We start from the raw sequence: 143,744 nt of genomic DNA, 5'->3' as shown, positions 1-143,744 counted from the left end.
GGTGGATATTTCGACAGCTAGCTTGTCGGCTAACCGGGGTAGGAGCTCCACAGACCCGCATTTAATTCAGTTGTTTGGCCTTTTTGAAGCTAGTTTCCGTGCCATGTCATCTTTAATTTAACCAATATTTTTTGTATGCGTGTTAAGTTAAATGATCAGGGAACGGCTTTCTTTTTGGGATATGAAGGTCAGTGAATAACGATGATAGTTATGTGGGACCTGTTAGCAGGAACAGCTGGTTAGCACGGCAGCTAGCTGGGTGAGGAAGTTTTATTATTATTATTTATCAGTCATTTAAAACAGAAAGGCAATACATACACATGCTTGTGTTGGTGAGGATTACTCTGTAGATTGTGTATGTGAGAACAAGAACAGCGAACCATACACAGTATATAAGCAGCGAACAAGTTCTCGTTTGACTTGCCGTCCGTCTACAGAATAGCTCTTCCGCCGTCCGTCATGGCGTTCATAATTCGCGGGAGTAGAGTGTGACGTAACGTGCAAAGGGTCTATAGTAGGATTCTGATTCCAGGCCGCATTCTATGTAGATCTGTGCTTAGCCAATCAGAGCGTTCTGCTCTTTAGTTGTGGGCTGAACATTCCATCCAGCAGGGAATCCAAGCGTGTGTGGGAGGGGAGAAAAAGGGCTCTCCAAAAAGTTTGGGAAACCCCAACTCTTTTTTTTGGGTAACACTATTAAATTTGTGTTTAATAGACCCATATAAACGGTACAAATATAAGTTTAAGTGTCCCCATATGGGACCTTTTAAGGAAAAGGTAATGGGTGGTTCCGTGACACGCAAGAAGAACAGGATGGATGGGTTCAGGAAAAGGTTGTGGGTGGGCTTACGGTTCTGTGACACGCGGGAAGAACGGGACGGTTGGGTTCAGGAAAAGGTTGTGGGTGGGCGGGCTTACGGTTCTTTGACATGCGGGAAGAACGGGACGGTTGGGTTCAGGAAAAGGTTGTGGGTGGGCTTACAGTTCCGTGACACGCGAGAAGGAAGAAAGGCGACTTTAGGAAACGTGACGTGCGGGACACGAACCCCGGTCTCCTGAGTGAAAGTCCTGTGTTTGACCCATCCCCCAACCAACCTCCTTACACGGAATTTCGGCCCTACAAACTAATCACTGCTGTAGTCGCTCTAAATGCTACGCCATCTTCTCATTGAATTTACATTGGCATTGTTTTCCGTGGTGGCCACACGGAATTTTCACACATTCCGTGCCACCACCACGTAATGCGCTGTTAACAGTTGGTGATCATTTCATGGAATTCTGTGAGACCAGGCTGATGGCAATGTACGTCATCTGCTGTATCCACAACAATCCATATGTGTTTGAGCCATATTTCCTTCTTGCAGGTGTTCATGTAAGATCTTACACAAATCCAAATGGTAAAATGAATTCCAACTTTTTTTTGGTTGACTCTGTCTGTTATCTCAGAATTAAAAAGTATTACTCCAAGTAGAGTTCGCTGACTGTGCATCTTGAGCAGTTTGGTGGCCCTTATCCAGGGGTGATGTAGGAGGAGAGGTGGGGGGAGACAGGGGGGTTTGTAGGTTGGGGGGTTTGGGGGCCCCCCCCTTTTTAAAATTTTTTTTTTTTGTTTTTGTGTTTTTTTTTCCCCCCCCCCTTTTTTTTTTTTTTTTTTTTTTTTTTTTTTTTTTTTTTTTTCTTTTTTTTTTTTTTCCCTTCTTTTTTTTTTTGCCCCCCCCACCCCCCCCCGGGGGTGTCATCTCCCATTCCCTTTAGAAGCCAGGCGCGTTTAAGTACCATGGCACATTGCTATTATTGCACCGTAATATTTTTATTTGTAATCTCCTGCATGTGTGTGTGCTGCTGTGCGTCCCTGTGGGTGGGTGGGTGGGTGTGTGTGTAACAAGCATAGTGTGCATGCTGTGCATAAGCCTAGGCGCATTTTATTAATTGGCTGTTTAAATAACAATGAAATGCTGCGCTATTAACTTTCAGGGTTCATACGTTTTGAAAAAACCTGGAAAAGTTATGGAATTTGAAAAATGCAAATTCCAGGCCTGGAAAGGTTTTGGAAACATAACCAAAAGTCATGCAATTTGTTTTTTCTTTAACACAGATTTGCATTCTTATTGTATAATGTCGACTGACATTTTCAGGAACACATAGTCATGCAACTCTGCCAAAAAGTCATGGAAAAGTATTGGTTAAAATGCGTATGAACCCTGAACTTTAGAGCAGGTTTTTGTTGGTCAATGGCGCAATTACTTCCCGCTGCCTCAAGATAGCAATACACCAAAAATTCACCTGAACACATCTCCCTGTAAGACCAGCACGCCCATGGGCGCAAAGATGGACGCAGGTGCATTTGCTATTTAAACGACGTGGGCGCTGAACTGTGTCGGTCTTAAACTAGACACTTGCGTTGGGCTTTGCTTGGTCTAATGTTAAATTAAAGTGCCCATATTATACTCATTTTCAGGTTCATAATTGTATTTTGAGGTTGTACCTGAATAGGTTTACATGGTTTAATTTTCAAAAAACACCATATTTTTGTTGTACTGCACATTGCTGCAGCTCCTCTTTTCACCCTGTTTGTTGACCTCTCTGTTTTAGCTACAGAGTGAGGCATTGCACTTCTATCCCATCTTTGGTGGGAGTCGCACATGCGCAGTAGCTAGGTAAGGATCATATCAGCTAGCTGTTTTTCTCGAACTTCGGTCAGTACAAGGCAGGATTAGCCGGGAGACTTCTTCTAAATGAGGGCGCACTTCCAACTTTGTGTGGAATACCTGAACAACCGGGACATTAAGTAGTTCTTTTGTAGATTATGGTGAACTTGTGTGTGTTGTAGCAGTGTTTTTCCATTGAGAACAGCATGGATGTTGTTTTTTCCAAGTTTGTATGCGTGTGGAAGCACCAGAGACTCAAAATAACACCCCAAATCCCAGAAGAAAAAGTGATTGTTTTCATAATATGGGCACTTTAATTATTACTCTATATCTTGCATTTAAATAAATATACCTTTGTATTCAATTATAATTAAATTATCTTTATTCAGAAAATATTTCCTGTATTTATTCATACTTTACTGCAAAGTAACTTAGCTGTCATAATGTTTAACTATGTTGGTGTTGCCACACTATCCTGATCATTATAGCACTAAATAGGACCAACCAAAGGTCTTCTATATCAGGGGTTCCCAACCTGGGGTCCGGGCACCCCTCAGGGGGGCGGCAAAGATCACAGGAGGGTGCAATTCTTTACATGGTTTGAGGTTGAGGTAAAAAAAAAATATTTGCACATGTTAAACAAATTATGATAATACACTAGAATATATAATGTATACAAAAGTCTGTATGAAAACTATATATTTTGTTGTGTCCTCGTTTTTCCTGCCGCCACGGCGTCACTATTTTATGAATGAAACATGGCGGAGAAACGTAACAGTGCTGATAACTCCTCTGTATCAAAAAAGAAAGTAAGGCTCTATCTCGAGAGTTACCTCAACTTCAGCTTTTCTTAGACATGAGTAGAGGGGCCGCCAAGGAAAAAAGGTTGGGAACCACTGTTCTATATAATTTAAAAACAAATACCATGATGACTAGACCTTGGTTAGGTGTTCTTATAATGGATGTAAGCAAATATTGATTATGTGTCAGTTGCCTTTGCACGACTCCTGATTTTTGGCACATGATACAAAGGCAGAGTACAGTAACTGCCAAACAAGGGTCAAAGGTCAATTTTGAGCTCAAGACAAACATTTCTTCATTACAACAACTAGTTGTCGAATTTGTGGAGTCCTACCTATAATACTTTTCTCCGGAAAAAACAGTAACTTTAGAGTCATTTTTCTCAGTTTCACACTCCAGCAAGTTAAGGTCTTTTGCCTTAAATTGCAGAGCAGTATACTGTGGGAGTTTGATGATAATGTCACACCCATACGTATCGTGTCACATCATGTTTGGCAGGTCATGATCACAATGCTAGACATTTGCCGTTCTGTCAATTCTGTCAAACAAAGGGCGTCACTGCGCTGTTCAGGCAAGTGATGAGTAAAATGGGTGTGAAGTTTCTTTCGTCTGTGTTTACTTCTAAAAAGGTCAACCATAACATCTCTGCTCTGTACAGAAGCTGTACTCTTTACTTCTCTAAATGCATCTCTGTTAAAACGTGGCTTCCTTCCAACGTGGCTTCTGAGAACCATCTGAGGGGATCTTACCTGGAAACCACAGAGCAGTTTAAAGTAGAATTATATTTATCTTAATATGATTTTACTGGTTTTCAGCCAACTTATTTTTGGTATAGAATACACATAAAGTTTGGGTCTATTTGGTTTTTGTATAGCAGTTTATATTTTCGTCGCCCCACTTGAAGACTTAAACCTGTAACAGGAACACTTTTTTTAAATACATGCTTCTGCTGATTTTTTTATTTTTATAAATTATTCTTTTCCCCCGTTATCGCATTGTGGGGAAGGCAGAAATCTTAAGAGAGTAATATTACAAAACTGGGACCCATCGATTCATCTACATGGTAGATACAATTTGATGTAAACAATATATTGTGCTTTTTGTAATTTCTGTAGACTCACTCCTAATACATGCAATTTCTGATAACAGACGGTTTGAAGGAAAATTTGAAAAAAATGTTTATTTGCTTTTATGTTGAGAATTAATTGAGGTTTTTTTAGAGCCTCAATAAGGCAAGGCACTACACAAGAATAGGGTAAAGATAATACATATCACCATTAAACTTTCCCAGTTGATTACTTGCATTAATACAATTTTTATTATTACAAGTGTTTTTAAATTGTAGTCTTTAATATGCACATTAAGCATGATCTAATTAAATATGCGCTGATTTGCATCCATTTCTGGAACAGCGATGTGAACATTGTTTGAAGCCAGGTTTCCAATTCTTGTTACATGTTGTTGACACATTAGTCAAAGGTTTTTAGGTCATTTTGGATATCTCTTTTTATTACTCCATGACTCTACTATACTATACTACTATACTAACACAGGCCATGAAAAAAAAAAATTTCAGGCAAAGCGTGCAACCCTCCACCTCCCTTTCCACCTCCGTCATCGTCACCCAAAGGCGCCCTGGGTCTTCCTCCTGCAGGACACCCTATCGACTCCTTCAGTCTGGTCTTCAGGCTCCTTCGCCACCACCTCCATTGGGGGATTGTCTTGGCTTCCTTACCCCCTTTAAAAATTATTTTATAACGATGGAGTCTATTTTTATATGCTTATGTACAGTAAACCTTTGCATAGTTGCAAACAAGTCCCTCCTGATTGAAATGTTAGTGCTACTAAAGTAGACTTCTCGCTCAGAGTATGAGAAACAAAACATTTTGAGAAAACAGCCTTTGGTTGTGGTTAGGTCTATTTTCTTCTGACCTTCTTAAAAACAGACCGTCGTAAACCCCAATACCATTAATGCAATTAGACTTATGTATTTATTTAACTTTATTTAAAGTTTTACAGCTGGGGACTCGAAAACCCCAAACAGAAGACAGTCACAAAGTATGAAGATGATAAAACAATGTAAAGTGTGTTTCTGAGCTGTTAAAGTGCTCAATGGTGTTTTAAGCCCCCAACGATGACTTCAAGGCAGCGCTGTGACCGTTGACTTCAAGGCATCTAACCCTAACTCTAACCCTAACCCTAACCATTGCCTAATCCTGGTGCCGACGTTGATGACGTTGATAGATGACGTTGGGGCCTTAAAACGACAAACACCTGTTGAAATCAACCTCTGCAAGTACATAAGGAGAGACGGATCAAAACTTAAGAAACTTAATTTATATTTACACATGACACTTACAACAACTGTATATTGATTTTGTTTCTTCTTTTTTTATTAATGAATAGCCAAATTAACGCTCTCACCTCGGAGTGTGTCACCGAGCTCCTGAACTTTAAGCTGCAGAGCGCTGTTCTCTTGGCTCACAGCTTCGTTCTCTGACTTCAACTCGTTGGTTCTTTCCTCCAGAGTTTCTTCTTTGGAGAACGTTTTCTCCAGCTTTTCTCTCTTTCTGCAGAGTGTTGTTCTGGTTCGTGAGAACTTTTTTCTCTGCCTTGAGTGCTTTATAATTCGCCTTAAAGGCATTCAAAACGCTGAGGTTTTCATTGAAATTTTGGATTTCCTCCGTCTCAAGGCGTCTGTCTGTTGTTTCAGAACGTCGTATTTGTGCTTCCAGTCCTCTTCATTCAGAAGCTTCTTAAAAACATCAGAATGGGTTTTACCCAGGGCTCGGTTTTGTGCCTGAAGAACCTTCTCTTCAGCTTCCAGTTCTACGTAATTGTCCTTTAAATGTCTTTTAATCCTGAGCTGGTCGTTTACGACTTGGATTTGCTGATTCAAATTGTCATTGTCTTTCTTCAAAACGTCCATGCGGTCCAAGGTTTCCTTGTACATGTCACGCCAGATGTTTAAATTGTCAGATTTATTTTTGAGAGCCTGGAATTCCTGCAGCAAGGAGTCGTTTTCACAGTTCATGTGTTGATTTAAGGCCTTCACGGCCTCGATCTCTTCCTCCAAATCGTTCAAATGTGGTTCTCGATCTCTTCGTGCATCTCCTGAATCTGATGTCGCAAAGCCTCATTCTGTTGGCTAATCGCCTCTTTCTCGGCTTTTGCATCGTTGTAGGATTGCTGATGCCTCTCCTTGAGCTCCAGGAGTTGTCTTTGCAGGGAAGCATTTTGCTGGCTCATCGCCTCTGTCTGCCGTTTTAATGCAGCACACATTATGTCCACACTAGTCTCATTTTGGAGTTTATCCTGTAGGTAGTGAATCTCACTCTGCAGCTCCTCGTGCTCTTGCCTCATGGCCTCATATTTTTCTTTCACTTCATCGAAGATGTTGAGCTGTTTTTTTAAATCACTGACTGTTTGTTGCAGAGTTTGACGCTGCAGGTCCATCGCCACATTTGAAGCTTTGGTTTCTTTATACAAAGCCTCAATAGTGCTGTAATTTTGGACCTTGTCGCTGAGCTCCCTCACTTCTTTTAGAAGGTAGGCACATTTCTTCATTGCAGCGGTTTCCTCTGCCTTCCCTGCGGTGAACTTTTCCTCCAAATTTTCCCAGCCGTTGAACTGTCTCTGGCCCTTGTGAATTTTGTGGCGCAGGGTCTTCAGCTGTTGGGTGATGACCTGTAGGCTCACCCTCATTTCATCCTGGTTGCTACCCATAACTGCCGGTTCCTGGCGGAGGGCCATGGTGTCGTTCTTCAAGGACTCCAGAGGAAGGACCATGTTTTGGTTGCAACTTGTGTTCTGTTCTCTTAAAGCTTGTCACTGAAAAATACTTCTCTGTTTAGCACAGAAATACAGAAGCAAGCTGTATTGTCGGTGTTGAAGAGATGATAATCAACGCAGTAGCACAGTAAAACCGTGATGAGATTCTGTGTGTGTGTGTGTGTGATCTGTGTGACGGGATCCTCAAAGCAGCTGCAAACAGATCACCGTGCAACGCATTCTTATGAACTGGATCTTTTATCGCACAAAAATGTATGCACAACAATTCGTATGATAAACTACAAAATTACCGTTAGGTGCCGGTCGCTTCAGCGGCCGTTGCAGTTGAGTTTAGCCGACAAAAGTTGACTGTCATGGGCGGAGACAGTTTAGTTTAGACACCAAACCGTCCAGTTAAGATTAGAAAAAAAGATGTGGTTTGGATCTTAACACTGGTCCCCTCAAAGTTATAGGCTATTGTAAAGTTCCATACAATATTTACATGCTTATTGAAAACGAACACTTACAGACACATCTGATCAAATCCTTAACAAATGAAGTGATTGCCTGCCCTGAAAACATGTTAATAAGAGCTTTAAAGGTGCTGTCAGTGTCTGCTGCCCCCCAATACAATGAACTTTCTTGTTTACCTTTTTAAAAAGGTCAACCACAACAGAAGCAGTACTTTTATTTTTTTTTTCTCTAAATGCATCTCCGTGAAAACGTGGCTTCCTTTCAATGTGGCTTCTGAGAATCATCTGAGGAGATCTTACCTGGAAACCACAGAGCAGTTTAAAGTAGAATTGTATGTATCTTAATATGATTTTACTGGTTTTCAGCCAAATACCCATAAAGCTTGAGTCAGTTTGGTTTTGTATAGCAGTTTATATTTTCGTCACCCCACTTGAAGATAACCTTTTGTGGTTTGTTGGCGCGCACACACACACACACACACACACACACACACACACACACACACACACACACACACACACACACACACACACAGACACAGCACAGCAGAGTAGCTAACGTTAGATGCTAGTCTCACATAGCCAGACATTACTCCACAGCACAGCAGAGTAGCTAACGTTAGATGCTAGTCTCACATAGCCAGACATTACTCCACAGCACAGCGGAGTAGCTAACGTTATGCTGGCTATATCGACATTCATAAAAGCCCGTGCTCACGCGGAGCCATAGATATATACACGACGCAGAGCTCTGTAACCAACTGACAGACACACTTTTTCGGGTTAAAATTACAGTATGAACCGCTAAAAACACAACAACCTCACCGTCCTCTCCACACGCCAGTCAGGCACACTTCCTCGGCTTAGAATTACAAAATGAAACGCTAAAAATACCACTGCCTTGCCGACGGAACACACTTCATTGGCTTAGAATTACGGCAACAATCGCTAAACACACTGCAAACTCATAGTTCTCTCTTTCCGATTTACAGCCCCCCTCTCGTGGCTTAAAACAACTCACCGTTGTCGGCTCCAGCTGCTGAACTACACGTTGTAAACAGCCATGGCCCGCTTGCATGGTCCTCCCGGTAACGTTAGCAGTTAACAGGGTTAGCATGGCTGCGTTAGCCAGGACCAGTCGGGATCACACAATGATTTAATTTAGCCCCTTTATTCTTTCTAAACTAATGGTGCCGGAAACACAGAAGTATATTGCAACCAAGGTTATAATCGTTAACAAAAATAAACAAAATAACGAAAACTAAGTGGGGAAAAAACATTGTCGTTAACTGAAATAAAAACGAGGCATTACAAAAAACGATAACTAAAACTATAATGTCTGTTTGCAAAAGTAACTAAAATAAAATCATTGAGGAAATGTCCTTAGTTTTTGTCTTTGTTGATGTCCTTCATAGAGCAAATAACATATCTTTCCGACCATGACATTTCCCGTAGACAGTTTAGACGTAAATCTAAACTGAATTTGAAAACAAAAAGTCAAAACAAAATAAAAATAAAAACCAATGCAAAACTATAATAACCATATTGCCAAATTGACCACGTTTAATCACGCCATTCGGAAGATACTTCTTTAACAGACTTCCTTTCGGAATCACTAGCGCGCCTGAAATTTTCCAGCGGTCAGCGCCGACTCAACTACTTGGGCCACTGCATCGATAAGCATGGAATCCACCCAGATGAGACCAAAATCCAACTCATCACACCAACAACCACCCAACAACGTGCACGAGCTCAGAAGAACCCTGGGTATGATTCACTACCTTGGCAGGGAATCTCCCACATCTGTCAGATGTCACCAAGCCAATGACTGACCTGCTTAAGACTGAGGTCTTTAAAGTGATGGTTCGGAGTCATTTTACCCTAGGGTCCTTTGCACCATGACCTCAAGCCAAACACCCCCCCCCCCAGAAGCTTTTTTCAGCTGGGTCTAAAATTGGTTGAGTTAGCTAGAGTAGCGTTATCAGCTGAATAGCTTAGCGCATGGGCTAATGGACCCACGTTTGTATCTCGTAAATGACCCCACTAATAATGCCCGAAATGATACCAAACTGTACTACACTAGTACAAATAGGTTATGCACTCATAAAACGATGGATTGGAAAGTTTGTAAGTACACCAGAAGTTTACGATCACTTGCCTGCTCTCTTCTGCTCTCTGGTGCTGCTGCTGCTGCTACCGTAGTGGCAAAAATTACATTTAAGCATAATTCCTTATATTTTTATGTTTCATTTGTACTTTAATTCTCTCACAAATGCTGAAAGAGTTTCTCATTCCCACATGCAGATTTTGATTCTAACTTTGTGAGACATCCAGTCTGGAACATAATGTGAGCACGGTTTGTCTGAACAGATAGGGGCTACAAGGTCGCCCTAAACCTCTAGTTTTCCCATGCCAGTTAAGATGTAACTGGGGGGTGAAAGTCATACAGGGAGGAGGCGGCGAAATGGCTCCAAGATGTCTCTTGTATTTTTCTGATTGTCTTCATGTGTATCAGATTGCATGTAAAAATTGTAGCGTCATAATAATCTAAGTGCGTGTGTGCTGTCACTCTGAAAATGCATAAAAGCCTGGTGTTCTGTTCACTCATTTGAGAAACTGACTCCACACTGGGCTGCGGCCTTTTGTGAAATCATGTTGCTCCTATATTTGCAAATATATCTTTAATAAAATACAAAAACCCAACTTGGTTTTAGTCTCAGTCTGTCTTATTTGTTTCAATTTACTAAACTCTGAAATTTAGCCCCCTGCTGCAAAGGAAACTTCCACTACACTACCTGCAGTTAGACAGTGCTTAGGGCCATCTACAAATTACTACACCGAAAAGAGATGCAACAAAAATATTTATTAATTTAATGATTAAATAAGGTAATGTCTCCAAACTTACCTCAATTATTACTTGTCTCCTGCTAGTTATACTACAGCACTTATTTTAACACTTAAAAAAAGTTAAATTAAAAAATATTTTTGTTGCATCTCTTTTCGGTGTTGTAATTTGTAGACGGCCCTAAGCACTCGTCTCACAGCAGCAACAACAGCAGAGAGCAGAAGCCAGCAGGCAAGTGTTATTAACCTATACTTCTGATGTACTTACAAACTTTCCAATCCATCGTTTTATGAGTGCATAACCTATTTGTACTAGTGTAGACGTTTGGTATCATTTCGGGCATTATTAGTGGGGTCATTTACGAGATACAAACGTGGGTCCATTAGCCCCTGCGCTAAGCTATTCAGCTGATAACGCTACTCTACACTAACTCTCCCAATGTTAGACCCAGGTGAAAAAAGCTTATGGGGGGGTGTTTGGCTCGAGGTCATGGTGCAAAGGACCCTAGGGTGAAATTACTCCGAACCGTCACTTTAAGAGGGTGAAACAGCTTGTTACAGAGACTCCTGCGTTAGCTTTCTTTGATATTAAAAAAGACACTGTAGTTAATGCTGACGAAGGCAGCTATGGTCTGGGGGGGTCCGACTGCAGTCACAAGATGGAGAATCAAGGCCAGTAGTTTGCACAAATTGAAAAAGAATGTCTTGCTGCAGTCTGGGCATGTGAAAAATTCACACGATACCTGTATGGTCTTGACACGTTGATACTACAGAGTGATCACAAACCACTCATTCCACTTATCAACAGTAAAGACCTAGATACAGTACCAATGAGATGTCAAGAGACTGCTGAATAAAAAAAAAACCCTACAGCTGAATATGTTCCAGGGAAACAGTTGGTCATTGCAGACACACTATCCAGCTACCCCCAACCGGAGACAGCACAGGACGTTGCTGAGCTGACCAGTGAGCTCGAGGCGTACGAGGAGGCCGTTACTGAGGCATGGCCCATCTCATCCAGCAAGCTCGACATGGTCAAACAGCAGACGCTCCAGGACGAAGAGCTGCAGCTGCTCAAACACTATGTGAGTGGTGGGTGGCCCAAGCACGCAGTCAATGTGCCACTAAAGGTAAAAGCCTTCTACACACACCTTGACCACCTCACTGTATCACAAGGGCTTGTGTTGTACAACAACAGGATGGTGATTTTCCCAGAGCATGAGAACTGAGATACTTGAACGCATACACCCTGGCCACCAAGGGATCGTAAAGTGCCGTGAGTGAGCTAAATGCAGTGTATGGTGGCCAGGAATAAGCAAAACCATTCATGAGATAGTCAGCACTTGCAGGGAATGTCAGGAGATCAAGCCAACTCAGAGGAGAGAACCTCTGATCTGTACACCATCCCGAGCCGCCCATGGGAGAAGGTAGCAGCAGACATTTGCCATTTGAAGGAGGACAACTTTCTAGTAGTTGTAGATTCTTTTTCAAGATACATTGAAATTGCTCACCTCACTAACATGGCTGCTGATATGACCATAGCTTGTCTGAAAAATATATTTGCCAAATGGGGTTGTCCATATGAACTGATTTACTGAAAATGGACCCCAATTCTCAGTGTTTGCGAAGTTTGCAAAAAGATTTGATTTCAAACATATAACTACAAGCCCTCATTATGCACAAGCCAATGGATAAGCAGAGTGAGCTGTGCAAACAGATCCTCAGACAATCTGACCCTGCCTTAGCATCGTTGTCCTACAGAGCAACACCCTTACAGGCAACAGGAGTGAGCCCCGCACAGCTCCACACTTCCTACCCTGGAGGTTAACCTGCAGGACGCATGGCCGGATCTTCAAAAAGTGCGACAAACCGACGACTGTGCCAAGCTGCGCTACAGTAGAGTCTACAACTCCAGGCACAAGGTCAGACCTCTATCCGAGCTACAGCCGGGGAACCGTGTTGCAGTAAAGCTCGACAATAAGAGGGGCTGGACTAAATCAGCTTCAGTGGTGCAGAAGTCCATTGGTCTACGGTCGTACATTGTGCAGACGGAGAAGGGAACGCTCCGAAGGAACAGGCACCACCTCAGACCCATCCTATGGGCTCCAATGGCCCCTCCACAACAACAGGTACCAGTGGGTCACAACACACAGCCAAGCGAGGGGAGGAACACACAGACTGACTTATCGGACTTACCTTCCAAAGGAGGTCAAGGTTCAAACACTCACACTGCCAGTGCACCTGTGTTTCCAGAGACTCAGAGACACAGTGGTAGAACGGTGAAAGCACCAGACAGATATGGAGAATACATGTAACCTTCTACAGTATTACTTGGCTCCAGCAGCAGTTGGTGGGAATTGTTCATGTCAAAAAAAGAGAAAAAAAAAAATGATGTGAATCCTGTTTATGTTGCCCTGTTATGTCTCAATGAAAAGGAAGAAAGAAAACCGCATGAAGAAAGGTGTTAATTTGTGGAATGTATCACAATGAACAGAATGTGTTACTGAAATGGAAGAATATGTTACGAAGTTGACTAAGTTGAATGGTTTTAACTTTTACTGGAATTGTTAGAAATGTACTGCATGTCTAAACAGACTCAAAGAAAGGGAGATGTACTGTAATGGTACTAGTTTGTTTAGCGGATTGTTACATCATGGGTGTGTTAGAGTCTGGGGAGGAGTTCTAGGGCCAGAGTATCAGAACGCGAGTGGCCGACAGGTTGATTAGTGAAGCTCATGTGTTCCTGATGTCTAACTGGACTGTTCTGCAATAAAGCCAAATAATATTAAATTTAATTTATATAGTGCTTTTCACGAACTCAAAGTCGCTAATACAGTGGATAACTGGATAACTGTGAATTATTCGGACAACATCATTCTACAGATCTAACATAAGAAACCCAGTTATTGTCGATGCAACCTATTTAGAGGTTCAAGGTAAGAGTGTTTTAAAGTTTGTCTGTTTTGATTGAGGTGGCCTATTGATGGAATACTATCAGCATTTAATTAATTTAATTTCGGTAATGTTTACCTATAGATTTATTTATTTAGGTTAAATGTACAGAGTCTAACTTAATGATTCTTTTTTTCTTGTAGATGTGTTAGAAAGCGCTCTGACTGCTTTCCTCACTATGATGATCATTTGTCTGGTTGTTAAAATCAAAAAGCTTCAGAAAGGTACTTCTAATTTCATTAGCTGATAATCTCTGAGCTAGCTACTGAACAACGTCAGCTAACGTTTTTTTGAAACTGTTGAAATATATGAGGAGTCTTTAATTTATGAATCCAAGTGGTTGAGTTTATTTATAAACTTCCAGTAGGTGGCTGTAAACATTTTCAACAATGAAGGCTATATACTAAGCACTTCAACAAGACATATAAACAAAGTTCCATAGAGTCCAGTGCAAAGTTGTGTTTGTTTTTTGTTTTTTTTAGCTTATGATAAGTCAATGTTCATTGTTCATATTTTGGATTTGGCCTGCAAATGCGACCCGAGCGTGTCACATACAGCGCTTGTGCTACCTTTGTGGTAGATTGAGCTGCAGGCCTCTGCTGCTCAATGGTGGATCGCTGAGGTGTAACCGGAGTCACACGAGGTGTCTGTAGCGTGGGAGGGAGACTATCTGGTGCAACTGGGTCAGCATATTGACGATTGAGGTCCGCAGGGTCGACCTGTCGTGGTGGTGGCTCAGCGACGGGAAGGATGTGACGGCAATTTCTCCTGTAGGTCCCTCCATCGGACTCAATGATGTAGGAGCGTGGTTCGTTGCACCTTCCTTTCACAGTGCCCAGACGGTTGTGTCCCTTGATGGTCTGCATCCTGACGACTTGTCCCTCCGCGAGCGGCTGTAGTGGGCGGCTTGATGTGTCGTAGTACTGCTTTTGGGCGAGTCTTTTATTCTGTAGTAGGGCAGTGACCTGCTTTGTGCTTTTCGGGGCTGGCTCTAACAGTCTGTTGCTGACAGGAAGAGCTGAGCGTGTCTGTCGTGACGTTAGGCGTTCTGCAGGTGAGCCCAATGCTTGGTCACAGGGAATATTTCTGATGTTAAGCAGATTTAGAAAGACGTCAGTCCCATCTCTGTGAGATTTCTCCATCAGTTGTTTTGCACTGCGGACCGCCCTTTCTGCCAATCCGTTCGACTGTGGATACTCCGGACTGCTGGTAACATGGCTGAAGTCCCACTGCCCGGCGAAGTCTTTGAAACGTTGGCTTGTGTACTGCCTCGCATTGTCTGTGATGAGGGTGTGAGGTGTACCGTGAACAGAGAAGTGTCTTTTCAGCTTTGTGATCACAGCTGCTGAGGTTGCGTCACGGAGGAGGTCAATTTCAAACCATCCTGAGTATGAGTCTACCAGCACCTGGTATTGTTGTCCGTGCCACTCAAACATATCAGTGGCCACCGTGGACCACGGCAAGACTGGAACTGGATGCGGTTGTAGGGGTTCCTTCTGCTGATGTGGTCTGGTGCTATTACAGACAGAGCACGACAGCAGCTCCTCTGCAATGTCGTTGTTCATCGTCAGCCAAAAAATGTGCTCCTGGCTCTGCGCCTGGTTGACTCTATGCCTGGGTGACCTCTGTGGATGATATTGATGTATTCCCTGTATAGAGAGTGGGGAATCACCATTCTGTGGCCCTTGATAACTATCCCATCCTCCACTACCAGCTCGTCTCTGTAAGGGAAGAACGGACGAATGGAAGGGTGGACGCTGCGTTCTTTGCCAGGCCATCCTCGGTGGATGACTGTGCTGAGAGTCTGTAGCACCTGGTCCTGTGCTGTGTGGGTCCGGAGCTCCTCCAGCCTGTTGGTTGAGATGAAACTAACAGACATCACCTCAAACGTGTCGTCTGTGGCTTGACTTTGTGAGACAGTTTTGTTTGGAGCTCGTGATAGGGTATCTGCTAGATACATGTGCTTCCCCTTCTTGTAGACTAGTGTGATGTCATAACACCACTGCCAACAGCTCCTTTTCGATTTGAGCATATCGGGTTTCGCAACAGGCCTCCCATCCTGCAGACATGCAGCACCAAGTCCATAACACGACGCATCACAGGTCAGTGTGACTGGTTTTCGTACGTCGTAATAGGACAGAATCGGTGAGCTGGACAAGCATGACTTGAGACGGTCGAACGCCTGCTGATGCTGTGGAAACCAACACCACGCAGCGTCCTTGTGTGTGAGCTGTCTCAGAGGTGCAGCGATATCACTGAGTTATGGGATAAACTTCCCGAGATAGTTCACCATGCCAAGGAATCGCTGCATGGCTGGGACATCCTGAGGGACTGGCATGTTTGTGATCGCCACTGTTTTGGCGGGGTCGGCCTTGAGGCCCTCCTTTGTGAATATGTGACCCACAGAACAGACCTGGTCCAGGTGGAACCTGCACTTGAGAGGGTTTAGCCTGAGGTTCATCTCTCGTGCCCGGTCAAGCACTTTTTTTAGGTTGGCGTTGTGTTCTGCGGCATCACGGCCTCCTATGATGATGTCATCAACTATGATGGCACATGGATACCCTGCAAATAGCTGTTCCATTGAACGCTGGAACACCTCGCTTGCTGAGCTTATGCCGAATGGCATGCGGAGGAATCTGTAGCGCCCGAAAGGCGTGCTGAATGTGGTCAGCAATGATGACTTATGGTCAAGCTTTATTTGCCAGAATGAGCTCTTTGCATCTAGCACAGAGAACACTGTAGCACCTGACATCTGGGTAGCAACGTCCTCCACGCCGCGCATTGGATAGTGAGGTCTCTTCAGGGCTGTGTTGAGGTCCTTTGGATTGATGCACAGCCTGATTTCCTGTTTGTCCTTTTTGTGTGCTGCAACCATGGAAGAAACCCAATCTGTAGGTTCAGAAACTGTGGTTATGACGCCTTTGTTCTGCATGCTGTTGAGCTCAGCTTTGACTCGTGCTTGCATTGCAACCGGGATGCGGTGTGCTGGACGAACTACTGGTTGTACTGCCGGATCCAGTGTCATGGAGTATGTAATAGGGAGTTCTCTAAGCTCGTCACTAAACAAGTCTTTGTACTGTACATGGATCTGTTTGGTAAAATCAGCATTGCTCTCGGTGCTGACCTGATGAACGTGTGGGCTCATTGTGACAATTCCTAAGCGCACACACACACTAAATCCCAGTAGTGGCACTACGTCTCGGTCCACTAGGAAAAAGGGCAATGTGTGTTGCTGTCCATCTAAACAACAAGGCAGTGTGACTATGCCTATAGTCTCTATTTTGCTGCCTCCATAAGCCACTAGGTTGGCATTTTTGCTGTGCTCCACTGGCCGCTTTCCATTAGCCAGCTGTTGGAAAGTGTCTTTTGACATCACATTGCACTTTGCACCTGTATCAACCTTCATCTCGATTGGTCGGTCGTATACATCCAATGTAACAAACCCTTCATCTTGATCCTCTGCTTGGGGATTTATAGTGTCCACTTCAACACCATCCACATAGAAAGTGTCATCACTGCTACAGTTATTAGGCTCTTTCAGCTCTAACTGGTGAACCGATTTTCTGCAGTCCCCTCTCTTTGCGTAGCCCTTGTGTTCATAGCTTTGGCTGTGTGACATGGACTTGCAGCATTTTTTGTAATGATTACATTTTTTACAGTTATGGCACTGCTGCCTAAAGGCAGGACATTTGTCTTTCTGTGCTGCGTGGTTGCCTCCACAGTTACTGCAGTTTGTAATGGAACTGGCCTCACACTGGCCTGCTCGAGGTTTATGTCTTGACCTGTTGTGCCACCGGAGTTTGGCTGAACCGTGTCAACAGTGATGGCTATTTGGGGCTGGGCTAGAGCCTTATTACTCTCCTCAGTCATTTCATATATGCGGCAGATAGTAATGGCTTTTGTTAGGGTTAATTCACTGTCACGTAGCAAAGCCTTTCTTATATTGTCATTCCTGATGCCACACACTATCCTGTCACAAATCAGTTCATCTGTCAGGTCTCCAAAGTGACAACTTTTAGCTTTGATCCTCAAGTCACTGATGTAGGATTCAATAGTCTCACCTTGTTTTTGATTCCGTGAATGGAACTTGTGTCTCTCCATGATTTTGTTGTGTTGAGGGTTACACACTTCACGAAATTTCCGTTTCAAACACTCTGGGTTTTCTCTGGATTCAGCTGGAACGACGGCTCCATCGTCACCAGGCGCCCTCACCTCCGCTGCGTAAACAAATGAACACTCCCGTTCGATAGCCTCTGCTCCTGCGAGACTGAGGAGCATATACGCTTTTGTCTTGGCAGGCTTGTCAGAGTGTGCCGCCACTACAAAGATATCATATTCCTGTTCAAAAATCTGCCAATTCTCGGCAACGTTCCCGTCAAAAACGAGGGGGTCTGGTCTTCAAAATCCATCCGCCATTATTTCTCTCAGTTGTGACGTTAGCTTAGTTGTCCGCTCCGCTCGAGACAAAAAAAATCACATGGAACTTACAGGCGATGAATTTATCCCTCTTCTGACACCATGTTGAAATATATGAGGAGTCTTTAATTTATTAATCCAAGTGGTTGAGTTTATTTATAAACTTCCAGAAACCATGTAGAACTTATTCAGTCAAGTAACGGGCGTCATCTTGCATTCATGCATCACCTAGCGGGGAGCCGTGCACACACAGAGCTATAATCCCACTGCGCATGTGCACTTCCTAAAGTACGGTGTCTCGTAGCGTCCATACAGAAAGTAAACATAATAATTCACCAGAATTATCTACAGAAACCATTAACACTGTTATGGAACTAAACCTGACACTTTATAAGTCACAGTAATAATGACTAATTTGACACTATGTTCTAACATTCAGCAATTTTAGTTGCTTACGTTTCAACTTGGGTTCTAATCTGCACCATGAAATGACCAACTTCTTCTCTGGGGACTACCAACGTTAAACTTCACAACCGTCTCCTGCTCTCCCTCTGACAGATCAGATAGAGACTCAGCCAAAGGCGGGAGTCTGGTACAACCTCCTCTGATTGGCCAAAACTATGTTTCTGTTAACCCTTTCCTTGACTGGGTTACAGGTGCATAGCATCAGTGACAGACACAGGATATTACACCTTCTGAAGAATAACTTGACACTAAGTTTCTGCACCAACACGTGTTTTCCTGAAAGCATTAATGTGCTCAGTTTGATCAACAGGATGGACAACTAAAAGTGAAGCCCCCGCCTCTTTTACGTTGAGAGCAGCCCTACTGGAGCTCAGTCCAGTTACCGATGTTGCAGAGCTTCAGTCACACGCACCATGAACAACTTCACCTTGAGAACAGCTTTACTTTTCTGCAGCTTCAGTGAGTACTGGCGCTGAATTACTCTCAACTACATTTACAATTTATTTTTGTTTACTTTAACCCGAAAGATTTTAAACTACTGATATTCACTTATTTTAAAGTTTATTTAAAGGAATTGTTTGTGTCCCTTTTTTGTTTAATTGAAAGTAACTCTCTTCCTGTCTCTGCTGTTTGTTTCAGGCTGGATCTCTGTCTCAGCTTCTGAGTCTCACACTGTGGAGGTCCAGTCTGGTGGAGACGTCACTCTGATGTGCTCCAACATGTCATCTGTATCATCTGTGGCGTTCTGGTTCAGACTGGTAAATGTATCCAATGTCAGCTGTGTGTCTGTTATGTTCAACGCTGACACAGCAGAATACTGTGAGGGATTTAGAAATGGAAGATTCAACATGAGTACCAACATCTCCACTCTCTTTCTCCAAATCAAACATGTGGATGTATCTGACTCTGGACTGTATTTCTGTGGATTTTACACCTATGGGAATCTACTTTTAAATGTTGAAGGTAAGTTAATTCGTAAGTCTTTTGTGTCTTTTGGTAGCCATTCCTCGGTTCTTCTGCTTACATTGCAAAATAGTTAATAAGTAAATGGTAAATAATTCCAAATAAGAGACTCCTTTATCTTCATTTCTTTAGGCAGCGATGAGTCCCATAATGACGTGGAAAACAAGTGCAAAAGTAAGATTGTCCTTTTGTTGTTGTTGTTGTTGTTGTTGGCCGATAGTCAAATGTGTGAAGGTAAAGCTAAATTCAGTTTTCTCTCAGCCAGAGTGGATTTAGTCAAATATGTGCGTGTTGATGGAGGACAGGACAGTCCAGAGTGTGTGATAGTGAGGGTTAGGTGGAGGTGTGAGAGAGGCTTGTGTGACAGGAAGAGGCAGTGCAGTGTGGTCTGGGGGTGAAAGCATGAGGCCTGTTAGCTTAAAGGTTTCTAAAAATAAAAATATGACAAGAAACCGTACACTCTTGCCTCCAGAGCTGTGTAGAAGTTTTATATAAAACAATACTGTATTTTAGAAAGATTGGTACAGTTTTTATGAATATGTCTGACACCCGCATGCCCATTGTTGCAGTTTGAACTGTGGTCACAAACAGTATCAGGGAGATATCTGTCTCTGTATCTTTACACTTGGGACAGACTTGAACGCTGCTGCTTTATCTTCACATGAGCATCTATCAAACTTGTGAAAAGAGGCCTGAAGCAGTGTGACACTCTCACATCCTCATATGAAAACATTCACGTGTTTAAGACATGACGATCACAGCAAAGCTCCAGCGGGGGCAGCCGCCATCATCTCCTCTGTGATCTCTACTCAGTCCTCTCAATGCAGCTGCCTGCATGTTAACTTGAACTATGTCAATTACTCTTTCTTTCACATTTTAGAAAGTTCCAGTTTCTAAAATGTGAGGATTTTTCTGCATGGAGTACTTTTAAATGTAATACTTTAAGTACATTTTCCTGATAATATTTACATACTTTTACTTAAGTAACATTTTCAATGCAGGACTTTTACTTGTAACAGAGTATTTTCATAGTGTGGTATTAGTACTTTTACTGAAGTAAAGTATCTGCATACTTCTTCCCTTCACCTGCTCGTTGTCATTTGGAAAAAGAATCCCATTACTGCAGTAACTCGACCAAAGAGAGAATGTAGTTACATTGTTCTGACATTAACTGTGGGGGAGAGACCCAGCATCATTTAAATATGGAGATGAAGGCGTACATTTTCAGACGGCCTCTCCTGGAAGGCAGATTAGTGTTGCACTTGGTTGTTCACACAACAAGTGGCAGAAATAGTTGCTGGGGTTAGAGAGAGAAGTTCAAACCAGGCTAACTTTCTCACCTCCACACAGCTGACCAGTCACTGCATGAAGTGGGTGTGAATGGAAACTCACATCTTCACACTCGCACACTATAAAGCATGTTATTGGGGAAACCGGTGATTCCATTAGATACTTTTTAATTTAATAAAAATAAATTTCTTAATTCCGCTGTCATGGATACCAACAGCTTGTGCAGAACAGAGCTGTGATCATACGCACCACGATGAAACGGAGCCTGATAACAGCTTTAATTCTCTGCAGCATCAGTAAGTAGGCTACTGACAAGACTTTTCTCTCAACTTGATAACTTCCAGCATTAAAACTTATTTGCTTATTATTATATTAATTAAGAGGTATTGTTTACCTTTCTATAACAAGTCTCTGCTGTTTGTTTCAGGCTGGATCTCTGTCTCACGTTCTGAGTCTCACACTGAGACTGTGGAGGGTCGGCCGGGTGGAGAAGTCACACTCACATGCTCTAACCCGTCAATCCGAGTCCCTCCAACACTCTGGTTGAGAGTGGTCAACAGAACCAAGGCCAGCTGGATCTCCACGATGACCAGGTCTACAGGAACACCTTTATACAGTGATGTAAATCAAAATGGAAGATTCAACATGAGTACCAACATCTCCACTCTCTTTCTCCAAATCAAACAAGTGGATGTATCTGACTCTGGACTGTATTTATGTGGATTTTACATTGAAGGACGTTATGATTTCAGCGCGATACACTTCAATGTTAAAGGTAAGATTATAAAAGTCCTGTGTTCTGTTTTCTTCTTTTTATATATGCTAATATCATAATTGGCAAAAAAAAGAGCACATTTCATCATTTTAAAACAAGACAGTGATATCATTTTTCAAGGTAAAATCAGACATGAACTTATCTTGATTTTGTTGTTTAAAGACAGTGATGATTCTCATGACGACACCAACAGGAAGTCTGAAAGTAAGATTCTCTTTCACATTTCTTTAGTTGTGCAGAGTGACTGCTAGTCCTTTTAAGATAAAAACAATGGGCCTCATTCACCAATATCTTCCTAAGTTTTCCTTTTAAATATGTTCTTAAGAAAGTCCCTAAGAAAAGTCTACGTCGGATTGATGACGTGTTCTTAAACAGCAGATTTGTTCGCACCTGCGTTCTTAGGATTGATGAATCCCACGTCTTCGTAACTGAAAGCGCGTGCCAGTTGTTCCTAATTAGCATAAGAAAACGCCCCAAAAATTCCCATATAAGGACATGACACTTCCTGTGCACCTCCTGGGAAGCGGGGCACCGCCTTCAAGAGATGACTTGTACATTGCAGTGGTGGAGGAAGTACTGAATCTCAGTACAAATAAATAAATAAGTAAAAGTACAAATAACCAGAGACATTTTCTTTAGTAAAAGTAGAAGATGTCCACTACCACAAACAAGGATGTATTTTAAAACAGTTTTATTTTCTTTAACCATGCAAGTAAGCAAATAAAGTGTGTGAAGCAGCAGAAATGGGGTGATGTGAAGAGGTCCAGCCAAATAAATAAGATATGAACGAGTCTTACGCAGCCTGGCGGAGTAAACAACGCTGTGGAGAGAAATAGATGGCAAGTATGATTTAAAAATGGGAATGATAAAAAACAAACATTTTCATTTTCACTTTTATCGGAGGCTGTATTACGGAGGGTCAGCGGCGCTGCGCCCGGGCTCTGGAGCACCGGAGTCGGCTTGGAAGTCAATGAAGGATCGGCGGTGCCCAATGTATACTGTATCTATGGCAACCAAACTTCACTGGTGAGACAAACGTGTGGCGTTTTGGCAGGGGGAAAAACTGATCAGAAAATGTAATGGAACATTGTAGAAATGTAGTGGAGTAGAAAGTATAGATAATTTAATAATAAATTACATCAGTTTAATTACTGATGTAAATTGCAGTGTTAAAGTTTCTTTGCATACTAGGATTTTTTTTTTAAACAAATGATCAGAAATACATTACAGTACAATACTATCATTGTAATCGACTGTAGAATTAAATAAAATGCAGTAACCAATTATTTGGAGCAAATTGCCATCACTCAAATGTGTGTAAGAGTGCTCTTGAGTGCTCATAGATTTTGTTATTAGCTAAGAACAAATCCAAGATAAGAAAACAGTAATGAATGTCAGAATCTTCGTAAAAAAGTGCATAAGTGGGGTTTAAGAACACATTTCTTCGTAAGAACGGTTGGTGAATGAGGCCCAATGTGTCGGTCTTAACTTTGGTTAATATTCTTACAGTTCTCAAGCCCATGAATGAAAAAAGTCATAAACGTCTTTCTATATTTGCTAATTTATGAATCGCCCCAAAAAGAACACATGTGGCTATTTGAAAAGACTCCATATACGAGAGTGATAAAATGTTTCAAAGTAAAATCAAAAGTAAATGTATCTTGTATTTTGTTAAAAGACAGCGATGAATCTCATGATGACGACGACAGGAAGTCTGAAAGTAAGATTCAACATAAAAGATTGAATGTTCTCACAGTTCCTGAGCCAGTAAATGAAAACAGAGTAATTCTATTCTCTTTCTTTCAGCAGAGTCTGATGGAACAGCAAAGCTGATGAGTTTGATCCTGGGAGCTCTGACTGTTCTCCTCTTAATGGTCAACATTGGTCTGGTTGTTAAAAACAGGAAACTTCAGAAAGGTACTTCCTGAAAGCTACTCTTTCTATTGTGTGTTCTATTTAGATTTTTTTGCAATATGTTGAAAGAATAAAAAGTGATACATTTGCCCAATCAGAATAAGAGTAAAGTAACGATGAATAAGGATTGTCAGTGACCTGATTGGACGTTTTGTCTCTTTCATTCAGCTGCCAATGAAGAACAGAATCCACAACAGCCTGAGGTGAATCAACTTTGATCATTTCCTATTATATGTTTTAAAGGTAGCAGAGGCATGATTTAGTTGTTCTTACTAACTCAGCTGTTCTGACTCTTTCCAGAATCTGGACTCTGACCTGAAAGATGCAGCACTGAGTTTGTATGCAGCAACAATAAGGAAGAGGAGGCCTGCATCAGAGAGAGAAGTGGAGACTCATGCTGTTTATGCTGTCTGCAGATAGACTCAGAGTGGAACTGATGCTTTATCATATTCATCTCCTGCTGTCTTCTTTTGTGGGTGAATGGGGAGGAGTTCACCTTTTTTTTAAAAAAAAAAGAGTAAAATAAAACCACTAAGCTTTTAATCTCATCTCCCTCTCTCTGTATTTTATAAAGATTGGTATAGTTTTTATATGTCTAACACCCACATGCCCATTGTTGCAGTTTGAACTGTGGTCACAAACAGTATCAGGGAGTTATCTGTCTCTGTATCTTTACACTTGGGACAGACTTGAACGCTGCTGCTTTATCTTCACATGAGCATCTATCAAACTTGTGAAAAGAGGCCTGAAGCAGTGTGACACTCTCACATCCTCATATGAAAGATTTCACGTGTTTAAGACATGACAGATCACAGCAAAGCTCCAGCGGGGGCAGCCGCCATCATCTCCTCTGTGATCTCTACTCAGTCCTCTCAATGCAGCTGCCTGCATGTTAACTTGCACTATGTCAGTTACTCAAGTACTGTACTTAAGTACAAATTTGAGGTACTTGTACTTTACTTGAGTCTTATGTTTTCATGCCACGTTCTACTTCTACTCCGCTACATTTCAGAAAGAAATCTTGTACATTTTACTCCACTACATTCATCTGACAGCTTTAGTTACTAGTTACTTTATCAACTAAACAAAATACAATGTTTTATTATAAATTAAACTACCCAACAATATAACAGCCTACAAGTACATCTAAAATGATCAGACCATTCAACACACAACGTTTTGGCTCGTTTCCGGTTTCTAAAATGTGAGGATTTTTCTGCATGGAGTACTTTTACTTTTAGTACTTTTAAGTACATTTTCCTGATGATACTTACATACTTTTACTTAAGTAACATTTTCAATGCAGGACTTTTACTTGTAACAGAATATTTTCATAGTGTGGTATTAGTACTTTTACTGAAGTAAAGGACCTGCATACTTCTTTTAGACTTTCAGAAAAAGAATCCTATTACTGCAGTAACTCGACCAAAGAGAGAATGTAGTTACATTGTTCTGACATTAACTGTGGGGGAGAGACCCAGCATCATTTAAATATGGAGATGAAGGCGTACATTTTCAGACGGCCTCTCCTGGAAGGCAGATTAGTGTTGCACTTGGTTGTTCACACAACAAGTGGCAGAAATAGTTGCTGGGGTTAGAGAGAGAAGTTCAAACCCCGCTAACTTTCTCACCTCCACACAGCTGACCAGTCACTGCATGAAGTGGGTGTGAATGGAAACGCACATCTTCACACTCGCACACTATAAAGCATGTTATGGGGGAAAACGGCTATTCCATGTACTTTTATTTTATGAAAAAACCTTTCTTAATTCAGCTGTCATGGATACCAACAGCTTGTGTAGAACAAACATGAGCAGCGTCTGTGTGATTAACCCTTTAAGTCTGCAAATGGATAACTTATAGAAAAAAGGTAGTTCCTCACTTGAAGAACGAGAAAATGTGAAGCTTCAGATGCAGACACATTAATAAAGTGGCTGTGATAAAACATGCATCATATTCAGTAATATAGAAATGGGACACTTGGGTTCAACAAGCAGCCAGAGCACACACTGTAGCAGATGACAACACTATAGGTACATCCCATGTCCCTTATTTGATAGCTCCTCGGTCCTCGGCTGAACCAGAAGTTGTTCTGTCCCTCCTCGGTGAAGGCCGTCTCATGGCTCTTATTTCTGCCCCGAGGACGGAGGAGGGATCATCGAGGAGGGATCATCGAGGAGGGATCATCGAGGAGGGATCATCGAGGAGCTATAACTGAGGAAACACCAGAGCAGCCTTCCTGGAAGACGTGCAGCTGAAGGAGTTGCTGACTCCGCCCAGGTGACAAATTCATGTGACGCTTCACAGGAAAGGACGTCTCGTCCCTGTAAAGCACATTTGCTCGTTGCCTCTCTCCTCACATGATATACTTGCATCTCTCCTGTGCCTCCTTGGTGGGAGGGACTAAGAAGCGAGGAAGGGAGGCAAGGGGAGGAGTCGGTAGTCTCGCATTGCCCGGGCCTTCCTCCACAGCGCTGCGGAAATGTGCTCTGGTTCATTGGCATTTCTTTAAACCAATTACAATTGTCTTGGGTGGCGCTAAGCACCAGGAAAGCCACGGCGCCTCTGCAAAATAGCCTCGGAAAGGAACTTGTTTTGGTGGAACATGTGTACGTTCAAAGGTTGTTTTACTCGTGCAACAGAAAACTCCGATTGGAAAGATAGTCTAGCTAGCTGTCTGGATTTACCCTGCAGAGATGTGAGGAGCAGTTAACCATAGTCCTCATAAATCCACCAGAGTTTAGAACGCCAACTGACAGCAATCCCGGAAGTGGAACGTCGTGGATATAGACTAAGGAGTTGGGGAATGCGGTTTAAGGGACATGAGATGCAGCTCTAGTCCAGCACACCGGGCAGCATGGGCAGGCATTGTGGGTCGGGGCCCGCCCACTGAATCACCTGTGCCTGCTCTGGAAGGGCCTACATCCCCGGAGTTGGACTAGCTATGCTGTGATTTTCAGATCATATTTCACCTGTATTAGCTTCTCTGCATTGCCTTCCTGTAAAATTCAGGATTGAATTTAAAATCCTTCTCCTGACCTACAAAGCTCTAAATGGTCAAGCACCATCATATTTAGAAGAGCTCCTAGTACCTTATTGTCCCACTAGAGCACTGCGCTCTAGTGGGACAATAAGGTACTAGGAGCTTTTCTAAACATGAACAACACCGATGAACAACACCGATGCACAATGGATATACTAAATCTGTGGCTACTTGTTTTGATATTGACTCGTTTTGACTGCCGAGGTGATAGCGGCCGGAAACAACAAGAGCTACAGTGAGTTGTTCAAAACCTTCTTTTTAGTAAACTCTGGGTACACAAAGAATGTTGTCAACGCTTTCGTTAAGGTGTAGAGCCCCTGGTGATAATTGGAGCAAAGTTTCATGTTGTGTTGAGCCTTCTCAGTGTTTTAAAAATAGCTATTTTGAGGCTAGCATAAAAGTGCCCCTAGCACTCCCATTCAAAAGGCCGTTTGACTGAAAACAGAGAATACGGTAAATCTTAAAAGTGACGCTTCCGTTCTAAATATGCTTTTAAACGAAAGTTTGACTCGGGTACATTCACAAAAAGACCCTAGGTTACATTTTGGCGAGAGTTACGCTTTCAGTCCTCTAATATTTCCTCATTTATGTCATCAACACATCCATCATTCATGGAAATGTTGTGTAAAACACAACAAGCCAGAAAGAATGCTGCGACTTTTTGAGGATTGTACTGTAAAGTGCCTCCTGATCGATCCAAACACCTGTATGTGCGTTGTGCACACGCTACATTATGGCCAAGGATGCGCCCCTAAAATAGCATCTGAATAAAGCGCCACTGATTTTAGACCAGGTTTTTCCTGGTCAGTGGTGGAATTGTTTATTAAAATAGCACTGGGGAACGTTTGCGCCGGAACACGCCTCCTCTTTTCGCTGAACCGCTCCCGGGAGCGCAAATACATTCCCTAATTTACCGACGTGCGTCTGTGGAGGGAAAAGTCCGCTGTGCGTTGGGTGCAAAATAGGAATGATACATGCGTCGGTGTACAAAGGCAATTGCGCTGTGAGTGCAAGATAGGGCCCCTTATGTTTTTTTTCACCCAGCATATTTCCTTGGAGTACGTTGGCACCAAGATCATGGTTGCAGCTGTCGCCGTGGACCCCCTGCACTCCCTGCTAAGCTCTGCGGTGCCCTGCAATGTCATGCTGCGTCCTGCTGAACCCAGCTACTTCCTGCTACGTCCATCCATGCTCTGCTGTGCCACGCTACATCCTGTAATGCCCTGCAGCGCCCTGATATGACATGAACTACTACGACTACCATTTGAAGTCACTGTTCCATTATCTTTAATGTGACTATTATTGCCACTGTTCATCACATCCCCAACTGGCACCGTCAGACACCGCCTACCAAGAGCCTGGGTCTGTCCGAGGTTTCTACCTAATAGGGAGTTTTTCCTCGCCACTGTTCTGTTGCACTGCTTGCTCTTGGTCTCTTGTTGGGGCTTTGTAAATTATAGAGTGTGGTCTAGACCTACTCTATCTGTAAAGTGTCTCGAGATAACTCTTGTTATGGTTTGATACTATAAAATAAAATTTAATTTAATTTTTGTCGCCAGTCAGGTCTCGTACAGTGGGCATGCTCCGTTAGAGACTTTTCAGACCCTTTTTAGTGACTTCTTGCTCAGAGTAAACTCAGTCAGTGGTTCTTCTGGCAGCAGCACAGCATCTCTCCCTCCCTCTCCATACAAAACATCCAAATAGAGCTTGTTGATCAGCTCCATTCAGGCTGGGAATCTAACGTCAGCCCAGGCCTATCTCAACATTCATATTGACAAATTACCACATATACTGTTTTGTTGAAAAAAAAAAAAGAGAAAATCAGTTTAGCTTATGCCAGTAACCTATATTTTAGTTTCATTACTACACACAAAAAGGACTTCAAACAGCAGCCACAATAGTAAAAACCAGCCAAGTCTATTCAGTTTAAAGAGTCAGTTGCACTTCCATAATTAAGGCTACAGATACAAATATTCATATGATTGTGTATACTTTTGGAGTGGTATTTCCTGACTGGACTTGTGTTGATCATCATAAAGCTCTGTTAGCTCAGGAAGGGTAGTATGACATGCTGTGGTCGGCCCTGCTACCATTTCTTTTTTAGTTTTTTAGCTTTCACTTAACCTCCAGGGCTTTTCTCTATTTTAATGCGCTCTCTCTCTCAGCTCCAGCTTTTCTCTTTCTCTCTCTTGCCGCCGCTGTCCATTCTGTCTCCGCCCTGCTAGGCCACGCGCATCGCCAATTTTAACTTTAACAACTAGATAAGCAAGAACAAAAGACTCCACCTCTGAAGTTGAGAGCAGCCTTCCTGGAGCACAGTTAGACATCACAGAGCTGTGATCATACGCACCACGATGAAACAGAGCCTGATAACAGCTTTAATTCTCTGCAGCATCAGTAAGTACTGACAATACTTTTCTCTCAACTTGATAACTTCCAGCATTACAACTTATTTGTTTATTATTATATTCATTAAGAGGTATTGTTTACCTTCCTATAACAAGTATCTACTGTTTGTTTGAGGCTGGATCTCTGTCTCAGGTTCTGAGTCTCACACTGAGACTGTGGAGGGTCGGCCGGGTGGAGAAGTCACACTCACATGCTCTAACCCGTCTATCAAAGACGCTCCAACACTCTGGTTGAGAGTGTTCAACAGAACCCAGGGCAGCTGTATCTCCAGTATGGTCAGCTTTAAAAGCACCATTCAGTACTGCGATGGATTTCAAAAAGAAAGATTCAACATGAGTTCCAACGAATCTGTTATGTCCCTCAGAATTAAGAACGTGGATGTATCTTACTCTGGACTGTATTTCTGTGGATATAACGTTGAAGGACTTTTGACTTTCAGCGCGATACATTTAAATGTTGATGGTAAGATTGTTATAAAATCTGTTATTCTTTCTGTATTTGCTTATTAAATAATTGGTCTAAAAGAACTTGTGGCTATTTCAATATTTTCACGAGTGATACAATTTTTTTAAATTAAACCAAGAGTATAAAAGTATCTTCATTTTGTTAAAAGGCAGCGATGATTCTCATGATGACGCTGACAGAAAGTCTGAAAGTAAGATTCTCTTTCACATTTCTTCAGCTGTGCAGATTCACTGCTAGTGATAGAAACATATGACTTACTTAACTTTTGTTAATTGAATGTTCTCACAGTTCCTGAGTCAGTAAATGAAAACAGAGTAATTCTATTCTCTTTCTTTCAGCAGAGTCTGATGGAACAGCAAAGCTGATGATTTTGATCCTGGGAGCTCTGACTGTTCTCCTCTTAATGGTCATCATTGGTCTGGTTGTTACAATCAGGAAACTTCAGAAAGGTACTTCCTGAAAGCTATTCTTTCTATTGTGTGTTCTATTTAGATATGTTTGCAATATGTTGAAAGAATAAAAAGGGTTATGTTTGCCCAATCAGAATAAGAGTAAAGTAACGATAAATAATGATTGTCAGTGACCTGATTGGATGTTTTGTCTCTTTCATTCAGCTGCCAATGAAGAACAGAATCCACAACAGCCTGAGGTGAATCAACTTTGATCATTTCCTATTATATGTTTTAAAGGTAGCAGAGGCATGATTTAGTTGTTCTTACTAACTCAGCTGTTCTGACTCTTTCCAGAATCTGGACTCTGACCTGAAAGATGCAGCACTGAGTTTGTATGCAGCAACAATAAGGAAGAGGAGGCCTGCATCAGAGAGAGAAGTGGAGACTCATGCTGTTTATGCTGTCTGCAGATAGACCCAGAGTGGAACTGATGCTTTATCATATTCATCTCCTGCTGTCTTCTTTTGTGGGTGAATGGGGAGGAGTTCACCTTTTCTTTTAAAAAAAGAGTCAAATAAAACCACTAAGCTTTTAATCTCATCTCTCTCTCTCTGTATTTTATAAAGATTGGTATAGTTTTTATATGTCTGACACCCAAATGCCCATTGTTGCAGTTTGAACTGTGGTCACAACCAGTATTAGGGAGATATCTGTCTCTGTATCTTTACACTTGGGACAGACTTGAACGCTGCTGCTTTATCTTCACATGAGCATCTATCAAACTTGTGAAAAGAGGCCTGAAGCAGTGTGACACTCTCACATCCTCATATGAAAGCATTCACGTGTTTAAGACATGACCGATCACAGCAAAGCTCCAGCGGGGGCAGCCGCCATCATCTCCTCTGTGATCTCTACTCAGTCCTCTCAATGCAGCTGCCTGCATGTTAACTTGAACTATGTCAGTTACTCAAGTCATTTATGATTTTTTCTGATGATACTTACATACTTTTACTTGAGTAACATTTTCAAAGCAGGACTTTTACTTGTAACAGAGTATTTTCATAGTGTTGTATTAGTACTTTTAGTGAAGTAAAGGATCTGCATACTTCTTCCTTTCACCTGCTCGTTGTCATTTAGAAAAAGAATCCCTGTTCGGCTCCAGTTAGACCCAGAACTGAGAAACAAGCACACAAACACAGATGAGCAGTTTAGAGTGTTTATTAGAAACGATGTAGATTGTGGAGGAGGGAATTGGCCAGGAGAGCAGCTCCAGGTGGGGTCGAAGCCGGAGATCAGAAGGCGGGTGTGTGGCCAGGCAGCGAAGATGAGGGCTGGGTGGAATGGCTGGTTGAGAGCAGAGCGGCGAGGTGAGTAGGCAGCGAGGAGGCAGATGAAAGCTGATGAGCAGCAGGTCCAGAAGCGGAATCTCAACAGAGAAGGAATGCGTGAGCCAAAGCACAAATGAGGCAACAACTAAGCTAGAAACAGAGAAAACAGGAATTCATTCTCTCGAGCACAGAGTAGAGCCACGTTACCACGAGAATGGTTGAAACGAACTGGCGCTGAAGAGGTGAACAGCCTGGGTTGATAACTGCTGGTTGATTACTGGAATGAGCTGCAGCTGGCTGGAGCAGAGCAGGTGAGAGTGGCCACGCCCCTTGACCTAGATCCTCTTGGAGTGACATGCCACAGCCGGTGGAGACAAACACAGACAACACACACAAGGGAAAGGGGAACAGGAAAACAGGCAGGGACAGGGAGACAGATACTGATCCACAACAATCCCATTACTGCAGTAACTCGACCAAAGAGAGAATGTAGTTACATTGTTCTGACATTAACTGTGTGGGAGAGACACAGCATCATTTAAATATGGAGATGAAGGCGTACATTTTCAGACGGCCTCTCCTGGAAGGCAGATTAGTGTTGCACTTGGTTGTTCACACAACAAGTGGCAGAAATAGTTGCTGGGGTTAGAGAGAGAAGTTCAAACCAGGCTAACTTTCTCACCTCCACACAGCTGACCAGTCACTGCATGAAGTGGGTTTGAATGGAAACACACATCTTCACACTCGCACACTATAAAGCATCATAGGGGGAAACGGCTATTCCATATATAAAAATACATTTCTTAATTCAGCTGTCATGGATACCAACAGCTTGTGTAGAACAAACATCCATTGTTACGTTATCTATGTGCAAGTCTGCAAATGGATAACGTATAGAAAAAAGGTACTGCCTCACTTGCAGAACTAGACAATGTTAAGCTTCAGATCCAGACACAATATTAAAGTGGCTGTGATAAAACATGCATCACATTTAATAATAGAGAAATGGGACACATGGGTTCAACAAGCAGCCAGAGCACACATTGTAGCAGATGACAACACTATAGGTACATCCTATGTCCCTTATTTGATAGCTCCTCGGTCCACGGCTGAACCGGAAGTTGTTCTGTCCCTTCTCTGTGAAGGCTGTCTCATGGCTCTTATTTCTGCTCCGAGGACGGAGGAGCGAGCATTGAGGAGGGATCATCGAGGAGCTATAACTGAGGAAACATGAGAGCAGCCTTCCCGGAAGCCATGCAGCTGAGGGAGTTGCTGACTCCGCCCAGCTGACGAATTCATGTGACGCTTCAGAGGAAAGGACGTCTCGTGCACGAGCACATTTGCTCGTTGCCTCTCTCCTCACATGATATACTTGCATCTCGGTGGGAGGGACTAAGACCCGAGGAAGGGAGGCAAGTGGAGGAGTCAGTAGTCTGGCATTGCCAGACCTTCCTTCACAGCGCTGCGGAGGAGTGTCTGGCTAGTCCACACAGCATTCTGGGATTGGAGAAAAACGTGCTCTGGTTTATTGGCATTTATTTAAACCAATCACAATCGTCTTGGGCAGCGCTAAACACCGGGTAAGCCACGGTACCTCTGCAAAATAACCTCGGGAAGGAACTTGTTTTGGTGGAACATGTGTACGTTCAAAAGTTGTTTAAGTCGTGCAACAGAAAACTCAGATTGGACAGATAGTCTAGCTAGCTGTCTGGATTTACCCTGCAGAGATCTGAAGAGCAGTTAACCATCCATCCATCCATCTTCGTCCGCTTATCCGGTGTTGGGTCGAGGGGGCAGCAGCTCCAGCAGGGGGACCCAAACTTCCCTTTCCCAAGCCACATAAACAGCTCCGACTGGGGGATCACGAGGCGTTCCCAGGCCAGGTTGGAGATATAATCCCTCCACCTAATCCTGGGTCTTCCCCGAGGCCTCCTTCCAGCTGGACGTGCCTGGAACACCTCCCTAGGGAGGCGCCCAGGGAGCAAACTTACCAGATGCTCAAACCACCTCAACTGGCTCCTTTCGACGCAAAGGATTAGCGGCTCTACTCCGAGCTCCTCACGGATGATTGAGCTTCTCACCCTATCTCTAAGAGAGACGCCAGCCACCCTCCTGAGGAAACCCATTTTGTCCGCTTGTATCCTGGATCTCGTTCTTTCGGTCATGACCCAGCCTTCGTGACCATAGGTGAGGGTAGGAACGAAAATTGACCGGTAGATCGAGAGCTTTGCCTTCTGGGTTACCTCTCCTTTCATCACAACGGTGCAATAAATTGAATGTAATACCGCACCCAGTGCGCCGATTCTCCGACCAATCTCCTGCTCCATTGTCAACTCACTCACGAACAAGACACCAAGGTACTTGATATCCTTCACTTGGGGTAAGGACTCATCCCCTACCCGGAGTAGGCACTCCATCAGTTTCCTGCTGAGAACTATGGCCTCAGATTTAGAGGTGCTGATCCTCATCCCAGCCGCTTCATACTCGGCTGCGAACCGATCCAGTGAGTGCTGAAGGTCGCTGGCCGATGATGCCACAAGTGGTCAGGACCACATCATCAGCAAAGAGCAGCGATGAGCTCCCCAGCCCACCGAACTGCAACCCCTCCCCACCCCGACTACGCCTCGATAGCCTGTCCATAAATATTACAAACAGGATTGGTGACAAAGCGCAGCCCTGGCGGAGGCCAACCCTCACCTGAAACGAGTCTGACTTACTGCCGAGAACCCGGACAGTCTCTTTGGTCATACAGAGATTGGATGGCCCTGAGAAGGGACCCCCTCACCACTGCTCCCTTGAGGGATGGGTTAAATGCAGAGAATGAATTTCGCTACATGTATGTGTATGTGACAATAAAGTACCTTTACTCTTACCCCATACTCCCGCAGCACCTCCAACAGTATCTCCTGGGGGACCCAGTCATACGCCTTTTCCAGATCCACAAAACACATGTAGACCGGTTGGGCATACTCCCATGCCCCCTCCAGGATCCTTGCAAGAGTGAAGAGCTGGTCCGTTGTTCCACGACAAGGACGGAATCTGCATTGTTCCTCTTCAACCCGAGGTTCGACTATTGGCCGAACCCTCCTTTCCAGCACCTTGGAGTAGACTACTAGGGAGGCTGAGAAGTGTGATACCCCTGTAATTGGCACACACTCTCTGGTCCCCCTTTTTGAACAGGGGAACCACCACCCCTGTCTGCTACTCCTTAGGTACTGTCCCAAACTTCCACGCAATATTGAAGAGGCGTGTCAACCAAGACAGCCCCTCCACACCCAGAGCTTTCAGCATTTCTGGATGGATGTCATCAATCCCTGGGTCTTAGCCACTGTGGAGTTGTTTGACTACCTCAGTGACTTCCACCAGGGAAATTGACAATCCCCCATCATCCTCCAGCTCTGCCTCTGACATAGAGGGCGTATTAGTTGGATTTAGGAGTTCCTCAAAGTGCTCCTTCCACCGCCCTATTACCTCCTCACTTGAGGTCAACAGTGTCCCATCCTTACTTTACACAGCTTGGATGGTTCCCCGCTTCCCCCTCCTAAGGTGGCGAACAGTTTTCCAGAAGCACCTTGGTGCCGACAGACAGTCCTTCTCCATGTCTTCTCCGAACTTCTCTCACACCCGCTGCTTTGCCTCTTTCATGGCAGAGGCTGCAGCTATTCGGGCCCTTCGGGAACCTTGCAACTGCCTCTGAGTATTTCCGGGATATGTTATCCCATAACATATCCCGGAAATACTCCTTCTTCAGTCAGACGGCTTCCCTGACCACCGGTGTCCACCACGGTGTTCGTGGGTTACCGCCCCTTGAGGCACCTAAGACCCTAAAACCACGGATCCTCGCACAGCTTCAGCAATGGAAACTTTGAACATTGTCCACTCGGATTCAATGCCCCCAGCCTCCACAGGGATGCACGAAAAGCTCCGCCGGAGGTGTTAGTTGAAAGTCTGTCGGACAGGTGCCTCCGCCAACGTTACCCGCACTACCCGTTTGGGCTTACCAGGTCTGTCCAGAGTCTTCCCCCACCAGATGGTGATCGGTTGACAGCTCCGCCCCTCTCTTCACCCGAGTGTGCCCGAAACATACGGCCTCAGATCAGATGAAACGATTATAAAATCGATCATTGACCTTCGGCCTAGGGTGCTCTGGTACCAAGTACACTTATGAGCATCCCTATGTTTGAATATGGTGGTCGTTATAGACAATCCATGACTAACACAGAAGTCCAACAACAAACAACCACTCGGATTTAGATCAGGGAGGCCTTTCCTCCCAATCACGCCTCTCCATGTGTCTCCATCATTGACCACGTGCGCGTTGAAGTCCCCCAGCAGAACTATGGAGTCCCCCACTAGAGCCCCATGCAGGACTCCATTTAAGGTCTCCAAGAAGGCCGAATACTCCGAACCTTTGTTTGGTGCATATGCACAAACAACAGTCAGAGTTTTCACCCCCACAACCCGCAGGTGTAGGGAGGCGACCCTCTCGTCCACCGGGGTAAACTCCAACGTAGCGGTGCTCAGCCGGGGGCTTGTGAGTATCCCCACATCCGCCTGGTGCCTCACACCCTGGGCAACTCCAGAGAAGAAAAGAGTCCAACCCCTATCCAGGAGTATGGTTACAGAACCGATACTGTGCATAGAGGTAAGCCCCACCAGATCTAACTGGTAGCGCTCCACCTCCTGCACAAGTTCCGGCTCCTTCCCCCACAGAGAGCCAGCGTCTGCTGCCCGGGTCTGGTCCATCGAGGCCCCTGACCTTCACTGCCACCCGCGTGGCAGCGCACCCGACCCCAGCGGTTCCTCCCACAGCTGGTGGGCCCATGGGATGGAGAGATAGGTGCCACGTAGCTTTTTCGGGCTGTGCCTGGCCTGGCTCCGTGGCAAACCCGGCCACCAGATGCTTGCTGACGAGCCCTCCATCTGGGCCTGGCTCCAGACGGGGGCCCCGGGCTTCCTCTCGGCAGGGTCACTCTATCTCTTCCTCAGTCACTCATAGGGTTTTTAGTTTTAGAGTTTAGAATGCCAACAAAAACAAAATGGAAAGTACCAGACAGCAACGGGGCAATCCCGGAAGTGGAATGTCGCGAATATAGACTCAGGAGTTGGGGAATTTGATTTAAGGGACATGAGATGCAGCTCTAGTCCAGCACACCAGGGCCCGCCCACTGAATCACCTGTGCCTGCTCTGGAAGGGCCTCCGTCCCTGGAGACAGACTAGCTAAATAAAATTGATACACACACACACACACACACACACACACACACACACACACACACACACACATAGTAGGTCGTAGTGACAAAGTCGACTACAGTGTAGGTTAGCTCACCTCTGCTGCTCATTTACCCACCAGATTCACCAACAATAGCTGCCACCTTCCCTGAGGCAGCATTTCTTTTTTTTGTTGGGGGGGGTTATTTGGTCTTTAATTGATAGGACAGATGAAGACATTAAATGGGGTAGGGAGAGGGGGATGACGTGCAGCAAGCTGGGCCGCTGTGGTAAGGACTGAACCTTAGTACATGGGTGGCACGTTCTACCATTTTTGGGGCGAGTTCTTCCCGTCGCACCGCCAGCTTTGTTCGTGTCGAGGTATCCCAGCATGCTTTGTGCACCGACAATGAATGAGTGTGATTTTTTTTGCCACCAGTCGGGTCTCGTACAGTGGATATGCTCCGGTAGAGACTTTTCAGACCCTTTTTAGTGACTTCTTGCTCAGAGTAAACTCAGTAAGTGGTTCTTCTGGCAGCAGCACAGCATCTCTCCCTCCCTCTCCATACAAAACATCCAAATAGAGCTTGTTGATCATCTACATTCAGGCTGGGAATCTAACATCAGCCCAGGCCTATCTCCACATTCATATTGACAAAATACCACATATACTGTTTTGTTGGGGGAAAAAAGAGAAAATCTGTTTAGCTTATGCCAGTAACATATATTTTAGTTTCATTACTACACACAAAAAGGACTTCAAACGGCAGCCACAATAGTAAAAACCAGCCAAGTCTATTCAGTTTAAAGAGTCAGTTGCACTTCCATAATTAAAGCTACAGATACAATTATTCATATATATACTTGTGTATACTTTTGGAGTGGTATTTCCTGACTGGACTTGTGTTGATCATCATGAAGCTCTGTTAGCTCAGGAAGGGTAGTATGACATGCTGTGGTTGACCCTGCTACCATTTATTTTTTAGTTATTTAGCTGCACTTAACCTCCAGGACTTTTCTCTCTTTTAATGCTCTCTCTCTCAGCTCTAGCGTTTCTCTTTCTCTCCGCCTCAAATTTTCTCTTTCTCTCTTTCGCCTGCGCTGTCCATTCTGTCTCCACCCTGCTAGGCCACGCACATCGACAACTTTAACTTTAACAACTAGATAAGCAAGAACAAAAGACTCCACCTCTGAAGTTGAGAGCAGCCTTCCTGGAGCACAGTTAGACCTCACAGAGCTGTGATCATACGCACCACGATGAAACGGAGCCTAATAACAGCTTTAATTCTCTGCAGCTTCAGTAAGTACTGACAAGACTTTTCTCTCAACTTGATAACTTCCAGCATTAAAACTTATTTGCTTATTATTATATTCATTAAGAGGTATTCTTTACCTTCCTATAACAAGTCTCTGCTGTTTGTTTCAGGCTGGATCTCTGTCTCAGGTTCTGAGTCTCACACTGAGACTGTGGAGGGTCGGCCGGGTGGAGAAGTCACACTCACATGCTCTAACCCGTCTATCAAAGATGCTCCAACACTCTGGTTGAGAGTGTTCAACAGAACCCAGGGCAGCTGTATCTCCAGTATGGTCAGCTTTAAAAGCACCATTCAGTACTGCGATGGATTTCAAAAAGAAAGATTCAACATGAGTTCCAACGAATCTGTTATGTCCCTCAGAATTAAGAACGTGGATGTATCTGACTCTGGACTGTATTTCTGTGGATATAACGTTGAAGGACTTTTGACTTTCAGCGCGATACATTTAAATGTTGATGGTAAGATTGTTATAAAATCTGTTATTCTTTATGTATTTGCTTATTCAATAATTAGTCTAAAAGAACTTGTGGCTATTTCAATATTTTCATGAGTGATACAATTTTTTTAAATTAAACCAAGAGTATGAAAGTATCTTTGTTTTGTTAAAAGGCAGCGATGATTCTCATGATGATGCTGACAGAAAGTCTGAAAGTAAGATTCTCTTTCACATTTCTTCAGCTGTGCAGATTCACGGCTAGTGATAGAAACATACACCTTACTTAACTTTTGTTAATTGAATGTTCTCACAGTTCCTGAGCCAGTAAATTAAAACAGAGTAATTCTATTCTCTTTCTTTCAGCAGAGTCTGATGGAACAGCAAAGCTGATGAGTTTGATCCTGGGAGCTCTGACTGTTCTCCTCTTAATGGTCATCATTGGTCTGGTTGTTAAAAACAGGAAACTTCAGAAAGGTACTTCCTGAAAGCTACTATTTTCATCCTGTGTTCTATTTTTTTTTCTATTGTATTTTTTATTTCATTTTACATAAACAGTGTGAAGATATTTCATACATACATCTCATTATTCATATTCCAGATTCTTCACACTAAGACACAAACAAAAAAGTCCATAATCATAAACAAACATTAAACTAAAACAAACTAAATAACACAAAACTACAAAACAAACAAATCAAACAACATAATAAATGCACTCAGATAACACTTTTATCATAATCCCTAACATTAATGTAAAAATGTATAAAATCTAAATCTCTATGAGACTGCCATATCTTCAAAAAGTCTGCGGTTCTGTCTTTACTATTATAATAAATTCTGTCCAAAACAAAGTAACTTGAGAGTTCATTCCACCAGTGGACTATTGCTGGGGGTTTGGACGCCTTCCATTTTAAAGCTATACATTTCCTAGCTGCCATCAAAGCAAGATCTATGTACATACTTTCATATATATTCCACTAGACATATTGGTTCCTAAAAGACATAAACGAGGTGAAAGGGGAACAGATGCATTTAAACACTGAGATATCATCTTGGTAACAAATTTCCAAAATAATGAAAGTTGTTCACATGACCAAAGCATATGAAAAAAAGTACCTTTGTATTTCTTACAACGCCAACAAAGGAATGATATTTCGTTGTTCATTTTATTTAATTTCTCTGGGGTATAATAGACCCTGTGCATTATCTTAAATAATGCTAATTTATGCCTTAAATTATAAGAGCATTTATGTACTTTCCTGCAAATAAAAGACCAATCTTCTTGCTGTATTTCAATCTGAAGGTCTTGTTCCCACTTTTGTCTTAAATAGTCTGTATTTACCCTTGAGCTTGTAGTAAAAACACTATAAATCTTTGAGATAAGTTTATCCTTATTATTTTCCATATTGTTCATTATAAAATAAATTTTTGATGGTTCAGGCAAAGAACCATCAAAAGTTGATGGTTTGAATTTAATTCACTGGGTCATGAATATACAACAAAATATCGTCTGCATACAAAGATATGAGGTGCTCCTCCATCCCAATTTCCACACCCTTGATATGATCATGAGCTCTAATTGATGCAGCTAAAGGTTCAATAACAATAGCAAACAATGCAGGTGACAGTGGGCAACCCTGTCTCATGCCTCTTGAAAGTACAAAGGGTTTAGAGTAGTTAGCATTAGTTTTAACCACCGCCATAGGGACACTGTACAAAATATGTATCCAATGACAGAACTTAACACCAAAATTAAATCTTCTGAAAACAGACTTAAGATAATCCCATTCAATCCTGTTGAATGCTTTCTCCGCATCGACAGAGAGTATTACATTTGGAGAATTTATATCGTTAGTATGATAAAGAATATCAAAGTACCTGCGTAAATTATCAATAGAACGACCAGGAACAAAACCTGTTTGATCTAAATGAATAAGACTAGGTAAAACTTTTTCAAGGCGCAGTGCTAGAAATTTGACATTCATTTTGTAGTAAACATTTAGAATTGAGATTGGCCTATATGAAGAACATTGAAGAGGATCCTTACCCTTTTTTTGGAGTAAGATTATGGAGGCCAGGTATAAGGACTGCAGGAAGTGACCTTTACTAAAACAAAAATCAATCATAGCAAGAAACAGGGGCATTAAATATCTTGAAAAATGTCTATAAAACTCAGTTGGCAGTCTATCCAAACCCGGAGCTTTACCACTTTTAAGTGTGGCCATGGTAGTCTGCAGCTCCTCTAAAGACACATCCTCATCGAATAATAATCTATCCTCTTGTGTTAAGGTAGGTAATAAAAATTTCTCCAAAAAAGATCTGCATCTGCCCAGGTCACACTGTGAAGTAGATGTATATAATTCACTATAGTATGATTTAAAGGCATCATTGATCTGAAGAGGGCCCATGGTAGTGCCGCCATCTTGTTTTTCGATTTTAAGAATTATTTTATCTTCCGAGTCTTTTTTGATCTGCCTAGCTAATAGTTTGCCTGCCATTTCACCCTGTTCTACATAGGATAATTTGGATTTTATGAATGCTAATTCACATGCCTGAGTATTAATAGAATTATACTTGAACTTAAGTTCATCTATCAGCAATAAGATATAGGAGTCATTACTTACATAGTGTTGCTTCTCAAAATTAATTATATCCTTTTCAATACATTTCAACTCATTTTTTGTTTTCTTTTTAAATGATGATGAAAAGGATATCACACACCCTCTTATATAGGCCTTAAGCATGTCCCATATTATCAATGGACACTCTGAGCTATTTTGATGTGCCTCAATGAACATTTCCAAATAAGCATTCATATACGAAGTAAATTCCTCTTTTAAGAGTAACATAGTATTAAATCTCCATGGCTTGAAGTTGATGCTAGCTTTACAAATCAAAGCAGAGTGGTCTGAAAGAATCCTAGCATAGTAAGAGCAGTTTATAATTTTCGAAAGATAATCAGGTTCATAGAGTCCTAAATTCATTGTATTATTTACCAAAGCTCTTTACATATTAGATAATACATATTTATTTTTAGATGATCTATCCAATTTTGCATCCAGTACACAATTAAAATCTCCACCCCAAAATATTGGAATATCATAATGGAGTAACATAATATAAAGATCATTAATACATTTAGGATCATCATAATTAGGACTATATGAATTCAATAGAATAACCTCTTCATGGGGCTAAAAAACCTCTAACTAATATATATCTACCACATGGGATCCGATTTGACTTCTTCCAGGGAGAAAGGTATATTTTTACAAATAAGAATAGCCACCCCTCTCGAATTAGATGTAAATGACGAATAATACACTTTCCCAAACCACCTAGAGTTAAGATGATCATAAGCAGAATATATGAGGTGAGTCTCTTGTAAATAAGCTATGTCTATTTTATTTCCTTCAAGGTGCAACAAGACTTTCTTCTTTTTTGCAGAACTCCCCAACCCTTTAACATTCCAACTCAGAAATGTATATTTTGGCATTGCATAGAAACAACATAATATGAGTACTTATGAAACCGAGATGCATTACAAAAAACACACAAAAAAGAAAAGGAAATACATACTTTAGAAACGACACCCCTTAGACCCAACTCCCACCCCACTAACGTTATATACTCCCTGTACATGTCCCCCTCTAAGCAATGAAAGAAGTGCTGCATGGTATACAGTCAGCTCCGCCTCAATTACATAAAACTTAAATATCCATATTGAAGTTTGAACATATCCTTTATCTATTGTCCATTACGAGACAAAACTAAACAAAAACACTGTCCATACTCCATGTAACTCCCAGTCTACTCATTTAAATCATTTACGCCATCTGGCAAAAATTTTGGATAACAAGACAAAAATAAATAAATAAATAAATAAAAATAAAAAAAAGAATAAGAAAAGGCAAGATCAGGCGTAAATAGTAATAATAATAGAAAGTCAAACCAAACCGCCATATAGACTACCTGGCCCGTTTATCTATCAAAACATAAAAATACTCAATATCCAAAAAAAAGTGAGCCAGAAAACAGCCAGCAAAAATTTTAATAAAAAAAAATAAAGAAATCTGGCGGTGCCAAACAGTAGTCTAAACTCGAGAAAGAGATCCATATACGGACGTTTCACACTTGTGGATCCCGGAGGGATGGTTTTGATTATATGCTCATAATAGATCATTGCCTCTTTAGCGTCAGTAAATGTCACCGTGGTCTCTTGATAAGTAACTATCAGCTTGCATGGATGCAGGAGGCCGTATTTCACTCTTGCTTCTCTCAATTGAACTTTAATGTCCTTAAATGCGGCTCTCTTCTTCAACAAGTCAGGGGAAAGATCGGGGAAGATATGTATTTTCTTCCCCTGAAACTTCAGATTTCCAGCTGCTTCCCTGGCAAGTTTCATAATGATACTTTTAGTTTAGCTAAACAGCCGGGCAATCATTGTGCGTGCCTGGGATTGAGGACCGGTGCGGTGCGCAATATTCACACATGGCTGCGGCCCAAGTTTGTCCGCACCAAACATTTCCCTCAGAAAGTTGTTCATGAAGGCAGTCGGTTGTCTTCCTTCTGCTCCACTAGGGATCCCGATGATGCGAACATTACATTTACGGTTGTGGTCTTCGATTTGTTGGATCTTTTCTCTCAATGAGATGTTTTCTACATGTAGATTGGCATATTTCTTCTCCATTTCAGTCAGCCGATGATCATTATCTGTAACTGCTTCCTCTTTCTCTCCTCTCGCAGTTTGGAGGATGTGTCCTTTATGATTTCTTGTAAAGAGTCTAGTGATTGCTTTATCGGCTGCATTTTTAAATCAAATGCCAAACCAATCTCCGCTCGAATAACATCTCTTATAATCACGCTGAGCTCTGTGCGATCCTTGACTGAATGCATGGCAGAATTGCTCCTCAAATTATGGTCTTTCCCCGACATTAAGTGTTTCAATTGCAAAAAGTTTCAAAACTTGCAATTCAGGACATTGTGTAGTCGTGATTAAAGGAATGGTCAAAAATACTAACTTTTTATCAGAGGACGGAGCAACCGAGACGTGTTCACGTCATGCTGCTGGAACAGGAAGTCTGTGTTCTATTTTTTATTTAATTACTTCTCTAAGAGTTAAGTAATGATGAATGATGATTGTCAGTGACCTGATTGGACGTTTTGTCTCTTTCATTCAGCTGCCAATGAAGAACAGAATCCACAACAGCCTGAGGTGAATCAACTATTATCATTTACTTTTATTTGTTTCATCATTTAAAATTATGTCAAGCAGGGGTGATTATAGGATCAGACCTTTAGGGGGCTCAGCCCCTAATGTGACATGGATACAGTGCCTTGCAAGTGTCATTACTGCTAAATCAGTAATTTCATTATCTGATAATCTTTGAGCTAGCTACTGAACAACAACGTCAGCAAAAATGTTTTGACACTATTAACACTGTGATGGAACTAAACCTGACACTTTATAAGTCACCGTAATAATGACCAATTTGACACAATCTTCTAACATAATCGGTTGCACGTTTGCCGAGCCAGGATAAGTAGGTGAAGCTATGTCAAGCCAGGAGTAGATAGCTGGGATAAGTGCACGTTCACGGCTTTCTTAAATAGACCACGGTATCGATCACAGATTTACTGATGCAGAAATGGAAAAGACGAGTGAGGCATATGTTTCACCCGCTGAGCAGCAGCTTCTAATGGAAATTTACGATGAGGTGAAACATATAATATGCAAAAAGGGAAATACGGCTGTTATCAAACGGAAAAAAAGCCTGACAGACAATAGCGGACCGACTGAATATGTATGGATTTAAAAAAATCTTAGTCACTCCACGTTTTAATTGCTTTAATATGCTTGTTTTATGTGTTGTTTTTATTGCTGTATCTGTTTTTATGTGCTAAATGTGCTGGTTTTAGTGTAACGTGTCTTTGAATAGCCTGTAAAGCACTATATAAATAAAATGTATTATTATTTAACCTACTTTGCCTTAAAAGTGAGCAGAGGGAATTCTTGTTCCTCGGGAAATTGACCCTAAGGACTAGGCTTAATTTCAAACCCTTATTCATAATGCGAGAATAGTTTTACAACCATATGCACAAATCTCTATAAGCTATGTCTAATTCTAAATATCTTTCTACAATTAATGTTCATACAGAACAAGCATGACTGGACAAAAACTAAAAAAGAAGTGACTTCAATACACACTGTAAGCATATCTGTAAAACAATGTAGCCTGTTATTATTCATGTTTTTTTTTCTCACTCCCAAGCTCGAAGATGACAAGTGACAGCTCCAAAATAAAATGATTAAGAAGCTTTGTGGCATTCCAACACATTCTCACTCCCATTTGGTAAAAAAAGGACGTTTGATCAGGTGCCATTGTCGTCGTTAAAGTCCCCTTTTAGAGTCCGCTGCACGGTGTGGGAGGATCCCCCTGCCTCCCCCCGCCTCCCCGCGTTGCACGGGCGGGGGCACATTTCACGGGGACAGCAGCGTATGGTCCACTTCCTCCGTATCGTCCCACTTTATCTCCAGGTGCCAGTGCAACCATTTCTTACCATCTCAACAACTGCAATAGTAGGATTTAAATCAAACTCGTGACAGCAATAATGACAAGTAATGCATGTTAATAAAATGAAGCAGAACACATTCAGAAGACAACGAAATAACTGTTAAACACGTTTATTTCGGATCAGAGCAGCAGCTGATTTAACACATAAGACTCCAGGACTAATCTTAGCCTGCCTGTTAATCTCCATGGTTACTTGGCTGGGTTTAATTCAACCTGCTTTTGTGCAACCAAATCAAAGCTATATTCATCCAGGATAACCTGAATATCCCAGCTTAATCCCTTATCTTGGTTTTGTGCAACAGGCCCCAGCTCTCCCTCTGACAGATCAGATAGAGACTCAGCCAAAGGTGAGAGTCTGGTACAACCTCCTCTGATTGGCAAAAACAACGTTTCTGTTAACCCTTTCCTTGACTGGGTTATAGGTGCATAGCATTGGCGATAGACACACAGGATATTAAACCTGTTTCAAGCCCTTTGAACCTGTAATTGTTTGTCCTCTGTCTCTAACCGATCAGTTCGCAAACTCTCATTTGAAGAACCCAAATTGATAAAAAATGATTATTATAATTTTTAGGGGGGCTGAGATGAAATGAGCCTCCCTAAAAAGGGTCTAAAATCAACCATGATGTCAAGTCATTATTTTGTTGAAGATAAGTGAGTGTGAATATTCTCTTTGACAGAACCGGGCCTCTGAAGAGCTGAACTACGCAGCTGTGGCTTTCCGTCCAAAAACAAGAAAAACTAGAGAAGTGGAGCCCAATGTTGTGTATGCTTCTACTAGATAGACTCAGGAAGCAATGAGAAAAGCTGTTTAGAGTAAAACTGATGCTTTATCATATTAATCATTAGATATTGTTATTGCTGACTTAATAGCTGTGTGTCTATACTAGTTTTGAGGAATAACAAAACAGAGATACATCAGCAATCCACTTTGACAGTTGACTTTTTAACTATTTTTCTCTCTTACATGCTATATCTAACAACGGACAGAAAGACCATTCATTACATGCTTTTCTTGTACACACACAATGGAAGACACACCAACAAAATCAGGCTAAAGACTCAAAGCCAAACTATCCAATGTAAGTTTTTCTCTGCCTGCAAACTGCATAGGCCTACTGTACCTGTCCTAACACTCTTCATTAACAAGATTTAGCAAACATGATCTTTTTCTAAGTGCTTTTCACTCATGTCTCTCATCTCTCTATATCTCTCTGTATTTTAAAAAGATTGGTATAGTTGTTTTTTTTAAATAAATATGTCTTGACACCCACATGCCCGTTGTTGCAGTTTGAACTGTGGTCACAAACGGGGAGTTATCTGTCTCTGTATCTTTACACTTGGGACAGACTTGAACGCTGCTGCTTTATCTTCACATGAGCATCTATCAAACTTGTGAAAAGAGGCCTGAAGCAGTGTGACACTCTCACATCCTCATATGAAAGATTTCACGTGTTTAAGACATGACTACTTAGTCCTCTCAATGCAGCTGCCTGCATGTTACTTAAAAAATGTCAATTACAGAGTATTTTCAAAGTGTGGTATTAGTACTTTTACTGAAGTAAAGTATCTGCATACTTCTTCCCTTCACCTGCTCGTTGTCATTTAGAAAAAGAATCCCATTACTGCAGTAACTCGACCACAGAGAGAATGTAGTTACATTGTTCTGACATTAACTGTGGGGGAGAGACCCAGCATCATTTAAATATGGAGATGAAGGCGTACATTTTCAGACGGCCTCTCCTGGAAGGCAGATTAGTGTTGCACTTGGTTGTTCACACAACAAGTGGCAGAAATAGTTGCTGGGGTTAGAGAGAGAAGTTCAAACCAGGCTAACTTTCTCACCTCCACACAGCTGACCAGTCACTGCATGAAGTGGGTGTGAATGGAAACACACATCTTCACACTCACGCACTATAAAGCATCTTAGGGGGGAAACGGCTATTTCATATACTTTTATTTTATGAAAAAACATTTCTTAATTCAGCTGTCATGGATACCAGCAGCTTGTGCACAACAAACATGAGCAGCGTCTGTGTGATTAATCCTTTAAGTCTGCAAATGGATAACTTATAGAAAAAAGGTAGTTCCTCACTTACAGAAAGAGGAAATGTTAAACTTCAGATGCAGACACATTATTAAAGTGGCTGTGATAAAACATGCATCATATTTAATAATATGGAAATAGGACACTTGGGTTCAACAAGCAGCCAGAGCACACATTGTAGCAGATGACAACACTATAGGTACATCCCATGTCCCTTATTTGATAGCTCCTCGGTCCTCGGCTGAACCAGAAGTTGTTCTGTCCCTCCTCGGTGAATTCCGTCTCATGGCTCTTATTTCTGCCCCGAGGACGGAGGAGGGATCATCGAGGAGGGATCATCGAGGAGCTATAACTGAGGAAACACCAGAGCATCCTTCCAGGAAGCCGTGCAGCTGAAGGAGTTGCTGACTCCACCCAGCTGATGAATTCATGTGAAAAAGGAAGAGGAAAAGACGTCTCGTCTCTAAAGCACATCTCCTCGTTGCCTCTCTCCTCTCATGATATACTTGCATCTCTCCTGTGTCTCCTCGGTGGGAGGGACTAAGACGTGAGGAAGGGAGGCAAGAGGAGGAGTCGGTAGTCTCGCATTGATAGACCTTCCTCCACAGCGCTGCGGAGGAGGGTCTGGCTACTCCACAAAGCATTCGGGGATGGGAGAAGAACGTGCTCTGGTTTATTGGCATTTCTTTAAACCTATCACGTCTTGGGCGGTGCTGAGTTCCAGGAAAGCCACGGTGCCTCTGCAAAATAGTCTCGGGAAGGAACTTGTTTTGGTGGAACGTGTACGTTCAAAAGTTATTTTAGTTGTGCAACAGAAAACTCAGATTGGACAGATAGTCTAGCTAGCTGTCTGGATTTACCCTGCAGAGATCTGAGGAGCAGTTAACCATAGTCCTCAGAAATCCACCAGAGTTTAGAACGCCAACAAAAACAAAATGGAAGGTACCAGACATCCGGCTGAAAAGAGTGAAATCCGGCGGAATTTCCATCAACAACGAAGCAATCCCGGAAGTGGAACGTCGTGGATATAGACTAAGGAGTTGGGGAATGTGATTTAAGGGACATGAGATGCAGCTCTAGTCCAGCACACCGGGCAGCATGGTGGGTATTGTGGGTCGGGGCCCGCCCACTGAATCACCTGTGCCTGCTCTGGAAGGACCTCCATCTCCGGAGTCGGACCAGCTAAATAAAATAGATATCAGAAGGTGCTTAGCCTGGACCTCTGCGCACACACGGACAGGCACACGCAAAAACACCACACAACACACACACACACACACACACACACACACAGTTCCAGATGTTTCCTGAGTCTATCTAGTGGCAGCATACACAACATGTGGCTCCAGCTCTCTCTCTGATGCAGGCCTGCGGCTTCTTTTGGGTTTCACCTGGAAACTTAGAGCTGCGTAGTACACACACACACATTGTGGGTCGTAGGTGGTAGTGACAAACTCGACTACTCACATGTTTCAAGTACAGTGTAGGTCTGGTTAGCTCACCTCTGCTGCTCATTTACCCACCGGCTTCACCAACAATAGCTGCCACCTTCCCTGAGGCAGCAATTCTTTGTTGGGGGGGGGGCTATTTGGTCTTTAATTGACAGGACAGATGAAGCCAGTAAAGGAGGTAGAGAGAGGAGGATGACATGCAGCAAAGGGACGCTGGTCGGACTTGAAGCTGGGCCGCTGCGGTAAGGACTGAGCCTTAGTACATGGGCCGCACGTTCTACCATTTCTGGGGCGTGTTCTTCCCGTCGCACTGCCAGCTTTGTTCGTATCGAGGTATCCCAGCATGCTTTGTGCACAGACAATGAATGAGTGTGATGTCTGTCGCCAGTCAGGTCTCGTACAGTGGGCATGCTCCGTTAGAGACTTTTCAGACCCTTTTTAGTGACTTCTTGCTCAGAGTAAACTCAGTCAGTGGTTCTTCTGGCAGCAGCACAGCATCTCTCCCTCCCTCTCCATACAAAACATCCAAATAGAGCTTGTTGATCAGCTCCATTCAGGCTGGGAATCTAACGTCAGCCCAGGCCTATCTCCACATTCATATTGATAAAATACCACATATACTGTCCTGTTGGGAAAAAAAGAGAAAATCAGTTTAGCTTATGCCAGTAACCTATATTTTAGTTTCATTACTACACACAAAAAGGACTTCAAACATCAGCCACAATAGTAAAAACCGGCCTTTAGTTTAAAGAGTCAGTTGCACTTCCATAATTAATGCTACAGATACAAATATTCATATATATATATGATAGTGTATACTTTTAGAGTGGTATTTCCTGACTGGACTTGTGTTGATCATCATAAAGCTCTGTTAGCTCGGAAGGGTAGTATGACATGCTGTGGTTGACCCTGCTACCATTTCTTTTTTAGTTCTTTAGCTGCACTTAACCTCCAGGGCTTTTCTCTCTTTTAATGCTCTCTCTCTCTCAGCTCCAGCTTTTCACTTTCTCTCCACCTCAACTTTTTCTCTTTCTCTCTTTCGCCTGCGCTGTCCATTCTGTTTCCACCCTGCTAGGCTACGCGCATCACCAACTTTAACTTGAACAACTAGATAAGCAAGAACAAAAGACTCCACCTCTGAAGTTGAGAGCAGCCTTCCTGGAGCACAGTTAGACATCACAGAGCTGTGATCATACGCACCACGATGAAACGGAGCCTGATAACAGCTTTAATTCTCTGCAGCATCAGTAAGTACTGACAAGACTTTTCTCTCAACTTGATAACTTCCAGCATTAAAACTTATTTGCTCATTATTATATGTATTAAGAGGTATTGTTTACCTTCCTATAACAAGTCTCTGCTGTTTGTTTCAGGCTGGATCTCTGTCTCAGGTTCTGAGTCTCACACTGAGACTGTGGAGGGTCGGCCGGGTGGAGAAGTCACACTCACATGCTCTAACCCGTCCAACCGAGACGCTCTAACACTCTGGTTGAGAGTGGTCAACAGAACCAAGGCCAGCTGGATCTCCACGATGACCAGGTCTACAGGAAAACCTTTATACAGAGATGGAATTAAAAATGGAAGATTCAACATGAGTACCAACATCTCCACTCTCTTTCTCCAAATCAAACATGTGGATGTATCTGACTCTGGACTGTATTTATGTGGATTTTACATTGAAGGACGTTATAATTTCAGCGCGATACACTTCAATGTTAAAGGTAAGATTATAAAAATCCAGTGTTCTGTTTTTTTCTTTTTATATATGCTAATATCATAATTGGCAAAAAAGGAACACATTTCATCATTTTAAAACAAGCGAGTGATACAATTTTTCAAGGTAAAATCAGACATGAACTTATCTTGATTTTGTTTAAAGACAGTGATGATTCTCATGATGACGCTGACAGGAAGTCTGAAAGTAAGATTCTCTTTCACATTTCTTTAGTTGAGCAGAGTGACTGCTAGTCCTTTTAAGATAAAAACAATGTGTCTATCCTAACTTTGGTTAATGTTCTCACAGTTCTCAAGCCCGTAAATGAAAAACCGTCATAAACATCTTTCTATATTTGCTAATTTATGAATTGCCCAAAAAGAACACATGTGACTATTTGTAAAGATTCCAAATAAGAGAGTGATACAATTTTTCAAAGTAAAATCAAAAGTAAATGTATCTTTCATTTTGTTAAAAGGCAGCGATGAATCTCATGAGGACAGGAAGTGTGAAAGTAAGATTCAACATAAAAGATTGAATGTTCTCACAGTTCCTGAGCCAGTAAATGAAAACAGAGTAATTCTATTCTCTTTCTTTCAGCAGAGTCTGATGGAACAGCAAAGCTGATGAGTTTGATCCTGGGAGCTCTGACTGTTCTCCTCTTAATGGTCATCATTGGTCTGGTTGTTAAAAACAGGAAACTTCAGAAAGGTACTTCCTGAAAGCTACTTTTTCTATTTTGTGTTCTATTTAGATTTGTTTGCGATATGTTGAAAGAATAAAATATTTCACGTTTGCCCAATCAGAATAAGAGTAAAGTAACGATGAATAATGATTGTCAGTGACCTGATTGGATGTTTTGTCTCTTTCATTCAGCTGCCAATGAAGAACAGAATCCACAACAGCCTGAGGTGAATAAACTTTGATCATTTCCTAATATATGTTTTAAAGTGATGGTTCGGAGTAATTCACCCTATGGTCCTTTGCACCATGACCTCGAGCCAAACACCCCCCCAGAAGCTTTTTTCACCTGGGTCTAACATTGGGAGAGTTAGCGTAGAGTAGCGTTAGCCGCTGAATAGCTTAGCGCAGAGGCTAATGGATCCGAAGTGTCTCTTAACATTACCCCACTAATAATGCCCGAAATGATACCAAAGGTCTACACTAGTATATATAGGTTATGCACTCATAAAACGATGGATTGTAAAGTTTGTAAGTACACCAGAAGGTTATGTAAATAACACTTGCCTGCTGGCTTCTGCTCTCTGCTGTTGCTGCTGTGAGACGAGTGCTTAGGGACATCTACAAATTACAACACCGAAAAGAGATGCAACAAAAATATTTTTTAATTTAACTTATTTTTTAAAGTAAGTGCTGTAGTATAACTAGCAGGAGACAAATAATAATTGAGGTAAGTTTGGAGACATTACCTTATTTAATCATTAAATTAATAAATATTTTTGTTGCATCTCTTTTCGGTGTTGTAATTTGTAGATGTCCCTAAGCACTCTTACTGCCCGGTAGTAACAGCAGCAGCAGCAGCAGCAGCAGAGAGCAGAAGCCAGCAGGCAAGTGTTATTTACATAAACTTCTGGTGTACGCACAAATTTTACAATCCATGGTTTTATGAGTGCATAACCTATTTGTACTACTGTAGACGTTTGGTATCATTTCGGGTGCAATTAGTGGGGTAATGTTAAGAGACATTGCCGATCGATTAACCTCTGCGCTAAATTCAGCTGATAACGCTACGCTGCTAACGCCTCCCAATGTTCGACCCAGGAATTAACATGAGAGTTTGAGATCATGGTGCAAAGGACCCTAGGGTGAAATTACTCCGAACCATCACTTTAAAGGTAGCAGAGGCATGATTTAGTTGTTCTTACTAACTCAGCTGTTCTGACTCTTTCCAGAATCTGGACTCTGACCTGAAAGATGCAGCACTGAGTTTGTATGCAGCAACAATAAGGAAGAGGAGGCCTGCATCAGAGAGAGAAGTGGAGACTCATGCTGTTTATGCTGTCTGCAGATAGACTCAGAGTGGAACTGATGCTTTATCATATTCATCTCCTGCTGTCTTCTTTTGTGGGTGAATGGAGAGGAGTTCACCTTTTCTTTTAAAAAAAAGAGTAAAATAAAACCACTAAGCTTTTAATCTCATCTCCCTCTCTCTGTATTTTATAAAGATTGGTATAGTTTTTATATGTCTAACACCCACATGCCCATTGTTGCAGTTTGAACTGTGGTCACAAACAGTATCAGGGAGTTATCTGTCTCTGTATCTTTACACTTGGGACAGACTTGAACGCTGCTGCTTTATCTTCACATGAGCATCTATCAAACTTGTGAAAAGAGGCCTGAAGCAGTGTGACACTCTCACATCCTCATATGAAAACATTCACGTGTTTAAGACATGACCGATCACAGCAAAGCTCCAGCGGGGGCAGCCGCCATCATCTCCTCTGTGATCTCTACTCAGTCCTCTCAATGCAGCTGCCTGCATGTTAACTTGCACTATGTCAGTTACTCAAGTCCTGTACTTAAGTACAAATTTGAGGTACTTGTACTTTACTTGAGTCTTATCTTTTCATGTCATGTTAATTCATGAATTAAACCAAATACAATGTATTATTATAAATGAAACTATCCAACAATATAACGGCCTACAAGTAAATCTAAAATGATCAGACCATTCAACACACAACTGTTTGGATTGTTTCCAGTTTCTAAAATGTGAGAATCTTTCAACATGGAGTACATTTACTTTTAATACTTTAAGTACATTTTCCTGATAATATTTACATAATTTTCCTTAAGTAACATTTTCAATGCAGGACTTTTACTTGTAACAGAGTATTTTCATAGTGTGGTATTAGTACTTTTACTGAAGTAAAGGATCTGCATACTTCTTCCCTTCACCTGCTTGTTGTCATTTAGAAAAAGAATCCCATTACTGCAGTAACTCGACCAAAGAGAGAATGTAGTTACATTGTTCTGACATTAACTGTGGGGGAGAGACCCAGCATCATTTAAATATGGAGATGAAGGCGTACATTTTCAGACGGCCTCTCCTGGAAGGCAGATTAGTGTTGCACTTGGTTGTTCACACAACAAGTGGCAGAAATAGTTGCTGGGGTTAGAGAGAGAAGTTCAAACCAGGCTAACTTTCTCACCTCCACACAGCTGACCAGTCACTGCATGAAGTGGGTGTGAATGGAAACTCACATCTTCACACTCGCACACTATAAAGCATCTTATGGGGGAAAACGGCTATTCCATGTACTTTTATTTTATGAAATAAACTCATCGAGGAGCTATAACTGAGGAAACACCAGAGCAGCCTTCCTGGAAGCCGTGCAGCTGAAGGAGTTGCTGACTCCACCCAGCTGATGAATTCATGTGACTCTTCAGAGGAAAGGACGTCTCGTCCCTCTAAAGCACATCTCCTCGTTGCCTCTCTCCTCACATGATATACTTGCATCTCTCCTGTGTCTCCTCGGTGGGAGGGACTAAGACGCGAGGAAGGGAGGCAAGAGGAGGCGTCGGTAGTCTTGCATTGCCAGACCTTCCTTCACAGCGCTGTAGAGGAGGGTCTGGCTACTCTACACAGCATTCCGGGATGGGAGAAGAACGTGCTCTGGTTTTTGGCATTTCTTTAAACCTATCACGTCTTGGGCGGCACTAAGCACCAGGAAAGCCACGGCGCCTCTGCAAAATAGTCTCGGGAAGGAACTTGTTTTGGTGGAACGTGTGGACGTTCAAAAGTTATTTTAGTTGTGCAACAGAAAACTCAGATTGGACAGATAGTCTAGCTAGCTGTCTGGATTTACCCTGCAGAGATCTGAGGAGCAGTTAACCATAGTCCTCAGAAATCCACCAGAGTTTAGAACGCCAACAAAAACAAAATGGAAGGTACCAGACATCCGGCTGAAAAGAGTGAAATCCGGCAGAATTTCCGAGAGCAACGAAGCAATCCCGGAAGTGGAACGTCTTGAAAATAGACTAAGGAGTTGGGGAATGTGATTTAAGGGACATGAGATGCAGCTCTAGTCCAGCACACCGGGCAGCATGGTGGGTATTGTGGGTCGGGGCCCGCCCACTGAATCACCTGTGCCTGCTCTGGAAGGGCCTCCATCTCCGGAGTCGGACCAGCTAAATAAAATAGATACACACACACACACACACACACACACACACACACACACACATTGTGGGTCGTAGGTGGTAGTGACAAACTCGACTACTCACATGTTTCAAGTACAGTGTAGGTCTGGTTAGCTCACCTCTGCTGCTCATTTACCCACCGGCTTCACCAACAATAGCTGCCACCTTCCCTGAGGCAGCAATTCTTTGTTGGGGGGGGGGGCTATTTGGTCTTTAATTGACAGGACAGATGAAGCCAGTAAAGGAGGTAGAGAGAGGAGGATGACATGCAGCAAAGGGACGCTGGTCGGACTTGAAGCTGGGCCGCTGCGGTAAGGACTGAGCCTTAGTACATGGGCCGCACGTTCTACCATTTCTGGGGCGTGTTCTTCCCGTCGCACTGCCAGCTTTGTTCGTATCGAGGTATCCCAGCATGCTTTGTGCACAGACAATGAATGAGTGTGATGTCTGTCGCCAGTCAGGTCTTGTACAGTGGGTATGCTCCGTTAGAGACTTTTCAGACCCTTTTTAGTGACTTCTTGCTCAGAGTAAACTCAGTCAGTGGTTCTTCTGGCAGCAGCACAGCATCTCTCCCTCCCTCTCCATACAAAACATCCAAATAGAGCTTGTTGATCAGCTCCATTCAGGCTGGGAATCTAACGTCAGCCCAGGCCTATCTCCACATTCATATTGATAAAATACCACATATACTGTCCTGTTGGGAAAAAAAGAGAAAATCAGTTTAGCTTATGCCAGTAACCTATATTTTAGTTTCATTACTACACACAAAAAGGACTTCAAACATCAGCCACAATAGTAAAAACCGGCCTTTAGTTTAAAGAGTCAGTTGCACTTCCATAATTAATGCTACAGATACAAATATTCATATATATATATGATAGTGTATACTTTTAGAGTGGTATTTCCTGACTGGACTTGTGTTGATCATCATAAAGCTCTGTTAGCTCAGGAAGGGTAGTATGACATGCTGTGGTCGGCCCTGCTACCATTTCTTTTTTAGTTCTTTAGCTGCACTTAACCTCCAGGGCTTTTCTCTCTTTTAATGCTCTCTCTCTCTCAGCTCCAGCTTTTCACTTTCTCTCCACCTCGACTTTTTCTCTTTCTCTTTTGCCTGCGCTGTCCATTCTGTCTCCGCCCTGCTAGGCTACGCGCATCACCAACTTTAACTTGAACAACTAGATAAGCAAGAACAAAAGACTCCACCTCTGAAGTTGAGAGCAGCCTTCCTGGAGCACAGTTAGACATCACAGAGCTGTGATCATACGCACCACGATGAAACGGAGCCTGATAACAGCTTTAATTCTCTGCAGCATCAGTAAGTACTGACAAGACTTTTCTCTCAACTTGATAACTTCCAGCATTAAAACTTATTTGCTCATTATTATATGTATTAAGAGGTATTGTTTACCTTCCTATAACAAGTCTCTGCTGTTTGTTTCAGGCTGGATCTCTGTCTCAGGTTCTGAGTCTCATACTGAGACTGTGGAGGGTCGGCCGGGTGGAGAAGTCACACTCACATGCTCTAACCCGTCCAACCGAGACACTCCAACACTCTGGTTGAGAGTGGTCAACAGAACCAAGGCCAGCTGGATCTCCACGATGACCAGGTCTACAGGAAAACCTTTATACAGAGATGGAATTAAAAATGGAAGATTCAACATGAGTACCAACATCTCCACTCTCTTTCTCCAAATCAAACATGTGGATGTATCTGACTCTGGACTGTATTTATGTGGATTTTACATTGAAGGACGTTATAATTTCAGCGCGATACACTTCAATGTTAAAGGTAAGATTATAAACATCCAGTGTTCTGTTTTTTTCTTTTTATATATGCTAATATCATAATTGACAAAAAAGGAACACATTTCATCATTTTAAAACAAGCGAGTGATACAATTTTTCAAGGTAAAATCAGACATGAACTTATCTTGATTTTGTTTAAAGACAGTGATGATTCTCATGATGACGCTGACAGGAAGTCTGAAAGTAAGATTCTCTTTCACATTTCTTTAGTTGAGCAGAGTGACTGCTAGTCCTTTTAAGATAAAACAATGTGTCTATCCTAACTTTGGTTAATGTTCTCACAGTTCTCAAGCCCGTAAATGAAAAACCGTCATAAACATCTTTCTGTATTTGCTAATTTATGAATTGCCCCAAAAGAACACATGTGACTATTTGTAAAGATTCCAAATAAGAGAGTGATACAATTTTTCAAATTAAAATGAAAAGTAAATATTTACTTTGTTAAAAGGCAGCGATGAATCTCATGATGACGACGACAGGAAGTCTGAAAGTAAGATTCAACATAAAAGATTGAATGTTCTCACAGTTCCTGAGCCAGTAAATGAAAACAGAGTAATTCTATTCTCTTTCTTTCAGCAGAGTCTGATGGAACAGCAAAGCTGATGAGTTTGATCCTGGGAGCTCTGACTGTTCTCCTCTTAATGGTCATCATTGGTCTGGTTGTTACAATCAGGAAACTTCAGAAAGGTACTTCCTGAAAGCTACTCTTTCTATCTTGTTTTCTATTTTTATTTAATTTCTTAGTAATGATGAATAATGATTGTCAGTGACCTGATTGGATGTTTTGTCTCTTTCATTCAGCTGCCAATGAAGAACAGAATCCACAACAGCCTGAGGTGAATCAACTTTTATCATTTACTTTAATTTGTTTCATCATTTAAAATGATGATGTCAAGTCATTATTTAGTTCAAGATAAGTGAGTGTGAATATTCTCTTTGACAGAACCGGGCCTCTGAAGAGCTGAACTACGCAGCTGTGGCTTTCCGTCCAAAAACAAGAAAAACAAGAGAAGTGGAGCCCAATGTTGTGTATGCTTCTACTAGATAGACTCAGGAAACGACGAGAAAAGCTGTTTAGAGTAAAACTGATGCTTTATCATATTAATCATTAGACATTATTGTTGCTGACTTAATAGCTGTGTGTCTATACTAGTTTTGGGGAATAACAAAACAGAGATACAGCAGCAATCCACTTTGACAGTTGACTTTTTAACTATTTTTCTCTTACATGCTATATCTAACAAAGGACAGAAAGACCATTCATTACATGCTTTTCTTGTACACACACAATGGAAGACACACCAACAAAATCAGGCTAAAGACTCAAAGCCAAACTATCCAATGTAAGTTTTTCTCTGCCTGCAAACTGCATAGGCCTACTGTACCTGTCCTAACACTCTTCATTAACAAGATTTAGCAAACATGATCTTTTTCTAAGTGCTTTTCACTCATGTCTCTCATCTCTCTATATCTCTCTGTATTTTAAAAAGATTGGTATAGAGGGGGGTGGATCTGGCGACTCAAAACGGGAGTTGGAGGTAACGAAAAAAAAAAAAGTAAAGTAAAAGTAGCTTCTCTGACTAAAAAAACCTAAACAACTCTGTGTGTACATCAGGGCAATGTTTACTTTTATTTCAGAACACGCACTGCATCGGTGCGAAATGTGAAAAAAAATACATACACTGCAACAATCATTTTCACAAGCAACAATTATCCATTGGAACATTCTTGATCGGCAGAAACGGTTTTTGTTTGTTTGGGATCCAACTGGCTGGCGTATTTGAAAAAGTTAAGCAAACTTTGTTGTCTTTTTGACATTTTTCTCTTGACTGAAATGAGGCTTATAACAGCAATCTCAAGCAGCACAAGCGCTTGTGTCACTAGAAGTGCAGCGCCGCGCTGTTGAAGTGCCCCCCCCCCCCGTCCCTCTCCCCCCTCCGTCTTACCCTGAAAATTCACCTCAAAACGCATCGAAAATGCAAACACAAGATTGTTGTGGAACTTCAATGGGGAATTAAGACTAACAAGATAGATAACAACATTGAACACTACACAAACATTAGTTTATTTTTTTCATTTAGGCAATTCATTTTTCCTGGTGACACAGGAGGTGCCGGATCCAATAAAAAAGGTTCCGGATCCAACGTCGGAGGTCTGAAATTAAGCCCTGCCTGTCTCTCTTAATTTAACTCTCTTAATTAACAATATTAAGCAAACATGTTCCTTTTCAAAGTGCTTTTCACTCATGTCTCTCATCTCTCTCTCTCTCTTTCTCTTTCTCTTTCTCTTTCTCTTTCTCTTTCTCTTTCTCTTTCTCTCTCTTTGTATTTTAAAATGATTGGTATAGTTGTTTTTTGAAAATAAATATGTCTTGACACCCACATGCCCGTTGTTGCAGTTTGAACTGTGGTCACAAACAGGGAGATATCTGTCTCTATATCGTCTTTATCTTCACATGAGCATCTATCAAACTTGTGAAAAGACGCCTGAAGCAGTGTGACACTCTCACATCCTCATATGAAAGATTTCACGTGTTTAAGACATGACAGACTACTACTCAGTCCTCTCAATGCAGCTGCCTGCCTGTTACTTAAAAAATGTCAATTACTCATTATAAAATAATCCCATGACTGTAGTAACTAAATAGAAAGAGTCTACCTGTCCTAACACTCTTAATTAACAATTATTAGAGCTGCACCTGATTGGAACAAAGGGCAATCAATCAATAAAACAACTAATCAGAGCTAGAGAACAGCCCTGCCTTCTCATTCAGTGGTCTTTTTTCACTGTTTTTGGCTAACACTACTGCATCTTTAAGTCCTAGCCTACAGAAGAACTCAGCAGGAGCAAAGTCTAGCCTAACTAAGTTCCCCCCCATGCACCTTTGATGTATCTAATAGCTAACATTAGAGTAATGTTTGTAAGTAAGATTTTGCAAGGGAAAGTTTTTCAATCCTAGCGACATCCCTGACAACAATGATCACCTCTAAAACTACAATCAGTGCATGACAAGATGTAGCAATGCTGATGTTGCCAACTTCCCACAAAATATAACAGCTGCTGCAATTTGAAGACTTTGCCACCCACAGCCAGTGAATGTTATTCTCTGTATGTGAGCGTTTTTGAGCTCCTCAGCCTTTTACTTTTAAATACACAGTGGTGACTGGTCATATGGGGCAGGTGGGGCACATTAATAATAATTTATTAGCTTCTATGAATATAGCATCTTCCTAAATTGCATATAATTTGTGGTAGGAATTTTTTATTTTTTTTATTTCACATTCTGCCCCTGTCTTCCTGTTTCAGACGGCGTTCTCCCGTGCTTGCGGTAGACTACGGCAGCCTGTATGTGTCAGAGTGGGGCTAGCCCCTCTCACACAATGCAATGTGCATTGTAGGTGGGAAATTATTAATACGCATGCTCAGAGTGTTAGTGTGTTTAATGTAGATCCCACAGATGTGATGGCCAGTGGGACTGACAGCCCGTAGCTCCATGACATCGTAATTTCATATCTCACATATGATTGGCTGTCTGGCGCGGTGCCAACAATCAGCAAGAAGAGCGAAGAGGGGAGATTGTGTTATCGTCACTAGCTAACTTGAAAAATGATCGAAGTGGATTTTACATTCGAGCACAGGTTTGAACCCTCTGGAGGAGAAACTGGAATTAAAACACCTTGGTGCCCACCAGCCTCGGGATATTGGCATCACTCAAACTGCTGGTGATCCGGTTACCTCCAACATCAATCTTTTCAATTTGGCTTTTCGTTAATAAAAAAAATAATCTTAATAATAATAAACAGTTGTTTTAATATTGGTTTTTTTTGCAATCAATATCATACCCATACAGCTGTAGCTTTGACATATTGATTTGTTAAAAGGATTCAGTTTTAACATTGATGCATTTCATGTATTTCACACACCTGTTTCTTATTCTGTCTCCTTGACAATAGACGGCACAGCAGCATTCACTGTTGCATTTTCAAATTTGGTTTCCACAAAGCTTTGAGTTAACAAACCTCAGACCACACTGCGCTGTCTCTTCCTGTCAGACAAGTGATGCATAGCTCTCTCCCTCCATCTAACTCTCAGTATAAGAGACTCTGGACAGTCTCCTCCATTAAACACCAATCATACTCTTTTGTTCTCAGATTAGGATGGAACCCAAACAAAGTAGAATAAGAATTGTAGCAGAGATTGTACTATTTGCCCGTATAAAGAATCTTCATTACAGGATTGTATCTTTTTGTTTTTACAGTGATGGTACTTCCTCCTGTCTGCCACCCGAAAAAACCTCAACAGCAGATTAACTTGATAAAGAATCAGTTTCACTCTGCGCTGCAGTTCCAGATGTTTCCTGAGTCTATCTGGTGGCAGCATACACAACATCTGTCTCCAGCTGGTTCTCTGATTCAGGCCTTCTGCTGCTTCTTGCTTCTGGATGGAAACTGAGCGCTGCATAGTTCAGGGCATCAGAGCCCAGGTTCTGAAAAAATTAATATTTACAGTCAGTTTGTAAGAAAACAAAATCATTAAATGATTAATGACTTGAACCAGAGAATCTTAAATAATCTTTGTGTGGTTAAAATGTGATTACCTCGCTGCGTTGTGGAGTCTGTCCCTCTTTCTGAGCTAAATGACAGAAACAGATCATCTCTAAATTGTTCGAACACAAAGTTTTGCATTCACAACTAACATAAAAACAAGTACCTGTGCAAAGTTTGCTGATTTTGACAACCAGACCAATGACGACTGGAACGAGGAAAAGAATCAGACCAAGGAGGATCACACTGGTCAGGCTCGTTATTCCATCAAACACTTCTACAAGAAAGATCATTAAATGAAACTTGTGGTCCATATTTGACAGTAAAAAGTGCTTATAAGCTTTGTGTTTCTTCACAGTTTAAAAAACTAATCTTACCTTGAACTTTTAGATATGTTGCACTAACAATTACTGAGTAATTATTTGAGTAACATCCACAGAAATACAGTCCAGAGTCAGCTAAATCCACATGGGTGATGTTGAGGAAGAGGGTAGTGGTGTTGGATGTCATGTTAAATTTTCCATTTTGAAATCCATCGTAGAGTGAAGCATTTGAATCAGAGGTCAGCATAGAGGAGATACGGCTGATGTTGGGTCTGCTGTCCAGTCTGAACCAGAACATGTGTGTAATAATGCTGCTGAAGTTGGAGCACATCAGTGTGACTTGTTCAGCAGGCTGGAGCTCCACAGTGTGGAACTCAGAAACACAGACAGAGATCAAACCTGAAACAAACAACATGCTCATTCCTTCACTTCAACTTGGAATTTAACACAATGCACGCACATTCAATCATTGATGAATCAGTGTCTAAGTTTCAGCTCTGGCAGATTGCTGTACTGAAGGAAAACTAGCAATTGTTGTGTTGAGAACCAAAGTGTACTTACTGAAGGTGCAGAGCAAAGCTGTTATCGAGGCGAGCTTCATCTTTGTGTGAACAGTATGTCTGCACCACTTCAACGCCTGGAAGTGAACTGTGCTCCAGTAAGAGAAGTCTCACCGTAAAGAGGGGCGGGCTGATCTTTAGTTTGTCTACCCGGCTGCTCACAGTCACAATAGAAATGCTGTCACCAAAAACCATTGCAAGTTGATAGCTGCAAGGAGAGCAGGACAAAGTTATTATGTTTTACACTTTGGACTTTGGTAATTTTTGAAGAAGGGTTAAAAGTCACACTGTAAGAACTGAACACTGACTTAAAAAAAGGCAACATCAAAAAGAAAAGTCTTCAGCCTTGATTTAAAAGAAGTGAGAGTTTCAGCGTATCTTTCTGATTTCTGGGAGTTTGCTCCAGATATGTGGTGCATACAAACTGAACTCCCCCATGTTTAGTTGTGACTCTGGGGACAGAAAGCACTGTGCAGGCTGGTGGTGGTGTAATGGTGTGGGGGATCCCTTTCGCCTTCAGATTTGCCTTAATTCTTTGTGTCATTGATTCAACAAGGTGCTGGAAGCATTCTTTAGAAATGTTGGGCCATATTGATAGGACAGGGTCAAATATAGTATTAGTATGGTGTTCCTAATAATCCTTTAGGTGAGTGTATAGTATTTTTGTTCTCTTGGAACATTGATGTCTCTGTTGTGTGTGGTTATGATGCAGAGAGCTGAAGGCCGTTAGTCTCGCATTGACCTTCCTCCACAGCGCTGCATAGGAAGGTCTGGCTAGTCCACACAGCATTCTGGCATGGGAGAGAAACGTGCTCTGATTTATTGGTATTTCTTTAAACCAATCACTATCGTCTAGGGTGGTGCTAAGCACCGGACGGAGCAACGTTGCCTCGGCAAAATAGCCTCGGGAAGGAACTTGTTTTGGTGGAACGTGTACGTTTAAAAGTTGTTTTAGTCTGAGTCAGAAAACTCAGATTGGACAGATAGTCTAACTAGCTGTCTGGATTTACCCTGCAGAGATCTGAGGAGCAGTTAAGAATGCCAACACAAAGAAAGCGGAAGGTAACAGAGCGCTCTGGACTGAAAACAGGACTTTCAATCTAGGGAGCAGGGGTTGCATCCTATGGTAAACACAAGAATGTCACCCAGGAAACGTGTGTTTCAATCAAAACCATTTTAGTTTTGGCTCTTATCTAGTCATTTTGGTGCCATTTTGGTGCATGACGCTCACTTTTTAAATTTAACTGTAAAGACCGCTAAACTGTGATTAGCCGGGGGTCGCCTAATTTCGTAGGATATCATATGTGCATACGTTTACGTACGATATGATATGAACCCACAGTGGCATGATGGGAAACAACAGGACAGAAAAAAAATGTGCCAGTGTTCACTACTTCATGTCAGACTTTATTCTCACAGAGATTTGAAGGCTCACGATTTCCCCCTCATCTGTGTTCAGACCACACTCTTGAGCTGAATCCCAGAAATGAGCCTCAAAGAACTACACTTCCCAGAGTGCACCAGCAGCAGCAAACCTGCTGCTTGACACCTGATCAGTCTTTATCACTGATTTGGAGCACCTGTTAAAACATGGAGGTTCTCAGTCATTCAGACAAACAAACTTCAGAGAAAAGATGCTCCAAGTTCACTCGTATGTTCAGTCCAAAGACGCCAATGGTCAGTAAAATGTTTTACTTTATTACATGGTGTTTAAAATGCTGCTTAATGTTTGAGGTATGATTAACTGCTATGTAAATTGGTTAAGGAACACATTGCAGCATTGACTTAATTGATTTGATTTGTGTTTGTCCTAAAATAATTTTTCAGTTTGAGAAAGTAAACAGGATACAAAAGTATAGTACAAAGTTAAAGATGTTATAATTCTGGTAAATGGTGAATCTTTGCTAATGTATTTGGAAGTCCATTAAATTCTTTTCTTTAGTTCATGTAGCAGTCTTAAGTGGTTAATGTTTAATTAAATGTTTAAACTAATTTAAGTTAACTAATATTTAAATGTTTCAACTAATTTAAGTTCATTGATATGTTTTAAATGTTTAGACTAAGTTAAGTTTATTAAATGTTTAATTAAAATGTCTAATATGTTACGGTTTGTTCTGTCTTTCAAGGTTTACAACCTGAATCGCTGAACGGACCAATCAACTGACAAAGCAAAATAAAAGTGATTGAGTCTGAAATCTGAGTTGTCCCTGTGTCCTTTTGGGAGGTGAACAGGAGTAGGACTTGACACACATGGTGCTGTCTCTTCCTGTCAAACCAGTCACACTCACTCCTCACCACCACTGCTGCGCACACATCTTCATTCTGGCTCCATCACACAGATATCATATTCATGAGAGAAGATTAGAGACAGTCTTTGGCTGAGAAGGATAGTGGGACATGGGGGAACAAACAGCAGGTGGGAATACAATTCAATCATCTTTTATGAAAACAGAATCACAACAACTCATAGGTGTAATTAACAATCAAAACTCCCCCCCCCCCAACCATAACTTGATGCAGAAAAGGCACACACTGTAGCAGAAAAAAAATCACCAGAATGCAGAAAATGATGTGTTTGATGTTCAAATTTCAATTTTGCTCTCAACCATCCCAATGTTGAACCCAAAGTTATGATGTATGGGATTTCCCTCTTTCTGGTCTACGTAGCCCTGCCTCTGCTGAATTATTTTTATCCCCAGTGGGGACAAAATGTAACCCCTCCCCCCTCAAAGTGATCATCTACTTCACCAATAGACCATATTAGATACCTTAAAAAAAAAAAAAACTAACTAAGTAAAGCGCTGTAACGTGAACAGTCTATAGAGCGATTAAACAAAACCTGAGCAGCAGTTGCTGTATTTAGCTGCTACAGAGCTCCGGGACGCCGGCTACCAGTTGTTTAGCCTCCAACAGGTGACTAAGCCGGGTAAAGGCACCACCAGATGACGGTCCTTTCAGGGGCCGTGGTAGTTGAGTTAAGCCAGAAAAAGTTAGTGTCATGCGTTGGTGTCAGTTAAGTTTAGGAACCAAAACGACTCGTTAAGTTTAGTAAAAAGATCATGGTTTGGATTAAGACATTCCCAATGAATGAGCAAGAGTTTCCTGGATGAAAGTATTTTGTTTACACCGTGAAGTGAACTCCACTCTCCGGTTTGAAAGCGCTGTGTTTTATGTTGACACCACGTTGGGCTATTTCATTCTGAGATTATTTTATATTGGATATTGAAGTGCATAAAAAGTGTTTTGGTATTACTGGCAGAGTGGCTCTATATCTATGGTATTGGAGGGGGGATTTAAGTCTTGCACGTTTTGTTTTATTGTGCATGATCAAACCCCCCCTCTGCTTTATTGACAAATCTCACCCTGGATGGTGCTATATGGTGTCGTTAACTGCTTCACATCGGACACTAAAGTAGTGCAAACATTAAACATGACTATTCTCCAACCATGTTTTCTTTAGGTCTATGTAGCTACATACTTTTTTTTTATTATTATTTTTGGGGCTTTTTCTGCCTTTATTCGATAGGACAACTAGGTGAGAAAGGGGAGAGAGAGGGAAGACATGCAGTAAATTGTCACAGGTTGGATTCAAACCCTCAACCTCTGCATCTTAGCATGAAACCTCTCAGTATACGTGCGCCTGCTATACCACTGACCCAACCCGGCCACATAGCTGCATACTTTTAAAACATTATTCCTGGCCCTAACAAAAAGTAAAACTACTGTAAAACTAAACCTTACAGAAAAACTGAAACCAGCAAACACACTTGTGAAACTAACAAACTAAAATGAAATCATAAAGCCCAAACTAAATCAAATAAAGACTAATTTAAAACTATTGTTACCTTGGTGATGACCACTGCTGTGTTAAAGTGATGGTTCGGAGTAATTCACCCTAGGGTCCTTTGCACCATGACCTCGAGCCAAACACCCCCCCAGAAGCTTTTTTCACCTGGGTCTAACATTGGGCGAAGCGTGAGTAGCGGCAGTCGGCTGAATAGCTTAGCGGGCTACGTGACTGGACTGTTTATATCTCTTAAATGACCCCATTAATAATGCCCGAAATGATACCAAAGGTCTACACTAGTATATATAGGTTATGCACTCATAAAACGATGGATTGGAAAGTTTGTAAGTACACCAGAAGTTTATGTAAATAACACTTGCCTGCTGGCTTCTGCTCTCTGTTGCTGTGAGTCTAACTGCAGGTAGCAGCAGCAGCAGCAACAGAGAGCAGAAGAGAGCAGGCAAGTGTTCATAAACTTCTGGTGTACTTACAAACTTTCCAATCCATCGTTTTATGAGTGCATAACCTATTTGTACTAGTGTAGACCTTTGGTATCATTTCGGGCATTATTAGTGGGGTCATTTACTTATACAACGCAGGTCCGTAGCCCTTCCGCGCTAGCTATTCAGCGGTTAACGCTACTCTACGCTAACTCTCCCAATTTTCGACCCAGGTGAAAAAAGCTTCTGGAGGGGTGTTTGGCTCGAGGTCATGGTGCAAAGGACCCTAGGGTGAATTACTCCGAACCATCACTTTAATGTGATTCACCTGTGTGTCTCTGACTCTGCAGGAGCTCGTTAGACTAACCTGGAACAGCTGAGTGTTCCCAGTTTATTTAAGCCTGGCTGCAGTGTCTCTCTTCTCTGTCTGCTAGTTGTTGTTGCTCCAGTTCTCCCTTCATTTCTGTTGGTTTAGTTTGGTTATGTTGTTTCAGTTTATTGTTACGAGAAGTGTTTCGAGAAGTTAGCTGACAGGGCAAGCACTGACATATGACATGTTGTGTGTTTGTGTGGCGCTGATTAACCCTGGTACATTCATTCAGGACATGTCTCAGATGATTAATGTCTCAGGCAGTCGCGGAAACGGCACGCTGACGGCTGCAAACCAGACGCCTTCTACACAGAGAACACTATTGAAGACAAAGACGCTGACGGACTGTTCTTGTTCTCCTACCATACAAACTTTTGTAAATACACCTTTTGAAACCTAAAGTACAACAACGAGGAAGAGCGGGGGGCTGGCCCAGCGAGGACGTCGACTGAGCACGCAGGGCAGTGTACCCTGGAGAGAAGGCGTGGCCACCGAAGCAAGCAGACCTCTTCAGACGCCAACGCATTTTGTGTCTGGGTGAGTCAGTTTAACACCGCACAAACTCTTCTAGAAGAAGGAAAGACATGCACTCATCCAGGCAAGTGGAGTCTCATTTTCATGTTGAATGCAACACGCAGGGAAAACCTATCTAAAAGATCAAAGATTTCTGCTGCTTGTTAGACTAACCTGGAACAGCTGAGTGTTCCCACTTTATTTAAGCCTGGCTGCAGTGTCTCTCTCTCTGCCTGCTAGTTGTTGCTCCAGTTCTCCCTTCATTTCTGTTGGTTCAGTTTGGTTATGTTTCAGTTCATCGTTATGCTCTGTTTGCACTTTACTCTCACACATCCATCACTCACTCTACTATTTATTGTAGTCTAAGAGCCGGGACATAACAATGTCCCAGCATTTAAATGTGCTTCATGTGTTATTTTGACCGAGTGTCCTGATATGTTGATGATAATGTTACGGTTCTCTGCTGATTATATTTCATATACCATGTCCAATTAACGCAGGCAAAACCAGAAGCCGTGGTTATATTGTTTTACATTTAAATGTTTCCCCCTCCATTTACCCTAACCCAAGTTTCATGTGTGAGAGTTCCATAACTGGTGACGTAGCATGACGCAGACTATTATAAGCTACAGTTTTATATTCATCTATCAAGACTTAACCAGAAGGAGCCTTGCTTTTGTGTTCTGCACGTTATTTTGTCGTGTTTACAATTTTAAGAGATTCTCCATTACATTAGATTTTAAAAATAAACTGCTACAAAATGAAAATATGCAGAGATGCTGATGTTATTAATAAACTGTGGCAAACCTGCTACAGTAATTCAAAAAAAATGCACATAGAATGTAAACACAATAGAAGCTGATTCAATGATTGTATCAGTAACAGCACTTTAAATCATACCTGGACAATAATAGTTATTGCATGAAAAGCTTAGTAGGTTTAAAATGCATGTCTTCACCTGCTGTAGCTTTGCTGCAACCTGTCATATCTGAATCATGTGCAGCCTTTAGGAGAGTAAACACTTTGATATGAGACAAGTGAGCAAGTGTCACCTTGCAGCATGCATCTTTTCACCATAAAGCAGAGATGTGAGTTTGTGCATGTATTGAGTCTGTAAAGTGTGACGATAAGTGTCTCTTGGAACATTGAGGTCTCTGTTGTGTGTGGTTATGATGCAGAGAGCTGAAGGCCGAGCTTCCTCTGGTTCAGATCTCATCAATGATACAGATGCAGACAGTGCTGTTTGTGACCACAGTGGCCCGGCTGTTCTCATGAACAATTCGCTCATAGCTATGAAAAGTAAAGCACTGTAATTTGTTTGTATTCCATTCATTTATTGCTGTATGCACCACCTTAGTCTCCCATTGCCAGACCTTCCTCCACAGCGCTGCGGAGGAAGGTATGGCTAGTGCACACAGCATTCTGGGATGGGAGCAAACGTGCTCTGGTTTATTGGGATTTCACAATCAAAATAGTCTTGGGCGGTGCTAATGGCCTCTGGAAGGAACTTGTTTTGGTGGAACATGTGTACTTTTAAAACGTTGTTTTAGTCATGCAGCAGAAAACTCTGATTGGACAGTCTAGCTAGCTGTCTGGATTTACCCTGCAGAGATCTGAGGAGCAGTTAATCATGAACTCTTTGCAGTGTACAGTGATGTTAAAATGTATACAGGTTGGCAGGACGGTATAAAATGTTTTGCACGGTCTTTCGCTGTACGTTTTGTTGGTAAATGTGAGATGTTTGAGTCACACGTGTCTCGTCCATGGATGTATTAAGAGGACGGTCTCTTAGTCAGTGGCTGCACGTGGGACTGCTGGGATTGTCGAGAGTAATAAAATGCGATAGGGGGCCCCGGCTGTCGATCATTATCTTCCAGTCACGTGGGCCCCTGATTGGTCCGGGCCCGTAAGCACCGCAACCAAAGTTACACATCAGGTTGTGTAGTATTTGGTTTAGAAGCCTTTATTTGTGATCTGTAGAGTGAGAGAGAGATCAATTTGGCTGGCATTGCATATTGTTCCAATTAACATAAAAATGACTTGCAAAGTTTTGAGGAATTCCATTGAGATTTAGGGGTGCCACCTAACACATGAACTTTGGCAAAATTTTGAAAAATTTGCAATTTTTTGTCTAATTGCCAAAAGGTTGACCTGGAAATGTTGAGTACAGTGAACTTTTATACAGTAACATGTTCTATAGGGTTATCAAAGTAAAAGTTGTTTGTTTGCCCTTTGGGCAACTTGGGCATTTCTCAGAATTCAACTTTCAAGATTCTCAATTAATTTGTCCTATAGACAAAATGAATGGAGGTCAATGGGACATGTTCACGTGGCCTTACCCTGAATTTTGTGCAGCAGTGATGGATGTCGGACACACATATAAAGTTTAATTGACTTTATTGTTAAACACAAGGGGCAATACTGACACACTTAAAAGAACAAACCCTCTCTAGTGGCTAACTCACTGGCAACTAACAGGGCCTAATGGTAAGAGCTGACACTAACTAAACTTCAAACTTAATTGCTCAGTCTGTGCCAGAGTCTGCTCCACTGAGCAACATCACCAGCGAGAGAGCGAGGAAATGGAACCTGAACTCTGAACCTAGCTAGTGCGTCTCCCCCCAGATATGTCTCTCCACCCGCCACCCAAGAGTAACCGTCCTATTCAGGGATTGGCTTGCGTTTGCAGCGGCGAAGGTTTGGCTGTTGGTTGCGGTCATGTTCAACTACCTGCAGCACATTCTGCAGGTGCTGCTCCTTCCTTGCCACTGCGACGGAAGTCGGATGTGAGCTTGACGCCACGCTCGGCACAGTCATGACCACGTTCATTGCACGTACGCTGACCTCACTTTTTTTTTTTTTTTAACGCAGCATTGGTCGTCCATTCCTTCACATCGAGAGACATAAATTCTGGATCAATGTTCAGTTGGTGCATCCCAAACCAGCAATCCTTATTGGCGAGGTCAGCCATGCTGGTGGTTGGCAAGAGGGTGGGGAACTTTGGCTTGCCAAAACACTGCTCAGGGATGTGCATGAGGAGATCAGCGGGCTTGTGCTCAAAGATCGCTCTGGCAAGTGCACGCTTGTCATCATTGGGCACCTTGCTGCTGAAGAGAGCCAGGGGTAGCATCTCACCTGTCAGGTACCAGCGATGCCTCTCCAGCGCCTTGATCGCTGATGTTGCAATGCCCTCATCTACAGCCTTGTATGCCTGCAGGTGGTGGTAGAGTGTTGGGTCATTCCAGGCAGCATCTACAGCTTTCTCACAGGTCAACCACCACTTTGCATAGATGTGTGTAATGAAAACGGCAAATGCCCGAATCTTTGGCACCTGCTGCCGTGTGGTGATTGTGCCCTGGGGAAGCAACGCGATGTGCTGCTCCATCAAAGCCAGCTTGAGAGTATAGAGCAGCTTGGCCATCCATCGTGCCTTGTGGACACGAGACACAGCTGCACAAACTCATGGTAGTCCCCTTGCTTGTGCTCATTGACTTCATTTGCATACCTGACAAGGTCAGCATGTAAATTGCCCAGGAGTGGTTGCTCGGTGTTGCCAGAAATGTAGCAGGACCATTGGCTGCTGGATTCTTGTGGTAACAGGTTCCATTTCTCTCTGACGTGTGAACAAGGTAACCTCTGGCGAGCGTGATGACTCCACCTTCAGGTCTGTGAAAACCCGGTTCAGGAGGACCTCACCAATGTGGTGCCGGCACCCAGACCAAAGCAGTGGTCGGCCCAGTGAGAGCTGTATGGCAATGCAGGCTGCTGTGAGATGGCCAGTGTTTGACGCAGTGGTGTCAAATGCCATGTTGACAACCTGGTCAGCGCAGCACCAGTCCTGCAGCAACTTGCATGTCAACTGGGCAACGATCACTCCACATGTCTCATTGGTCTGCTTCTTAGACGCCGGGACACCAAGCAGTTTCAGCCGCTCTGAATCTCCAGCCACATAACAACATAGATAGCTAACTGTGGTTAGCAAACTGTTGCTAGCTAACGTTAGCTAGATGTAATGAGCACCAAATGCCTATAAATATGACTTATGATAAATAAGTATACAAAGACACAACTACAGATATGATAGTAATATGTAATAATACATACCCAACACAGAAAGATCACCTCAAACTGAAAGATAACCTCAGTTTTCTTGAGCTGTAGTATTGTTTACCTCAGATCTCCATGGCGACCATTGAGCACTGTTAATCACTTTATCCAACAAAAACAGATGTGCGGTGGCACCCCTAAATCATCATGTACTGGAAAAATATTTTGTATGTGTTGTTTCTACATATATTGGAACACTATTAGCACCCAGCCATATCATAATTCAAGAATTGTTTTTTTTAATGCATCCTAATATATACAGTATATATACTACTGTGCAGTAGTATTCTGAATTGACTTGTTCACAGCCAAGGGGATATGTATTGCCTAGCTTCTACTATTTCTGTGACACGCGTCAAGTACGGGATAGTTGGGAAAACGTGGTGGGTGGGCTTACGTTTCCGTGACACGTGGGTATAACGGGACGGTTAAAGAAGAAAGTGTCTTTACACGAACCCCGATCTCCTGGGTGAAAGTCCTGTGTTTGACCCATCCGCCACCCCAACCAACCTCCCCACGCGGAATTTTGGCTTTACACACTACTCGCTAAACCCCGTGTAGCTGCTGCTCTCCCCGGTACATTATACAAACCCGCTGAAGGGCTCTTTTTTTCGTCACTTCAGACGCTGACAGCCATTTGTCCAAGCGTCTGTATTTTACGAGTTCGGAGTGTGAACAGGTTGTGCATAACGTATGATCAACATAGTGAAAGTGGGAGGTGGTGTCGGTTTCCAGTTCAATAGAATGAATGTGGGTGCTAGAAGAGATATGAATCTTGCTACCGAGAGAAGGGGTCCTGTAAGAGGACGGTCCTCTCCCAGTATTCCAAATACAGCCAACACTGGGTTGGGTTTAACCGCGTATCTCGTCATATTATAGCACCTTTCTTAAAAGTAATGCAGCAAGCCGTACTTTCCAATGAGGTGCATGACATTAACAGAAACGGCCTCCCTGTGACTTATGCTGCTTTGTATTATCTGAAGGGAAGTGGAACTACCGATGAAACGGTGTCAGAGTTTAACAGAGACAAGTAGTGAAAGAAAAGCGAGTAGTTATTTATTTTTAATTTTTTAAGTCAAATGTAAAACTGGATTGCTGCTGTATCTCTGGAATTGTATTCCCCATACCAGCATAGACACACTGCTGTCAAGTCAGCATTTACACAATCTTCTTTCGGTATTGATTGATGTGCACTAATTACATCTTTAAAAGAGCTACAAATTCAAACTCTGCACTAGGAAGAAGGTTGCACATCTTTTGTCCTTCTTTTGACAAAGTGATGGTCAGTCCTCCTGTCCACCATCTGCAGATGAATATGATAAAGCATCAGTTTTGTTCTGAACCTCTTCTCTGGTTTCATCATGTGTCTATCTAGTAGAAGCATACACAACATTGGTCTCCACTTCTCTTGTTTTTCTTGTTTTTGGACGGAAAGCCACAGCTGCGTAGTTCAGCTCTTCAGAGGCCCGGTTCTGTCAAGGAGAATATTTACACTCCCTTATCTTGAACGAAATGATGACTTGACAGAATTTTAAAATGATAAAACAAATAAAAGTAAATGATGAAAGTTGATTCACCTCAGGCTGTTGTGGATTCTGTTCTTCATTGGCAGCTGAATGAAAGAGACAAAACGTCCAATCAGGTCACTGACAATCATTATTCATCGTTACTTTGCTCTTAACATTTTTCTTTCAACGTATTCACACAATTTTAGAGAAGTAGTGAAGAAATCAAAATGGAAAACAAAATAGAAAGTGTAGCTTTCAGGAAGTACCTTTCTGAAGTTTCGTGATTGTAACAACCAGACCAATGATGACCATTAAGAGGAGAACAGTCAGAGCTCCCAGGATCAAACTCATCAGCTTTGCTGTTCCATCAGACTCTGCTGAAAGAAAGAGAATAGAATTACTCTGTTTTCATTTACTGGCTCAGGAACTGTGAGAACATTCAATCTTTTATGTTGAATCTTACTTTCAGACTTCCTGTCGTCGTCATGAGATTCATCGCTGCCTTTTAACAAAATAAAAGATACATTTACTTTTGATTATACCTTCAAATATTGTATCACACTCTTATTTGGAATCTTTTCAAATAGCCACAGGTGTTCTTTTTGGGCAATTCATAAATTAACAAATATAGAAAGATGTTTATGACTGTTTTTCATTTATGGGTTTGAGAACTGTGAGAACATTAAAGGTATAGTGGAGGATTTTCCCGAATTTTAGAAAAGATCCGCCCTCTCCACTTTTTTGAAAAAATGCACATGCGCAACACTCTACCTGCTCCCGATACGTAACTCCTATTAAACGTGTGCACGAGAGTGCACAGTTTACAAGTTGCTGTCAGCATGGCTCATACAAGCCTACTTTCCAAAAGATTTGCACTTTTTCACAAATTGAGATGTTTACCATGTCTGTGCGGTGCGTGACTTGTGCCAGGGCTAGCATCGCTAATCATAGCTTACATCAACTTTTACTAGCAGTGATTTTAAATGGATTTTATAGCATGCCAAACTTTACCTGTGAGTAGAAACTTCGCGACTGAGGCATCAGTGGGAAGCCCAGCCTGTGCTTTTAGCGCACGCCAGAGTGTGAAATAGTCTCCCAAAAACACTCCGGTCTTGTTTCTTTCTTCAGAGGCCTTTCTATTCTTGTCCTACATTTCGTAGACACTCGTAGCTCACCACACCAACACATATACACCTGAAAGTGCGCATGCGCAGAAAGCAAACTACCTAGGGACGAGCACGTATGACGGCCTTACGTAAACACAGCACCAGAATGATTGACAACTAGGAGGACCAATAGTCTTGATGATCCACCCGGAAAAAGAAAATCCTCCACAATACCTTTAACCAAAGTTAGGATAGACACATTGGGCCTCATTCACCAAGAGTTTTCTTAACTTTGTTCTTAGTAAACCTCCTAAGAAAAGTCTACGTCGGATTCATGACGTGAACAGAATTGTTCGCACCTGTGTTCTTAGGATTAATGAATCCCACGTCTTCGTAATTGAAAGAGAACTCCCCGCAAATTCCCATATAAGGACATGACACTTCCTGCACACCTCCTGGGAAGCGGGAGACCACGTTCAAGAGATTACGTTGTGCAGACCCGCAATAGAGTAGAACCCTCTCTTGATCAGCAGCTTTTGACGAGTCTCACTGTCAAGCCAAGGTTGGGCTTTGACTTTGGGTCTCTTCAGTTTAAAAGGGGCAACAATATCAAGAACATCTGTGACAGTGGGTTGCGCTGTGTAGGGGAAGAAAATAGGTTGTGTGGCTTGTTGATTTATTCCATCCACAACTTGTGGGAGAGCGCGGCTGATGGATGGCTATGATATGCCCACCCGGTCTCCTAACTCCCAATGGGACATTTTTTTTCCCAGTAGCTAAAAATCCCAAGGTGGAGAGTAGCATACCTGCACATGGGGTGGTACGGGATTGGACCGTTGGGTATGGCTTCGCAGCGCTGGCTCACAGAGCTCCATTAAAACGTGTCTTGGAAGCCTAAACCGTCCGATCAAGTACTCGTCAGTCTCCGCAAATAAATCAACGTGATCCTCAAATCCTCAATGTGTTCCCTTCTCAGAGCACGCTCGGCAATGTCGTCATGCAGCAATAGATATGCCATTTTGATAGCAAGCCTGATGTGCAGAAAAAGGCCCATTTTGGCGCTATAAATGGCGTGATCAATCACCAAATGTAGGATTTAATCAGCTTAATTGCTGATGTAAATTGCAGTGTTAGTATTTCTTTGCATACTATGATTTTTTTTTATTTTTATTTTTTCAACAAATGATCAGAAATACATTACAGTAAAATACTATCATTGTAAACGACTGTACAATTAAATAAAATGCAGTAGCCAATTATTTGGAGCAAACTGTCATCGCTCACATGTGTGTAAGAGTGCTGTTGAGTGTTCGTAGATTTTGTTCTTGGCTAAGAACAAATCCAAGATAAGAAAACATTAGTGAATGTCAGAAAAAATGCGTAAGTGGGGTTTAAGAACACATTTCTTAAGAACGGTTGGTGAATGAGGCCCATTTTTTTGGGCTAGCAGTGACTCTGCACAATTAAAGAAATGTGAAAGAGAATCTTACGTTCAGACTTCCTGTCAGAGCCATCACGAGATTCATCACTGCCTTTAACAAAATCAAGATAAGTTCATGTCTGATTTTACCTTGAAAAATGGTATCACTCTCTTGTTTTAAAATAATGAAACGTGCTCTTTTTTCCAATTATGATCTTGGCATATATAAAAAGAAGAATACAGAACACAGGACTTTTATAATCTTACCTTTAACATTGAAATGTATTGCGCTGAAATTATAACGTCCTTCGATGTAAAATCCACATAAATACAGTCCAGAGTCAGATCCATCCACTTTCTTAATTATGAGGGATGTAAAAGATTTGTTGGAACTCATTTCAAAACTTCCATTTTGAATTCCATCACTGTATAAAGGTTTTCCTGTAGAGCTGATCATCGTGGAGATCCAGCTGGCCTTGGTTCTGTTGACCACTCTCAACCAGAGCATTGGAGTGACTCGGTTGGACGGGTTAGAGCATGTGAGTGTGACTTCTCCACCCGGCCAACCCTCCACAGTCTCAGTGTGAGACTCAGAACCTGAGACAGAGATCCAGCCTGAAACAAACGGCAGAGACAAAAAGAGAGTTGCTTATTATAGGAAGGTATAAAATACCTCTTAATAAAGATGATAATGATAAGCAAATACGTTTTAATGCTGAAAGTAATAAAGTTGAGATACAAGTATTGTCAGTACTTACTGCTGCAGAGAATTAAAGCTGTTATCAGGCTCCGTTTCATCGTGGTGCGTATGATCACAGCTCTGTGATGTCTAACTGTGCTCCAGGAAGGCTGCTCTCAACTTCAGAGGTGGAGTCTTTGACAACAAATGATCGCCTCAACAGATATCAGACCGAAAGAGATAATTAAGCGGCCAGAGTAATGTTCAAACCAACTGAAAACAATTTACAACAGATCCATCAAGGCCTTTTATGTAAGATGGTCGAAACGAATCCACTAATAAAAAATAAGATTCACATAACCTTGGTTGATCTGGACCATAAAATGACTTTAGCAGACAGTCTGTATTTTAAACTTAACATTCTCACGCTCTGTAAGCGTAAGGATGGTTGCCAGTCTGGCTCTGGCCCACACACATCATAAAAATTTTAAGGACAGACAACAGATTCTGTGGTTTTATGGGTTTTATTGAGTCAAAGTTGAAAGCAGACAGGAAACAAATGCAACAACAATCTTACCGAATCTTATAACGGTCTCTACAAGAGCTGCAAAATTACAGTCACCACCAACCAAAGTGAAATATAAACCAAAATTATTACCACTTTAATTATGTTTTGTGGCTGTTGCTAAGTTAAAGTGACTCCTTTCTCAGTAGTACATTGTTAAACAGGGTGGCAGTAGCTCAGTCAGTAGGGAGTTGGGTTGGTCCCCATGCAGACAAATGTATGGACTCTTGGCACCTGTCCATGGGCAGCCCCCTCACTCGGACATCGCTCTATTAGTGCATGTATAGGTACTGAGCATGGGCAGCCCCCCCACTCTGACATCCATTGGGGCGGCTGTGGCTCAGTGGTAGCGCGGTTGCCTGGTGAAAAGTTTCCACAACTCGTTCTACAAAAACACTTTCACAGCTAACACTTTTAAAATGTCATGATCAAATATTAGTCTTTGGGAACATGAAGGCCTTAGTATTTATTAAAAATATGAATTGCATTTAACACTGTTATACACAGGATTCCATATTGACTTGCATATACTGATGCGTGATGTGTAACTCACTCACTCCTTCCTTAATCTAACTCAGAAGTCAGCAACCTTGGTAATATGAAGTGCCATTTTAAAATAATGTTGTTAATCATTGTGCCATATCAGCATTAAGCCTGCCATCATCTGTCCAGCCCGCTCAAGCAGTGTTATTTATTTTTTTTCCCTGTTGCACTGCATTCTGTAAAGAAGACAACAAGTACTAGCCAATCAGAGGCAGAGTAGGGCAGGTCTTTGCTGAATGTGGATGGGGAAAAAAAGTAAAACTAACGTAAATAAGTCTGTTCTCCTGCAAATGGCTGTGAAAGAGATAATTTTGCAAGTGGATTGGAACATTTCCAAATAACTCTCTGCATGGCACACTAGCAATGCCTGGGTGCCTAATGCCGACCTACACCAAACAACTTTTCAAGCTGTTCCAATGTCGCAGATTATTTCCAGTATCTGAATGAAATCATGAGTCTTGCTAGAGTTGGGGTGTGCTCCCGTCATCCCTATCGTTTGGTGTAAGGTGGTCATAAAACTGTCAGTCAGTCTTTTTCACGTCTTTGATGTCATAAGTTTGAAGTCTTGGTAGTGCAGTTAAATCAAGTGAACATTTTCAACCACCAATGGGTGTGCTCCCTCAGCACCAAACGGTAAGAAGGAGACATTCACCTGCATGTACGGCAAACTTTCCCTAAAGTTACCAGCTATCGCTAGCGGTAGCTAGCTAGCTTGGTTACATTTTTCAAAACGAATCGAACATTAGGTGTAGTCATGCAATGTGTGAACCTGCAAGATCCCCAGTCTTAAGTTATTATAACATGTCTTTAACCTTAGATGTGAGATGATTGTTTTGAGATGTGAGATGGTGTCAGACTTCAGTCTTTTCAAAGTCTTCTATTGTATGGTAGGCCATAAGGATGCTGACCCCTGATCTTACTATAGTCTATCTGGACAGTCACCACAGTCAGATAAGACTCGCAAGACCGAGTAAGAGAGAGGGAGAAGAGAGTATAAGCACTTAAAATATCACGTTTAGAGATTTCATTTGACATTTTTTTCAATAAGAAAAGGTGAACTCCTCCCCATTCACCCACAAAAGAAGACCGCAGGAGATGAATATGATAAAGCATCAGTTCCACTCTGAGTCTATCTGCAGACAGCATAAACAGCATGAGTCTCCACTTCTCTCTCTGATGCAGGCCTCCTCTTCCTTATTGTTGCTGCATACAAACTCAGTGCTGCATCTTTCAGGTCAGAGTCCAGATTCTGGAAAGAGTCAAACAGCTGAGTTAGTAAGAACAACTAAATCATGCCTCTGCTACCTTTAAAACATATAATAGGAAATGATCAAAGTTGATTCACCTCAGGCTGTTGTGGATTCTGTTCTTCATTGGCAGCTGAATGAAAGAGACAAAACCAACCGGGTCACTGACAATCATTATTCATCATTACTTTATTCTTATTCTGATTGGGCAAACATAACACTTTTTATTCTTTCAACATATTGCAAAAAATGCTAAATGGAACACACGATAGAGTAGCTTTCAGGAAGTACCTTTCTGAAGTTTCCTGTTTTTAACAACCAGACCAATGATGACCATTAAGAGGAGAACAGTCAGAGCTCCCAGGATCAAACTCATCAGCTTTGCTGTTCCATCAGACTCTGCTGAAAGAAAGAGAATAGAATTACTCTGTTTTCATTTACTGGCTCAGGAACTGTGAGAACATTCAATCTTTTATGTTGAATCTTACTTTCAGACTTCCTGTCGTCATCATGAGATTCATCACTACCTTTTAACAAAATAAAAGATTTACTTCTGATTTTACTTTGAAAAATTGTATCACTCTTATTTGGAATCTTTTCTATAGCCACATGTGTTCTTTTTGGGCAATTGATAAATTAGCAAATATAGAAAGACGTTTAACTGTTTTTCATTTACGGGCTTGAGAACTTTGAGAACATTAACCAAAGTTAGGATAGACACATTGTTTTTATCTTGAAAGGACTAGCAGTCACTCTGCTCAACTAAAGAAATGTGAAAGAGAATCTTACTTTCAGACTTCCTGTCAGCGTCATCATGAGAATCATCACTATCTTTTAACCAAATCAAGATAAGTTCATGTCTGATTTTACCTTGAAAAATTGTTTCACTCTCTTGTTTTAAAATGATGAAATGTTATTTTTTTGCCAATTATGATATTAGCATATATAAAAAAAACTCAGAACACAGGATTTTTATAATCTTACCATTAACAATGAAGTGTATTGCGCTGAAATCATAACGTCCTCCGATGTAAAATCCACATAAATACAGTCCAGAGTCAGATACATCCACGTTTGATTTGGAGAAAGAGAGTGGAGATGTTGGTACTCATGTTGAATCTTCCATTTTGAATTCCATCGCTGTAAAAAGGTTTTCCTGTAGAGCTGAACAGCGCGGAGATCCAGCTGGCCTTGGTTCTGTTGACCACTCTCAACCAGAATGTTAGATCGTCTCGGTTGGACGTGTTAGAGCATGTGAGTGTGACTTCTCCACCCGGCCGACCCTCCACAGTCTCAGTGTGAGACTCAGAACCTGAGACAGAGATCCAGCCTGAAACAAACAGCAGAGACTTGTTATAGGAAGGTAAACAATACCTCTTAATAAATATCATCATCATCATCATCATCGTCATCGTCATCGTCATCTCAGTACTTACTGAAGCTGCAGAGAATTAAAGCTGTTATCAGGCTCCGTTTCATCGTGGTGCGTATGATCACAGCTCTGTGATGTCTAACTGTGCTCCAGGAAGGCTGCTCTCAACTTCAGAGGTGGAGTCTTTGACAACAAATGATCGCCTCAACAGATATCAGACCGAAAGAGATAATTTCCTATTAAGTTACCAGAGTAATGTAAACCAATTGAAAACAATTTACATCAGATTCATCGAGGCCTTTATGTAGGATGGTTGAAACAAATCCACTAATGCAAAATAAGATTCACATAACCTTGGTTGATCTTGACCATAAAATGACTTTAGCAGACAGTCTGTATTTCAAACTTAACATTCTGTGGCTGTTACTAAAGGGAAGTGGTGAAAAGTTTAACACTTACTCACAGCTAACACTAAAACGTCATTAACTATTACTCTTTGGGGACATGCAGGACTTTGTTGTGTGAGGCGAGGTGACGATATATTTGTAAATTATTTGAAACTACAAATACATTTAATACACTGTTATACACATGCTATGATATCAAATTGTCGTACATATACTCTACATCTTTAGAAGAGATAAGAATTAAAACGCGGCACTATAAAGAAGGTTGCACATTTTTTGTCCTTTTGATAGTCATGGTCCACCGTCTGCAGATTAGTAAATTAAGCATCAGTTTTACTCCTGAACAGTATCTCTTTTTGCCAGTAATAGAAGTATTGAGATCCTTTACTTAAGTAAAAGTACTAATACCACACTGTAAAAATACTTGGTTACAAGTAAACGTCCTGCCTTGAAAATGCCTCTTAAGTAAAAGTATATAAGTATCATCAAGGAAATGTATTAAAAGTAAAGTACTCAATGCATATGGGCAGTGGTAGCCTAAGGCCGGTTACACACTGGCTGTGTGGCGTGAGCGTGGCCTTTCTGTTGCGTGTCAGCTGCGTGGATTTTTCTATGTCTTTACACACCAGAAACGTGTCTGACGCGCTGCTGCTAGCCTTGTCTGGACACATGTATGTTTCCCATTGATAAAATGAAATACCATTTTAAACATAAATATATACTGATCTGATTACAGCAAAGACAACGTTGGCAGTATTGACGGCAAAATAGGCTACAGAATATTTTGTTCTGTATTGACAGGTGCAATATTAGAATGCAATTTTTTTTTTTTTTTATTACATTTATATCAAAACCTAGAGACTTTCAAACATCAACATGTCATTTATTAATATGTATTAGTGTCTAAACGACATGGAAACAGCTTTTCCAATTCTATTTTGCCAGGAAACTCTTCCAACACACTTGCGTGTCGCGTGAAAAATAGGCGTCGGTTCTATTTATAGCAGGCACGCGTTTTCGGCGCAGCTCAAGCTGCGCAGGCAGTGTGTAAGCTCTAACCTGTTAACATGGGAGCTGAAATATAAACTAACACGGCACGCAGCTGACACGCTCGCGCGACGCATCCAGTGTGTAACTGGCCTAAAGGTTAAAGAAGTGAGCTTGTGACCGGGAGGTCGTCTGTTCAATCCCCCGACTGACAGGATAAAAATCTGGGTGGGGAAAGTGAAAGAGCAGCACTTGTCCCTCCCTCATTACCACCTCTGAGGTCCCCTGGAGCAAGGCCAGCTTCCAGGTATGAATGTGTAACTGTGTGAATGTGACAGGTTGCGTTGCAAATGACAATTTGTTCTCAATTGACTTGGATAAGTTTTTATTTATTTTTTTAAATGCGGAAAAATTTTATTGAAATTTTAGCAGTTCAAGTCCAATGAATAGCTTGAAATGGTACAAAGGTAAGTGGTGAACTGCCTGAGGTTAAAAAAAAAATAATGTACATTTCCGAATTTTACAAAGGCCTTTTTCAGGGAACAAGAAATGGGTTAACAATGTAAAGCTGTTCTGCAGCAATGGAGGTTGATCAAGCTTTGAAAGTTGGTTCTACCAATTCCCACAGGTGTTCACCTTGTCTGGATTACTTACAACCCCCTCTGTTTGTATAAAAGTATTGTTGGAACACACTGTGGTACCATACCCTCGTGAGCATTATTTGAACAGTATTGTACTGCAGAAAGTATTGTGTTGCTATAAAAATGGCGGGAAAAAGGCAGTTAACAATGGAAGAGAGACAGACCATCATAACACTTAAGAATGTTGGTCTTTCCTACAGAGAAATTGCGAAGAAAGTCAAAGGTGTCAGTGAGTACAGTATTCTTCACCATCAAAAGGCACTTAGAAACTGGGGGAAACTCTGACAGGAAGAGATCTGGCAGACCCAAGCCACAACAGAATCAGAAGACAAGTTTCTGAGAGTCAACAGCTTGCGTGATAGGCGGCTCACAGGACAACAGCTTCAAGTACAGCTTAATAGTGGTCGTAATAAGCAAGTCTTCTACTCTTAAAAGACATGTAAAGAAACTGGAGCATGGAGTTATTGAGAGTTGCAGCAAGAAAGCCATTGCTAAGACGTCAGAATAAGAAAAAGAGGCTTGCCTGGGCCAAGAAACGCTGTCAATGGACTACTGAAGACTGGAAGAAGGTGTTATGGACTGATGAATCAAAATTTGAAATCTTCGGTTCATCACGCAGGATTTTTGTATTCCGTTGAGTAGGTGAAAGGATGGTTCCTCAGTGTGTGACATCAACTGTCAAACATGGAGGAGGAAGCGTGATGGTCTGGGGCTGTTTTGCTGGATCCAGGGTCGGTGATTTGTACAGAGTGAAATACACCCTGAACCAAAACGGCTTTTTGGGTACTGCAGCGCCATGCAGTACCCTCTGGTATGCGCCTAGTTGGTCAGGGGTTCATCCTACAGCAAGATAATGACCCAAAACATAAGTCCAAGCTATGCCAGAACTACCTTAGCAAAAAAGAACAAGATGGTGATCTTAAAAACATGAACTGGACAGAAAAGTGAAAGCAAAGCAACCTACAAGTGCCACACATTTATGGGAACTTCTGCAACAGAGTTGGGAAGAACATTCTGAAGAATATTTGATTTCCATTGTAGAAAGAATGCCACTAGTGTGTTCAGCTGTTATATCTGCCAAAGGGGGCTACTTTGAGTCAAAAATTTAGAATACATTTTGGTTTATAAATTGATTCCATGATTTCTTTTTTAACTTAAATTATTCATTTGTTCTATTCTTTCATTTCAGAGTACAATAAGACATTGAACTGCATGAATTTTAATAAAAACCGGGAAAAATTGGGGTGTTCTAAAACTTTTGACCAGTAGTGTACACGTGGCCGAGCAGGGTGGAGACAAAATAGCGCAGGTAAAGGGAGAACGAGAGAAAGGGAAAAGATGGAGCTGAGAGGGAGGGCATTAAAAGGAAATAAAACCCCTGGAGGAAAGTGCAGCTAGAGAAAAGAAATGGAAACCGGGACTTCATGAGTAGGTCATATCACAACAGAGGAACCGCTGACCGAGCTAACTGTGAGCAGCAAGTCATTAATGGCTGTATGCCCACAGTACACAATCTGACTTACGACCAAATTCACACTCATGGTATGCGTCCACTGTGTTGTCAAATTAATGTTTTCTTAATTTTCTTGTGTTTTCTCTATTTGCGTGCGTTTCATTAAGTTGCAATGTGTTTGCCACCGTACATATCCACTTACAACTGCAGCGGTTGATCTGTGACACGTACCATCATTCATTGTTTACAGGAAGCAAATATTTCGCTGCACAAAGCATGCTGGGATACCTGGAGACACGGACCAAGCTGGCATTGCAACAGGAAAAAGAAGACCCAGAATTACTGCTTGGAGGAAGGTGGCAGCTATTGTTGGGGGAAACTTATGGGTAAAAAAGCAAATTTTTTAAATTTTTTGGCCAGGCCAGCCCATAAAGAACTCACAGCGGCCCATTGGTTAATTTTCTTTATTGGCACTGGCCTGACCCAATCAAATGCAGGAACCCCCTTCCCCACTCCGGACCGAAAATTTACAAATCCCACTATGGCCACGCCTCCCGGCCCTGAGACACGAAGCTGTAATATTATGCTGGAAGTTTAGCATTCATGTTATTATGGACAAACGACTACCAAAGTGCAAGGGAGATGCAGAGAAATTACAGGAGAAAAAGATTAAGAATCTACAGGCGGATTCCTCAAAATGTGCCAAAATTTCTGACATGTTTGGGGCTGTATTAGCTGATTAAACATCATCATCACCTGAAGCCGAGGAGAAGGAGAGTGACCATGACAGGGCCATGGGAGTGAGTGAGGAAAAGATGGAAGAGAGTAAATGATGATGTGGTAAGGAGTTGGCAAATTAACAGGGACTCAAAGTGTGTGTGTGTGTGTGTGTGTGTGTGTGTGTGTGTGTGTGTGTGTGTGTGTGTGTGTGTGTGTGTGTGTGTGTGTGACGTCATACGATAACAAGCAGTTTGGCTGTAACATTAAAGTTAGTGGCTGTCAAGTAACCCATCTGTTTAAGCTTACATTGAAAATGCTAGCGGTTAGCCTGTTGGGTAGCTGAAAAGTCTGTGTGATCTATAAAATCAGTGTTGATACAAGCATCAGTGTTCCTTGAATGGCTTAATTAGCTTCTCTTGTATTGGTGCTCTTTTCCAGGGCATATACTACTCTCAGCTTTATTGTAGCTTTTGGGAAGGGTTATGGTTATTGTATTTAGCAGACACTATTGTCCAAAGCGACAAAATATGAATTTTACAATAGTTAAAATTAACAGTAAACTGTTTTTAAAGTTGTAATAACAATAATGGCAATACAATATCAAATGTCAATAATAAAAAATACTAAAAATACCATAAATATACAAATCATAACTCTAAACATTATTTAAGTGTAAGATCAACAGATAAGTCTTGAGACCCCTTTTGAAGGATCCAAAACGATCACATGAACGCTGAACACTAGGCAACTCATAATGGCATGCACGCATATTTTAAGAGGATCCCCATTTTTGTAGGGAATGTGTCTGACCAATCACGGTAGGTGTGGGCCTGGGCAGACACATTCCCTGCAGACAGTGCTCTTAAAATCCAAGATGGCACTGGTTATAATTACTGGTCCGTGTTTCAAAAATGCCAGGGCCAATTTTTTGTCCCAGCACAGCCCTGTTTACAAATCTTCCAGGAAGAAACCACTGTTGCTTATAGCACCCACCCTACCACACAGTGAGTTTGTTTCTTTAATGAATCAGCTGTTTGGGAATCACCAAATAGAATGTGTATGAGTATGTTGTCCACATACCAGTGGGAGGCTCCTAGCTCAGTTTAATGACCCGGTCATCTGGCTGTGCAGGTATGAGGCTGCAAGAGGCATATTTTCTGCATGCAGGGTGCAGATGTTTGAAGGTAAAAGAGTAAAATGAGTGTGAGGAAATTGGACAGTGTCATCTGTGTGTTGTAAGACAAATTTTTCTTTTTATAACAAAAAAATTTTTAAAAAAAAAAAAAAAAAAAATGAATTATTTTTGATCTTTTTGGTTTTATTATAAAGAAAGCTGAAGGCCCGTCTTCCTGTGGCTTTCTTAGCCGATACACAAAGTGTTAAAACCACAGTGGAAAATAACGAGGGGGCACAACACTTGGGTTGTTGCCCATACTGTATGTGGCGCGAACACAGCCAGCCGCAAGCTCTCTCTCTCCCCATATATACATTCACTAAGTCAGCATACTGTACAATAGAGACAAATAAAAAAATAAAAAGTCAGTATAACCAGATAGAGAAACAGTACAGTGTACCTCCCTGCAGACTCTCCCTATAAGGACATTTGACAGAGATCAGTTTCCTTCACTGGCTCCTCCTCCACCAAACCTCAAATATGTTTTATTTTCATCTTCAGATTACGTTCAAGGACAAAACAAAGATAATAAAGACGGAGACTGAGAGAAAGACACATGTGAGAATTGAATCCAAACAGTTGGAAGAATAATATATTTACTTTAATATTTAATTTCTTTCCATAAAATTGGATTTAAAAAAAAAGTGACTTTAATGCCCTATGCTTAATACACTGTGTATTTATACAAATACAAAGAGAGGATCAGTAAGGATCTTTAAAGCTAATGTCGAATGCAGACTACACATGTTAGCATAGAATCCAGGGGTTACTCTAAAACAAGGTAACAGTAAACTGTACAACATGGCTTCGAAGCAGCATTAGTCATTTGGTGTTTGTGGTCATGGCTGAAGACTTCCTGTGATGGAACTCATACTGAACATGTTTGTTACTGCAGGGTGCTGGTTCATTCTATTGCTATTTATTTATTTATTTATTTATGTACTATATTTCCAGTTTGTACAATACAGAAGCTGATATGATTTTGTTTCTTTTTATACTTTGCTAGCCTGGCCTCGTCACTCTGATATCAGGTGTGCTCAGACCACACTGTGCTGTCTCTTCCTGTGAAGAGATGCATACCCCCCCGCCCCCGACAAACCATTAGACTCTCCATATGAGTAAGTTTGACTTCATCATCGTCATTGGTGTCTTTGTGGCTCCTCCTCATCAAACATCAGATATGTTGCTGTTCCTCTCCGATAAAGATCAGAGGCAGACACAATAAGAAAGACAGACTTTTTGCTGAGAGAGACACGGAAAGAAACACAAGGAAGGAAATGCAAACTGACCATGAGTATAGGAACTTTATTTAATAAAAGAATGTTGCCATTGACTCTGGCAGCAGATGAATATAGAGCATCAGTTCCACTGAGAGTTGCAGTCCTATTGCTGCTTGTGTCTATCTGCTGGCGCTATAAAGAACCTGAGTCTCCACTTCTCTCTCTGATCAGGCCTCCTGTTCCTTATTGTGTTTGGAAGGAACCTCAGAGCTGCAGAGTTCAGATCATCAGAGCCCACATTCTGTAGATCAATACAGTATTTAGTATCACATATCTCACACACTGGAACTACTTTTTTCAGAAGGCAGTGGAGAATCTGTACTGGCCCTGGTTAATGATTTAAACCTTAAATATACCAACATATATTATTAACTACTGTAATACTTCACCTTGTTTCTTTCAGGATGCAGTTCTTCTTTAGCAACTATGTGACAAAACATACGCCTGATTAGTTAACTGACCAAATTCTTTGCAGTGGATTTGTCTGTTAAAACGTAATACAACTGAATGTACAACAAGTGATACGTCTGTACCTTTCTGAAGTGACAGATGACAGCTATCATGAAGACAAACGTCAGAACACCAGGATCACATTTAGTCTGTTTTTAAAAGAGATGGCTGAGATTGAAATGACTGGCTCTGTGGACACTTGCACCGGTGCTTTAAAAAAAACAAAATGACGAAACTTGAGACATATTGTTTTACTGTTTTTTCTTTGTGCTGTTTTCATACTACTAATAAATGTGAAATATTCTATAAGTATGATGGAAAGACATCTCTGAGGCTTAACTACGATCTTACCTTGAACTTTTAGATATGTTGCACTGGCGATCGCTCTCTTGATTTTATCTGTCCTGGTGACATGACGTGAGTGATGGCAAGGCCAGTCCACAATCAGTCCACCTCTTGGGTCCTCGACTGAAATATGTCAACAACTATTATGACATTTTGAACAGATAGTCATGGTCCCCAGAGGATGTAGCCTAGTGACTTTAAAGATCCCCAGACTCTTCCTCTAGCACCACTGTGAGGTTGACGTTTATGGTTTTAAGTGAAATATTCCAGCAATTGTTTGATGGATTGCTATGAAATGTTATGTCCCCTAACATTGATACTGTGATTATGTTTAGCATGGAGGCACTAACAGTGCTGTGGACTGTTGTCTAGTTTAACATCACCATTCTCCTTTATGCTGCTGTTTGAGCTCTAGATACATTTTTTTTTTAAATGAAACAGCTGCATCAGGCCTCTAGCGTATATAGATAAAGTAGTTAAGGAAGTTTATTTGAAGGGATGAGCGATTTGAGCAATTGTACAGCTAGTTTAATTGTTTTCATAAACAAGTAGGCTAGTTTCACTGCTTTCCTTTTCACTCTCTATAGAGCTTTGATTCAAAGACCTCATGATCTTTACCTCAGTTGTTCTCAGACCACACTGTGCTGTCTCTTCCTGTCAAACAAGTGATGTTCATCACTCCCTCCTCCCTCCACACACCATTTTACTCTCCCTATAACTAAGTCTGGCAGTCATCAGTGTCCTTTCTGCCTCTTCCTCATCACACATTAAGCATGCTCTTTTCCCTCTCAGACAAAATAAGAAAGACGGACACTCTGACCGAGAGCATAGCTCTGCGATTCTCTGCAATTCCCGGCCGCGTCCTGCTGCGTCCGTCGCATCCACCCATGCTCTGCAGCACCACGTTACATCCCGCAACGCCCTGTTGTGATGTTCATACGCACATAGTAGTCAGGATCTGGTATAGGAGACTGCACTACTCAGTATGACGCGATGTGCCCTGCTGTGACATGAACTTCCACGATGACCTTCGAAGTCACTGTTCCATTATCTTTAATGTGACTATTATTTGCCACTGTTCATCACACCCCCACCTGGCCCCGTCAGACACCTCCTACCAAGAGTCTTGGTCTGCCGAGGTTTCTTCCTAAAAGGGAGTTTTTCCTCGCCACTGTCAATGCATGCTCTTGAGGGAATTACTGTAATTGTTGGGATTTTGGAATTTATAGAGCGTGGTCTAGACCTACTCTATCTGTAAAGTGTCTCAAGATAACTTGTTATGATTTGATACTATAAATAAAATTTAATTGAACAACTGCAACAGAAATGCCACTTTTTCCACTGGAAACCGACTTGGCTAATGAATCATCACATGCATGAAGTATGTGACTTAAACATCACTCGTTAGAAATGTTGGGATTTGATTGGCACTCTTTTAATCTGTAATGATTAATGAATCTATCCCCGTTCACTAATAACATTAGTGGATGGGAATGTGCAAACCTTCAGTTACAATTTGTACTAATGTAAGTGGAAATTTGACAAGCGGATGTGTTTTTAATAGAGCGATGGTGATTGGTCAGTCAATTGGCCCACCACTTTATTACAGACTGAATTACCTCAAAGTATTTTCATGAAGGGGTTTGTATGATATCATTACAACATTACTGGTCCCGTGACGACCGGTCACATGAAAGTTAAGTTTAGCTGTCTTCAGTTAAATTTGGCAGATAAAAGGGGACTGTGAGCCGGTCCTTTCAAAGGCAGTTGCAGTCGAGTTTTGCTGACAAAAGGTGAGCGTCCAGCGACTCGAATGAAGAGTAGACATGGTGTGTATTTTTAGTGGAGCTGGGAGCCTCTTCTCAGTCCTGGAATGTACTGTGTCGTGGTTGGTGGAATAATGGTACAGTCCACTGTCAAGCGACATTCCCCTTCACTTTTAATGGGAGCAGCCGTGCAATGCATTCTGGGGGACTTTGAAGAAGCGGGGCGTTGAGTTGCCCACTCCTCATTTGCATAAAATTGAATCCAGGCTACTTTATGCAAATGCATCACAAAAATGTAAATCTTTTCAAACTGACCGTTGTCGATCTGAAATGGAGACAGATTCATCACAGCCTATTTTTTTGCATAACATTTTTCAGAAACCCATTAGGGGAGAACTATTTCTTGTTTTCCAAACAAGCCGCCATTATGGTCGGTTTTGAAATCCGGGAGCAGACAGCCCCTCGAGTGAGGTGTTTGTCCAATCAGGTGCAGCCATCGCGGTGGGTGTGGCCTGTTTTCTTTGCTTGTCAGTGGTCAGTGAAGAGAAACTGGTGGTGGCAAGTCCACTAGCATGCAGTGCTGGAAAGCGGGACGATACCTTCTGTAAAAATAAAAATAAAAACTCCTATATGGACTCATACCATAATAAGCATTGTCTTGAATAGCCGTGATTGCTGGCGGCGTTCGGGAGGCAGGTGTGTCTGGTCAAAGTTGGGGATAATAGTCCCCAGAGGATGAACCCCAATATCACAGCAGCTGCTGGATGGATCGCAATGAAATTGAATGACCCCTAACATAGATACTGTGACCATGTTAGCGTGCTGAATGACCTAGCACCAATCACTCCCTAAATTACTTTATTCCAGTTTACTTCCCTGAACTCTAGTGAAACTGTTTCAGTGCACACATGTCAAGAACCTGATAATTGAGAGTGTAACCTGAGATTATGGCGGAGTATGGATAAAATGGAGAGCAAAAATGAAGCAGTTGCATCAGGCCTCTTTGCAGTTGTTGATGTCTAAATATAGCGGTTTAATTTTCTCATGAACAAGTAAGCTAGTATCACTGCTTCCTTTTTATACTTTCCACAGTGTTGACTTCAGACACCTCATGATCTTTACCTTTGTTCTCTGACCACACTGTGCTGTTTCTTCCTGTCAGACAAGATCACTCACTGCTCCCTTCACAGACCATCACACCATTTCTCTCGCCCTATAAATAAGTCTGGCATTCATCAGTGTCCTTTCTGCCTCTTCCTCCATCACACATTAAGCATGCACGTTTTCTTTGTTTGATACCACACATCTATCAACATTTATTTAGATGTTATCATGGTATTCATTTCTTTATTTAAATATTATTTTGGTCTTATTACCGGTGAAATATTTTTTGATAACTCTGCAAACCCTTGGTGTTCTCTCAATGAGCTTCATGAGGTAGTCACCTGAAATGGTTTTCACTTCACAGGTGTGCTTTGTCAGGGTTAATTAGTGGATTTTTTTCCCTTATTAATAAAAAAGCAAAGGGTGGCTACTTTGAGGAATCTAAAATATAAGACATGTTTTCAGTTATTTCACACTTTTTTGTTAAGTACGTAATTCCATATGTGTTTATTCAAAGTTTTGATGCCTTCAGTGAGAATCTACAATGTAAATAGTCATGAAAATAAAAAGGAAACGCATTGAATGAGGTGTGTCCAAACTTTTGGCCTATACTGTGTGTGTCTGTCTGTCTGTCTGTCGCTCCAGCTGACAAAACGGAGCGGCGATTCCAGGAAACACGCTAGCCAATCAGAGCAGACTGGGCTTTTTCAGGAGGGGGGCTTGAAGAGACAGGCGCTCCAACAGAGCGTCTCATACAGAGGGTGAATACAGGAGCAGCAGCCATTGGCAGTATGAGAAATATGGTGTTTTTTAAACATCAAAGCATGTAAACATGTCCTAGTACAAACACAAAATAAAAGTATGAACCTGAAAAAGCTAATAGTTCTCCTTTTAATTGCGAAGAAACCGCCTACATGCACTTAGACAGGGGGATTAATGTTGCGAGCTACGTTAGCCTCTAGTATGTGTGTGCCTTGTGATCCTAGGTTAGCTTAGCCCATTGGACCAGAACTGCTCCAGCAGTTAAATGAGCTTCTTTTGTCTATCTGCTGGCGCTATAAAGAACATGAGTCTCCACTTCTCTCTCTGATGCAGGCCTCCTGTTCCTTATTGTTGCTGCATACAAACTCAGATTTTAACCAGTGATAACAATTGTTGAATTAAATAAAAAAAGGTTCTTTTGCCTATCCAGCTGCTCAGACTGCGGTTTACAGACCGCTGCATACTGGTTGGATCATTCAAGTTGTTGTGGATGTGAGAAAACCACGCTGTCACGTTATATCTTTATATATCTTATCGTGCTTATGAACACCTAAACACAGGCAAACAATGAGCTGTGTTTCAATTGTCAGAATATTAAGTTTCCTCTTAACCTAGGGTGACCAGACGCTCCGGTGCACTCCAGTCCTGATTTTGAGCTGCCTATCCCGAGTCCCGACAAAAGCCTGTCGGGATGCTAAAATATCCCGGTTTACACCAACCACTATGAAATTGTCCCGGTTGTCAGCGATTACATAGCCGTGGTGGTCTTATTATAGCCCGAGCATTAACTAAACCCATGTAGAAAGACTTATTTGTGTGTGTGTGTGTGTGTGTGTGTGTGTGTGTGTGTGTGTGTGTGTGTGTGTGTCCAGAGGTTAAATTGGGCCGGAGTGCACCGGAGCTACGCTCCGCCTCCTCAGGTCCACAACACACCCTGCCGGAGCTCAGCTCCGTCTCCTTGAGCACCAAATATTGTTATTCCACTTGAATTATTTTTCATCTCCTGGCAAATACATGTCATATGAGACTAATTGAGGCTACATGGAATTATCAGTCATAATAGGCTTGTTGGAGATGAGCTGCGCCTCGCCTGTAAAGTGGATGAGAGCAGTCGGCAGCAGCTGGGGGGACGGTGACAAAAAGCCGCTGTCAAGTCGGACAGTTTGCTGCCATTTCCAGCAGCCTTCAGGTTGAACAGGCAGTCACAGAATCACTCAAATCCTGTTAGGTCCGATTCCAATTTAAATAAAATGTTATCAGACCTATATAAGCTTGTAGGCTACACAGTCTCCAGCTGTTTTATAAAGACAGAGTAGCTGTCAAAATGTTCTACCTGCGATCTGGTGTTGATGTCAATACGCAACAGACAGTAGATGATCTGTAATCTGAACGGACTTAGTCTCTCTGACTTCTAAACGTCACTATCAGCACCACTACATGTGTTCTCTACAGAATTAGCCTTTTATATCAGAAAAATTTGGAAGATGAATGCATGAATTGTAGTATGTGAATAAGTAAATGTGATGTATTTAAAGTGTGAACCGTTATGTCTACACACAAGTGCCTCAACTGATATTCGGTTTGTTTTAATGCACTGAGTTGAGTAAATACCTCCCGTGTCGGTGTGATAAAATCAAACATAACATAAACTGCCAAAGAAATTGGCCCCGAGTCTATTAAATTAACATAATTTTCTTGTTTAAAAAGATGTTTACATTTGCCAACCAATATATGTTCAATTTCATACATTTTCCGAGGGTGAAATCCATTGCCTGCCTGTTAACATTAAAGGTAAAAAATAATAATAAAGTAAGTGAATTGTAAAGTATTTCTCTTGAATAAAGTTACTCAACCCTACCTTACACATTCTGGAAAAAGAGCCCCTTTGGTGTAAAAACACATTAAGTCATTTTACGGCACGATTTTTGAATGATGATGATGATAATTCACCGTAAATAAGGGCTCCCCCTCCCTACAAAAGCCAATTTAACCACTGTGTGTGTCAGTCAATCGTAGCGGTCTACGTCTGTAATCTTGACCTGGGCTGGCACATGTTCATGTTAAAAACGGTCACACGCAAAGTGTCCCAGTTTGAGTTCTGGGAAATCTGGTCACCCTATCTTAACCCCAGGTGTTTTTTCACAGTTAACAGGCCGCATGATCTTCACCTCGGTCGTGTTCACACCACACCGTGCTGTCTCTTCCTGTAAAAGAAGTGCTGGGTACTTCTCTCCCTCCATCTAACCCTCAGTATAAGAGACTCTGGACAGTCTCCTCCATCAAACACCAATCATCACCTTTTGTCTCAGATTAAGGTCACAAACACTGTGTAAGAAAGAGACTTTGGCTGGAGAGTGGACAATTTGCAAGAATATAATAGAATCTTTATAACAAAATCACATTTTTATTTTAAAGTGACTAATCTGTGGACCTCCAATAAAAAGAATATCATAAAAGAAAATAGCATTCATTGCCTGCAGGTAGCAAAATGTCTTGTCTAATAGCAACATCAGCATTGCCGCATCATGTCATGCAACTGATGGTAGAATTGGAGATAATTATTTGCTCTCAGAAGTTAAACTCTTCATCTTTTTAAATCAGAATCTCATGCAGCCGATTACCAAGCCTCATTGAAATTATGTATTTATGGTGATTTGTATGAAGCAGTAATACTATAATAAGAATGTTTTATAAGTAACATTTGTATTGCACCTTTTTTTTTAAATGTCTACATTGGTATTTTAGAAAGCTAACACTGCATACAAATTCTATAAAATATTACAGAAAGTTTTACAAAAACATTTACATACACAGACAAACACAATATGCCCTGTTCGGTAGATAATCAGATCCGATAATAATCAAAGTACAAGGATGGGGAAGTGGAACTACCGATGAAACAGTGTCAGAGTTTAACAGAGACAAGTAGTGAAAGAAAAGAAAAAAGAAAAGAGTAGTTTATTTTTTTTAAGTCAAATGTAAAACTGATTGCTGCTGTACCTCTTGAATTGTATTCCCCTACCAGCATAGACACACTGCTGTCAAGTCTGCATTTACAAAATCTTCTTTCTGTATTGATGTACACTAATTACATCTATAAAAGAGATTAAAATTCAAACTCTGCACTAGGAAGAAGGTTGCACATCTTTTGTCCTTCTTTTGACAAAGTGATGGTCAGTTCTCCTGTCCACAATCTGCAGATGAATATGATAAAACATCAGTTTTATTCTGAACCTCTTCTCTGGTTTCATCCTGAGTCTATCTAGTAGAAGCATACACAACATTGGGCTCCACTTCTCTTGTTTTTCTTGTTTTTGGACGGAAAGCCACAGCTGCGTAGTTCAGCTCTTCAGAGGCCCGGTTCTGTCAAAATATTCACACTCACATATCTTGAACGAAATGACTTGACACAATTTAAAATGATAAAACAAATAAAAGTAAATGATACAAGTTGATTCACCTCAGGCTGTTGTGGATTCTGTTCTTCATTGGCAGCTGAATGAAAGAGACAAAACGTCCAGTCAGGTTACTGCCAATCATTATTCATCATTACTTTGCTCTTATTAACATTTTTCTTTCAACATATTCACACAATTTTAGAGAAGTAGTGAAGAAATAAAAATGGAACACAAAATAGAGTAGCTTTCAGGAAGTACCTTTCTGAAGTTTCGTGATTGAAACAACCAGACCAATGATGACCATTAAGAGAACAGTCAGAGCTCCCAGGATCAAAATTATCAGCTTTGCTGTTCCATCAGACTCTGCTGAAAGAAAGAGAATAGAATTACTCTGTTTTCATTTACTGGCTCAGGAACTGTGAGAACATTCAATCTTTTATGTTGAATCTTACTTTCAGACTTCCTGTCATCGTCATCATGAGATTCATCGCTGCCTTTTAAGAAAATAAAAGATACATTTACTTTTGATTTTACTTTGAAATATTGGGCCCTATCTTGCACACAGCGCAATTGACTTTGTACACCGTATGTATGTATCATTCCTATTTTGCACCCGACGCACAGCGGACTTTTCCCTCCAAAGACTCACTTCGGTAAATTAGGGAATGTATTCGCGCTCCCGGGGGCGGTTCAGCGAAAAGAGGAGGCGTGTTCAGGCGCAAAGGTTCCCTGGTGCTATTTTGCAGTTTCCGAAAACAATTCTGACACTGACTAAGAAAACATAGTCTAAAGTCAGTGGCAGCATTATTCAGATGCTATTTTAGGGGCGCATGCTTGGCCATAATGTAGCGTGTGCACAACGCGCATACACTTTGCTTCCCTCATCTACACGGACGCAGCAGTTCCCATTTTTGCAAACCATACATAATTACAAGGAAAAATATTATTGAAAATGTGCTTCAGGTGTTTGGATAGGTCAGGAGGCACTTTGCAGTACAGTCCTCAAAAAGTCGCAGCATTCTTTGTGGCTTGTTGTGTTTTACACAACATTTACATGAATCATAGATGTGTTGATGACATAAATGAGGAAATATTAGAGGACTTAAAGAGAAGAGATGTTTAACTACAGTGGGATTGGACACTCAGGCGGAATCTGGTCCGGGAGTGGCAATGCGCGATGTGCTCCTGGTGGAGCGGGTGGACGGAGATGGAGTGGGGGGAGGAGGAAGGGGCACAACAGGAGCAGGTGGTGCATTTGGAGGCCCACGCTGCATGGCTGCAGCAATCCTCTCCAGACTTGAGGAGATGCGCCCGAGAGGCCGCAGCAACATCGCCATCCGGACAAGACGGGCATTTATTACTTTGCCGCATCCCGGACAGCTCCCGCTGGCGTGCGCCAGGCAAATCCGCCGTCATAATGGCAATCCGCCACGGAACAAGCGCGCCTGCTCTTAAAGGGAACGTGAGATGATGCTCTGACCACACCTAGCTACTTCAGACTAACCCATTTAAGATTTGCGTCGGGCGCAAGACTCATTTATCCCTGAAATTATAATATCTGGAGAAAGATTACAGGTCGTCACAGAATATAAATATTTAGGATTACATATAGACTCAAACCTCAACTTCAAAACCCACATTAAGAAAGTTAGTAATAGTATTAAGTTCAGTCTAGCAAACTTCAGATTCATTAGAGACTTACTTTCAACAGTATGGAGTTATATTCCTATCTTTAATCAAGAGCGCATTCTTTCAATTTGAGAGCATTTCTCACTGATATTACGTTCAGATTTTGTAATAATTTCCCTCAAAACCTTGCTCTCACACTCAAATAGTCACTGCTCGCGCTTGGATTTGCTCTGCTTGTGCTCAAAGTTTGTGCTCGCACTTGGATTTGCTCTGCTTGCACTCAAACTTTCTGCTTGGACTCAGATATGTTGTTGTTTGGACAGATTTCCTGCTCTCAGCTTTGAACCTTCTCCTCGCACTCAGGCTGATTCTGCTCACTTGCAAAGTTTCTGCTCTCGGATTTCTCCTGCGCGCTTGGATTTTTGTGTGTTATAACCCTATCAAAAGTCAACAACCAATAGAATGCTAGCTGTAGTGTTGACCAATGAAATGATCCCAACCCCCGTTGAGGGTGCGTTCACTTTACTTTAGAACGTGTGTTGAGGGCGGCTGCACTGTAACCTGACTGTAACCAAGTTTATATATCCCCGCGCCGTTTATAGATTTATTATAAGTATATGTCAACAATGTGCACAGAATGGTCGACGCACTTTCACCTGCACCCGTCAGGAAACGGGAGAAAGCTTTGAAGTGGGACGTATGAAGTTATGTCCACAACTACGAGGGTGAGTAACATAACTTAAGCACCTAGCTAGCTAGCTAGCATATGGCCTAGCTTGATGTCCAGAAACAAATAGAGGTGGTTTAATGTACCTAAACAATGATCAATGATTACCAAATTTCTCTCTCATATTGCTCCTCATAACCACTGAAAACTGTCAAAAAAATCTAACTCAAAGTCCAATTATTATGGACGTTATGTGACTGATAACTGATTGATATCTGATTGATCATTGTTTAGGTACATTAAGTTACCACGTTAAGCTTTTTTCACGTTAAGCGTTAGAATGTCCCGGCTGCTGTTGAGGGAAACTGTAGTCTATAACTTCCTGAGCGATCACGTCCATTTTTGCCCCTTTACATAATAAATATGGCTATGAAATGGAACATGAAATACATAAATGAGGCAATACATATATAGGCATTAGTCATTATAGTTCAATAGCCTAAATACATATGTTTTACTTATATTTATTTCAGGGACTTTTATTTATTCCGTCTATTTATATGCACGTTATATTCAAAGGAAGTTTAGTTATCTCACAGGCTCAGACTAAAAGCAGCAGCAAGCCTGCCTGACATCAGTGCATAGCATATCACTGCAAAGTAAATAAAATATGAATAAATCACGAGCGCGGTAGATTCCCAGGTCAGCTAGGAGTTGCACCCAGCTCTGCAGACGGACCAGAGTCAGTCAGCACTGGGAGCGAACCGCGGGGACCAAGCTCACAGGGCTGGTAGCTAGCTGCTAGCTAGCTGCTGCAGCTAATATTAGAATATTAGACCCAGCACCGGAGGTCTGATCCCCAGGATTTAAAACGAAAATCAAATAACCATTTGTTTTTTAATACCTGTTTGTGAAATGAAAATCAAATGAACGAAAAAGTACACGGACCCAGTCTGTTAAGTACAATTTCACCACTAATAAAACAGATCTAGAGATGATATGCTTTATTTGCAACTTAAATGTAATTTTTTTAATTAATACAAAGCAAACTGAGCAGAAAGAACAAGTATTTTGTTGGTTTGTTTCTCTTCTTCCAGGTGTGACTGAAGTACCCGTTGAGCTGCATCACAGCTGCACTATGTGCATGGACCTGTGCCAGTCAGCACATCACTCACCTGTGTGCAGAGGACAGGCAGCAGTAGCACAAACCAAGAAGGTTGGCAAGTCTGATAATAATGCAATTGTAAAAATAATAATAATATAATAGTAAAATCATGTTACATACACTTATGTTTCTTGCTTAAATTCACAGGGTGCACAACCAGGCCTGGGAGAGAAAATTACTGATGTCCACAAAACCAAATCAGAGAAGGTAAGGTAAGATAGTAATGATGTTAAAGCAAGCTATGTACACCTAATATATTACGTGTTGATGTCTATGAATCTGTCTTTAATAGGAGCATACTATACAAAGACAACAGTGGAGAGTTCCTGGATCGGTCTGTCCTCAAAGTGCCAGAGATCTACAAGGACTTCACCCTTTTCTGCACCATCAGCATATAATCAAAGTGATAAAAGAGAGAACAAATTATTGTTTTCTCTGTTGACATGAATAGGTGCCTGTAATGTCTGTCCATATATTCAATCAATTCAATAAATGTTGATAAGTATCACTGCTATTTCTTAAATCATTGTAGTTTTTCAGAGCAATAAGATACAGATTATTAAAACCATGTTCACATTTGCAACAAATTAAAACCCTGATCAAGGCAAATTGTTTTTTCATGTTCCATAACATTTATAAAAAAAAAAAAAAAAACGGTACAATTAAATTTACCAGAGCTGACACTTGGTAAATAGCTTTAATTTACCTTGTCAAAACAATGAGTAATTCATAACAAATTGCACAATATTTGACACAAAACCTTAAAAGTGTATGGTTCATACTACGGTGAAGCAGTACAATGTGCCTATAGGATTTACTGTAGCAGGAACATTGATATTGGCAAACAGATGACCCAGGTTCAGGTGAGCTTGTGAGCAGGGTTATGAATAAAGATAAGCTAGGCCTAGTGTTCACAAGAGGGATGATTTAGGTATGGCAACACAAATTAAGAATAATTCAATTAAATAGGAGGTATGTACAACTAGTAGAAGATAAATTAACTATACAAGAGCAATTAAGGTAAAGTTTTGAGGTGGCAAGCTAAAGTATAGTCAATAGCATGGAGTCAAGTCAACAGTGTACACCAGAATAATATATACTGTGATTAAGTAATGATACTTACTGTTGTCTGTACTAATATAACACAAAAAAATAATACAGTGTTTGATGCAGTATGGAGAACAACCAAGTCCCATATGAACCCAGGAGACTTTAAGTGCAGCTGTTGATGATGTTCACTACAAACAAAACTTGCAGATGGTTGTAGTCTGTAGCCAGTCATACAGTAGGTAGATCTGGAGCAGATGGTTGTAGTCTGTAGCAAGCCGTACAGTAGGTAGATCTGGAGCAGATGGTTGTAGTCTGTAGCAAGCCGTACAGTAGGTAGATCTGGAGCAGATGGTTGTAGTCTGTAGCCAGTCATACAGTAGGTAGATCTGGAGCAGATGGTTGTAGTCTGTAGCCAGCCATACAGCAGGTAGATCTGGAGTAGCAGGGTGAATTCTAGCTATCATGGGTTGGTGATATGACACACAGATCAACAGGGGTCAAACCCCTCAGCCCCACCTGGATGAAAAGAAAGTAAAACAAAATACTTGTTTTTTCAGTTCAGTTTGCTTTGTATTAATTAAACAAATAACTGCTATTTAAGGAGCAAATAAGAAACCATATCATTTCTAGATCTGTTTTTATTATAGTGATAAAATTGAACTTAACATTACGTTTTATACAGATTGCTATGAATCTATTTTCAAACTAATGTTATATGAAGGAATGAAGACTAAATTCTGATGAACAACACACAACAATGATGCAAAAACTGACACAAACAATCCAGTTTCTTGTGTTCTTTCAGTTATATTAACGTTACAGTTTATGTTTTACTACTGGCTCTAACATGAAATTAGCCAAATCCCAGGAACATGGTTAACCAAACGAGGAAAAAATACAAAGTAGGGTCATCACATATACACACACTGTCCGTCATATGTCGTTCAATCTAGCTAGCTATACAATAAAGAACATCTATTTGTTTGTGGACATCAAGCTCAGCTATATGCTAGCGCCATATGCTAGCTAGCTAGCTAGGTGCTTAAGTTATGTTACTCACCCTCGTAGTTGTCGACATAACTTCATACGTCCCACTTCAAAGCTTTCTCCAGTTTCCTGACGGGTGCAGGTGAAAGTGCGTCGACCATTCTGTGCACATTGTTGACATATACTTATAATAAAGCTATAAACGGCGCGGGGATATATAAACTTGGTGACAGTCAGGTTACAGTGCAGCCGCCCTCAACAGACGTTCTAAAGTAAAGTGAACGCACCCTCAACGGGGTTGGGATCATTTCATTGGTCAACACTACAGCTGGCATTCTATTGGTTGTTGACTTTTGATAGGGTTATAACACACAAAAAATCCAAGCGGCGCGGAGAAATCGAGAGCAGAAACTTTGCAAGTGAGCAGAATCAGCCTGAGTGCGAGGAGAAGGTTCAAAGCTGAGAGCAGGAAATCTGTCCAAACAACAACATATCTGAGTCCAAGCAGAAAGTTTGAGTGCAAGCAGAGCAAATCCAAGCGCGAGCACAAACTTTGAGCACAAGCAGAGAAAATCCAAGCGCGAGCACAAACTTTGAGCACAAGCAGAGCAAATCCAAGCGCGAGCAGTGACTATTTGAGTGTGAGAGCAAGGTTTTGAGGGAAATTATTACAAAATCTGAACGTAATATCAGTGAGAAATGCTCTCAAATTGAAAGAATGCGCTCTTGATTAAAGATAGGAATATAACTCCATACAACAGAAGCTGCTAAATTATTATTTATGCTATTTTCTTTTCCATGATTTGTTATCCCACATAACATATTGTTTAATAAGCTGGTCCAATACCCACTCTACAACAATAAAACCATTAGAAATATTATACAAACAAGCATTAAAAATACTGGATAAAAAACCATACCACTATCACCACTGTAGTATTCTGAGGAAATATCGGTTACTTACCTGGGATAATCTCATTAAATTCAAAAATATCTGTTTAATTTATAAAATCAGACCTGGTTTAGCACCTCCTCCACTATGTGATTTTTTTTATTTTATTTATTTTTTTTTTTATACATTTTAGATCCAGTGATGTTAGGGTAACTAGAGGGGCAGTGAGGGAAGACTGCATTATCCCCCGGAGAAAAACTGCTTTTGGTCAAGCTGTCTTCTCCGTAAGAGCAGAATACAGTGCCGGCAACCATTAGAGAGTCTTTGTCATTCCTTTCATTCAAAAAGAATGCAAAAAATGGCTGGTAGAGAGCCAAACTTGTGGGCACTATTGCTTTATGTGTGTATCTAAATGTTATATCAGTATTTTACATGAATTGTAATTAATAACCACAATGTGTTTTTATGTAATTTTATTTTGTGATTTTATACCTATCATTATTTTTAAAGGCTGCCTCTTCTACATCTGGCTGGGGGACTACCGATGAAAATTAGCACTTTTGAGCTAACTCGGGAACATTTACATTGTTTTAATGTTCACTGTCCCCTTTCAAATAAAGATAGTGAAAATCCCGCCGGTATAATAGCAACAGCGCCCGAGATCTGCCCACAAAGCTACTTGCGTTTTGAGTTTCATACTTGCGTTTCAGATCGTTAAAATAGGGCCCATTCTATCACTCTCTTATTTTGAATCTTTTCAAATAGCCACATGTGTTCTTTTGGGGCAATTAATAAATTAGCAAATATAGAAAGACGTTTATGACTGTTTTTCATTTAAGGGCTTAAGAACTGTGAGAACATTAACCAAACCATAATCTTACCTTTAACATTGAAGTGTATTGCACTGAAATTAAAACTTCCTCCTATGTAAAATCCACATAAATACAGTCCAGAGTCAGATACATCCACTTGTTTGATTTGGAGAAAGAGAGTGGAGATGTTGGTACTCATGTTGAATCTTCCATTTTGAAATCCATCACTGTATAAAGGTTTTACTGTAGAGCTGGCCATCGTGGAGATCCAGCTGGCCTTGGTTCTGTTGACCACTCTCAACCAGAATGTTAGAGCGTCTCGGTTGGACGGGTTAGAGCATGTGAGTGTGACTTCTCCACCCGGCCGACCCTCCACAGTCTCAGTGTGAGACTCAGAACCTGAGACAGAGATCCAGCCTGAAACAAACAGCAGAGACTTGTTATAGGAAGGTAAACAATACCTCTTAATACATATAATATTAAGCAAATAAGTTTTAATGCTGGAAGTTATCAAGTTGAGAGAAAAGTATTGTCAGTACTTACTGATGCTGCAGAGAATTAAAGCTGTTATCAGGCTCCGTTTCATCGTGGTGCGTATGATCACAGCTCTGTGATGTCTAACTGTGCTCCAGGAAGGCTGCTCTCAACTTCAGAGGTGGAGTCTTTGACAACAAATGATCGCCTCAACAGATACCAGACAAAGTTATTCTTGAGGCCATTTCCTATGACGTTACCAGAGTAATGTTCAAACCAATTGAAACCAATTTATTTGTCTGTATTTTAAACTTAACATTCACACGCTCTGTAAGCGTATGGATCGTAAGGATGGTGGCCAGTCTGGCTCTGGCCCACACACATTATTCAAATTTTATAGGCAGAGTAAAGCTTTTATATCTGACTGTCCAACTGTCACACTGCTTCAGACACCTGTTAATAGACACAGAGACACTATGTGAAGATATAGCAGGGCATGTGAGTTTAAAGAAGAGGGAAGTGGTGAAAAGTTTGACACCTATTCACAACACTTAAAACATCATGATTGTCGTGTTATTTGATAAATAACTAGCGTGATTTACTGTTATCTCGTGTAACCGCTTTTTTGTGTAGCAGCATTTAACGGCACGTTTTTACGTTTCTCCTCGTGTCCTCGCTCTAAAGTGTCCCCCATACACAACTCCCATTAAAGATTTCTACCCATATAACATGCAATATCACATCTCCCCTTTCTAGAGAACAAAGGGTCGACTGCCTTTTTTTTCTGCCTCTGTTTTGAAAGGTCTGTCCCTGTGCATCTTTTGAGTTTGAACAGTGAAAACTTAGACACTAGAGTCATTTTTACAACAAATATTGTGAAATTCTGCATTATCAATCAATCAATCAAAATTTATTTGTATTGCGCTTTAAAACAACCAACAGGTATCCAAAGTGCTTCACATCTTGAGCTAAGAATAGACAACATATGTTGCAATAAGTTGCAATATGTTGCATTACTCTGTATTAAGTGCTCAAAACTGAATCTCATAAACAAGAACATAATTCAACTCTTTTGTTTTCCACTTTTTGTTTGTTTTGTTTTATAGTTCACAGGTTGAGTCGTCCAGGTGGAACTATGGCTCTACCAGATCTAATTCTGAGTGTGGGAGTTCCTGCAGGTGAAAGTTGATATGTCACAGCAGGTGTCAAGGGGACCTGCTCAGGATTTGGCTCTGACACTTATTGTGTTGGAGAACCTCTGTCCTGTGTGGGTGTGTGTAAAGGTATCAGGTGATGGCGGTTGCGTCTCACCACTCCCTGAGGTAGATCCACTAAGTAGGACCTTGGAGTTGAGTGTTATCTTTGAGTCGGTTACTCATACTCGTTCTCCAGGCGACAGGGCACTGAGAGCTTTGACACGATGACGCCTGTTGTAGTTGTCAGTATCTGACCTCCTCTTCTCTCTGTCACTCAAAGCGAAAGCTTTGCCGTCAGCCGGCACAGGCTCAAGTTCAGAGGGAAGAGTTAATGGTATGGCATAGACCTAGCCCTAGTCTGCATATCGCTTTTAATATGCAAATATTAAAAGCATTTCACTGGCGAAACAAAAGTTGACTTTTATTATGAAGTGGTCACAGGAGATTAGCGCTGACCGCTCTCATTCATCAAAAATGAGTCTAAACAACAAGACAACCATCATAATAATAATAATAATAATAATAATAATAATAATAATAATAATAATAATAATAATAATAATAATAATAATAATAATAATAATGTGCGGAGGTGGTGTGCTCAGCAGGGCCTTGTCAGGGACTTCTGTCCTGACGGCCAACTTGAAGTTGAAATCGCTGAAGGTATTGCTGAGGTAAGTCTTTTTTTTCATTTTTTTTTAAATCGCCGTTTACCGCTTTTGTTAAACATACAAATGAATGCTACTCTTAAAGTAAATAAAAAGCTGACAACCGCTAGGCCGATATGCAGGCCAGAGGGTTGTTCCATAAAAGAAGCTTAGAAAAGCGGGGATTAAACTCCAAAACCTGACTTGAATTAACCTAACAAATCAGTTGGGGCTTAAGGCGGTTTCATAAAAGGTAATTGAAGTTCACGCGATCTCACTAATTTGAACCAGGTTTATCTAGTCTAGATAATTGCGCGTGCACGCTATTCTTAAGAAGCCCTGATGGTGGAGCATAGATTCATCAATTTAACATGGCAACTAAAGGAAAAGAGAGAGCAGTGATGTTCACAGCAACTGAGCAACAATTACTTCTCGAATCTTACGAAGAATTTAAACATGATTACAAAAAAAGGAAATACTGCAGCGATTAATAAAACGAGAGAGGCTGGCAGGAAATTGCTGATCGTCTCAATGCGTAAGTAGCAATTAATGTAGGTTTACATTTCTATATTTTATTAAAGTAAAATAAATGTTTGTCACAATGTGTGTGTGTGTGTGTGTGTGTGTGTGTGTGTGTGTGTGTGTGTGTGTGTGTGTGTGTGTGTGTGTGTGTGTGTGTGTGTGTGTGTGTGTGTGTGTGTGTGTGTGTGTGTGTGTGTGTGTGTGTGTGTGTGTAACTTTTACAGCAGCAAATTAAGTGAAGAAAAAAGAACATGGCAGCAAGTGAAAATAAAATATAAAAATATTGTTCAGAATGGTAAGTATTAATTATAAAGTATAAATCTATGTAAGTACTTAAGCATATAGCCAGCTTGATGTTCCAACTGTCCAGTCTCATGATGTTTCACAATTGCAGCTGCCAAAAAGAAGAGTGAGGTTGCTGGCACTGGGGGAGGGCCACCAACAGCCAACTTTACTCCTGCAGAGGAGCTGGCATTAGACCTGAATAAAGGGAGGCCTGTCATTGAGGGAATAGAAGGGGGAACAGCATCTGGATCCATTCCATCTAATATAAGAGATCACTACTTAAAAGGTGTTTTATTTTATTTATTTTTATTCTTGCATTCCTAACTAAATCTTTTTATTTTATAGTGATGCCAAATTCTGTGTGTTTTCTGGATCCACCAGACATCATGCTGAATCCAGTGAGTATGACAGTATGAGTTTAAAGCACTTATTGTCAAGTGGTGATTCATTAAACAGAGTTTATTTAATGGTTTTAGGTTGAAGGCCCATCTACAGTTGAGGAGGATGAGGAGACTGCGTCAGTATGTTCAAGGAGGCCTGAGGTAGGCACAAATTTGCACATTATATATTTAAAAGCCTACCTCTGAGGTGCTAAATTATGTGTATTTACATTATTGGCAACAGGATGCTGACACCCTTGAGCCCTCTCAGTCTGGGACCACATGTGACCAAGTGAGTAAGAAATTACAAAAAAGTGCCAAAAGCACTAGCTCAAATTGACTAAAAAATAGAAAAATTAAAAAAAAAACTCTCTTCCTACAGAACCCAGAGAACATAAAGGGAGTCTACAAACGGTATCTCCTGAAACAAATGGAGGCCATTGATACCGACATCCAATATAAAAAACTAAAAATGAGAAAGTTGGAGCTGGAAATCCAACAGCTTGAGAAAAATGCAAGTAGAACTGGCATATTTAAAACAATGACATGACATTTTTGTTTTTTGACCACATTTAATTTTATGTTTTCACCCCCAACAGGCAGCTTCAAACTAAATAAAAAAAAAAGATGACTTGTGTGTGTCTGTTAAATTTAAGGGAAAAGTGAACAGTTTGGACTGTGTTAACCAAAATAATTATTGGCATAACGGTCTCTTATAACCCTGCCTATTTCATTGTCATCAAAAGTGCCTTCGATGTCCCAGTCTTCCTGTACAACCATTCTTGGTTGCCTCTCTCTCCTCAGACAGGCAATGTTATGTAGCACAACACATGCAACTACAATGTCACATGCCCTTTGTGGAATCACCCTGAGGTAATTCAGGCACTGGAACCTTGACTTGATGAGCCCAAATGCCATCTCTATATGAGCTCTTGTGCGGGCATGGGCAACATTGTAATTGTGTTGTGCCTCTGTCTGCGTCTCCTGATAGGGAGTTAAGAGATAAGGCAGGCATGCATATCCCTTGTCTCCCAGCAAAACTCCTGAGAATTGACCTGATTAAAAAAAAAAAAAACATAAATTGTAACCATTGAATTTGGTGAAGGTATTTAAAAGCTGTGTTAAGTGACTAACATACCTTGTGCCAGTTGGTGGGAAAGAGAAGAGGCCCGAAAGATTCTGGAATCATGCACTGAGCCAGGCCATTTTGCCTCTACATTTGTGATGATGCAATCAGCATCACAAATCATCTAAATGATTAAAAAAGTAGGCCTAGGTCACTACACTGGTGTATGTATGTATGTATGTATGTATATATATATATATATATATATATATATATATATATATATATATATATATATATATGATTAATGCATTTGCAATGAATAGGACACTGGTTCCCAGCTTATTGTAAAGCACAATCGCTTCTAGCCTACAATATAATCTCAGTGGGACTGTACCTGTACATTGATGCTGTGTAATGATTTCCTATTAATGAAGTCTGCTTCATGCGGACCAGACGGGCGCTTTATGCGCACGTGGGTGCAGTCCAGAGCTCCGATAACATTTGGGAAATCTACAAAAGTTAAGTGTTTGTCTGTCAATTGCATGCCTAACATTAAAAGACAATAAAAATTTCCATTTTCTATATAGTTCATATTTTTGTATGTACGAATGTATTAGGCTACATTTATTCTTAAAGTGCATTTGCTTTCATTGTTGGACTGATAGTGGTTACATGAAATAAAATGGCAGCATGCCAGAGAGTCCGATGTAATATCTCATTCCCAGTGGGTCAGTGTTAAAACGGTATTCTGGTTAAGCATCAACTCAGGCTTAGCCTGACAGTTAGCCTGCCCCGGACCAGGCTAGTTTCCCAGCATAAGTTTCCAGGGTAACTGAGTTTGAACTATTTTAAGTTTGCTTTATGAAACAGAATTCACCGACAATAAGTCTGACTAACCAAAATAAGCCTGGCTTATTTTCTAAGCTTCTTTTATGGAACAACCCTCAGGTCTATGCAATTGTTAGAGTTAAATAAATCGGCAAGTAAAAGTACTGTTACTTTGTTGTTTACTCAAGTACAAGTAAAATTACTAGTAAAAGTAGCTAATTTAAAATGTACTGAGTAAGTTACTTAGTTTTTTAACCTCCAAAACTCACATTTATATTGATTTTATATCTTATTTATACTTATTCTAGCCCTGTTTGTTTGACAGATATTGTTGTATTAAATCGGAGTCTTTTGCGATTTGATAAGGGAAAGCCATATCATGGTTTTGATTTTAGTTTGTTTGACAGATACTTTGCCAAAGCAATGGCGCAAAACAACGTTGGAGACCTTTTATGTGAAAATGAGAAGTTTTGAAAATGTTTTCGCTTCATTATTATTATTATTAGACTATGATGGTTGTCTTGTTGTGTAGACTCATTTTTGATGAATGAGAGCGGTCAGCGCTAATCTCCTGTGACCACTTCATAATAAAAGTAAACTTGTGTTTCACCACAAGTCCCTGCTGAGCACACCACCTCCGCACACTCCTCTCAGAAAACCCCCATATCGTTCCAAACTGTGAACCCAACGCAGCTGCTATATCCCCACAAGACATCCCATTCTTTCGGATTTCTAATATAAAACTAGCGTATTCGTCTTAAAACATTTTTACGTCCGTATCATTCTAACTGTCCATGGTCTCATTGATGTCCAAATGATTTCCGGGTATGCAGCCGCTTACTATTTACGATCGCTTCCAGGTCACGAAAAAAATTTATGAGGAATAAGATTTATACACACATTTTAATTCCGAGTTCCATCTACAAACACATCAAAGACAATTGGAAAACGAGATCGTTTTCCGTTTTTTAATATCAAAACAAAAAACGAATAATGGGTTGTTTTGTGTTTTTTGTTTTCCTATTTATGGTAATTGGAAACCTGGCCGTCTTTGTTTTTTTCCTTTCAAAACGAAAATCCGTTGGCCGCCAAGTACACGGACCCATGAGCCAGTAAAAACAGAAACATCTCAAATGTATTTTATGCCAATGAATCCTTCTGCCTGTCACCCACACATAAAAACACAACAGCAGATTAATATGGCCTAATGAAGCATCAGTTCCACTCTGATCTGCAGTTCCAGATGTTTCCTGAGTCTATCTGGTGGCAGCATACACAACATGTGGCTCCAGCTCTCTCTCTGATGCAGGCCTGCGGCTTCTTTTGGGTTTCACCTGGAAATATTGAGCTGCGTATTTCAGGTCATCTGAGCCCAGATCCTGTAAATCAGAGTATTCAGAGTCACACACACTGTAGCGGAGTTTGCCAAAAATCCGTAAAATGTCTTTGTAGTTTCACAAAGGAATCGTTTAAACTAAATTGAGTGTTAGCTTAGCTAAGAACAAACATGCCTAGGAGTAGAATCCCAGCTGTGTTGCACAATTTAAATTAAAACTAAGAAAAACTTGTTCAAACTGCATTAGGACATACTGTAGGTCACATTATGACAAACTCAAATGGCCTCAATAGTGGTTCTCTTTTGTTTTAAAACCATTTTCTAACTGGCAGGAAGGCTTTATGTTCTCTCTCATGACAAGATATCTTCTGGTTGAGCATCTTTAAAACTATAACACAGTTTATAGTTAATGCTGGGTTTACCTTGTTTCTTTCTGGCTGCAGTTCTTCATTCACAGCTCAATGGGGAAAAAAAGACAAAAGTCTCATCAGTTTATTATTACTGACCGTATTTTTGCTTTGGATTTATCCATCATGTGCATCATATTATAGATCAACTGTACCTGTCTGAAGTTTCCTGATTTTAACAGCCAGAACAATGATGACTATATTGAGGAAAACACCCAGGATCACAATCATGACGTTTGTTATTCCATCAGACTCCTCTAGGTTAATGGTAGAATGGCTGTTTTTAAAAGAGATGGATGGGATTGAAATGACTCTGTGGTTACTTTCACAGTGAAAAAGGAGAACCTTATTTTCAGTATTTTCCATCAGATCATCTGTTATCTTTAAAACGTATACAGTATGAAGGAAATAATTTGATACACATTGATTTGTTCGTCTTAATGCTGTTTCCATACGACATAATATGATGAGAAAGAGATCTACAATCTTACCTTGAACTTTTAGATATGTTGCATTGACAATGACTGTATGTTTGTCTATGTTAATTCCACAGAAATACAGTCCAGAGTCCGATGAATCCACTCTCTTGATTTTAAGAAAGACAGTAGAGATGTTGGAGCTCATCTCAAATCTATTTTGAAATCCATCACAGAAGGAAGCATTGCTATCATTTGGGTTCATGGAGGAGACACAGCTGGGCTTCTTTCTGTTGATCACTCTGAACCATTCTGTTGTAGTTATAACTCTGGAAATGTTGGAGCACATCAGAGTGACGCCTCCACCAGACTGGACCTCCACAGTGTGAGACTCAGAAGCTGAGACAGAGATCCAGCCTGAAACAAACAGCAGAGACGGAAAGAGATTCATCCCTGAGTGTATAATGCAGCACTTACTGTATTAATGCAACAACAATAATTCAGTTCTTATTTAAAAGTTGAAAGCTGGTGGGTGATTTGTTAGATGATTTGGTGCTGAGAATAACCAAGTATCAGTACTTACTGAGGCTGCAGAGAGGTAAAGGTGTTATCAAGGTGAAGTTCCTCATTGTGTGTTCGTTTCACTGTAAAGAGAATTTCTACCGCTGAGCTCTTATAAAGGAGTTTAGAGAGGCGGGGTGTCTTTTGCTTTTCATCTTGCCGCTCACACCAACCTGCCAATGCAATGCCTTTGCACCAATTTAGGCTCAGAACGTTTGGTTCTCAGAGACTCTTATGATAACACATTATATCATTGTTATTTGGTGCATGCTGCAATCTCTGGATAGTGTTTGGGTTCATTCTAAAGGTTTCCATGGGTCAAGTTATGATCTTCTACCAGAGACCTGCTCCTATATTATAATGTTGGTAAAGGGTTCATTCACTCTGCATCTTTGTGTTTAAATGGAGTTTTCCTGTTGATGCACAAATCTATCCAACATGCCTTTTTCTTAGATTTCTGTACCATTCTCCACATACGTTGAAACCCTTTCAGTTAACATGATAGCAATTGTAAACTTGAAAATAAACAGTTTTATGCTTGGCTGAAATGGAAAAAGATGTGTATCAATAATAACAAAATGCCACTTAGTCCACTGGAAACCAACTTGGGTAATGAATCATCACGTGCATCAAGTATGTGACTTAAACATCACTCGTTAGAAATGTCGGGATTTGATTGGCTCTCTTTTAATCTGCAGTGATTAATGAATATATCCCAGTTCACTTATATTAACATTACTGGATGGGAATGTGCACACATTTTCAGAAAATTCAGTTAAAATTTGTGCTAATTTAAAGCCCCAGTGTGTTTGTAGTTGTTCATTATCAAAAATCTGTATTGCCCTTCACAAACTTGTCCTTTTTCATGAATATTGACCACCAGCATCAATTTCAAGTATTCCTATTAGCTTGGAATTTTACATTTGCGCTTGCATGAACTGGGGTAGACGCTCCATAATGATGAGCCATCTTGAAATACGTTAGCCGGTAAGGGACATACAGACTATACTGCTCCGCCTTTCGCGTTTTCGACTCACAGTTGTTGCTAATTGGTATCGTCGCTTCCCGGGCCCGGCAAGTTTGAAGAAGGAAACATGGAGGACTACACGTATTCAAAATCCAAATTTTTTTTTTCTTCTTTGCCCAGAAAAAGAAAACTGATATTGAAAAGAGCAACAGACCGGAAAAAGAGTGAACATTGGAGCTGCTTTGGAGGCACACACCAAATCCCAACTAGTTAATTATCCTCCGGACCGCTGCAGTCTCCTTTTCTTTCTCTCTCCTTTCCATCGGGTGGCAGGCGTGCCCCCTCGTGGTGTCCGCGCCACTCTCCGACATGAACTCATGGATGTATTAAGAGAACGCATGAACTCCAACAATGACGGCTGATAGACGGCCTTTTGTACACCTTCACTTTTTGAAGCGTGAAGGCTACCGTAGCTGCAATACTGCGTGGCGAGAGAGAATTGATTGCGATATATGATCTCAACGCTAGATGGGAATAATTCTTACACAATGTAGCTTTTAAGTGGAAACTTCACAAGGGGATGTGTTTTTAATAGAGTGATGGTGATTGGTCAGTCAATTGGCCCACCACTTTATTACAGAGTATTACCTCAACACATTTTCATGAAGGGGTTTGTGTAATATCAATACAAAAACAACGTGCAACGTCGCAGGGACTTTGAAGAAGTGGGGCGTTGAGTTGCCCATTCCTCATTTGCATAAAATTGAATCCAGGCTACTTTATGCAAATGCCTCTCAAAAAGTCATGAAGATCTTTTCAAACTGACCATTGTCGATCTGAAATGAAGACTGATTCATAAACTGCATAGCCTATTTTTCGCATAAACTGTTTACAGAAACCCATTTCGGAGAACTATTTTTGCAAAATAATCAATAGTTTTCCAAAAAAAAATTGTTGTTAAATTAAAACTACGAAAAAATTGGGACATAGGGCACATTTTATGACAAATGCTCATTAACATAACTCAAATTGCTGCATCCTACAGTGGTTACATTTGTTTTTAAGTTACCATTTTCTAACTTGCAGGAAGGATACATTCTTCGTTCTCTTTCCTGACAAGATATCTTCTGGTTGAGCATCTTTAAAACCATAACACACAGTTTATATAAGTTAATGCTGCGTTCACCTTGTTTCTTTCTGGCGGCAGTTCTTCATTCACAGCTGAAGGGGAAAAAAGACAAAAGTTTCATTAGTTTAATATTACTAACCATATACTTTGCTTTGGATTTATCCATCATGTGCATCAAATTATAGAGCAGCTGTACCTGTTGGAAGTTTTCTGATTTTAACAGCCAGAACAATGACCACTATAGTGAGGAAAACAGTCAGAACACCCAGGATCACATTCATGACGTTTGTCATTCCAGTTCCATTCCATGTGGTCAGTGGGTGGGTCCTAGGGGCTGGGTGTGTCTGTTGACCCCCTGGGGTTGGGGGGCTGTTGCAGCTGTTGTGGGGCGACTGCTGTCCCTTTCCTTTGGGGGGTGGCGGGGGTGTGTGTGTGTGTGTGGGGTGCTGCTTCGCTGCTGGGGAGGGAGGGCCGCGGGGGGTTGGGGGATGCGGGCATCTGGCCTGTGCTGGGTGGCCTTGCCTAATGGGTGCGGCGGGGCTGCGGGTCTGGGCCCTGGGGGCTGTGGGGCCGCCTGATCCCCAAGCGGGGTTCCTATCGCCCAGGGGCCTGCCCCTTTGTCGGGGGTGGGGGGGGGCTGGTGCCTGCCGCAATGGCCCGGGGGTGCTCCGGGGTGCACCGACATGCCTGCGGACTGTGTGGGGGATGGGGTTGGGTGCCGGAGTGTGGCGGTGTTTCCCTGTGGGGTATTCCGGCACCGGGATGTGGCAGTCTGCGATCCGTGGCTGCCGACATGGGGGGGGCGGGGTCATTGTTGTCATTGCATTGTTGATCGATCGTTTGGTTTTGGCCGTGTGGCCTTGGTGATGGACGGACCGTTCTTTGGTGTCACAGACTGTCGTTTTGTGCTCCTTTTTATTTTTTGTATTGTGTCCATTGTAGGTGTATTGTAACAAGACATATTGGCAATTTAACAATTTATTAATTTCACAAAGAGGAGCCTCAGTAGCGTGTGGAAGAACCATACACAGCCACAACAGCCTGGCACCTCCTCCTCATGCTGGTCACCAGCCTGGTCACACACTGCTGTGGGACGGCATCCCATTCTTCAACCAGCATTTGTCGCAAGTCAGCCAACGTGGTTGTGTTGGTCACTCTGGCACGAACCGCACGCCCAAGCTGATCCCACAAGTGTTCAATGGGGTTGAGGTCAGGACTGCTGGCAGGCCATTCCATCCTCTCCACTCCCACATTCTGGAGGTAGTCTCTGATAAACCCCGCCCTGTGGGGGCGAGCGTTGTCATCTTGGAGGATAGAGTTCTGTCCGAGACTGTGGAGATATGGGATTGCTACTGGTTGCAGAATCTCATCTTTATATCTCTCTGCATTGAGATTGCCTCCAATGATGACAAGCCTTGTTTTTCCAGTGCCGCCCCACACCATCACACTGCCTCCACCAAAAGGTGTTACTCTATCGGTGCAGCAATCAGCATAGCGTTCTCCGTGTCTTCTCCACACTTTGACCCTATGATCCAACTGCCGTAGGCAGAATCTGGACTCATCACTGAACATAACGTTCCTCCACATGTTCAAGTGCACGTGTTGCCGACACCAAAGCAAATGGGCCTGACGGTGAAGGGCAATGGCAGAAGATTTGGCAAATTTTTCATGGGCGCAACCCACATACTCAGCACTGCTGCTCATGCCATAAATGCATGTTCCTTACAAATGGGGCACCATTTGAAAGGGAACTAAACAGGCTTTCCAACGGTATAAGATGTATTGCCAAAAAGCCTTGTTACCACAAAGAAATAATCTACCAAAAACAAATTTCCTTACTTTTTGTGCTAAGTAGAATCTTTATTACAATATCAGATTTTTTTTTACAGTACTGAGGACTTCCAATGAAAAGAAAACGATGAAAGAAAATAGCATTCACTGCCTGCAGGTAGCAAAGTGTATTGTCTAATAGCAACATCAGCATTGCCGCATCTTGTTATGCAACCGATCGTAGAATTAGAGATAATTGTTTGCTCTCAGAAGTCAGAACTCTTCATCTTTTTAAATCAGAATCTCATGCAGCCGATTACCAAGCCTCATTGAAATTATGTATTTTTGGTGATTTGTATGAAGCAGTAATACTATAATAATGCGTTTTATAAGCCATCCATCCATCCATCGTCAACCACTTATCCTGCGCACAGGGTCGTGGGGGGGCTGGAGCCAATCCCAGCATACGTCGGGCGAAAGGCAGGGTACACCCCGGACAGGTCGCCAGTCCATCGCAGGGCCACACATAGACGAACAACCACTCACTCACACACGCACACCTACGGACAATTTAGGGACACCAATAAACCTAGCCCGCATGTCTTTGGTCGGCGGGAGGAAGCCGGAGTACCCGGAGAGAACCCACACAGACACGGGGAGAACATGCAAACTCCACACAGAAAGGCTGGGCCAACCGGGGTACGAACCCACAACCTTCTTGCTGTGAGGCGACAGCGCTAACCACCGCACCACCGTGTCCCCGCGTTTTATAAGCAACATTTGTATTTCACCTTTCTTTTTTTTTTAAACATCTTTTTGTTGGTATTTTAGAAAACAAACATTACATACAAATTCTATAAAATATTACATAAATAGTTTTACAAAAACATTAACATACACAGACACAAACGCAACATGGGGGCTCTTTCACAAAAATCCAGGATAACTGATAAAGAGATGCTTGACCTAGTCTAATCTGTGCAGCCTGGCTTGGTGCCTTTCACGAAGGCCAAGCCAGGCTGAGGAGGAGCAACTAGGTCAAGCCAGGCTGAAGTAATTTGGATAGATGCGCATTCACGGCTTTCCTTAACAGACCGATAACAGATTTACTGATGCTAAAATGGAGAATACGCATTGTACATACTTTTATACAGAGTGAGCAGCAGCTTCTTATGGAAGTATGATAATGTGAAACACATTATTTGTAAAAAAACAAACACGACCGCTGTAATGAAACAGCGAGAGAAAGCCTGGTATGTAGCCAAAAAATATACCTTAACTGCTCTGAATTAAAACAGTCATAATCATACCATTCAAGGATTAGGTTACTAATCATTTGCATAAATTAAATGTTGTACTCTTTGCCTAAAAAGTAAGCAGAAGATCATTTTACTCAGGAAGTTTACCATGAAGATCAATTTTCTGCAACGCTAGAATATGATATATAAATATGTCTTTCACTCGGTTTCTCCCACTCTCTCTCATGAGCTAAAATATAAATTACTTAAGTCATATTAACTTCCACTGGTCACTTTTAAAGCAAAGTGTACAATTGTTCGTTTTTGCCAAGGACAAGTGACTCATTGAATGTTTTCAGTTAAGAGCAGTAGTTCGTAAATGTATATTTGTAGTGCCCTTAGTAACAGATTTCATTTAAAACACATTTGGCAACTTTATCAGCCTTTTCTAAATATCCCTGCAACTGCCGTAATACACCAAACTTCAAACAACAATATGAACAGCAGTCTTCATTCAGCAATATAACAGTAACAATGTCACATGAATAATTATAAAAAGTAATGGTCACAACTTTAAATAATAACAGTACTTAAATGAACAGCAACATGCACCTGTTGTATTTTAATGCAGGCTGATAACAATAATGGAAAACCAGTGCTGAGTGAACAGAAAAGACTCGAGGATTAATAAATCCTGGCTGTTAGCCTGGTCAGGAGCAGCCTAGCTGTACAGAATAAATCTCCATGGTAATTTAGATACCTCTGCTTTTGTGAAACAGAGTCAAGGCTAAATTGAGCCAAGATAACTGGGAAATCCCGGCTTAATCCCTTATATTGGTTTTGTGAAATAGCCCTCTGTACTGTAGATAATCAGATTAGATAATAAGTACAAAGCTGCTCCACATACTTATTGACATCAGACCTCAGGTAGTTCTCAGACCTAAGAGTTAAGGGAGGAGCCAAGGGGATAAAGTATGTATTGCCTAGCTTCTACTATATAAATGAAGGGTTGCCAAGTCTTACAAAATGTTTCAACGGAAACACGCAATGTATATTTGAGTTTTTTCAGTTTTAGGTGCTGCATAGAGACAAATAGAGAAAGGAAAGAAAAAAGAAAAGCGAGTAGTTAATTTTTTTTAAGTCAAATGTGAAACTGGATTGCTGCTGTATCTCTTGAATTGTATTCCCCATACCAGCATAGACACACTGCTATCAAGTCAGCATTTACAAAATCTTCTTTCTGTATTGATGTGCACTAATTACATATTTAAAAGAGATTCAAATTCAAACTCGGCACTAGGAAGAAGGTTGCACATCTTTTGTCCTTCTTTTGACAAAGTGATGGTCAGTCCTCCTGTCCACCATCTGCAGATGAATATGATAAAGCATCAGTTTTATTCTGAACGTCTTCTCTGGTTTCATCCTGAGTCTATCTAGTAGAAGCATACACAACATTGGGCTCCACTTCTCTTGTTTTTCTTGTTTTTGGACGGAAAGCCACAGCTGCGTAGTTCAGCTCTTCAGAGGCCCGGTTCTGTCAAAGAGAATATTTACACTCACTTATCTTGAACGAAATAATGACTTGACACAATTTAAAATGATAAAACAAATAAAAGTAAATGGTAAAAGTTGATTCACCTCAGGCTGTTGTGGATTCTGTTCTTCATTGGCAGCTGAATGAAAAAGACAAAACGTCCAATCAGGTCACTGACAATCATTATTCATCGTTACGTTTCTCTTATTCTGTTAGGGCAAACATTTTTCTTTCAACATATTCACACAATTTTAGAGAAGTAGTCAAATCAAAATGGAAAACAAAATGGAAAGAGTAGCTTTCAGGAAGTACCTTTCTGAAGTTTCCTGTTTTTAACAACCAGACCAATGATGACCATTAAGAGGAGAACAGTCAGAGCTCCCAGGATCAAACTCATCAGCTTTGCTGTTCCATCAGACTCTGCTGAGAGAAAGAGAATAGAATTACTCTGTTTTCATTTACTGATTCAGGAACTGTGAGAACATTAAATCTTTTATGTTGAATCTTACTTTCAGACTTCCTGTCGTCGTCATGAGATTCATCGCTGCCTTTTAACAAAATAAAAGATACATTTACTTTTGATTTTACTTTAAAATATTGTATCACTCTCAGTTTATGACGGTTTTTCATTTACGGGCTTGAGAACTGTGAGAACATTAACCAAAGTTAGGATAGACACATTGTTTTATCTTAAAAGGACTAGCAGTCACTCTGCTCAACTAAAGAAATGTGAAAGATAATCTTACTTTCAGACTTCCTGTCAGCGTCATCATGAGAATCATCACTGTCTTTGAACAAAATCAAGATAAGTTCATGTCTGATTTTACCTTGAAAAATGGTATGACTCTTGTTTTAAAATGATGAAATGTGCTCTTTTTTGCTAATTATGATATTAGCATATGTAAAAAGAAGAATACAGAAAACAGGATTTTTATAATCTTACCATTAACATTTAAGTGTATTGCGCTGAAATGAAAAGGTCCTCTGATGTAAAATCCACATAAATACAGTCCAGAGTCAGATACATCCACACGTTTGATTTGGAGAAAGAGAGTGGAGATGTTGGTACTCATGTTGAATCTTCCATTTTGAATTCCATCACTGTATAAAGGTTTTCCTGTAGACCTGATCATCGTGGAGATCCAGCTGGCCTTGGTTCTGTTGACCACTCTAAACCAGAGTGTTGCAGTGTCTCGGTTGGACGTGTTAGAGCATGTGAGTGTGACTTCTCCACCCGGCCGACCCTCCACAGTCTCAGTGTGAGACTCAGAACCTGAGACAAAGATCCAGCCTGAAACAAACAGCAGAGACTTGTTATAGGAAGGTAAACAATACCTCTTAAAACTTATTTGCTTATTATTATATTTATTAATGCTGGAAGTTATCAAGTTGAGAGAAAAGTATTGTCAGTACTTACTGATGCTGCAAAGAATTAAAGCTGTTATCAGGCTCCGTTTCATCGTGGTGCGTATGATCACAGCTCTGTGATGTCTAACTGTGCTCCAGGAAGGCTGCTCTCAACTTCAGAGGTGGAGTCTTTCACAACAAATGATCGCCTCAACAGATACCAGACCAAGTTATTCTTGGTCATTTCCTATTAAGTTAAGCAGCAAGTCACTAATGGCTGTATGCCCACTGTACACGATCTGACTGGCGACCAAATTCACACTCATGGTACGTGTCCACTGTGGTGTTTTTGTACAGAAGGGGTCATCTCGCTTCCCACCATTGCACGCTAGAGGGCTTGAAGAACTTATGTTGTGCAATCTGGATGCAGTGTTTTTTTCTTTTTTTTTTTTTTTTTTTTTTTTGCATTTGTTTTCAAGGATTGTGTGCTTTTCTTTTTGCATCGTTTCTTTTTCCGTTGTTTGTGTGCTTTTCTTTTTGCATCGTTTCTGTATTTGCAGCGTGTTTCTGGTTGTGTGTATTTTCAGCGTGTTTGCTAAATGCTACTCGTGTTGTCAAATTAATCAAGATGTTTTCTTAATTTGCTTGTGTTTTGTCTATTTGCGTGTGTTTCATTAAGTTGCAGTGTGTTTGTCCACGTTGGCCACCGTACGTACCAGCCTACAACTGCAGCGGTCGATCTGTGATGCGTATCATCATTCATTATCTATGGGAAGCAAATATTTCGCTGCACAAAGCATGCTGGGATACCTGGAGGTGTCTGTCTGTCTGTCTGTCTGTCTGTCTGTCTGTCTGTGGGCCCCGATTCATTCACTGTGTAGCTCACGGATTGCCAAAATGCAGCTTCATTGTCTTATTTGTTCTTTTAAGATGCACACAGTAAATGCTCTCATATCTGGTTGTGCATGTGTGAGTTTGGAGCTTTTCACAAGTCTGAAATCAGATATTGATGTTGAAACAGTGTCAGAAGGGGTTGATAAATACTGGAAACTCATTAGGTAGCCTCATTCTTGATCTTATAACAACTGCTAGGCTTTTGATGTGTGGTTATGTGTGATCACTAGTCTTCCTGTGGTTGAGACTTTACTGTTACTATTTGTTGCCTGATGGTTAGCGTCTTTCCAAAACATCTAGCCACAGATTCTTTTTTCTCTACATGACAGAATCTAGGCCAGTGGTTAATTTATATTTTTAGACACATTATCAACTTTAAAAGCGTGCTCAGACACCACTGTGGTCTCTTCCTGTGAAACAAGTGATGTGTAGCTCACTCACTGCTCCACTCTGTCCCACAGTCATCTGTGTCCAACGGGCAAAGTGACAGGAAGAGTTTGAAAGGAACAATAAAGAAACAATGAGGAAGTCATAATTAACAGAATATGTACATTTTACATAAATACTGCCATGACATGACATTAGAAGTGGCCCTAAGGACTGGCATAAAGAAATGAAATCAATTGGCTGTAAAGTCTCTGGTGACAGAGGTTTCTGCCATTAAAGTCTTCACAAACCATGTCAAATCCAAGATGGCACTGGATTTCTTCCTCCTCCACCAGCTGGAGTGCTGCTCAGCAGCTCTGTGCTCAATGCTGCCACTGCTGGCCAGAAGCTGTACTGCAGTCATTTATAACTGATTAAAACAGTGGTCTCATTTACATATCTTCCAGGAAGAAACCACTGTCGCTCATAGCACCCACCCTACCATCTAGTGAGTTTGTTTCTTTAATGACTCAGCTGTTTGGAAATCACCAAACAGAATGTGTATGGGTATGTTGTCAACTTATCAGTGGGAGACTCCTAGGTCAGTTTAATGACACTGTCATCTGGCTGTGCAGACATGAGGTTGCACGAGGCATATTTTCTGCATGCAGGGTTCAGATGTTTGAAGGTAAATGAGTGTGAGGAAGGTGATTGCATTTTTTTATAACAAATCTTTACATTTTAAGAGAAAGCAGTAAAGCTTTTGTGTGAAAAGCAGTACAACTTTTGATGCTTGTGGTTTTATTGCAGAGAGCTGAAGGCCAGTCTTCCTGTGGCTTTCGCTTTAGCCGATACACAAAGTGTTAAAACCACAGTGGAAAATAACGAGGTGGGGGCACAACACTTGTTGTTGCCCATACTGTATGTGCATGCAAACACAACCAGGTCAGGAAGCAACCCCTTTGTATTTCATATACACATTCACTATGTCAGCATACTGTATAGAGACAATTAAAAAATAAAACGTCAGTACATCTAGATAGAGAATCAAGACAGTGTACCTCCCTGCAGACTCTCCCTATAAGGACATCTGACAGAGATCAGTTTCCTTCACTGGCTCCTCCTCCACCAAACCTGAAATATGTTTTATTTTCATCTTCAGATTACGATCAAGGACAATAAAAAGATAATAAAAAAGGACAGAGACTGAGAGAAAGATGCATGTGAGAATTGAATCCAAACAGTTGGAAGAATAATATTTACTTTAATATTTAATTTCTTTCCACAAAGTTAGATTTAAAAAAAGTGACTTTAATGCCCTATGCTTAATACACTGGGTATTTATACAAATACAAAGAGAGGATCAGTAAGGATCCTTTAAGATAAAGTCGAATGCAGACTACACAACATGTTGGCATAGAATCCAGAGGTTACTCTAAAACAAGGTAACAGTAAACTGTACAACATGGCTTCGAAGACAGTGAAATTAGGCACCAGTGGTGTGATGACGGGTTTTTTAAAGCAGCATTACTCTTGGTTAGTGAAAACAGCGAGTCATTTGGTGTTTGTGGTCATGGCTGAAGACTTCCTGTGATGGAACTCATACAGAACGTTTGTCAACACAGGGTGCTGGTTCATTCTATCGCTAGTTCTACATTTATTTATTTACTATACTTCCAGTCTACAAATACAGAAGCAAATATGATTTTGTTTCTTTTTATACTTTGCTAGCCTGGCCTCGTCACTCTGGTGTCAGGTGTGCTCAGACCACACTGTGCTGTCTCTTCCTGTGAAGAGATGCATACCCCCCCCGACAGACCATTAGACTCTCCATATGAGTAACTTTGACTTCATCATTGTCATCGGGGTCTTTGTGGCTCCTCCTCATCAAACATCAGATATGTTGTTGTTCCTCTCAGATAAAGATCGGAGGCAGACACAATAAGAGACACAGACTTTTTGCTGAGAGAGAGATGGAAAGAAACCTAAGGAAGGAAATGCAAACTGACCATGAGTATAGGAACTTTATTTAATAAAAGAATGTTGCCATTGACTCTGGCAGCAGATGAATATGATAAAGCATCAGTTCCACTGAGAGTTGCAGTCCTATTGCTGCTTGTGTCTATCTGCTGGCGCTATAAAGAACCTGAGTCTCCACTTCTCTCTCTGATCAGGCCTCCTGTTCCTTACTGTGTTTGGAAGGAACCTCAGAGCTGCAGAGTTCAGATCATCAGAGCCCACATTCTGTAGATCAATAAAGTATTTAGTATCACATATCTCACACACTGGAACTACTTTTTTCAGAAGGCAGTGCAGAATCTGTATTGGCCCGGGTTAATGATTTAAACGTTAAATATACCAACATATATTATTAACTACTGTAATACTTCACCTTGTTTCTGTCAGGATGCAGTTCTTCTTTAGCAGCTATGTGACAAAACATACGCCTGATTAGCTATGACCAAATACTTTGCAGTGGATTTGTCTGTTAAAACGTGCGATGACTGGCTCTGTGGTAACTTGCACAGTGACAAAGTAGAACCTTACCTTCAGTCTCTAAATCCACTCCAAAAAAACGTTTTTAGCTTAAAAAAGAAAATAAATACATAATTTGACACGTATTGATTTCTTGCTTGCTGTATGCTGTTTTCATACGACACGTGACAATAAAATAAAATATACACTGTTAATATGATGGAAAGATATTTAAATGGCTGGCTCTGTGGAATCTTGCACTGTGAAAAAAGAGAACCTTACGTTCAGTCTTTACATCCACTCCAAAATCAGATTCACCGGTAGCTTTAAAAAAACAAAATGACGAAATTTGACACATATTGATTTACCATTTTTTTCTTTATGCTGTTTTCATACTGCTGTGACAATACATGTGAGATATTCTGTAAATATGATGAGAAACAGATCTCTGAGGCTTAACTACAATCTTACCTTGAATTTTTAAATGTGTTGCACCAGCGATGACTGTATGTCCTTCTATGTAAAATCCCCAGAAATACAGTCCAGAGTCAGATAAATCCACTCTCTTGATTTTAAGAAAGACGGTAGAGATGTTGGAGCTCATCTCAAATCTATTTTGAAATCCATCACAGAACGAAGTTTTTTTTTTTTTTTGGAGGGGGAGGCTTTAATGGACATGACAGTTGAGAAAGGGGAGAGAGGGGGAAGACGTGCAGGAAATCGTCACAGGTCGGAGTCGAACCCTGGACTTCTGCGTCGAGGAATAAACCTCTAAATATATGTGCCCCTGCTCTACCCACTGATCCAACCTGGCCACAGAATGAAGGTTTCAGACCCGTACATAGAGGAGACACTGTTGGGCTTGGTTCTGTTGATCACTCTGAACCATTCTGTCTGAGTTATAACGAGAGAAGTAAAGCTGAAGTTCCTCATTCTGCGTTTAATCGTTTCACTGCAAAGATATTTTGTACCGCTGAGCTCTTATAAAGGAGTTTAGAGAGGTGGGGCAACGCCTTGGCATATATTTAAGCTCAGAAACGTTTGGTTCTTGGATCTTATGTCATACACGTTAAAGCACCCTTACCTAATCCATAACAGTCTGGTATGACATGAAATATGACAAGATCTTCTACAAAGGACCAGCTCCCATATAATAATGTTGTTAAAGGGTTCATTCACTCTGCATCTTTGTGTCAAAGATTCAAAACCAAACACTATGGAGTTTTCCTGTTGATGCTCAAATCTGTCCTGGTGACATGATATGAGTGATGGCAAGGCCAGTCAGCCGGTCAATCAGTCAACCTCTTGGGTCCAGACTGAAATATTTCAACAACTATTATTGTCATGACATCTTGTACAGATAGTCATGGTCCCCAGAGGAAGTAGCCTAATGACTTTAGAGATCCCCTGACTCTTCCTCCAGCACCACTGTGAGGTTGACGTTCGTGGTTTTAAATGAGATATCTCAGCAACTGTTGGATGGATTGCTATGAAATGTGATGTCCCTAACATTGATACTGTGACCATGTTAGCATGCTAACGTACCTAGCTCGGAGAGACCTAGATTATGAGACTTCCACTTACTTATTCCAGTGTACTTGCCTACAAAATAAAAAATGAAGCAGCTGTATCAGGCCTCTCTTTACAGTTTTGAATGCAAATGATGACGTAATGTAGAAAGATAAAGTAGTTAAGCGAGGTTGTTTAAAGGGATGAGCAATTTTAGCAATTGTTCAGCTAGTTTAATTGTTTTTATGAACAAGTAGGCTAGTTTCACTGCTTTCTTTTTCACTCTCCATAGAGCTTTGATTCAAAGACCTCATGATCTTTACCTCAGTTTTTCTCAGACCACACTGTGCTGTCTCTTCCTGTCAAACGAGTGATGTGGATCACTCCCTCCTCCCTCCACACACCATTTCAACCATCCTATAAATAGGTCTAGCAGTCATCAGTGTAATTTCTGCCTCTTCCTCCATCACACATTAAGCATGCTCTTTTTCCTCTCAGATAAAATAAGAAAGAAGAACACTTTGACAAAGAGAGAGACTGAGAGAAACAACAAAGAGTAAATGAGACATTCTAAATTTATTTTATGCTAATGACTCCTTCCACACACTAGCCACACACAAAAACACATCAGCAGATTAACATAATGAAGCATCGGTTCCAGTCTGAGCTGCAGTTCCAGATGTTTCCTGAGTCTTTCTGGTGGCAGCATACACAACATGTGTCTCCAGCTCTCTCTCTGATGCAGGCCTGCTGCTTCTTTTGGGTTTCGACTGGAAATTTAGAGCTGCGTAGTTCAGTTCATCTGAGACTAGATCCTGTAAATCAGAGTCACACACTGAATCACACACAGCCTGTAGCTGTATTAGCAAAAAATCTCTGAGATTTGTGGATTTGCTGGTCTTTCCACAAAGGAATCGTTAACAATTAATAATTGTTAACCCCAGTTTAGCTAACCATAAACATGATTTTGAATAAAATCCCAACTGTGTTATACATTAAAAATACAAAAAACTGTTTAATGATTGAAACCGAGGTTGCTCAAACACCATTTAGACATAGGCCACATTGTCAAATATGACAAACACTCATTAACATAACTTAAATTGCCGCATCCTACAGTGGTTATATTTTAGTTTTAAATTACCATTTTCTAACCAGCAGGAAGGCTACATGTTCTCTCTCATGACAAGATATCTTCTGGTTGAGCATCTTTAAAACCATAACACAGTTTATATAAGTTAATGCGGTGTTCACCTTGTTTCTTTCTGGCTGCTGGTCTTCATTCACAGCTCAATGGGGGAAAAAAGACAAAAGTTCCATTAGTTCATTATTACCGTCCATATACTTTTGCTTTGGATTTATCCATCATGTACATCAAATTATAGATCAACTATACCGGTCTGAAGTTTCCTGTTTTTAACAGTCAGAACAATGATGACTATAGTGAGGAAAACAGTCAGAGCACTCAGGATGACAATCATGACATTTGTCATTCCATCAGACTCCTCTACAAGACAAATGACAGAATATAGTCTGTTATTAAAAGAGATCGTTAAGATTTACAGTTTTTCTGCTTAAAGAAACTGGGATCCACTCGGTTTTCATCATCACTGTCTCAGCGGAGCAGAAGACACCTCTTGCAAATGTGTTGACCCTTTCTCGTTGGATTGACACATTTTCCCCACCCTTTTGCAGAACAGTAAACACAGATGTCATTCAAGCAGTCCAAACTCAATTGTTTTAGCTATGGTAACCAAACAGAAACCATCTGTTCCTAACTATTAGAAACTATCTACATCGGTATGAAATCACTGAAGCACCTGTTTGACACTCCTTCACACAAAACTTCAATTAGCCATCAGTCTGCAGGGTTATGTGGCCCCATCGTCAAGACAGAAGAGACTGAGTATCAATAGTGGCTATTTCTTATACTCTACAGTAATAGATGTTTATACTTTATTTTAATAGATTTTATTTTGGTTTACATGTATGTTGTGTAATATTTACAGTATTTCAGTTTTCAGCCACGGTTTGAAAATAAGAATCAATGGAATAAATAAAATTAGCATTAAAGCATTTCTGATTCTAGATCCAATTCTTAGCAAGAAGGCAAATTTGTCAACAAATAGCCCTAGCATGAAAGGTACGTACAATAATAGGCTACAGTGACAAGCAATGGTGCACTGATTTAGTTTAGTATTACTGTATTTTGTATTTTGTTGTCCACTGTGTAATGGAAGGCAAAATTTGCTTTTGTTGCATATTGTAAATGTCTTGGCACGGTTGGAGCCTTTTGCAAACAAATGTGTTATTTTGACCATGAGTGCTACTGTTTCGGCCTGTGTGTTAACTGTTTTGAAAATGTGGAGTTTGAGTTGACTGCTGCATCAAAGCAATCAAGAAAAACTCTAAATGACTTTGTGACTCTGTGGTAACTTGCACAATGTAAAAGGAGAACCTTACGTTCAGTATTTAAATCCACTCCAAAATCAGATTCACTGTCACCTTTAAAACATAAACCGTATAAATTAAATAATTTGACATGTATTGGTTTCTTGTTTGTCTCTATGCTGTTTTCATACGACTGTGACAATAAATGTGATATAAACTTAATATGATGGAAACCGATCTCTGAGGCTTAACTACAGTCTTACCTTGAACTTTTAGATATGTTGCATTGACGATGACTGTATGTCTGCCTATGTAAATTCCACAGAAATACAGTCCAGAGTTGGATAAATCCACTCTCTTGATTTTAAGACAGTAGAGATGTTGGAGGTCATCTCAAATCTATTTTGAAATCCACCACAGAAGGAAGCATTGCTATCATATGGGTTCATGGAGGAGACACAGCTGGGCTTTGTTCTGTTGATCACTCTGAACCATTCTGTTGTAGTTATAACTCTGGAAATGTTGGAGCACATCAGAGTGACGTCTCCACCAGACTGGACCTCCACAGTGTGAGACTCAGAAGCTGAGACAGAGATCCAGCCTGAAACAAACAGCAGAGATACAAAGAGATTCATCCCTGAGTGTATAATGCAGCACTTAACTGTATTAAGGCAACACAAATAATTCAGTTCTTATTTGCAAGTTCAAATACTGGTGGCTTATTTGTTAGATGATCTGGTGCTGAGAATAACCAAGTGTCAGTACTTACTGAGGCTGCAGAGAAGTAAAGCTGTTGTCAAGGTGAAGTTCCTCATTCTGCGTTTAAACGTTTCACTGCAATGATAGTTTGTACCGCTGAGCTCTTATAAAGGAGTTTAGAGAGGTGGGGTGTCTTCTTTTCATCTTTCCGCTCACAGCGACCTCTCAATGCAATGCCTTTGCACATATTTAGGCTCAGAACGTTTGGTTCTCTAAGACTCTTCTGATAACATGTTATATCTTTGTCATTTGCTGCATGCTGCAATCTCTGGATAGTGTTTGGGTTCATTCTAGGTCAAGTTATGATCTTCTACCAGAGACCTGCTCCTATATAATAATGTTGGTAAAGGATTCATTCACTCTGCATCTTTGTGTTTAAATGGAGTTTTCCTGTTGATGCACAAATCTGTCCAACATGCCTTTTTCTTAGATTTCTGTTCCATTCTCCTCACACGTTGAAACCCTTTCAGTTGCTTAACATGATAGCAATTGTTGAAACTTGAAATAAAAAGTTTTTATGCTTGGTTGAAATGGAAAAAGATTGTGCATCAATAATAACAAAATGCCACTTAGTCCACTGGAAACCAGCTCGGCTAATGAATCATCACGTGCATCAAGTATGTGACTTAAACATCACTTGTTAGAAATGTCGGGATTTGATTGGCACTCTTTTAATCTGCAATGATTAATGAATCTATCCCCGTTCACTAATATTGGCATTAGTGGATGGGAATGTGCACACATTTTCAGAAAATTCTGTTACAATTTGTACTAATGTAAGTGGAAACTTGACAAAGGAATGTGTTTTTAATAGAGCGATGGTGATTGGTCTGTCAATTGGCCCACCACTTTATTACAAACTGAATTACCTCAACATATTTTCATGAAGGGGTTTGTATGATATCAATACAAAAATTAATACTCAACAATTTGTATGAAATTACAGCAAACGCCACCTTGTCCAGTGACGACCGGTCACATGAAAGTTAAGTTTAGCGGTCTTAAATTTAGCTGAGAAAAGGTGACTGTGAGCCGGGCACTTATGTAATACTCCCGGGACACAAACACAATTCCTGGGTGAAGGTCTTGTGTTTTCTTGTTAACTTCTTTGTGACATGAAAGTTTAGTGGACTTTACAGTTAAATTTAGGGTTAGCTTTAAGGTGCTTTCCCCTTAAATTCTCCCAGGACATGAACTCCGCTCCCCTGCTTGAAAGCCCTGTGTTTTATGACCCCCACCCCCTCCCATACACTCTGACCTCCCTATGCAGACCAAAGCACTCTTATACAGTAGCAGTCAGTGTGGTGCAAACAGCAATAAATACGTGGATTACATTACATTTCATGGCTATATGTACAAATAGTTCATGATAACAGCCTGATCTCATCAACTACTCTAACCACGAAATTCCACCAGATGCAGAAGTGGCGCATTCTGGCTGCGCCGCGGTTTTGTCCCTTCTCTGCTACGCGCCAGACCACACCGCGGGCGTCTCAGAAGTGGAGGGTCTTGCTGCCCCTATATATATATATATATATATATATATATATATATATATATATATATATATATATATATATATATATATAGTATGTATTAGTGGGGGAGCGCCGATGGTTGATTTGCAGCAGGTGTGCGTCGTCATCTGGCGGGGAGGAGGGAGAGCAAAAAGCCACAGGGAGAGAGACAGAGCAAACAGGAAAAAAACTGACAGCCAGAGAAAAATAAACAGACTCACAGCCAGCTGACACCAACCATCACAGTGTCGCTGTTGGTGGATTAATAGTACGGGCCACTGTCAATCGGCATTTCCACGCTTCCCACCCAATTTAAATGGGAGCAGCCATGCAATGCATTCTGGTAACGTCGCGGGGACTTTGAAGAGGCGGGGCTTTGAGTTGCCCACTCCTCATTTGCATAAAATTTAATGCAAATCCCTCTCAAAAAGTCATGAAGATCTTTTCAAACTGACCATTATCGATCTGAAATGAAGTCCGATTCATCAACTGCATAGTCTATTTTTCACATAAACTGTTTACAGAAACTCATTTTGGAGAAATATTTTCGTAAAATAATCGATAGTTTTCCAAACGAGCCGCCACTATGGTCTGTTTTAAAATTTAGGAGCAGACAGTCCAGTGTGAAGCGTTTGTCCAATCAGGTGCAGCCAATGTGGTTGTAGAGGGTGTTTCCTGTTTTCTTTGCTTGTCAGTGGTCATTGAAGATAAACTGCTAATGGCAAGCCCACTAGCATGCAGTGCTGGAAAGCGGGGCGATACCTTTTTGTAAAAAAATAAAACGCCTATATGGACACGTACCATAACGAGCATTGTCTTGAATCGCTGCAATTGCTGGCGACGTTCGTGGCGTAGGCGTGCCTGGTCAAAATTAGGGATAATAGTGCCCAGAGGATGAATCCCAATATCACAGCAGCTGCTGGATGGCTTGCAATTAAATAGTATGACCCCTAACATAGATACTGTGACCATGTTAGCGTGCTGAACGACCTAGCACCAATCATTGCCTAAATTACTTTCTTATTCCAGCTTACTTCCCTGTACTCTAGTGAAACTGTTTCAGTGCACACATGTCAGGAACTTGATAGTTGAGAGTGTAACCTGAGATTATAGCTGAGTATGGATAAAATGGAGAGCAGTGTACTCTGGCAAAACTGAAGCAGTTGCATCAGGCCTCTTTGCAGATGTTGAAGTCTAAATATAGCAGTTTCATTTTCTCATAAACAAGTAAGCTAGTATTGCTGCTTCCTTTTATACTTTCCACAGAGTGTTGACTTCAGACACCTCATGATCTTTACCTCAGTTGTTCTCAGACCACACTGTGCTGTCTCTTCCTGTCAGACAGGTGATCACTCACTCCTCCCTCCACACACCATTTCCCTCGCCCTGTAAAAGGGTCTGGCAGCCATCGGTGTCCTTTGAGTCTTCCTCCATCACACAATAAGCATGCTCTTCTTCCTTTAATAGAAAAAAAAGAAAAGATGGAGAATTTGACCGAGAGAGACACGAGTAAAAAGAGACACATTTATTTAATGCCAATGAATCCTTCCACCTGCCACCCACAAAAACACAACAGCAGATGAACATAGCCTAATGAAGCATCGGTTCCACTCTGATCTGCAGTTCCAGATGTTTCCTGAGTCTATCTGGTGGCAGCATACACAACATGTGGCTCCAGCTCTCTCTCTGATGCAGGCCTGCGGCTTCTTTTGGGTTTCACCTGGAAATTTAGAGCTGCGTAGTTCAGTTCATCTGAGCCCAGATCCTGTAAATCAGAGTCACACACTGAATCACACACACTATGTAGCTGAGTTTGCCAAAAATCTGTGAAATTGTTGGATTTGTAGGTAGTTTCACAAAGGAACTGTTTTTTAGCTGATTTAGTTTAGCTAAGAACAAACATGATTTTAATAGAATCCCAGCTGCGCAGCACAATTTAAATTAAAACTACGAAAAACCTACAAAAATTAAACCTAGGTTGTTCAAACTCCATTTAGACATAGGACACAGTGTATGACAAACACTCATTAACATAACTCAAATTGCTGCATCTTACAGTGGTTATATTTCAGTTTGAAATAACCATTTTCTAACCAGCAGGAAGGCTACGTGTTCTCTCTCATGACAAGATATCTTCTGGTTGAGCATCTTTAAAACCATAACACACAGTTTATATAAGTTAATGCTGGGTTCACCTTGTTTCTTTCTGGCTGCTGGTCTTCATTCACAGCTCAATGGGGAAAAAACAAACAAGTTTCATTAGTTTAATATTACCGTCCATATACTTTGCTTTGGATTTGGATTTATCCATCATGTGCATCATATTAGATCAACTGTACCTGTCTGAAGTTTCCTGATTTTAACAGCCAGAACAATGACGACTATAGTGAGGAAAACAGTAAGAACACCCAGGATCATAATAATGACGTTTGTCATTCCATCAGACTCCTCTACAAGACAAAGGACAGTTTTTTAAAGAGATGTTTAAGATTTAAAGGTGCTCTAAGCGATGTTGGGTGACGTTACTTCTTGTTGACGTTCAAAGTATTTTCAAACAAAACGAAGACTAGCTTGCTCCTCCCTCCTCCTCATCCCGTCCCCTCCTTTCTGTGCTTCAGCTAAAAAGTACAATATTTCCCTCTGAATAGTAGAAGTATCAAACGGCCATCCTTCTTGTCCGTTATTGGCTGAACACTGGAACACGGTTTATGTATGTTTGCATGGTCCAGGTTGGACCACTTTGTTTTTGTTGGCGTGTGTGGACCCTAGGCTGTCTACAGAGACAGTGTGTTTAGGGGACGGGCAGCTCGCAGATAGTGAGGAGATGTTTGCTGTATGTGACAAAAAAATGTTGTGGCCTAAAAAACGCGTGACATCGCTTAGAGTACCTTTAAATTACTGGCTCTGTGCTTACTTGCACAGTGGAAAAGTGGAAAGCTTTCAGGGTTTCTTTCAAAATCAGATTCACCATCACCTTAAAAACATATATAAATTAAATCATTTGACACATATTGGTTTCTTGTTTGTCTTCATGCTGTTTTCATACGACTGTGACAATAAATGTGAGATGTGTACTGTGAATATGATGAGAAAAATAGATCTCTAATGCTTAACTTATATCTTACCTTGAACTTTTAAATGTATTGCATTGGAAATGAGTACGCTTTTTTTCCTGTAAATTCCACAGAAATACAGTCCAGAGTCAGATAAATCCACTCTCTTGATTTTAAGAAGACAGCAGAGTCGTTGGAGCTCATCTCAAATCTGTTTTGAAATCCATCAAAGAACAAAGCATTTTTATCAGGGTCCATAGAGGAGATGCAGCTGAGCTTGGTTCTGTTGATCAGTCTGAACCATTCTGTCAGAGTGGAGTGCTGGAATGTTAGCGCACATCAGAGTGACGTCTGCACCAGACTGGACCTCCACAGTGTGAGACTCAGAAGCTGAGACAGAGATCCAGCCTGAAACAAACAGGAGAGAAAGAGTTATCCCTGAGTGTATAATGCAGCACTTACTGCAACGACAACAATAATTCAGTTCTTATTTGAAAGTTGAAAATCTGGTGCGATCTTTCATGATTTGGTGCTGACAGTAACCAAGTCAACCAATCAAATCATAGAGCTTTAAGGTTCATTTCAAATTGCAGACCCCTCACTCATCCTGTATACTTTACTCCGCAGTGAATTTGCCCTCTCTGTCAAATCGCCGGCTTACTCACTTTTTATATGTTCATATACAAAGGCATGTTAGGCAGACTCCCATGTTACATATCTGAATAACTTTCTTTTACACAGAGTACTTATGGTTTACGGTCCCAGAACACTATCTCATTGAATGTACCTCAAGCCCGGATAGAGTTGTTTAAAAAGGCTTTCCTGTCTGCTGCACCTTCTACATGTAATGACCTACAGAAAACCCTCAAACTACAGTGTCTAATTTCCTTAAATTATTTTAAAGGTTATGTTAAAACCATAGAACATGAGTCCATCCACACGTGCAAATGTTTTAACTAATGGTACTTTTATTTAATTGAAATGCACTTGAGTTGTCTTTGCCTCTTTTGTGACTGTTTTGTGATTGTAAATTGTTTTTATATGTAACAAACTTGTTCTGCTATCTTGGCCAGGTCTCTCTTGAAAAAGACGTTTTATATCTCAATGAGACTAACCTGGTTAAATAAAGGTTAAACAAAATAAAAAAAGTGTCAGTACTTACTGAGGCTGCAGAGAAGTAAAGCTGTTATCAAGGTAAAGCTCCTTCAAAAAAAATTAATTGACAAAATTCCAGTCTCTCTGGTCCCCCTTGATCAACTCTATCACTTAGGCCGGCTACACACTGCCTGCGTGGCGTGAGCGTGGCGTTTCTGTTGCGTGTCAGCTGCGTGGATTTTTCTATGTCTTTACACACCAGAAACGTGTCTGACGCGGCGCTGCTGCTGTTAGCCTTGTCTGGACACATGGATGTTTCCCAGGCTTCTGGCCTGTGCTGGGTGCGGCGGGGTTCCTGTCGCCCGGGGTTCTGCCCCATTGTGAGTGTGTGGGCAACACATTCTCACACCCAACTCGTAAAATAAGGACGTTCGGTCAGGAGCCTTTCTCGTTCTTATTTGACGTTAAAAGTCTCCTTAAGCGTCTCATGTAAACGTGCTTGGTTGCCACTATTGCCGTCCCTTTTTCGTCCCTTTTGACGCGCTTGGTCGGGACGGGTGAAGCGCGACAATAACGGAATCGCGGAGGTTGGGTTTAGGAGAAAAACAACGGGGAAAGGACGCCTCAAAAGCGGGGAAACACACGCCGGAGACGGGGAAACAAAACGCCACATGCGGGGCACGAACCCGAGTCTCCTGAGTGAAAGTCCGGTGTTTTACCCATCCGCCACCCCAACCACCGTCCTTATGCAGCAATTTCCCCTTACATACCACTCGCTAAATCTCATCCAATTGCGGCTCTCCCCAGTACGTTACACAAATACGCCGAAGGGTGCCTTTATCGTTGCATCAGACGCTGAAGGACACTGCCCAAACGTACTTATTTTACGAGTTCGGAATGAGAGAGGGTTGGGGTGGGGGAGAGGGGGGTGGGGCTGGTGCTTGCCGCAATGGCCCGGTGGTGTGGGGTTGGGGCGTGGTGCCGGTGGGGACAGTGGTGGCGGGGCCGAGTGGGAGCGGGGGTTTCGGTTCCTCGTTTCGGTGCCTGGGGCGTCGCGTTGGCTGGTGGCTTGATTGGACGCAGTGATTGGGGTGCTGGCGGCTTGCTTTGGGCGGTGTGGAGTGTGGGGTATTCCGGCGCCGTGATGTGGCAGTCGGCGCTCCGCGGCCCGCGGCCTGGCACTGGCGGTGCGTTGCTTGGGGCTCGCCTTGCCGGCTTCGTGGCACGTTCAGGTTGGTTGTGGGGTGTTCTTTTCCCGTCTGCTTGTTTTTGTCGTTCACTGGCAATTTACTAGTGGGGTGGGTCGTTGTTGTGGGTTGTTTTCATTGCATTGTTGATCGATCGTTTGGTTTTGGTGATGGACGGGCAGTTCTTTGGTGTCGCTGACTGTTGTTTTTTATGTATTGTATTGTCTCCATTGTAGGTGTATGGTATGTGTTATTGGAGGTGTCGTTTTGGCACTGGTATCAGGGGGGCTGGGCCCCCTTGGGCCTGACCTCAGGGTTGGATGGGGTGTCGCCAGCTTTGGAGTGCTAGGGGGGGCAGGGCACAGGGCTGAATGCCGGGGCCAGTCAGGAACCTGGCCCCAGTGGGGAGGACCAATTTAGCCTCCCTGTGACCTCCTCCAAGCTCCCCCTTTTGGTTATGTCTCACTACATACACCGTTAGGACTCTGTGGGGCGAACAGGCGGCGGGGCCTTTGGTGGGCGGGGCTTTATTGCATCTCATTGGCCTCGTGTCCTGCCCCTGGAGCCCCGGGGCGTCGGGGGCGCCGTGGGGTTGGTGGCAGCCTTACTTGGCCCGGGGTGGGTCGGGGCGGGGTGCGTGGCTCCTCTGTTGGAGGGGGTGCGCTCTGGACCCAGGGGTCTGGGGCCTGGGGACGCTTTTGCTCATGTCTGGGGCGGGTAAGTTTGGGTATTGTTTTATTTATTTATTTATTTTTCTCGATGCCGGTGCTGAAGCGATACTTTTGGATTGATGCGGTGCCTGGACGCTGTCTGAGCCGACATATATATGGTATTTTTGTGATTTGTATGTTATGAGATGTGGAGGGGGTGCGGTGTTTGGCGACGTTGAGGAGCGTCTTGTTTGTTGCTGGGGCCATGTGGTTGGGGTTGAATTAAACAATTTGCATGAATATAATAAATTAAAATCTTTATTACAATGAGATTTTTTTTACAGTGACAGTACTGAGGACTTCCAATGAAAATAAAACAAAGAAAGAAAATTCCCTGCCTTCAGGTAGCAAAGTGTCTTGTCTAATAGTAACATCAGCATTGACGCATCTTGTCATGCAACTGATCGTAGAATTAGAGATGATAATTGTTTGCTCGGTTTGTTTTTAAATCAGAATGTCATGCAGCCGATTACCAAGCCTCACTGAAATGATGTATTTATGGTGATTTGTATGAAGCAGTAATACTATAATAACAATACGTTTTATAAGTAACATTTGTATTTCACCTTTCTTTTTTTCTTTTTTAAACGTCTATTTATTGGTATTTTAGAAAGCAAACATTGCATACAAATTCTATAAAATATTACAGAAATAGTTTTACAAAAACATTAACACACACATACACAGACACAACCTGGGGGCTGTTTCACAAAAACAGAATTTATAAATCCAGGATAACTGATAAAGCGAGGCTTGACCTAGTCTAATCTGTGCAGCCTGGCTTGGTGCATTTCACGAAGGCCAAGCCAGGCTGAGGAGGAGCAACTAGGTCGAGCCAGGCTGAAGTAATTCAGATAGATGCGTGTTCACAGCTTTCCTTAACAGACCGCAAGGTCGATAACAGATTTACTGATGCTAAAATGGAGAATTCGCATTGTTCATACTTTATACAGAGTGAGCAGCAGCTTCTTGTGGAAGTATGATAATGTGAAACACATTATTTGTAAAACAGAAACATGACCGCTATAATGAAACGGCAAGAGAAAGCCTGGCAGACGTTCGCGGACCGACTGAATGCATATGTAGCCAAAAAATATACATTAACTGATGACTGCTCTGAATTGAAACCGTCATAATCATACCATTGAAGGATTAGGCTACTAATCATTTGCACAAATTAACCATTGTACTCTTTGCCTTAAAGGTAAGCAGAAGATAATGTTACTCAGGAAATTTACCATGAAGATCAATTTTCTACAACGCTAGAATATGATGTATAAATATCTCTTTCACTCTGTTTCTCCCCCTCTCTCTCATGAGCTAAAATATAAATTATCTAAGTCATATTAACTTCCACTGCTCGCTTTTAAAGCAAAGTGTACAACTGTTTGTTTTTGCAAATGACAAATGACTCATTGAATGGTTTCAGTTAAGAGCAGTAGTTCGTAAATGTATATTTTTAGACTATCATTCAGTCGGTTCACTATTATCTGCCACACATTTTTTTAGGACAAGTTTCCTTCTCTACATATTATATGCTTTGTTCCCTCGTATATATGGACATAGAAAAGAGACACTCTAAAATCAGGAAACTATGAAGATGATTAAGTGATAAATTTCATGCACACTGTAAACATGAATGTAACAGAGTATATGCATCAGTTATTTACCACCAGCAAAATATAAGATCAAAAACCATTGGGGTGTCCTCTCCCTGTTACATGAATGTACAGTAGCCTACAACACTAGATAGTTACTGGTCCAGTGAACAAAGTCTATAATTTTTGTTAAAATTAAGATATGTTCTAAAAATTGTACAATCATCCCAAATTATAGTCGTTAAAGTATACAAAAAAATGTATCAACTAAAATAATTTATCGTGCATTGGTCCACTATAGAAACACACATGTAAAGCACTTTATATATAGTGCCCTTAGTAACAGATTTCATTTAAAACACATTTGGCAACTTTTTCAGCCTTTTCTAAATATCCCTGCAACTGCCGTAATACACCAAACTTCAAACAACACTATGAACAGCAGTCTTCATTCAGCAATATAACGGTAACAAAGTCACATGAATAATTATAAAAAGTAATTGTCACAACTTTAAATAATAACAGTACTTAGATGAACAGCAATATGCACCTGTTGTATTTTAATGCAGGCTGGTAACAATAATGGAAAACCACTGCTGAGTGAACAGAAAAGGCTCCAGGATTAATAAATCCTGGCTGTTAGCCTGGTCAGGAGCAGGCTAGCTGTACAGAATAAATCTCCATGGTAACTTACCTCTGCTTTTGTGAAACAGAATCAAGGCTAAATTGAGCCAAGATAACTGGGAAATCTCAGCTTAATCCCTTATCTTGGTTTTGTGAAATAGCCCTCTGTACTGTAGATAATCAGATTAGATAATAAGTACAAAGCTGCTCCACATACTTATTGACATCAGACCTCAGGTAGTTATCAGAGCTAAGAGTTAAGGTAGGAGCCAAAGGGATACAGTATGTGTTGCCTAGCTTCTACTCTATCAATGAAGGGTTGCCAAGTCCACACAATTTATATGTGAGTTTTTCCAGTTTTAGGTGCTGCATAACAACTTTGATCAACATAGTGAAAGTGGGAGGTTGTGTCTGTTTCCAGTTCAATAGAATCAATGTGGGTGCTAGAAGGGTTATGAATCTTGCTACCGAGAGAAGGGGTCCTGTAAGAGGACGGTCCTCTCCCGGTACTCCAAATACAGCCAACACTGGGTTGGGTTGAACCGCGTGTCTCAGAATATTATAGCACCTTTCTTAAAAGTAATGCAGCAAGCAGTATTTTCCAACGAGGTGCATGACATTAACAGAAACAGCCTCCCTGCGACTTATGCTGCTTTGTATTATCTGAGGGGAATTGGAACTACAGATGAAACAGTGTCAGAGTTTAACAGAGACAAGTAGTGAAAGGAAAGAAAAAAGAAAAGGGAGTAGTTAATTCTTTTTAAAGTCAAATGTGAAACTGGATTGCTGCTGTATCTCCTGAATTGTATTCCCCATACCAGCATAGACACACTGCTATCAAGTCAGCATTTACAAAATCTTCTTTCTGTATTGATTGATGTGCACTAATTACATCTTTTAAAAGAGATAAAAATTCAAACTCGGCACTAGGAAGAAGGTTGCACATCTTTTTTCCTTCTTTTGACAAAGTGATGGTCAGTCCTCCTGTCCACCATCTGCAGATGAATATGATAAAGCATCAGTTTTATTCTGAACGTCTTCTCTGGTTTCATCCTGAGTCTATCTAGTAGAAGCATACACAACATTGGGCTCCACTTCTCTTGTTTTTCTTGTTTTTGGACGGAAAGCCACAGCTGTGTAGTTCAGCTCTTCAGAGGCCTGGTTCTGTCAAAGAGAATATTCACACTCCCTTATCTTGAACGAAATAATGACTTGACACAATTTAAAATTATAAAACAAAAGTAAATGATAAAAGTTGATTCACCTCAGACTGTTGTGGATTCTGTTCTTCATTGGCAGCTGAATGAAAGAGACAAAACGTCCAATCAGGTCACTGACAATCATTATTCATCATTACTTTGCTCTTATTCTGATTCGGCAAACTTTTTTAAGTAGTGAAGAAATCAAAATAGAAAACAAGAGAGTAGCTTTCAGGAAGTACCTTTCTGAAGTTTCCTGATTCTAACAACCAGACCAATGATGACCATTAAGAGGAGAACAGTCAGAGCTCCCAGGATCAAACTCATCAGCTTTGCTGTTCCATCACACTCTGCTGAAAGAAAGAGAATAGAATTACTCTGTTTTCATTTACTGGCTCAGGAACTGTGAGAACATTCAATCTTTTATGTTGAATCTTACTTTCAGACTTCCTGTCGTCGTCATCATGAGATTCATCACTGCCTTTTAACAAAATAAAAGATACATTACTTTTGATTATACTTGGAAATATCATATCACTCTCTTACTTGGAATGTTTTCAAATAGCCACATGTGTTCTTTTTGTGCAATTCATAAATTAGCAAATATAGAAAGACGTTTATGACTGTTTTTAATTTATGGGCTGAGAACTGTGAGAACATTAACCAAAGTTAGGATAGACACATTGTTTTTATCTTGAAAGGACTAGCAGTCACCCTGCACAACTAAAGTAATGTGAAAGAGAATCTTACTTTCAGACTTCCTGTCAGCGTCATCATGAGAATCATCACTGTCTTTAAACAAAATCAAGATAAGATCATGTCTGATTTTACCTTGAAAAATGTATCACTTGTTTTGAAATGTGCTCTTTTTTTTGCCAATTATGATATTAGCATATATAAAAAAGAAGAATACAGAACACAGGATTTTTATAATCTGACCTTTAACACTGAAATTATAACGTCCTCCGATGTAAAATCCACATAAATACAGTCCAGAGTCAGATACATCCACATGTTTGATTTGGAGAAAGAGAGTGGAGATGTTGGTACTCATGTTGAATCTTCCATTTTGAATTCCATCACTATAAAAAGGTTTTCCTGTAGAGCTGAACATCGTGGAGATCCAGCTGGCCTTGGTTCTGTTGACCACTCTCAACCAGAGTGTTGGAGCGTCTCGGTTGGATGTGTTAGAGCATGTGAGTGTGACTTCTCCACCCGGCCGACCCTCCACAGTCTCAGTGTGAGACTCAGAACCTGAGACAGAGATCCAGCCTGAAACAAACAGTAGAGACTTGTTATAGGAAGGAAAACAACACCTCTTAATACATATAATAATAATAATAATAATAATAATAATAATAATAATAATAATAATAATAAGCTTTAATGTTGGAAGTTATCAAGTTGAGAGAAAAGTCTTGTCAGTACTTACTGATGCTGCAGAGAATTAAAGCTGTTATCAGGCTCCGTTTCATCGTGGTGCGTATGATCACAGCTCTGTGATGTCTAACTGTGCTCCAGGAAGGCTGCTCTCAACTTCAGAGGTGGAGTCTTTGACAACAAATGATTGCCTCAACAGATACCAGACAAAGTTATTCTTGAGGTCATTTCCTATTAAGTTGCCAGAGTAATGTTCAAACCAACTGAAAACAATTTACATGAGATTCATCCTATTTTCTACAGTATATTTGCAGAATGTAGTGATTTCCCTCACAGATGCTGCTCATGTTTGTTGGTTTGTTGGTATCCAGGGCAGCTGAATTAAGAAATTTACTTTTATTAAAAAAACAACATACTTTTATATAATAAATAATATTATATATAATAATATTATTATTATATATAATAGAATAGCTGTTATCCTCCGCAACATGCTTCAGTGTGTGACTGTGAAGATCTGTTATCATTACATATCCATACGTACTCCCAGCCAGCGCCGGCCAGAGGCATAAGTGAACTAAGCGGTTGCTTGGGGCCCGATCGAGTGTTGTTTTTTCCTCTTAACATTCGCCGATGGTCCCATCTGGGCTCCCGTAGTTCAGAATGGGCCCAGCCCTCCCCCCGCGCATTTGCCATGGAGATACACAAACAACATGGCAGCGACAGTGGCTAATATTAGTTATTTTCTTAACTACTCGTTTCATTACTTACTTAAAGGAACACTCCGACTTATTGTGAATTTAGCTTATTCACCGTAACCCCGAGAGTAAGACAAGTCGATACATACCCTTGTCATCTCCGTGCGTGCTGTAACTCTGTCTGAAGGCTCCAGCATTAGCTTAGCCCAGCACAGATCCTGCAGGTAACTGGTTCCAACTAGCCTACTGCTCCGAATTGTGACAAAATAAGGCCAAGATGTTCCTATTTACATGTTGTGATTTGTAGAGTCACAGCGTGTACAAAAAACAACGTAACATGAGACACCGCCATCTTCTATCTGTAAACAAACCGGGAACTATATTCTCAGACAGGCTTGCTGCGAGCATATCACTCTGCCCAAGCACTATATTCTTCCGCCTGTGAATATAGTTCCTGGTTTGTTTACGGTTAGAAGATGGCTGTGTCTCATGTTATGTTGTTTTTGTACACGCTGTGACTCTACAAATCACCACATGTAAATAGGAACATATTGGCGTTATTTTGTCACTTATTTGGAGCAGTAGGATTACTGGAACCATTCACCTGCCTGTTCTGTTATGGGCTGATGCCGATGGAGCCGTCAGACAGCGTTACAGCACGCACGAAGATGAGAAGGGTATGTATTGACTTTTCTTACTCTGGGGGTTAAGGTGAATAAGCTAAATTCCCAATAAGTCGGCGTGTTCCTTTAACCGTAATATCCGTCGAAATGACCGGCATCTCATTGTGCTCTGTTCCTGGCTCAAAGTCACCTATTATTGGATAACTGAACCACAAACTACCGCTGACCTGGCGGAGCACCGGACCCGGTGTTGAGGAACACATCCACTAAAAGCCGCTGATACGACCGAACTGTGACGGAGGTCTGTAGCGGCTTTAACAACTAGCAATCGCCGCTCAGTAGCATGGAGCTCCTCTTCAATGTTTTTTTTTTTTTTTACCGCTAATTACTACGAAGGAGCTTCCTACAGGTATGTTACACTCATGACACCATGGCATGTTAATGTACGTTACTCAGCAACAGGTGAAAATAAACTAAAGTCAAAATGAATTGAACTTTTACTGAGGAACGAGAAGTGAATTACCTGTATGTGTGAAAACGGCTTTATCTCACGCATCCGTTTAGTTGTTGTTTAATATATAGCATAATTATATAATTTGTTGAATATATAGCATAATATCATTTTTTCATTCTTTAACAGAGGGCGCCAATACAATGGTAGGGAAAACACTCCAAAACCAATATATTTACATAAAATAATCCTAATGGTATACATGCCGTGTGTGTGTGTGTGTGTGTGATCTTGTCATTTATTTGTCATCTGCAGATTTATTTTAAGTAGGGGGGAATCGATTTAAATCATTAATCAGATTCGTTTGTGAAAAAAATCAGGGATTTTCTTTGAGGCCATATCGCCCAGCCCTACTTCCTACTAACACAGAGTACATCAGGCAGACCCACAGCTGATAACCAGCTAAACTAATTGACGTGGTGGAGACTAGGGGAATGGGAAAGTTGCTGCATGTGTCAACAACAATGTACGCAACAATGTGGCTGCTAACTCTCCCAGACGGGTGGACTTGGACTTAGTCGGCTGATTGTTAACTGTTAATAAGCGGTTAACACGGGCGGGCTATCAATCAGGAAAAAAAATCCAAATATGCATCCCTATTAGGATAAATAGATGTAATATTTTACTCAAACATAAAGTCCGGTGGGAAAGAACGTGTTGTTTGGCCCTGAACCCCAAGTAGTTGCGTGAAGTCACTACCTTAATAAATCAAAAAGCAAAACGCTATGAATCTGAACAAATTTAGGTATTGCCCTTCTCCAGCTGACCATCCCCAAAATGCACCATAATACAGGAAATCACATCTACCAAATTCAAAATTTCTCCCCCCTCACCGTTTGTACCCACTTTTGCACAAATAGAGTAGGGGGGGAGGGTCCTTATGCATCTGTGCCCAGGGGGACAGTAGTTCATAATCCGTCACTGTATTGATACATAACCTCACTGTATTCATTTATAATGTAACATTATAGCGGGACATTTATGTCAATAATCGTCAAGCACAGGTGACTCGGCATGGTGGGAGGGCGGCCCCCAAATCAAATTCTGCTTAGGACCCCCAAAAGGCTCGGGCCGGCGCTGCTCCCAGCAGTGGGTCTCTGAGCTGATGATGATCATCGTGAGGATGGTGGCCAGTCTGGCTCTGGCCCACACACATTATTCAAATTTTAAGGAAAGACAACAGATTCTGTGGTTTTATGGGTTTTATTGAGTCAAACTTGAAAGTGGACAGGAAACAAATGCATCAACAATCTTACTGAATCTTATAACGGCCTCTACAAGAGCTGTAAAATTATAGTCACCACCAGCCAAAGTGAGATATAGATCAAAAGTATTACCACTTTAATTATAATTTTTTGTGTTTTGTGGCTGTTGCTAAGTTAAAGTGACTCCTTTCTCAGTAGTACATTGTTAAACTGTTTGATGCATGCATTAGAATGATTCATCCAGTAATAATGTATGATCATTTAACACTAATAGGCAGAGTAAACATTTTATATCTGACTGTCCAACTGTCACACTGCTTCAGACACCTGTTAATAGACACAGAGACACTATGTGAAGATATAGCAGGGTATGTGAGTTTCTTGGTTAAATAGCTACTTACATAATCGAAAACAATATGTTAAACTGCAAAACCATAAGTCAAAGTTAAAGAAAATCTCCTGTGGGGTCCCCCAGGGGTCAGTGTTGGGACCATTGGTGTTTAACTTGTATATTGTTTAAAAAAGTTGAAAACCATTTTATTTGCTGATGACACTAATTTAATTTGTTCTGGGGAAAATTTGGAACAACTCTTAGATACAGTGGAAAATGAATTAAAAAAGATGAAAAGTTGGTTTGATGCAAAAAAATTAACATTGAACTTAAGTAAAAAAAATTTATAATTTTTGGTAATCGTGCAATAACTTTACACAAAAAAATTATGATAAATGACATTGAAATAGAAAAAGTAAAAGAACTTAAATTTCTGGGAGTAATGAAAAATTATGTTGGAAGCCACATATACACTATATTAAGGCTAAAATATCCAAATCAATTGCTATACTGTATAAAACCAATGACCTATTAAATCAACGCTCAATGTATACATTGTATTGTTCCTTCATACTTCCATATATTACTTATTGTTTGGAAGTGTGGGGAAACACTTACAAAATGAACATTGTTTTTATTCTTCAAAAGAGAGCCTTAAGACTTGTAAATAAAACCACTTATAGAGCATCAACTAATCCACTTTTTATCAAATTAAAAGCACTCAAATTCAGAGATATTGTTGACTTTAAAACTGCACTAATTATGTACAAATTAAATAATCAACAGCTATTGAACAGTATCCAGGGGTTGTTTCAAATGAGAGAGAAAGCATAATTTAAGAGGAACGTTTGTATTTCAAAAGAAACTTATAAGAACAAATGCTAAATATCACTCCTTCACAATCAAAGGAGTTAATGTATGGAACAGCTGCAGTGAAGAGATGAAATCATGTACAACAATGAGCAATTTCAAGAGACTATTTAAAATTAATATATTGAATGGATACGAAAAGGACTCGAGGTGATAGTATTGTATACTGACTAGGTTAGGTCAGGTTCCTGGACCTACAGTATATAATGAGTCTAGTATGGGTGGGTTATCATTTGATTTACTATAGATAGATGGAAAGAAAAAAGATAGATGGAAAAGAAAGAGAGCAAAAAGAAAAAAAGTAAATGTATGTATGTATGCCTGCGTGGGTATATGTGAGCTGTATGTAGGTAGATATACGGTGTACATGTATGTAAAGAAGAATTGTGTTTAATTGTTTTGTATTTAACTAAAGGATAAACATAGAGAAAGGGGGTAGGACTAGAGAAGTTTGTTTATGAACTTCTTCCTACTCCTTTTTGAACATGGGAATTTCTTATTTGAATTATTTATAATTTTGGTAGATTGTGCTGAGAAGTACATGTCCTTATTTATCATTGTCATTTTAATTTATATATGTATGTATGTATATTTATTTTATTTTTGTTATATGTTCAAATAAACTGCTACAGGCCTTTGTTGTGTGAGGCGAGGTGAAGATATATTTGTATATTATTTGAAATTACAAATAACATTTAATACACTGTTATACACATGCTATGATGTCAAATTGTTGTTACATCTTTAAAAGAGATAAGAATTAAAACGCAGCACTATAAAGGGGCACACCCTGGATCTTGTTTTCTCATTAGGTCTAGAGATAGTAAATGTGTGTGTGGAGGATGTACATGTGAGTGATCATAGTTGTTTTCTTTAACCTGAACTTACCTCGGGACCCCCCGCCTCTGAGAATGAAGGCTCAAAGGAAAGTAATTAACCAGGATGTTGCTGGGAAGTTTTCTATGTTGTTTGATCGATGCCGGCTAAGGGGTTGCAGTGATGCAAATGTGTATGCACATGTATGGATAAATACATCTATTCAGAGCTGTAGAAGTAAATGTCGGAAAATAGAGCGCTTATGGAAAACAACTAAACTCGAAGTTCACAGGCTTTATCTTAGGGAATTAACTACTTCCCTAAATGAACTTCTGAAAAGTGCAAGAACTAAATACTTCTCTCAGCTAATCCTCTAATAAGAAAAACCCCAAATTCTTGTTTGACACCATTAATTCAATTGTTTCGCCATCTGTCTCTCCAATTGCGGTGCTCTTTGTCAAACAGCAATGTATTCCTTAACTTCTTTGTTGAGAAGATTAAAGCTATCAGATCTAGTATTTTACCTCCTCCTGCTTGTATCAAAGCTTGTACTTTGGCGCTTTCTCATCCATGTTTCTCCTTTGAACTAGTGACATTACATGAGGTTACCACTCTGCTAGATGAGTTGAAACCTTCTTGTTGTCACAGTGATGTTCTCCCAACTATGCTGTTTAAGCAGGTTTTTTATAGTATTGGCCCCTGTGTTGTAGAAATGATCAATACCTCTCTTTTAACTGGTGTGGTTCCTGACTTTTTTAAACATGCTATTGCTGAACCTGTTCTTAAAAAGCCCAGTTTAGACCCATTGCAATCCATGAATTATAGGCCTATATCTAAACTCCCTTTTATGGCTAAGATTCTAGAGAAAGTGGTAGCAGAGCAGCTTACTACTTTCTTAGAGATAAATATTTTTGACAAACATCAGTCAGGTTTCCGTAAAAAACATTCTACGGAAACTGCACTAGTTAAAGTTGCGAGTGATATTTTGATGTCAGCAGATTTTGGAAAGCATACAGTGTTAGTTTTATTGGACCTTACATCTGCCTTTGACACTATTGATCACAATATCTTGATTAATAAACTACAGGATCTATTAGGGATATCTGGATCCGCTTTAAAATGGTTTTCATCTTACCTTACCGGTAGAAGTTTTAGTGTTTTTATAAATCAGATCATGTCAGATACCGCAGGTCTATCGAGTGGTGTTCCTCAGGGTTCTGTCCTGGGACCGATTCTTTTCCTTTTGTATATACTCCCTCTAGGACATATAATCGGCCAGTTTAAGGAAGTTTCTTATCACTTGTATGCAGATGACATTCAGTTATACTTCTCTTTTAAGCCTACTGAGTTATATAAACTGTCATCCTTACTCAACTGTCTG

General features: G+C 41.0%; 6 protein-coding genes, 4 long non-coding RNA genes and 3 pseudogenes across 20 annotated transcripts; 5 read left to right on the top strand and 8 right to left on the bottom strand.

Moving 5' to 3' along the window:
- The first annotated feature begins 18,523 nt into the window (after positions 1-18,523).
- Positions 18,524-23,835, top strand: LOC120572366. Of its 2 annotated transcripts, none has more exons than XM_039821648.1 (10): positions 18,524-18,829; positions 19,010-19,333; positions 19,466-19,507; positions 20,841-20,919; positions 21,051-21,398; positions 21,561-21,602; positions 23,077-23,118; positions 23,208-23,315; positions 23,481-23,515; positions 23,613-23,835. In XM_039821648.1, exons 2-10 carry the CDS (start codon positions 19,325-19,327, stop codon positions 23,730-23,732), a joined length of 825 nt encoding a protein of 274 aa, XP_039677582.1. In that variant the 5' UTR covers positions 18,524-18,829; positions 19,010-19,324; the 3' UTR covers positions 23,733-23,835. The 2 variants fall into 2 exon arrangements, with proteins under 2 accessions (XP_039677582.1, XP_039677581.1); XM_039821647.1 differs by having other exon boundaries at positions 23,205-23,315.
- A 25,273-nt stretch (positions 23,836-49,108) lies between these two features.
- Positions 49,109-51,863, top strand: LOC120572370. 6 transcript variants are annotated; one of them, XM_039821660.1, is made up of 7 exons: positions 49,109-49,236; positions 49,363-49,710; positions 49,869-49,910; positions 50,182-50,217; positions 50,307-50,414; positions 50,580-50,614; positions 51,617-51,863. In XM_039821660.1, the coding sequence occupies exons 1-7, from the start codon at positions 49,194-49,196 to the stop codon at positions 51,734-51,736; spliced, it is 732 nt and encodes a 243-aa protein (XP_039677594.1). In that variant the 5' UTR covers positions 49,109-49,193; the 3' UTR covers positions 51,737-51,863. The 6 variants fall into 6 exon arrangements, with proteins under 6 accessions (XP_039677594.1, XP_039677592.1, XP_039677597.1 ...); XM_039821658.1 differs by having other exon boundaries at positions 50,304-50,414; XM_039821663.1 differs by lacking the exon at positions 49,869-49,910.
- A 3,157-nt stretch (positions 51,864-55,020) lies between these two features.
- On the top strand, positions 55,021-57,205 carry LOC120572372. Of its 3 annotated transcripts, none has more exons than XM_039821667.1 (7): positions 55,021-55,182; positions 55,309-55,656; positions 55,815-55,856; positions 56,122-56,163; positions 56,253-56,360; positions 56,475-56,509; positions 56,617-57,205. In XM_039821667.1, the coding sequence occupies exons 1-7, from the start codon at positions 55,140-55,142 to the stop codon at positions 56,719-56,721; spliced, it is 723 nt and encodes a 240-aa protein (XP_039677601.1). In that variant the 5' UTR covers positions 55,021-55,139; the 3' UTR covers positions 56,722-57,205. The 3 variants fall into 3 exon arrangements, with proteins under 3 accessions (XP_039677601.1, XP_039677600.1, XP_039677602.1); XM_039821666.1 differs by having other exon boundaries at positions 56,250-56,360; XM_039821668.1 differs by lacking the exons at positions 55,815-55,856; positions 56,122-56,163 and having other exon boundaries at positions 55,022-55,182.
- A 2,830-nt stretch (positions 57,206-60,035) lies between these two features.
- Positions 60,036-64,999, bottom strand: LOC120572388. Of its 2 annotated transcripts, XM_039821686.1 has the most exons (6): positions 64,946-64,999; positions 61,102-61,308; positions 60,595-60,939; positions 60,384-60,494; positions 60,271-60,305; positions 60,036-60,159 (listed from the first exon to the last, which is right to left on the bottom strand). In XM_039821686.1, exons 2-6 carry the CDS (start codon positions 61,139-61,141, stop codon positions 60,037-60,039), a joined length of 654 nt encoding a protein of 217 aa, XP_039677620.1. In that variant the 5' UTR covers positions 61,142-61,308; positions 64,946-64,999; the 3' UTR covers position 60,036. The 2 variants fall into 2 exon arrangements, with proteins under 2 accessions (XP_039677620.1, XP_039677621.1); XM_039821687.1 differs by lacking the exon at positions 64,946-64,999 and having other exon boundaries at positions 61,102-61,313.
- A 749-nt stretch (positions 65,000-65,748) lies between these two features.
- Positions 65,749-86,184, top strand: LOC120572406. Of its 2 annotated transcripts, none has more exons than XR_005641439.1 (4): positions 65,749-66,234; positions 82,496-82,631; positions 85,146-85,257; positions 85,823-86,184. It is a non-coding gene; the product is annotated as an uncharacterized LOC120572406 (long non-coding RNA). The 2 variants fall into 2 exon arrangements; XR_005641438.1 differs by having other exon boundaries at positions 85,591-86,184.
- On the bottom strand, positions 77,034-78,961 carry LOC120572392 (annotated as a pseudogene).
- LOC120572409 lies at positions 85,425-85,842 on the bottom strand. The gene is made up of 2 exons (XR_005641442.1): positions 85,809-85,842; positions 85,425-85,660 (listed from the first exon to the last, which is right to left on the bottom strand). It is a non-coding gene; the product is annotated as an uncharacterized LOC120572409 (long non-coding RNA).
- A 3,942-nt stretch (positions 86,185-90,126) lies between the features above and the next one.
- LOC120572397 lies at positions 90,127-109,323 on the bottom strand. The gene is made up of 6 exons (XM_039821699.1): positions 108,590-109,323; positions 108,082-108,423; positions 107,746-107,847; positions 107,606-107,640; positions 107,195-107,226; positions 90,127-90,217 (listed from the first exon to the last, which is right to left on the bottom strand). The coding sequence occupies exons 1-6, from the start codon at positions 108,633-108,635 to the stop codon at positions 90,127-90,129; spliced, it is 648 nt and encodes a 215-aa protein (XP_039677633.1). The 5' UTR covers positions 108,636-109,323.
- LOC120572410 lies at positions 92,687-93,557 on the bottom strand. The gene is made up of 3 exons (XR_005641443.1): positions 93,503-93,557; positions 93,307-93,341; positions 92,687-93,209 (listed from the first exon to the last, which is right to left on the bottom strand). It is a non-coding gene; the product is annotated as an uncharacterized LOC120572410 (long non-coding RNA).
- Positions 103,949-104,484, top strand: LOC120572411. The gene is made up of 4 exons (XR_005641444.1): positions 103,949-103,968; positions 104,047-104,112; positions 104,195-104,242; positions 104,333-104,484. It is a non-coding gene; the product is annotated as an uncharacterized LOC120572411 (long non-coding RNA).
- Positions 109,324-114,510: 5,187 nt separating the features above from the next.
- LOC120572394 lies at positions 114,511-116,970 on the bottom strand. The gene is made up of 6 exons (XM_039821695.1): positions 116,623-116,970; positions 116,149-116,496; positions 115,952-115,989; positions 115,518-115,623; positions 115,310-115,344; positions 114,511-115,205 (listed from the first exon to the last, which is right to left on the bottom strand). The coding sequence occupies exons 1-6, from the start codon at positions 116,663-116,665 to the stop codon at positions 115,101-115,103; spliced, it is 675 nt and encodes a 224-aa protein (XP_039677629.1). The 5' UTR covers positions 116,666-116,970; the 3' UTR covers positions 114,511-115,100.
- A 5,427-nt stretch (positions 116,971-122,397) lies between these two features.
- Positions 122,398-125,010, bottom strand: LOC120572379 (annotated as a pseudogene).
- A 3,095-nt stretch (positions 125,011-128,105) lies between these two features.
- Positions 128,106-132,504, bottom strand: LOC120573549 (annotated as a pseudogene).
- Between the last annotated feature and the right edge of the window lie 11,240 nt (positions 132,505-143,744).

The sequence above is a fragment of the Perca fluviatilis genome, chromosome 14, assembly GCF_010015445.1.
Source record: "Perca fluviatilis chromosome 14, GENO_Pfluv_1.0, whole genome shotgun sequence".
NCBI classification, from domain to species: domain Eukaryota; kingdom Metazoa; phylum Chordata; class Actinopteri; order Perciformes; family Percidae; genus Perca; species Perca fluviatilis.
This window is presented reverse-complemented; position numbering and strand designations above follow the sequence as displayed.

Excerpts from the sequence above, each read along its gene's own strand:
- LOC120572366 (XM_039821647.1), top strand. Across the intron at positions 21,603-23,076 it reads CACCAACAGGAAGTCTGAAA|ACAGCGATGAATCTCATGAT; the intron begins GTAAGATTCTCT and ends TTTTGTTAAAAG. Across the intron at positions 23,516-23,612 it reads AGAATCCACAACAGCCTGAG|AATCTGGACTCTGACCTGAA; the intron begins GTGAATCAACTT and ends GACTCTTTCCAG.
- LOC120572372 (XM_039821666.1), top strand. The coding sequence starts at position 55,140 with ATGAAACGGAGCCTGATAACAGCTTTAATTCTCTGCAGCATCA. Across the intron at positions 55,857-56,121 it reads CGCTGACAGGAAGTCTGAAA|GCAGCGATGAATCTCATGAT; the intron begins GTAAGATTCTCT and ends CTTTGTTAAAAG. Across the intron at positions 56,510-56,616 it reads AGAATCCACAACAGCCTGAG|AACCGGGCCTCTGAAGAGCT; the intron begins GTGAATCAACTT and ends TCTCTTTGACAG.
- LOC120572394 (XM_039821695.1), bottom strand. The coding sequence starts at position 116,665 with ATGAAACGGAGCCTGATAACAGCTTTAATTCTTTGCAGCATCA. Across the intron at positions 115,624-115,951 it reads CGCTGACAGGAAGTCTGAAA|TCTGATGGAACAGCAAAGCT; the intron begins GTAAGATTATCT and ends CTCTCAGCAGAG. Across the intron at positions 115,345-115,517 it reads AAACAGGAAACTTCAGAAAG|CTGCCAATGAAGAACAGAAT; the intron begins GTACTTCCTGAA and ends TTTTTCATTCAG.
- LOC120572388 (XM_039821686.1), bottom strand. The coding sequence starts at position 61,141 with ATGAAGCTCGCCTCGATAACAGCTTTGCTCTGCACCTTCA. Across the intron at positions 60,306-60,383 it reads AATCAGCAAACTTTGCACAG|CTCAGAAAGAGGGACAGACT; the intron begins GTACTTGTTTTT and ends TCTGTCATTTAG. Across the intron at positions 60,160-60,270 it reads AGACTCCACAACGCAGCGAG|AACCTGGGCTCTGATGCCCT; the intron begins GTAATCACATTT and ends TAATTTTTTCAG.
- LOC120572370 (XM_039821658.1), top strand. The coding sequence starts at position 49,194 with ATGAAACGGAGCCTGATAACAGCTTTAATTCTCTGCAGCATCA. Across the intron at positions 49,237-49,362 it reads TTTAATTCTCTGCAGCATCA|GCTGGATCTCTGTCTCAGGT; the intron begins GTAAGTACTGAC and ends TGTTTGTTTCAG. Across the intron at positions 50,218-50,303 it reads TGAGGACAGGAAGTGTGAAA|CAGAGTCTGATGGAACAGCA; the intron begins GTAAGATTCAAC and ends TCTTTCTTTCAG.
- LOC120572397 (XM_039821699.1), bottom strand. The coding sequence starts at position 108,635 with ATGAGGAACTTCACCTTGATAACACCTTTACCTCTCTGCAGCCTCA. Across the intron at positions 108,424-108,589 it reads TTTACCTCTCTGCAGCCTCA|GCTGGATCTCTGTCTCAGCT; the intron begins GTAAGTACTGAT and ends TGTTTGTTTCAG. Across the intron at positions 90,218-107,194 it reads GATGACCTGAAATACGCAGC|TCTGAGTTTGTATGCAGCAA; the intron begins TCAATATTTCCA and ends CACTGGTTAAAA.